We start from the raw sequence: 144,179 nt of genomic DNA on the forward strand, positions 1-144,179 counted from the left end.
GTGTTTTCCATATGTATTACAGTGGTTTCAATTCTAGCCTTTCCTACTATACTTGCCTTTGATTTTAATATTGTTGCATTACAATACAATTTGAGCTGTGTAAAGCATATAGCAGTGTGAATGTACTGCTATGTAATGTGATGCATGTTATATTCTTTCAGACTTGATTTTAGGGGTTTATCTGATTTTTTCCAGCATAGCATTTTGCCTAAAATTTTTCTCCATCATTTGAACAGCGCTAAAATATTTAGTCACAGCTTCGTGGACAGATGAATCACGGTAAATTCAGAATAGATTGGGAGCCAAACAGCTCTCTGTAGGAGTATGGTTTTAGGAATTTACAGTCTTAAGAATAGATCTAATTGCCTGGAATCAAGAGATTATGGAAATCTATAAAATGTGCAAATAAGCTGGAAAATTTATGTACCAGGATCTAAGTATATGATTTGTAGAATAGGGGTCTTAGTAAAGTTGGCTTTGCATTTTCTTAAACCTTTTATACATCTGGCACTAGAACTCAGTAGTTTTCCCTTAACGGCAATAATCACAATTAAAAAATCTCTTCTGCCTAACCTGTTAACTGTTTTACCTTGGAATCTGTGTTAATGAATACATTTCTTCAGGGAACATTTAAAAAGCATTGAGCTGATTTCTTTTTTTATATTGCTCCATAAATTTGATGATATATATGGGATGACAAGACTGCATAATTAAATACGTTATTTACAAAAGAGTATTTTAGCCATTTGAAACCTATGGACCTATCTTTACATAGTTATATATCCCTGAGATTCACAAATATGTTCTGATTTGTTTGTAGACAAGTATGAGTGAAAATGAAAACTATCAAGTAGAGATATTGTGTTGTTACTATGAGTGTCAGTGGAGTTAAGAAGCCAAGTCTCCAGCAATGAGATTTTGAGATGGTGTAAAATGGACAGAACATCTAAAGGCTCCAGGACCAAAGATAATGTACTGAAGAATAACAGAGGACAGTATGATTTTTGGAGGTCCCTAATGTCTCTTAGATATTATAATTAATGTGTAAATTCAGAAAGTTTTGAGTTTTTATGATAAAGAAAGAGTCATTGAGACAAACAAATATGCTGGGACTTGACAGCATATCCAAACCAGGGGAGACTGCTCTTTGTTTGCAAGCTGGCAAGATTTCTTGTGGGAGTTGTAAACAAGAATCTGTGGGAGAAGGGTATGATATCAGGAACTGGGAAGGTAGGGGATAGGATGACACTGTTTGAAGGCAGCAATAATGATGGGAACATTCAGGCTGCTCCAGGGAGCTCTGAAGATTTAGGAAGACATCTGAAATGAGTGTACAATAGTGTGAGAAACAAGCAGGATGTACTGGAAGCATTGATCATTCCCCTATGATGTCATTACTATCTGTGAGACTTGGTGGAATCAGTCCCATGATTGGAGTGCTGGAAAGCTAGATCAGGTGGGATGGGCTGTGCAGGCAACATGCAAATATTGCACTGATTGTAAGGAGAGGCTTGAATCTAAAGACCTTTACAATTAGGGAAAAAACACTCTTGGTGAAGATTAGAGGGATGGAAAACAAAGGTTATGTCTCTGCAGATGTCCACTGCCAATAACCAGACCAGGATATTAAAACAGTGGAATTACTCTGTAGGCAATTAGGAAAAAAAAAATCTCTGGATCCATAGCCTTTGTCCTCATGGGAGATTTCAAGTTTCCAGATATCAACTGGAAATACCATTCTGCTCTGACAAGTAGCTCTGGGAAATTCTCAAATGTTTGAAGGTAATTTCCCATCACAAGTAATCAGTGAGTCAATGACAAAAGGTCCTCTCCTACATTGTTATTTGTAAACACAAAAGGACTCAGGAGAGATATGTGATATATTATCCACAGTGATCAGGATATCATTGAATTTAAAATTTTTGGCTAAATAAAAAAGGGTAAGCAGAATTGTTACGTTGAATTTCAAGAGAGGAAACTTTAAGCTGTTCAGGTGTTTAGCAGTGACTCCTGGGAATCTTCATTTGAGGGTTTAAGGATCAATGAGTACTGGTCAGTTTTGAAGAAATATAATTTAAAAACAAAAGGAGCAGATTTTAAACTTGTGACATAATGAGATGGACATCCCATTGTGTCATAGGTCAAGCAAGAGGGAGCCAAAGAATAGATTGGCTCAACAGGGAACTCCTTTTGGAACTTATAAGGAAGAAGAGATTTTATGATCTCCAGAAGCAACATCAGACTTCACAGGTGGACCATAGAGCCCTCGTTCACATGCACAGGGGGAAAATACAAAAGACCACATCTCAACTAGACCTGACATTGGCTAATGTTGTGTCAAATAACAAGAAGGAATTTTTCAAGTATGATAGTAGCAGGAGGAGGCCCAAGTAAAACATTGGAACTATATTTGACGGTCAGTTGCCAAATAGGACTTCAGAAAAAAGTGGATATATTTAATCTTTTTTTTCCTCCCCTCAATCTTTAATAATGCTGACACACATTGGGCTGCCTGATTCCCTGAAGCAGCAGACCACAACTGCTGGAACGATGACTTTCTCTTTGTGGACATTACTGCTTTTTCACTTTTCCTACTGCTTTTCTGAGTTTCTGAGAGCAAGGAGTTGTGGAAGATGTCAAGGAGGGAGCACAGCCAGGATAGCTGACATAAAGTGGCCAGGGGGATATTCCAGGCTATAGGATATCATGCCCTATATATAAACTGAGGGGAACTGGCTCACAGGGGCCAGTTGCTGCTGAAGGACAGACTGGGCATTTGACAGCGAGTGATGAGTTTTAGTTTTTTCTTGGGTTTTATTTTTCTGTCTCTTTTTGATATCTCCCCCTTTTTAAACAACTATTATTGTTATTATCATTGTTGTTGTTGTTGTCATATTTTACTTTAATATTTTTAAGCTGTTTTTATCTCAATCTACAACTTTTACCTGCTTACTGGGTGTCTGCATGGCACGTAGTTGCCAGCTGCAGCCAAGCTACACTACCACCAAAGGTGGCTGCTCCCCAAAGACATTTATGATTGTCTTGATCTCAGTTTGTTTCAAATGCAGAAATGTTCAAAAACCATGGTCAAACTTTGAGGATTCCTCACAGATCCACTCTGAACACTGAAATGCCTGTGCTTGTGTCTTATCAGTGATAGACTCAATTTTCCTCATAGTAGCTAGAAGAGGACTATACTTTGGATTTCTGCTGAAAATATAGCAAGTTTCATTTTTACTGAATACTGCTGAGACAAAGCCAAGGCCTTTTCTGCCCCTCATACTGCAACACCAGGGCTGAGGGAGGAGAACTAGCTAGGTGGGGACACTGTTTAGAAAGCTGGCTTCAAATGACCAAAGAGATATTCCATACCACAAGGTATCAGTTTCAGTATTAAAAATGGCGGAAGAAGAAGAAGAAAAGAGGAGATTCAGAGTTAGAAGAACAAATTCATTCAGTTCTTAAGAAGCAGGACAGATAATGATTCTGCTGGTTGATTATGAAGAATGATTAAAGTAGAGAGTCAGTTGAACAGTGTGTTAACATTGATGCTTAAGGAATTTTGATATGGTTTTTTTTTCGTGTACTTTTTCTACATGTAATCTCATTAGCCTGGTATAAATGAATATTTCTGAGTGCTTCTTGAGGTGTACTTGCAGCTGATTTGTCCTCTCTTTGGCTTCCCTTAAAATTTTCTTAACCCCAATCCCATCTTCTTTATCTTCAAGCTACTCTTTTAATCAAGCAACCTGTGGGGGCAGAAGGCTATGGAATTTTTAAATTATTGATATGATCTGACTAGGAACATCCTCTTTTTCTAAGCAAACAGAGCTTTTCTTATATGCTTTGAAATATTGTGTTTAATTTACACAGTAAAAGTATGTTAATGCAAGATCCATGCTGGCACTTCTTCCAGTATGCAGTATGGGGTTTTTTTTTAATTATTATACAACATATGATGTGAAAGCAGAAGGAAGAAATTGAAAAATGATTTGCTCATCAAAAAAGGTAATTTTTAATTATGCATGTGTAGAATTACCAGCTATGGTTTTAATTCCCTTTGTTGGTAGAATATCAGTTTAGTACAAGTAGTAAACATGAAATGGCAGCAGACACTGTTTGAAGAAAGAAGTTCTTAGCATACAAATCCATAGTGTAAAGGATACAGACATTGAGAACAGATGGTCTGCCAACCATAGAGAACTGAAGCAAATGAAGAAAACAACATAAACCCCAAATTTTACTTTGCAGCTTCAGAGGAAAATTTAACAGTCTATTTAGAACTTAAAACAAGACTGGTCTTATAGCTCTGTCCTCATCTCTGGTGTCAAACTATCCCTTCTTTAAGATTTTTTTCTTTCAAACTCTCCAAAAATGATTTTCTGAACTTCCTTGTCTTGAGGTTAACACAAAATAAATCCTTGTATATTCTCTTTCCTTAGGGTCAGACAAGGCCCAGCTCTCTTTCCTGAAGGTTAAAGTAAAAATAATTTAAGACACAGCTGTTTCCAGGCAGTTTTCTTTCTTAAGAAACTTGTATACTTTTTCCCAGCAGAAAACTACCTTATTTCCATATTATTTCATCTTTTTGTAATCTTTCAGCCACCCAGAGATTGGTATTCTCAAGTCTTGTTTCCAAATAGTAATTCCTATTTAATAGCATATAGATGTGGCCTCTGTTTCCTACCCCAGTACTCCAACTGAGAACTCTGGCCCTGTATGAATAACAGACAGTCTAATGTGCTTTTTTTGTTTCAAAATGAGAAAATCAAGACCACATAAAAAATTACCTAATTAATAAAAAAATTCAGATTTTTTTTAAATTAAGATTTTGTATGCCGGCTGTACTGTCAAAGCTGTGGCAATGTTTTCCTATGTTTTTCAGGAAGAATGTTTTTTTGTTTCCTTTAATGCTGTAACATTCTTCAGCATAGATGATTTTTTACAGTGCAGATTTTCAGAGATAACAATTAAACAGTATTTGAACAAATTTGATTAAGAAGCACATATGGATGGCAAGTTATGTTTACCTGTACTTGCCCAAATGAACAGTAGACAGAGATATAATTACTTGATTTTTTCCACATGCAGATGACTCATTCATTTGAGCATGCAAATGATGATTTATGCATTTATTACTAAAGAAGGCAAAACCTTAAGCTCCCCTACACTAATTTAGATCTGACTCAAAATCCTGGATCTAGTCTCAGCAGGTGTCTGAAACTTACACACAGATTTTTGCAGCTCAACATTGGCTTCAGAAAAGCTTTTAAGCACAGAGCATGTGGAATGCTGTGATGATTGAGGATGCTGCCATCTTTCTTTGGCAGACAAATAAGAAGTGTGAGTATTCTCTGATGTTCTCCAGACAAAATAAGTCTGATTCATTTAACTGTCTGGTGACGACGGTTGAACCAAACTGAAATGACTCGATTTCATGTTAGGAGAGGGTATCTATCCTGTTTTTACCTATTGCTCTTCTTCTTTTCCCAATTCTTAGCAAATAAAATTAATGTTTAATTTGGATTAGAACATAAGGCACTGTCGTGGGTTTACAGGAAGCAGGTTTTCTGGGAATGGAGTGGCCAGAGGCCAATAGGTGTTCAGATTTTAAATTGACACCAGGCTTGGCCACTGAGGGTGGATGCGCCTCTGAGAACACAGGGGTTAGAAGCAGAGCACTCCCTTGGGCTCTCTCTTTGATTTCCGGCCAGCAAAGAGGCAAGGCCTCCCCTGCCCGGCTTCGAGCTGGGCGGGGGAAGGGAAACCTGCGGCCCGGCATAGGTAGGCCTGACCCCTCAGGATGGAAGGGTGGTGGGGGCACCAGGAGGCGTTGGGCAGCCCCCCCCAGGAGAGACAGAGGGAGAGAGGCCCCGAGAAGATTTGGGCAGCACCCCCAGCCAGAAGACGAGAGAGAAAGCTGGTACGGGCCTGTGGCCTTGAAGTGATATCGGCCTGTGAAGAAGGAGGGGGAAGGGGGGAGTGCAGCAGGGAAGGAGCCTGGCCGCGTGCAGGAGTTTGTTAACCCCTTTCTGGACAATGAAGACCTCACAGAGCATTTGGACCTTTCCCGGAGGGGAGATGGAGTGGATGATAAAGAGGAAATGGGCAAGAGAATGACAGTCGGAGCGGTGAGTGAGGCTGGGAGAGTAAAGAAGAGGCCGGAAAGAGATGATGGAGTAGCTGGTTGCTGGACTCTTTTTGGTACAGCCATGGACAGAATCGTGCTTCCTCGCGACAGAGAAGCTGCTTGCAGGGGGGAGGCGATGGCTCAGAACTGAGAGGGTTCAGTTTTGGAGACCCCCCGGCCCCAGGGTAGACAAGTATGGGGGGGACAAGAGGTCCCGAGATGAGAGAAAACTGTGCTTTTTTGGAACTGGTCAAAGCACTCTTAAAAGGATAACCCTTGAAGCAGCTCTGTTCCTTGTCCAGTGGTGAGAGCGCTGGGCATGCAAGGAAGAGGTCACCATGGCCCCAAGAAGGACTCCTCTCCTCTTGATGGACTGAAATTGAGTATTTACAGGGTGATGGATGGAGACTTGAAATTTGGAAGATGTATTGGAAATGTGGTGGGGGGGAGGAGGAAATGCTTTTTTGTGGAGTTTTCATTTTCCAGGTGTGTGTGTGTGTGTGTGTGTGTGTGTGTGTGGTTTTTTTCCTTTTGTAGTTTAGTTAATAAACTTTTTTTCTAAGGTAGAGGCCTGCATTGCTTATTTCCTGGTCACATCTCACAGCAAACACCAGGGAAGTATATTTTCATGGGGCACTGGCATTGTGCCAGTGTCAAACCATGACAGGCACAGATAATTTTTAGAACAGACATGAGCTGTTCTCTTAGGTAGCATTGATCCAGTCATATTGCTAATTTGTGCAGTATTTTTTCTGTATTATGTGAAGCAGCTGTAAATAGATGGTAATTACAAAATATATAAATGACAACACCATAAACCTTCCTTTAATACCAGGAATGTTAAATTTTTTTATTACTGTATTTTTTCTGACTCTTCTCATAGGTTAATGGGTTAAAAATGAATTAATTTTTAAAACTCTGCAGAAGTAATTAAAATTTTCTTTACCCAACCCAATTTTTCTGACTCTTTAACTCTGTAGGTAATCCTTAGGATTGTTAACATTGTCGAGATAAAGAATTATACCCATGTGTATTTCAGCTCTTTTCAAGAAATGTGCTTCACCTTTGAGCTGCTCCAGCTTTCTTGGCCTCAATGAAAAGAGACAGCTCTGACCTCCATTTACCAGTGGATGAAGGTGTTACTGGCATTTTGCTTAGAGACAATCTACACTCTGTCACAAAAATCAAACTAAGATTTATAAGATAATGCTGAACTGACCAAAACATTGTATCTTCATTAGTGGAAAGTAACAGAGAAACCAGTATAGCTAGTGGCATTCTCCTGAAGAAAAAGCAGCAACAAGAAAAATTGTGAAAGTGATAAAAGGGATGGATGAACAAAAGAACAAATGAAGTGCAAACACTTTGCCTTTTTTTCTAGTATAACTGGGGTGTGGAATAAAAGCAAACTTTGTTGTTAACCTGAACTCCTGAGGGTAGATCAAAGGAATTTCTACTACCTTGATGTAAGCTTAGAATTCCTACATTTATCCATATGCTATTTTCATGGTTCTATTTCAAATCCTTGTTGGTCAGAGGAGGAGTGAAAAAGCACAATAAAAGGATTTAAAAACTAGGTTTTAAGCAGATCACTGAATTCTCCTCTGGTGTGAATTTCTCTGCTGACAGCATTTTTATAATTTCAGATTTACTTTAAATCCTCTTAGGATGCTAAAGTAAATAAAGAACATTAGCCAAATTTCCCACTCAAAACTATTAATAGAAATTGCACAGTTAACCAGTAGTAGTAGCTGGAGGATTGTCTTATATTGCTCGAATATTATTTAAAAATGTGCTTTATTCTCTGTGTAAAGTGTTCTCTGAAACAGATCCAGCTGTACTGTTTGTATATTGATGAGTGCTGTCCTGCTGAAATTTACTTTTAAGCTACAGCAGCTGAAATTTACTGGACATACACAGAACTCTAGTTCTCTACCTACATAGATTCATAATAGGATTTCAGCTTCAGATTTGTTTATCTAATCTCCATTTCTTCTCCTAGTCCCTTCAGTTAAGCAAAAACTACTGCATCCACATAAATATCTAATAGAATTATTACAGAAGAATTTGTGGATTTTTCAATTTTAGAAGCAGAGTATAGTGAAAGAAGGCTATTTTACAAGTGTGAGTGATCATCCCAATGTAGCAGTTTACAATACCTGCAGCAGAGTGGTCAGCTTTATGGATAAAGGACACTGAAGAACAATGGGGTGTGAGTCTTATGCATAATGAATAGTACTGCAGCTTTTATAACAAGGGACAAAGGAAAGTAGGTAACTTTTATGGACAACTTTTATGAATACTTTTGCATTTCCTTGTTTTGCAGTCAATAAAGCAAGATTTCTCCATATCACAAATGAGAGTTTTACTCACATAGAGTTTTACACATTTCCTGTGTTTAAACACAGGATATCTTATGTCTTACCCCAGACAGGCAGACATTGCTTCTGTATGGTGCACTTCCAAATTCTAGAGTCTCCTTTCTCCTAATCTTATTAACACTTTCAAATATGATTCGGGAGTTGGAAAGATTTGTGTTATTGCAACCTTGATCATTAGATTTGCTCTCATCATCTCTGCTTCTGCCATATCTGCAAATCTACCTACTTACAGTGCAACCATTATAAGATATATCACCTTTTTGATTTCTGAAAGACAAAGCTTTTGCATTTATCACAATATGTAAGTGCATATGTTTACAAGAGACAATAATAAAATAGTTTTTGTTGAAAGGGACCTATGGAAATCATCAGGAAATTTTCAGTCAACACTAAGTTGTGTGGGAGTGTTGATCTGCTGGAGGGTAGGAAGGCTCTGCAGATGGATCTGGACAAGCTGTATTGATGGGCTGAGACAAATTGTGTGAGGTTCAACAAGGCAAATTGCAAAGTCCTGTCCTTGGGTCACAACAGCTTCAGGCAGTTTTACTGGCTGGAGTCAGAGCGGCTGGAAAGCTGCATAGTGGAAAAGGACCTGGGGATGCTGGTTGACAGTGGCTGAACATGAGCCTGGATGCTCAGCAGGCCAAGGAAGCCAATGGCATCCTGGCCTGTATCATGAATAGTTATGTCAGAAGGACTGGGAAAGGGATTAGGACTTGACAAAGGGAGCCTTGGGGCAACCCTATCACTCTGTACAACTACCTGAAATAATGTTATAGAAAGGTGGGGTGTGGGTTTCTTTTCACAGGAAACATGCAACAGGATGAGAAGAAATGGCCTTAAGTTATGTCAGAGAAGGCTTAAAATTGAGATTCAGAAAAGCTTCTTCACTGAAAGTATGGTTAGTTACTGCAGCAGGCTCCTGAGGGCAGTGGTAGGATCACCACTCCTGGAAGTGTTCAGAAAAAATGTCTAAATGTGGCACTTAGGGACATGGTGTAATAGTGAACACAGCAGTTCTGGTAAGGTTTGGACTTGGTAATATCAGAGGTCTTTTCCAACCCTAGTGATTGTATGATTCTGGTCATAATAATTGTTCACAGGTGGGCCAAAACCCAACCTTTTGATCAGGTTGTTTAGGGTCTGTGTACACACTATTTTTTATACATACAGTGCCTTATATCCCATAGGTTAGGTGCATTCCAAATATCCATGCAATCTATGCAACTCATCACAAGAGATCTACTGGATAGGCTTTAGAGCTTATAGATTTTTAAACTGAATTAGAATGTAGAGATAAACAAATAAAGATTTTAAAAATGGCCAAAAAGGAGGAGTTTAAACACTTTAAAGTTTAGGGACTTCCACATTTCATTCAAATATTAAGCAGTAGTTTTATTTTAGGAATTTATACTGGGGAGAGTCCATCTGAAACTTTTTTCTTTTCCAGGTTTTCCCAGAGGTAAACTGTTTTCCATAACTCTGTTCTAGCAGTGGGTCCCATATGACACGCACCTGTTGACTTCCTTGACCAGCTTTAGGAGATTTACCATTGCTTTTCTGAAGATCTGAAGCTTCTCTAATACCAGTTGCTGCTTTTCTGCCCTTGACTCCTTAGAGACATCTTTTTCTCATTGCAGGTCAATTTTGGTTTAAAAAGTTCAAGGTGACACATTACTCCATTTTGTGCTCGTTGGTCAGCATGTCCTTTAGAAATTTTATTCTTGCAGTTTTCATCCCCTCTTAGCTAGGAGGAGAAAATAATCTATCATGTTTATCCCAGAGGGCTAGAGCTCAGTGAGGGGACAGTTGTTGGAATTATAGCTGCTTCATCGCAAAACTGAATAAATTTACAAATAAAAGGAGAGCTATGCAGTCTGAGGTACAGTAGCTGAAGAAGTATAAGAGAGGCCTGCATTGAAAATGAACTTGTTTATCTTATCATAGTATTCATTAATTCTGGAGTTAGCTATATGGGAAGGTTGGATACTGGGCAAAACACTATGGAGATAAACCTATTTCTTTCAGTTGAAGACTTATATGTATATCAGCATACTTTTGAACTCAAAAATTTTGGTGGTTGAATAGATAATGACAAAGGAAGTGTGCAACACAACTCTAGGCTAGACAGAGAAAATGTTTGTTACCAAAACTGCTTTTAAACTCTGGTTTGTTTGGGTTGGCCTCCAGTTTTGTAGAATTATGTTTGTCAAATTGTGTCGGGGAGGGAGAGGAGTGTGAAAGAGAGCAAGTCAATGTTGAATGAACAAGGTAACAGATTTCACTCTGTCTAAATCAATGTTAGCTACTTCATCAGCATTTTTTTTCTAATCAGTAGCTACCAATTACCAAAAAGCTCAATAAGCTTTTTCAGTTTATGTAAAAGGACCATTTGTAATATGCCTCAAGTGTTTTCCTGCTTTAATAGCCTTGTGACTACACTTCTTTAGAGTAGAAGTAGTGGCTTTTACACAATTGTCAGAGCTTGTTCAAAAATAAACTGTTTTATAGTAACTTTTCTAATTGGTTGTCAAGATTTGTTTTTCATAAGTAATCATTTCTGAAAATTACCAGCACTCAACTGAGAAGTGTTCATTCTTCTGTTTAATCACAAACTGCCTATGTGGCACTACTAAGCCTGTGCTTCTGTAGGGATATCATGGAATTCTAGCTCCTCTGCCTCTAGACTGAGTACTTGATAAGGATTGTCACAGTTTTATTCCTTTTTGAAGAAAAAATGTACAATATAATAATAAGTATCTGATTCTGCCATTATTCTGCTACCCAAGCATGTAAAAAATTCCAAATTATTGATCAGCTAAGAAGAGCAGTAAGGTTATTTAATTCTTTCTCTTTTAAAAATTCAGGTTTAGCTGATATATATTGACTTGTCTTATTTGAGAATATTAGTATCTCTTTTCCTAGACAACATATAAGGCGCCCAAGGGTCCAGCCAGTAAAGTTCTTCTAAGCACTAAGGTATGCATGATTTGAACCTGCACAGGGGAAAACACTATTTGACATGTAAATCTTTCATAGAGAAATGGAATTATCTATAAAACATTGATAATGCATTGATGATTATCATGTTGGAAGAACTTAGGAAGGCTAAAGGATCACCTTTTCCAAATGAGTGTGATATCTCATATCCTATTTTTTCTATTTTATTTTCAGTACTTCCATGTTTTCCTTCTGTAACACCAAACCACCTACCTCCACAGGTCAAGTATTTCTGTCAAAAAGAGTAACCAGCCTCAGCACTCTGAACTGTAGCATTTAAAAAGCATTACCAGATGGTAAAGTGAGTTTCGTCATGGATGTGGCTTTTCCTGTGTGTGCCATGATGCAGCTTTGGCAATTTTTGTTTGCAATTGTCATAGTTACTTCTGACAAAACATGTAAACTCTGAATTGCGTAACTGCATTAAGGGAAAAAGAAAAGGCATTTCAAATGCTATTGATGTGTTATCTAAGACTATTGGCAAGTTCCAAAACTGTAACTGAATTAGTGTGAAATATTCTTAAGGCAGAATTAGAGTTGATTTATTTGCCTTGCTTATCCAAGTCTATTTCTCATAAAATGATTGGATTTCACTTCAGAATAATCTTAGTTTTGAAACCTAGTATAACCACAATACATTTCAGGATGAGTTGCTATCGTATGATGCGTTTAATATTATTAACGTGTTCTCAATCTTATATTAACTTCAAATGTATACACATGTATATATTTTTATTAGTACATATGCACACAATCGCTTATGTAAGAGAAATAATATTATTAGTCTCTGATTCACCATGTCATCTGAGCTGTTTCTTTAGTATTGAGCTTTTTTGAGGTTAAATATCCCAACACACCTTTCCAAATCAGGTCACTAATGTCAGGAATTCTCAGATTCTAGACTCACAGATAAAGTGGGCCATACTCATAGTAAGTACATATATTTATATATATGTGTGTGTGTATATATATATATATATATATATATATATATATGCTATGCAGTACTTCCTTTATTAGTTACTATTTGTAAATCAACATGAATGTTGTTTTTGAGGACCCTTATAACAAGTATAATTTCCTAAAAAACCGTGAGGCTTAATAGAAGAAAGAAGTACTAGGACTTTGTAAAGACTGTATTGTATTAAAAAAAATAAAGCTGGCTATTTCTTTCTTGTCAGATAAGGCTGGACTCCAGAAAGTAACCGAGTCTCTTGGTAAACCTGCTTTCTTTCTTTCTTTCTATTCAACTTTTCTATGATCCTTAACTGTTTTGCCTAGGTATAAATTGTGAGTCTGTAAAGTTTGTGAATAGGATTAATTTATCACAGGTCTGGTCCCAGGTCTGGAACACTTTTCCTGTGAAGACAGGTTGAGAGAGTTGGGATTGTTCAGCCTGGAGAAGAGAAGGTTCTGGGGAGACCTTACAGCACCTTCCAGTACCTAGACAGGACCTGCAAGAAGGTTGGAGAGGGACTTTTTTAAAAGGACCTGTAGTGAGAATGACCTTAAGCTGAAGGAGGCTAGATTTAGATTAGGTATTAAGAAGAAATTCTTTGCTGTAAAGGTGCTCAGGCTCTGGAACAGGTTGCCCAGAGAGGCTGTGGACTCCTTATCCCTGCAAATGTTGAAGACAAGGCTGATCTAGTGAAAGGTTTTGGAGCTAGATGATCTTAAGGGTGTCTTCCAACACAGGTTGTTCTATGGTTCTACGATTCTTTGAAAAATCAACTATATACACATTACAATGGAAAGTAATACTGTGTTTAAGAAGCCTGAACAATAAACCTGTTTGTAATGCAAGGAATTTTAAGAACTAAAAAAATTACATTCCAGATCTGCAATTCCCTGCTGGAGGTGATACTAGAAGAATAAAATCTTGGTTGAATTTGTCAAAGAGGGAGGCATCTAAATATGAGTACAGGTAAAATGGTATGGGTAAAACTCAAGGGAAGTCATAAAGATGATTTGAAGGTTTCAGTGTTCAAAGTTAGATTTTGGAGGATAAAGGTCTAAACTAAATAGACCTTTTTGTTCCTTATCTGAGAACAGCAAGGGCGTTGCTTGTCATAATTTACTTTTGTTAATTACTTAATTATCAAAACAATATTGAAGAAGTTTGTTTGGATTGTCAGAATATGTTAAAGTTTTATTAGTACCAAAATGCCAAACATGTTTTAAACTGAAGCCAGTAAAACTTGTTAATCACATCAGCATATTATTCTGCTTTCTCAGTCTGATTGCTTTACACTTAGCTTCTAGGAGAATGTACCTCGTATTAGGTATTTTCCTTACCTGACACTTTTACTGATAAAGATAGTTGACTTCCCTGGCAAGCTGCACAGTGATTGCAGATGTTCTCCAGGGAGCTTGTTTTTCATCCAGTATGAGATTTTGCTGCTGGTGGGTTTTACAATGTCAAAGGTGCCAAGACTTGTACACCCAGAGTTTTCTCTCAAGATTTCTTCCAATAAATGGAGGAAGAATCTCTTCCATGATGCAATTAGAAAACTGTCTGGATAGAAAGACATTAAAGGAAGAAAATGAGGCCTGGGAATTAAAAAGTAACCAAACCACAAAAACAAGCAAATGAACAAAACCCAGACCGAACAAAAAGAAGAACGAAGTTGCTGTAACTCTTTTTATATAATAATTATCCTTTCTTTGCATTTGGCATAACAACAGACAGTGTCCTGGGAAACAAATTGACTGCTAATTAATCAATTAAAGCTCTACTCTTCTACCAATATTCTACTACTTTGTTATTTCTTCATTACTTTCTGATACCATTCTTCAACTTCAAATATCCTGAGCTCTTACCAGTGCTTAATTTTAGGCTTGTCCTGGTTGGATAAACATAGATTTCACCTGCTCTTCTGGTTTTTGGTGCTCCATATGTTCTGTCTTTAACTTTCAGGTACCTGAGAGGTGCCTTTCAGATGTGTATTTTGTTCCTGGAATGAACACTGTTTATTCAATTGTTATTAACAGTGATGATCATCTATCAGCAAATAAAACAGCAGTGATAATCCTCAAGAGAATGCAAGTTTGTCTTTTACCCTACTGTCCTGTGCCTCTTTTTCTCTTTCAGAATGACTAGCATAAATAGAGTTGTTTTTAGACCATGGTTATATTCCATTATTGTAGCTATAAAACATCTGCTGTCTTGTGCTTCAACAATATTCATGTAAACTTGGTGCACTCAGAATAAGTCACTCAACATAAGAATACTAGTAAGTCAAAACGCAGGACATTTTCATATTTTATTTTATTTTATTTGTAATATTGGGAGGGTAAAAATCCCCCACAATTTAAAATGAAATTTAGTCACAGGCAGGCATCTACAATTTCTACGTGCCCTGAAGATAGTATTTGAGGTTTATAAATTATAATAAGCTATAACATCCCGAGGCTTAAACATTAGCAAGAAACAAAGGATGATACTTTTTAATAATAATATTTTTAATACTATGTTGGATGGATTAAAGCAGCAGGCAATGAAAATGTAGTATTTTAAGATATCTTAAAATGCCTTGAGAATAGGCTTAAGGGTTCCTTACAGCTTGATTGGAAAATGCTTTACAGAATATCTCTGCAATTCATCAAACAGGTATAAGAGGCTAGCAACTTTACAGTAAAAGAAAATACTTGTAAATCCAATTCGTCCTGTTGTATTCATTTTCTGCAGTGTATGTAATTTTTAAAACCAGAAATCAATGTGACTGTCAGGATGAAAATCAGGATTAACTGTATCACATTGATTTTGCTGCTGCTTAGAGTAGCATCTGCTGTGGTTCTGAGCAAATCTTTAAATCACCGTATATGTGAACAGTGACAAGAAAATTATTTGTCTCTGGTATCCCAGTCCTGTTGGAAAGTAGGCAGCTGACCACAGTGAACTTCCCAGACATTTAGTCTAACTGGAAAGAAACCAGTGAACATTCTTTGGAAAATGCAGGTACATATTCAAATAATTCACATGAAAAACATTATAAAGGGAAATATTAAGATAAAAAGGTATTATTTCTCTTAACATCAGTTGGGTGCTTAACCTTATTGTGCAGTGGCAACTAGTACTGTATATCATGTTGATATTAGTGTCTGTGGAGCAGCATGTGGGAAGACAACAGCTTAGGGCTTTTATCTCTTAGAAGTTGACAAGGACAATTTTAATTTCCTGGAGGCATGACATTCTTTTACACGGTCCTTGTACTTGCACCAAAGTGCAAAGTAGAACCATTTGAAATCTTTCTTACAAGTCTAATCTTCCTTTAATTTGTATGTGTTATACAAAACTAATGCCTATAATATAGCAATAGGGACTCAAAAGTTCTGTTTTTACTGAGGATTTTTTTTTTGTGTTTTGTTTACTCAGTATTTACTGAGTGTATTTGCTTACATAGATTTTTTGTACTTTGACAGATGGCAGTGAGAAATAACTAATCCTTTCTCTTCACACTCACCATTTTTATTTTAAGTAGCTAAAATAAGTACTAATATATTTCTTTCCACCAAAATCTTTTTGCAATGAGTAAGCCTAGTAGAAGGTTTTTTACACATACATTGATACAAACTCAGAAGGGTGTTTGACCCAACCTCACCAACCTGTTTCTTGGGAAAGAACACATTTGTATTGCATGAATTCTGTATTGACAAGATAGCTAATAACTCTTCATGGGACAACCAGCATGAGGGAATGTCTAAGAATCACTCTGTTGTGCTAAAAGAAAATGTGCTCTCAGGCAGTTCTGATGAGCATGAGTTTTACAGTATTCTAGTGCATTAAAAACCAAGACTCTGGATTACAAGAATTCCTAGAAGTTTAAGTTGTTTATTTTTGATTACTTCCTTAGTGAATAGAGACATTCATATGGAAGGACTTTGCTCAAAGTAGTTAGCTCCTGTTCAGAGAGACAAAGCCCTTGGGATATAGCTCGCTCAAGTAATGTGAGTCAGCATTTAAAAGCTATAAATTTGTGTTGTGGTCTCTCCTAAATGAAAAGCAGATGACAAATTGAAATCAAGTCACCTAATTAGATACATTTGTTGGTTTGGCTTTTCCTTTTTCATAAAAGTTTTCCTATTAACTGGGGTCCTAACCTACACAAATGAAACTCATTTCCCCTCTTTAATCCATCTAAAATTGAGTGTAAATAGAGATTTCAGGATGATCTGCCAAAAGCTGAATTCTCTAGAAAATAAAAAGTGTAAAAAACACCCCAACAGTAGATTGCTCTTCAAGTGCTTTGTGTCTCCTGTTATATAGGAAACTTGTTGGACTTGGCAAGGTTTTCTTTGTGATCACAGCAGCATTAATAACAACTTTCTAATTTGAAGATAGTATCAAGTCATGTAAAAGTATTAGAAAACATATATTGCACGCAACAAGTAACGGGGTTATAAATCTGACCCTTAGGATTCATCTTAATGACTGTGGTTTCATAAAGCTTTCCTCAGTGATAAACTTCGCAAGAATTTCTATTTAGCAGCCCTGCAGTCTTGTAAATACCATGTGAATAATTTCTCCAGTATGCGCTGTCTTGGTCTTCTTGCACCTCAAAAAATATTATGTTTATTCCAGTTAAATAATCATACTTTAATAATGGTCTTTTCAGTTTCAACTTCTATAATTAATTCAAAAATTATTTCATCGATGTGTGCATACACACTTTCATATAAGTACATGTACACAAACACAAACTGCCTTGAGTACTGTTTAGAATGTTGTAGATATTGCTTATTTAGATTACTTCAACTTTCGTTCTCATAGAGATAATGCTGCACAATATATTTTATTTTATTTTTAATATTTAATTTTTAAATAAAATCTAGAAGTTCAAAATAATATTGACATACTTTAGCTAATACGGCCTTACAGAAATATCCAGATAATTGTTCAAACTTGCCTCGCTTTTATTGTAAGATTTTAGAGCACTTAATACTGATGAAGACAGGAAAGAGGGATGTAATTAAGAGGCATGAATAGTTTCATTGAGAGTTTGCAAAAGTGGCCACAGTAAAAAATTCAGGAAGGAACCTAAACATTTAATTAAAAATACTTCCTCAAATTTGGAAATAGTGAACCAAAGTAAAGAACATGATAGGTTCATTAGGTATGGTTGAACAGAAAACACAGGTGCAGTAAACTCTGTCATTTATTTCATGACAATTTAAACCACTAAGAATAGAATAATTTCTCAGCATAGGTATTATGGATGAAGACTAGGGAAGAAATTGTAATTTCTGCTGAAGAAACATCAGCGGTCAGATGAATAAGATTTCCCTGAAGACAAAAAGAAAAACCAGTTTAAAAAAAAAAAAACCAAGATACATTATTGTACAAGGACAACATGTTGTCACGGCAGTGATGATTTCCCATCTGTGGAAAGGATCAACAAAAGAGGTTATCCCCTTCATTTGGAGGACAGTTAGAATAGGATTGGTATGTGGAAAACCAATCCTATGGAAAACCATAAATAGATATGGATTAGTAGTTATATACATTTTTAAGAGACCCACAGTAGGAGTTGTGAGGAGGGATAGAAAGAAAATTACAGTCAAGCAAGAAAGCATAATATAATAAGGAGAAAGATCAATGGATGCAGAGGAAGAAGCTAAGGAGGGGTAAAGATTAATGATAAAAAGAAAGTGAGGAAGAGAGCATCGCAGGTCAGGAAACATGAGAGGATGAGGTCAAGCTGAATTAGATCTGAAGTAGGTCAGTGAATTTAACTTCATTTACATATACTTTTTTTGATAATTTTTAAAGAAAGTTATAATTCAATATGAAAAAGCAGGAGCACACAAAAAAACACTAACTCTGTTTCTTCAGAGAAAGTCTTTCACATATGAAATAGAAGAGCAAAGATTACCTCATTTCAATAACTATTGTGAATAACATTTGTCTAGATCATTAAAGCAAAATCAGAATAATTGCCTGTAGTAAAACAGATAATATATTTAAATTAATTTTTTGAAATTCAACTAAAAAGGGTATCGATATTTTATAAAATACTTTCCAGAATCTCTTAGTCTTTTCTTGTATTTTATCCTCAAAAAAAACAAATTATTTTTCATCTAACTTGTAAAGATCACTGACCCTACCTAAATGTGTTTGTGAATGATTCCTTCATGAAGAACCTGCCAATTTAATAAAAGAATCTCCAAGAGAGCTTTTGGAGAATGGTTTAGGTACTCCTCTCTTGGTAATGACCTAGGTTAACTTTTTTTTTTTTTTAATTTTTAGATTTTTTTAAATTAATAATGATCTCAAATAAATAATAGAGCTCCTAATAATAGGATTTTATTTAAATAACCCAAAGTTAGTATTCAGGATGTTATATGTTATATAGTTTTCTAAATAATTGTATTTGGACAGATACACATTAAAAGATAACTTCAGTCTTCATTGAATATATTTAAATTAAAAAGATTTTTAAGATCAAATAGATCAGAAGCTAATGGTGGTCTTTTCTTCCATAATGCTGATACAAAGAGATCTGGGATAACACCAGCTGTTCCAAAATATGAGAAGTCTCTGTCACCTTCCAGTACTTAAAGCAGGCTTAGAAAAAGGCTGAACAACTTCTTGTGCAGGTAGATAATGATAGAACAGAAAGAATGGCTTTAAACTGAAAGAGTAGAGATTTATATTAAATGCAAGGAAGAAATTATTTAGAGGGAGGTGAGATGCTAGAATAGGTTTTCCAGAGAAGTTGATGATGCATCATCTCTGGAAGTGTTTAAGACCAGGATAGGTAGGATTTGAGCAACCTGGTCTTATAGAAATTGTCTCTGCTCTGGCAGGGGAGTTGGGACTAAGATGATCCTTTAAGGTCCTTCTAACCCAAACCATTCTATAATTAACTTTTTGGATAAGAGGTCTGTAGACTACTGAAGAACTTTGAATAGGGGCAGAAAAAACCACTCCTTCCTGCTTCAGCTTTTAAACAGAAACTTTCTTTTTATTCCTTTTCTGCATGCACGTACAAAGCATTTTGAATTATTATGTAGATTTGCTACTGAGACACTTTTAACATAAGAGAAAACTGAGACTACTAAACTTTATAACATGAGAACTGTTTTACAATTTTATTTAAAAACACACTGTATGTATTAGTAAATCATGGCAAACACATCACTCATGATTATGGACTTTGACTGTCTTTGCTCCAAAGTATTTCCTGAATTATTTGTCTGTTTCACATAGTGTTTGGAAATGTGAAAGAAAAACATAAATGAATGACTGTATGATGGTCTCTCTTTGGTTATATATGTAATATTGTTGGGAGACCCTTAATCCTTTTCAACTTTACTTCTGTCCCTCTCTTACGACCATATTTTAAATCAATAAATTTGAATTCATTTTTGTGCTTTACATCTTGTTGATTTTCCTTGTTTTTCATTCAGACATTGTAAGTGACGAGACCCAAGTGACAGTACCATGTGCCTGGACAACACACCAAGGTAGACTTCCAGAATTTCTGTCTGTGTGTCTCTCTCTGTCTCTAACAAAGAACTCTGTTGACAGGTCTGCTGTAGAATCCAGGACTGGGAACCTCTCTCTCACTCTCTTTCCCCTGCCCCCTCCACTGGCCCACCCTCTCTCTCTTTTTCTCTTTAAGTTGTTAAGCAACATAAATCCCATCTTGACTTCTTAAAGGCACATAGCTTAGGTAAATATAATTGTGAGAGGGTCAGCATTTGCAGACCATGTGTTCCATTAAAGCTGGTTTTTATGTACAGACTTTGAGAATTATCCCACCCTAATCCATGTCAAGGGTATTTGCAAATCTCAGTCACTCTCGACTTCTCATGGGTGGGCTGTGACAAATAGGGAGGAACGCTCCATTAAATTATAAAGTCTTCATCATCTGACCTGGTTGATCTCTTGCAGATTAGTTTTATTTTAATTGTAACTTTATAGCTGATCACCTATGTACAGCATTTTATCTCTCTAATAACTCACTGCATTTATTTGGAGTGTAAGTGTACTTATTGTTAGTATATTTTTCTTCTAAAATAATAAAGAATTATTTTAAGCAGGGGACTTATTCTCCCATTAATCTTGGAGTAGTTTCTAATTAGTTCAACCTTTCTAATGCTGTGACATACACCTTTGAAATTTTATAAAGTTTTTTAATATGAAAGAACATAGGAGAAGTGATGCCTGAAAGATCCTTTTAGCATGAAAATTATTATGAATTTGCAGATACAGATATTAATAATTTTAAAAACTAAATTACATTCCTGTGTCAGCTAACGTTACGCAGTGATGATACATTAGTTTGTCAGCTCTGGAATTGGCCTCTTTTCCAATCTGATTTATTATGACTCATCTGCAGAATGAATAAGGTCTCTAAGCTCACCAATTTATAACACAACACACTTTTCACATAATCTTGGAGATGTTCAGGTACAGAATGGATGGGATTGTTGCAAGCATGTTGCAAGATTGTTGCAGTGAAAGAGTAAGCAGATTTATATCAGATAGGATGTGTTTTGTTATACTGGTATAAATCCAAATTACTTCCATCTTGGCCTGGTATTAAAGAAAACAAAGTTCAAACAGCAAGTTAGTTAAAACTTCTGCTGGTGTAAATGCGGCAGGAATCTGTGTTATTTTGTCTGATTAATTCTATACTCAAATAAAAAGTACAAAAACCTATTCAAGTCATTAAACATGCTGTACAAAAACCACTCTCCAACATTATGATTGGCTGAAGAGTAGAACTAATGCAGAGGGATTAAAATTCACTTTCTTTCAGCAAAAAAGGAAATGTGTGCTTATTAGTCTCTCTAAATGCGAGACTCTTATAATTCTTTAATTTTGAATAAATTGTTTGGGTACAGTTTATTTTTAAGAGCAGATCTGTGAATCTCTTTTTCAATAATATTTGTATTCCAGTACCACTGTGATTAAAGTGTCTATCGCAATTTTAAGTGTTGGAATTGATATATAATTTATTTTCCTATAGAATATGCTTTAGAGATTTTTCTGCTTCTGTTCAAGACTTTAGAACTTTTTGTTCAATCCTCTTTTTTCATTACTGGTATAATTTTTAATTATTTGGAATATTGCTTTCTTTATTCATCACTTCCTTTTCCTAGCAACTGATAACTTTTGAAAGACCTCCTTATATTCACTTTCCTAATGATAAGCAAAGAAATAGATCATAAAAAAACAGAAGTGAGGTAGGAAATGGTTGTTGTTGGACAGGTCAAAGCCTATTAGAGCTTGTACAACTGCAGCATAGGCTTAAGCACTTTGTATTTAAATTCATATTAAATGTATTAAGAAGTTCAGTAGAAAAGTATTTTTCCCCTTCAGTAATAAAAAGCCTTCACCACAATATTTTCAGAATTTCTATAGTCAGGAATTTGATTGCCTGAGAAGTGCTGGGTTGTTTCCATTGAACCTAGAGGGTTTCATGAAGACCCTGAAATGTTCTTTGTCCTCTGATACAGATTTTTTTCCCTAAAATCAAAAGATTTTGGGTAAAGATTTTTGGGGAACGATTTTTCAGGAAAAGACTTTGTTAAGATTACACAAGGTTTCTTTCACTTTTTTTTTTTTTAAACTGGTTTTATTCCAAGTTTCCCCAAAATATTATTCTTGAATAGTTATATCATCTGTCAAACGCTTTCATACAGTTTTAATCTCTAGTTTTATTACATTGAAAGCAGAGGAGTCCTATTAGGGATTAATATCTTGATTATTCTAATTAAAATAAACCAAAATCCAAGAAAGGGTTAACCTCCTGGAGCTCAACAGAACTTGGTCCATCTGTGCAGTCTTACTGTACTTTTCACCCATCTGTGCTATTGTGTCTTGGTTTAGCTGTTTGCCATGTTTTGCTTTGTGGTATTTGTATTAACTTGCAAATTTTTTCCATCAATGGATTCTTTAAGAGCTTTAAGTTGGAGGACACTTGAAACTTGATGGGAATCAAAAAGCAGCTCCAGATTTTGTGTCTCAGATTCTTGGTATAAATTTATGATTAATGTTGTTTACTTGGATTTCACTATCTTTTACTCTTGAAATTATTTGGACTACCCCCAAGACTAAAAACAATAGAATAATCTGCTTGTGTCTCTTGAGTCCCCTTGGTCTCTGTTGGCTGGTTCTAGTTGCTGTGGTTTTGCATTTATAGGACAAAGTGCTTACAAGAATAGCAGCATTATAAAACTTAATGAGGCAAAAAATATCAGTGAGGTCTGATCACCACATAAAACACCACCTTTTGGGATTATGTTGATGACTGAAATAATTACCTTGGGTTTTCATTGTAACTAGGTTTCAGCTGAAAAAGAAGTCACTTTTTCCTATTAATATAAGCTTTTTTTTAAGTAGGTCAATGAAATGGTTTAAATGATTCATAAATGTTTCAAGATTTTCATTATATCAAACAAAGGTAGATTTAAATTAACCAGTGCATTCTTTAATATCTGTGATACTTCTTAACTAAGAAGGAGGAAATAATTTTAGAAGTGCTATTTTCAGTACTTTAAAGTCCTGTAATAATTAGAATGCTGAGAACCTTAAAAATACAAGGTACCTTTTTTTAGAAGACACTTCTCTCTCTGTGACTTTGTGTAGTGCCTATGAAAGTATAATATTATCTTAGTAATTCACAATATTATCTTAGTAGGTCACAATAGTGAAAACTTGAAATCCACAAATACCTATAGCACTACCACAATATTTTCTGTCCTTTCCAGCATACCTGCCATGTCTGTGGAATAAGTTGTGAGGAATAAGAATTCAAGACAGCTGTGTTTGAATTTGGGGATCTAGATAGTTGCAATCCAAGAAATATCTCTGTGTTGCTGTTGGTAACAAGCAGCTGCTGTTTTGCTGACATTTAATGATGGTAAAAGAGCTCAGTGTTACAAAAACAAACAAACAACCCAGAAAAGGTTCACCTCTGACTTCTTCAGTCCTAAGTGATCAATAAAGAATAGATAATTTGTCAGGAACATATTGTGAAGCTCAGCTTAGCACAAAGTTCAAGTTAGAGAAAGTACAAATTATTTTTCTTTCTGATAAAGGCCTGATCCCTTCAGGTTATAATGGTGTTTCTCAGTATCTGAGTTTTCAGTTTGACAGTCTATATTCATTCTGTCTAACAGAATAACATGTAGAAAACTGTTTTTCTTCAGACAAAGTTTGTCTCGGTAAATATAATTATGTTGAGAAGTTTTTGAATACACTGTAGAACTGGTCATAGTGTAATTAGATACACTAAAATGGATCATATTTTAAGAATTTAAAAGCTAGAGTGTTTGATATCAAAGTCAAAAATAAGAAAAGTCTTGTCTGAATTCATAATTTCTCTTGTATTTAATAGTTTTTCATCCAAGAATTCCTCAGAAAACAGTAATATTAAGCAGTTTTTCAAAGTGGTTAAACAGTTTTTGTAGATAAATACCTTTGTGTATTCTGGTGCACGTTTCTTGCAATTCAGTGGAATTAGAAGCCCTTGTAAAATAAAATTTTATCCATTCACAGGTTATTCAACAGGGGACCTTGATATCATTGCCTATCACAGCAGATCATTGAATTTATTTGTTAAAGAGAAATTGCTTTATGTCCTATCAGTTGTATAAATTTTGATTCATGGCATGCTCTGTTTTGATAAAATTTCAGTCCAGAAAATCAATAGCTAGATTAACAAAACACATAGATTAAAAACATTAAGCTGTTCATTTTGGCTGAATGTTAGTTTTTCCGTAGTCTAGAGTAGGAAGAAATAAAGTTTTATAAGGAGCATATTCCCTTTCTTCCTTATGCCCTTGTGAAAATGTACCCAGCTGGGCTAAATTATGTGCCTTGGAAACAAAGTTCACAGATATTAAAAAAGGACCTCTTAGAATTGTCAGTTTTCAATTTCCCACATAGCTGTTTCCTTTTAAGTGTATTTGATCTGGGGCAGATGGATAATTTCAGCACAACTATAACCCTGCGTGCTCCTAATGAAGACAGAACAAAGGGTCTTCCTTCTCTGAAAACTAAATAGTTTATTCCCCTGCTTGGTGTAAGAAATGTGGGAGGGAAAGCCTTGAATGCAGAGAGAGTAAAACACTGACCTGAAACACAAAAGGGCAAAGTAGTAGTAAGCTGTGAAAAAAAGACTGCTACCTAGCTAAAAGAGTTTGATTGTGTACAGGTCCCCTGGGAAGTGCAGAGGCAGCTCTGCAGGGTTGAGGAGGAAGATAGGAATAGGCTGGAGTGCTTGGACAAGGGGCAGGTGTAAAATTTTAGGTAAGATGGGTCTGTAGCTAGAAACTGGGAATTGGAACCAGGATACTAGAGACAATTATGAAGTTAATTGTACCAACAATAAATACATTTTCGGTTTAATACCTTTTCCTTAGAGGGAAGGTAAATTACTATGATTCTAAGATTGCTGACTATCATCAGCAAAACTAGATGGCTTGTATCTCGGTGGGGAAAGTTACACTGAGGAATAATATATTCCCTTTTAATTCTCTAGAGCTTTGGAAAATATTTCTGGTTTTCCCACATCCTAGGAAGTAGATACCTTCTACTTTTTTTTTGCCTTGCAGTATTTCTAGACCAGCTGTTTTCTTGTTCTCATTCCTCTAATTTCTTAGTCTTCATCTTCTGTCTGCTTTATTTTTTTTCCTTTTTCCTCCTCCATATCCTGACTACTCACTGTGAAAAGAGAACACACTCTTCAAGACATCTATTGTAGAGGACAATGAATTTTGTAAACCCATTAATTACCATGGTGTGTTTTAACTTTTTGGAAACTACAAGATATTATTTCACATTTTTGACAGGTAAGTAATGTTTCAACCATTTCTTCTGTTGGAAAGGAAAAACAGGGCAAGTCTTGTGAATTTTTATCCTGGTAGCTGTGGCCTTCATGCTCATTTTGGACTTGTAACTTGATAGTCATGACTTTACAGAGGATACTGACAAAAACAGCTTCAAAATTTCCTTGTTACCTTTTTACCTCTTTTTGTACTTAAGAGAAGTGATGAGTCTTTGATAAAGTGGAGTCTTCAGCAGGATACATGTCTATCATTTTATCGCAGGAAATGAGAATGGGAGACGTGTTATGTATACAAGATTGTTTTCTGGATGATAGTGGAGATTTAGAATGCATCCATATCCACTTTGAGACTATATTTGTAGATCATTAGCAGAAACTAATTTCCAAATTACTGGCATCTAATTCAGCCAAATCCTACACACACCACTAAGGTGGAGTGTAAAATATATTCTGCTTATGATATTAACCAAGTAATATGAAAACTCTTTGTACTGTAGAACACACTAGATTTAACCAGAGTTAATCTTGCATTAGAAAGCATGACTTTCTCATTTATGCAGCAGACTCAGTACAGAATAATATAGCAATATGAATTATTTCCAATATAATTCTGTGGACTTTAGTTTATTGAAATAATTCAGAAAATTTAACAGTAAAATGAGACTATAATAGTGCATGTTACTGCTTGTGTAGAAACAGACAGAAAGCATAAGCACTGCAGTAAGCACAACCACTTGAGACAACTAGCTCGATGACAATTTAATGCACATGGTGATAACGAGAAAAATGAGACGAAGAGAGCAGAGTTTGACATTGGTAGGATGACACTGAGTGCTTGAAATGAGTTCCTAGCCCTGGAGAGAGTCCACAGGGGGCAGGAGTCCCCCACACCCACTCCTTGTGCTGCAGCAAGCACCCTACTGCACACACAGGAGCCCTTCTGTGGCAGCAGCTGGCTGCACCAATCTGACACTTCCCTTCCCACCAGTGAGCAAGGAAAGCACAAAAATGCAGAAATAGACACAATGCAACTGGGAAGTTGTCACTGTAGATTGAAGGAACAAAAGTTACCAGTTTTGTAATTAGACTTTTGTGTCTTGCTGGAAAAATAATGAATTTAGGTCACTGTGAAAGTAGTCTCAGAATTATATATTACACTCAACTAAAATTAACATATCAGTTAAGAGATTCATTTGATGCTACAGTAACAGAAATGCAAGTCTGAGACAGATTTAATGCTTTGTGGCAGTGTTCTGGGATAATTTTTTTTTCTTAATTTTATTTACACATGACCTTTAAAACTCATATTTTGTTAAGAAATCATTCATATCAAAACTGTTTATTTTAAAACTGCATTTATAGCAATTTATATTTTGCAATTATAGAGTGGGTAAAATAATGCTGCAGGAGTATTAAAAAACCCCGATGAATAAATTTGATATTATATGTTAGTTAAAACAATGCTTCAGCAAACATTCATATTACATGTTAGATTTAGGAGTATTTAAATGTTTTTAAAAATGTAAAATCAAAAGTAGAGTTTGAATAATTTTATTCAGTGCCACAAGGGTTTTTTTCAGTTTTCCTTTTATTTAGTTATTTATTTCTCATTCCATCCTCACATGGAACCTTAACATTAATATTTGCAAACACTGAATATCACTGATGATACCACCAATTTTAATCAGAAATTAAAAAAACCTCTGATTTTAAAAATCCTCAAAGCACAGTATAAGGTGTACTAACCAACAGTGTAAAATAAAGGCAGAAGAATTGAAAGCTCAAGAAAAATTTAGGATGAATGTTGCAATCAAGTAAATTAGAAGTGGAATCTTTAAGCAGACAATGATAGTGTGAGAAAACTACCTTAGCGATGAAACTGTCTCATTGGCCCAACACACAATTCAAATATTGTGTAGGTGGTTGTTTCTGCTTATTCTCTCACCATTCCTAAAAATCTCAATTAAACCTCCAGTGCTTTACTCCAAAATCCATTTAGACTAGCCTTCCTAAAAAAGGAAGCCTCAGGCCTTCTATAAATAAAACAATAATCTGAAAATCTGCCAATGCAGTACTGCCCCCATACATATTCATATGAGTAGCTTTGTTAAGTGGAAAGAACATGCTATTGAGGTTAAGAAATATTGACTTGCTGTATATAACAAACTGGCACAACAGTTAAACGTGGCGGGTGATCAGGTTGCGCTGGCAGGGACTTGACACACTTGCAGAAGCCTGCCCAAGGGTTGCTGACTTTGTGCCTAGCCCTGTAGAGCCATACCATTCCACGTTCCCATCCAACATGTACTTAAGGAATACATCAAATTCATTTGATCTAGACATGGGGCTAAACTGCAGGAAAGCTAAGTAGTCATCCATGCTCCAGGGAAGCATCACTATTCTGATACTTATCTTGAATTCAATTGAGAGAGAGTCAGGCCTCTTAGCAAAAACAGGTAGAGATAAGAACACTGAAATATCCAAAAGTTGTATGAAACACAGACATTCTTTTAAAAATGTAAAATTATTTCCAAATGTGGCTGTTAGTTTCCTCTTCTCACTTCAGTGTATTCCAAATAAATAACATGGTAGTATTTTTCTTTCACTGCTGTTGTGTCAAATTGAAACTTAAGAGGGAAAAGATGAAGTATTGATTATAATGAATAGCTGGTGTCATCCCCATCAAAACAAGGAATAGAGATGTATAAAAATGTCAGCATTCATTGAAACATACTATCTGGAGCGAGAAACTAATTCAAATGATCTTTCTTCCTCAAAGGATAAAAGCCTTAACTATGAAATGATAAATTACATTTGCCAAGTAAGTACCTATATTTTTTCTTACAGTACTATTAATTACCAGTGCTTGTTCACATTATGTCAACTTGCAGTGTTTTTACCAGTTACAATGGTAGGTTTAACAAATAAACAGGAATTCCAACTGATTATATTTCAAAAGAAATTACTAGAATAACTTCCAATAAATCAAAATGCAGCAGTGACCCAGTATCTCTGATTAAGATGCTTATATTTTGAGAAGAAGGTACATTGTGCTTTCAAGTATAGGAAAGAATGGCCTTCCTTTTTGCTTTGTAAAAAGCGTTTTACCATGAGGCTTCCTTTTCTCATTTAGTCTACTTTAAGTGATGGGATCTATAAATATTTTATTGGTACCTGATGGAAGAACAGGAAATGCCAATAAAATATATCCACTTGGGAAATATGTGTAAAAGCAGATTGAACAGCAACTCCAGCTCCCATGTGATATGGCAGTTAGAGTAATGCCTTTTGGAAAAGAAGCTCAACCTACAAATCTGTGATATTTGTAGCAAATATCTGCTTGGAGTGCAGGGGGCTGGTGGAGGGTGGGAAGAGAATCTGCAGCTCTCTCTTGAGCTGTTGGTGGCTGAGGACATCTGTTTCCAAAGAAAATGACACTGGGAGTGTCCCTGATGTGAAAGGGTAAGTTAGGGAAAATGTCAACTCTGTTTTGCTTACCTTGCCATCTCCCTTTGACCTTGTTTGATACTGTTCTAAATGAGTGGAAGTCTGCTTTGAGGCAGGGGGTTACAGGATGGAAAATGTGTTTCAACAGAATATGCATGCATAATTGCTCACTAATAAGGCCTCTTCCCCTATCCATTATGCAGCAGTAGTGGGGACTGCTGTTTAGAGCCATCATCTTCGGCGGTTTATCTCATTTCTTCTTGATTTTGAGAGACACTCAGATTTCTTGTTCACATATAGTTAACTAAGAATTCCTGATGAGTTTTAAAGCTTCTTAAAGATGCAAAGACCAAAAGATGATTGACTTATTTCATTAGAAAATATGTTATTTAAAGTCTGATCCCCCTGAGGTTTCTGGAAACAACCTCGAAGGAAGGTGATGAACATATTGTTTACACAGTAGCGATGGGTATTAGAAGTTTTAAGCCATGCTATCCTGGAAACCCCAAAATAGCAACAATATTGTAGGTGGCATGATAATCAAAATATTCTATATGTCAGAGCTGCATGAGTCAGAACCAAATGTTAATTTTCAACCAGTCCAAGAGGTAGCAGTACAAATAAAGGCACTGGAGACTCTGGGGCAATAATATACTTCGTGAAATATAAGTTGTATTTAATTCTTGTTATTTGTATGAGTTTAATATGCCATTGTAGGGATCTGACACAGCATATAAAATATGCATATAGTCAATCATCATTTGGGGCTTAAGTACTGGTGTTGTTTTAACCAGTATCTGGTGCCACAGTTACAATCTTTGCTACTTTTAAAAGTCAGAGTAATTTAAGAACGTCACTAAATTTCTAAGAGGGTTCTTCTTTCTCATGTTTGTAAAACCTAATTCTGCCATGGAAATTTTGGCCTGATTATTAAATGCCTCTTAATTTTTAGGTTTTCTGTCTACATTAAACTAATACATATTTAACAGCACCCTATAAATTATTACATAATCACTGACTTAATCAAGGAGGTTCTGGTTTTAAGATTAAATGAAAAGAAAAAGATCTTGAGGTCTAAATATTAATCTTCTGTTTCACTCAAAAAATTATATACTCATATGATACCATACTAACACAGAGAGATAAGCAAGAAAGTTGTTAATATTAAATATATCTGTACCTGTTGAAAAGGACACAAAAATGGACAGGAAGAAACAGAACTAAGAAAATAGTTCCACTTCATTAAAGTAAATACATTTTTCACATAAAGGTGGAGTTAATTAACAAAAGGATTAGAGGTCATTATGTATAACTAATTAGAAGGTAGTATAATTGGACAGCTGCAAAGTACACTTCGGCTTTAAAATAATGTTAATATTTACCCTCTATGCATTGAACTAAATTGCCAGATAGATTGAAGGTTAAAGGGTAGCGCATAAAGATCTCTGTGGTGTGTGGCAATGAACACTGTTGCTTGTTATTGCAAATGGACTTAGGACTAAGAGCAGCTCTAAAAGTGGTATGAGAACTGCTCCATGTAATACCAATTTGAAGGAGATAAATGCTTTACTGTGGAGTGATAAATATATTTCAGTCATACATATACTTCCTGTTTGTGAACTCTGATGAAGCCTGGGCCAATACAAACTTTGCACCTCTTCATGGAAACAAATGGGAATGTAATAGAAATTTAGAATGAATTATTTTATATTACTTTTTCACTTCTATTTTGTTAGAGCAACAGCAGATGCTAGGGTTCTTTTGGGACTTCTTTTGGTGCTTTCTTGGCTCAATATATTTTCACATTCCTCAGAGAAGGTAATACAACTCTTAAACACCGTCCTTCATGAGTCCACCATCTGTGTCCGTCTCTTTGGATTCCTGTCACACAAGGGGACATGAGGAGAAATGGTTTAAGTAGAAAGGTAAAAAATATGATTTTACGGAAAGTACTATTGCCTTAGGAATTAAAATATGAAATACTTGTTTGTTAAAACCTTTAGTAAGGGCACATTTTTATTTTCTGATCTGAACTATGAATCTCTAGGAATTAAAATATGAGATACTTTAATATTAAAACTTTTAATCAAGGCATATTTTTATGATCTGCTCTGTGAATATCATATACAGAAGAGGCAAAGCTGATCCAAGAAGAACCAATAAAGTTGTAGCTAATATTTTGTTAAGTATTGTCAAATTATTTTTTTTTTCAAATTACAATTGTAGGAATTTTTTTAAAAGATAATTCAAAAGAGTAATTTGTCAAAAACTCCTTGACTTGGAAAACTAATGATGGTGCACCCTGCTGAATTCGAGGGAGGAGATAAATACATATTTGGAATTTTTTCTTAATAACTTCAATATGAAAGACAGTTTTTGATGAAATAAGTTAAGAAATAAGCTTTCCTAGTAATCTAATCCAAATATTATCTGCTGTATATATTTTGCTTGGCTCATTCAGCAACAATTCTGACAGTTTTGTTTTTCTTTTTAATTTTTAAATTTTTTTACATTTTCTTTGATCCCACTTGGTAAAGGTTAAGGTTAATTGCTAAGGTTTATTCATTAAGGTTGATAGCATTAGAATGACACAGATCTGATAGATATTAGTCATTTTCTACCAGTAGTAGAAATGACTTTCTTAAATTATTTGCCCCATTTGGGTGTTTAATGGTAGCTGAAGGTAGTCAGGTTCCAAAAAGCAATTTGAATGCTGTTAAACTAATTAAGGAGCTAAATGGCTCCATAATAAACAGAAGATCTTGAAAGTTACCTTCATTAGTTACAACAGGAAAATGGTCATTAATGTGATGGGAAGTACCTGAAGAAGTGCCTGCCTGGAGGCAAATCCTGTCATCAGGGCAGACTGCAGCCTCAGAAGTCTTAGTATGAACACTCCCATGGCTCCTGGGTCACTTTTTATTTTTCATTGGAGAGGACGTTTTTATGTTATTTAGATTGTCTAGAAAGTGCTTGTTCTTTATTTTCCTTCTGTCTTTTGTAAGCCTATAACATTTAATTTGGCATCAAGGAGGAGAAACAAAAGCATGCCTAAATTTCCCTAATTTCCTCTCTGTTTGGAAGGATTAAGTATATAGATGTATCATTTATTTTTTGTGTACATCACTTCCCAGTAAAAATAATCTTCATGAGCTGAGCAGGACTGTAGTTCACTTGTAATTTAAATAGTCATAAAATAACCCGTATTGGAATATATTGCTAAATAAAAGAAGTTCCTTCCCACTTTCATTTTTGTTAGCTGTCTATAAAAAATGTAATTGTTTGATTTACATATTAATATAAAGATATAGATAGATGCAGTCATCTACTTCATGGTAATTGTCAGGTCTTGGGATATGCATACCTGCATATTGTGCAAATAAATTAATTAATGCCTCTACGAACCAGCAATACAAAGTTATCCATCACTTAACTGTCAGCAGATTTTGAACAAATTTTAAAACTTCTTTATACTGAAATTCTGCAATAAATTCAGTCATCATCTCAATCTCATAAATTTACCAAGATCAGTAGAGTTATCAAATATAATTGGTAAACCCAGAAATTTTTCTATTAGTAGTAAAGCACAGTAGCTTCTGTGATAAGTACCTTCTGTAATTTTAATTCAGTTGCCAGATGAATGGGCTGGAATATACTGCAAATTGCCCTTTCTTAAGTCATTGACATTTTTACTTTAGCAGAGCTAGTTTAATCTGATCTGACTGGGCAGATGTGTCCACCCCTGCAGATTCTGTTGGAGTCAATGGAGCTTCACACAGTTTTATAGCCATTATTTGATGCAGAACTGGCATTGCTGTATAAAGTATGTGCTGCAGAGGCTTCTATTTTTTTCTGGAATATAAAGCAAGTAAATAAAAAAATGCCAGAATGGCACTGATAAAGAGGTAGACTATCTCACTTTCTCTTATAAATAAAAATTGTTGCTAACTTAAAATTACAAATATTTCCTTAGTGGAACCAATACTCATTTTGGGATGACTTTTTGACTTCTATGCAAAAGCGAGCACAGTGAAGATATAAAATAAGTACATATTTCATGTTTTCTGTTAATCTATTCTGCTTCCAAGATTATTGAATGCATTCATCATTAAGGTGTTAAATCTTTGGAAAATCTAACTGGATAAAGTACAAACATTAACATGTTCTTCATTTCTTGAGAGGGTATCAGATGGGCAGGACTGAAAGCCAGGGAAGGAGAAAAAACCTAAGGCAAGCTCATAATTTGTAAATCTAAATCTCTGGTTTTGAAAAAAAAATACAACTAGTGATTACAATTTTTCTTCCCCACATTTTCAAAAATATGTAACAAAAAAGATAAAAATATGTTATGAATGCTATTGAATAATAAATATATTTTATAATCCTTTATCTGGAGACACCACAAATAGTATGTAAGTAGAGATCTTCTCTTGAATAACAGATACACAAGAAACTCGTGTTTCCAAAGAAAGCTGAGAAAGTTAAAGCATTCATTTACATGTTAATGTAGCTAAGGCCTCCTGATATTAAAAATATAGATGTAAATGCAAATCTCAAAATAGCACAAAAGTTTCCTGCAGACCATGTCACAAACATGGAAGTTAGACTCTATATTGTATGTAAGCTATATAAGGCTATGCAGAAATTAAAATGATGTTAACCATAGACTTGTAATAAAGACATTCAATTTAACACCTTACAAATCACAGAAATAGTTTTGAAACAATTTTTGGAGCTAAAGTAATATAATTTGAAACAATATTTTAATATAGCCTTCATTTTTCTTTTAAAGATGTTGTATTTTACATAAATATATGTAATTTTATCCAGAATTCAATCAGTGGAAAACCAGGAAAGTATGCCAACCTTTTACCCCTGTCTTTATTGTTTGAGAAATCCTAAAAAATTATGTCTGGAAGAGACAATAAACTTGTGTTCATAGTCAAATCTCTTTCCTGGAAATTAAATTTAATCTGCTAATTACTTTTCAAAGTGCTACTGATGAACATCTCGCACACAACCATAGAGATTTTGTGTTCATTGTTATAATTCCTTCAACATTGTATTGCATCCTTTTAGGGGGAATTCAGAGTCTCAGAAAAATGCAAATATACAAACAGGAAATAGCAGTACCATGTCTTTTCAGCAGAAAAGTATCACTTTAATATCTTGTTTGATGTGCTATCTTTTGGATCCAAAATAGATCCTTGAAATGTATTAATTTTGGTGTTTCAGGGATTAATGATTTTATAAATCTGCTTTTAAAGGGCCTGAACCACTGTGAGAGGTCCATTACAGAATACTTCATTTGCAGTCTGCAGTTAGTCTGCTTTGAGACTCCAGTAGAAGCAAAATATTTCATTAGCAGCAACAGTGGGAAGAGAAAAGATAGAAGATCTGTAAATTCGTGGTATCTCTATACATAACCACAGTGCCTCTTGCTAGTCAGTAATAAACACCGTAACAATACAGACATAGAAATTTATTTCATTTTATACTGTTGGAGAAACACAGAAGTCAACCCTGCTAACACTGAATTGGGGGAGAAGGGACTCCACCAGGTCTTCCTTCTCAAATTAAGGAGATTCCTGTGGTTACTCTCAGACATCCAGTTCCCCTAGATGCTACTGCTAGCCTGACCAGTCTTGATCTCTGTTCTTACATCTTGGGAACTGGAATAAGATGATCTTTAAGGTTCCTTGCCAACCAAATTATGGCATGATTCTGCGATTCCCATTCTTAAAGTGAAGGACTTAATAACATTTGGGCTCAGAATCAGACCCTCTTGGAATAATTACAATAATGTAAAATTGTTTATTTTGTTAACACATCCATCTATTCCTCCTGGTCCTTCTGTACATACATATCTTGTTAAAGGAGTGTGCAGAGTCCCATTCTCGATGTGTTTTATGCATATGCTAAAAATTCTGTGTGGTGAGTCTTCCTTTGTATAGAATTTGATACTCCCTTTAGCAATCTATCATTCCTTTCTAATGCCATTACCCTTGTTTTCTTCACTTCTCAATGGTTCACAATGCCAACAGTAATAAAATCTGAACTTAATACAGATGTCCTCTGAATAATTATCCACTGGAAATTTACCTCGGAACACTGACATCCTTATAGCATGTGTGCGTGTGTGACTATATGCTGTATATTTAAATATATATATACACTTAAACATGCATACATTATACACACACACACACTCAAACATGCACTGCAGCGAACATAACAAGAATACATGATTCTGTATTATTCAGCCCTTGTGGGAGGGCATCTTAATTATGGTGTGACTCCCCAGTAGAAGGAATACCTTGACAAACCAAAGAAACTCTAATATAGGGTCATCATATTGTTTGAGGGCTGGAGAACATTATACAGGAGAGTAAGCTGAGGATGCTTGGTATGATCTTAGAATGATATAATTCTAAAAAGAAGTGAGCTGATGGCAAAATTTTGGGCTTGACTTTACCTTTATAATAGGTTTTTATGAGCAAGAGTGGCCTGACTCTCCTGGAGGATGCCCTTCATGAGGCTAGAGACAAGAAGCACAACATAGGATGCTATGCTTAGGTAGGGATAGGAAATTCCATTGTAGAAAGTCTGCATTGGATTGCCTTGATGAGGACTGTAGAGGTTCTTCAAACTTGAGTAGGAGAAACCTTTTCTAAGTTTGAGTCCTCTTTTAGGCAGAAGTGTTTCCAGCATGACCTGCAGCATGACCAGTCTAAATTATTCTGTGATTCATCAATTTGAACTGTTTAACGAAATGTTAAAATCCAACACTGAAGAGTAATCATGATGTTAGGTAATTGGAATGGCTTAAAGAAACAGTGTAGTCTCACAAGGAAAGAAAATACCTGTTTGAAATAAGATGAATACAATAATTTAATCAATGTGCTTTTGTCCATTTACCCAGTGCAACATATTTTTCTATTCAAGTTTCGTGAAGATGCTTATAGATAATTTCTGACTCTAATAAAATCTTTTTTAGCCCTAACAGAGGTTTCTCTTATGAACAATGTAATTTGGTATTTTACTTCTTTGTTAAGATAATCAGGTGTATTTTGGGCAGGTGTCTAGGTATCACATTCAAACTGACATTGGATCACTTGAAAATTTGGTCGTATTTCATTCCTGAAATTTTTACTGAATTGCTGGACCATAAGCAAGTACTATTACATCTGAATCTTGAAATTTGGAACATACATTATAGTTGCATGTTTCCAGCTGCTTGTGTTTTGGAAGGATAGAAACAATAATTCTATATCCCAGTTCTGAAACTCAGCCGATAGATTTGTCTTATCTAGAAGAGAGATTTTATTTTCTTGTGCTATATACTTTATCTGATACATTATACTGATTTAGACTTATTAACAAACGGTTCCCAACAGGTCAAAATGAAAGTAACCAAGCCTTTTTGTGAAGTAAATCTGTAAGTATAGATGTGGCTAAAGCAAATGCAAATAGCCAAAAAATTATCTTGGTGCTTGCAAATAGTTTAATTCAGGGTGCAGGATCCAATGAAATCCTTAAGAACTCTAAGTGTATTAGAGGAAAAATCATAAGATGAGCACTAATAATCATAAAGAATTTAATATGAAACCTCTCCAATGTGCTAAAAAAGACAGTAGAAATCTTGATGAAAAATGGGAAGAAGTTATACCAAGCTATGCAGATTAGATGCCTGCACTCCATAGGGTTATGTATTCAGAGGAGAAGTGGGTACATCAACATGGACCTGGCCTTAGGCAGCTGTGCTTGACCTGTGGGACCAAGTGTGCTAAATCTATACCCAAATCTTATATCTTCATATATATTTCTGTCCATTCAGCAAATGATTCGCTAATCCACTCCCTCTTTTGTCTCACAAAAATGCTCTGACAAGTCTTTCTGATGGTATTTTAAAAGTTGATGTGATCATATATGTGTAAACCGATTTAAATAATAAATCTGAATGGGGGGAAAATAATCACCAGCAAATTTGAATTTGACAAAGAACTCCGCTTTTGTGACTGCGGCACTAAGCTTTTTAAGATTCTTTGAAAAGTACATTTCTTGAAGTTTGCGAGCACAAAAAGAACATTTACACTTCAACAGTGCATTTTGAACATTTTAGAACACCTAGAAAAGTATTCTTTGTGGCATATGGCAATGATTACATTCTGCCTCCTGGAAAGGCTAGTACCTGCTTGATGCTTTCAAGTATCTTAGAAGGAGATGTGTGAAAAAGAGTACTGAAAGAATTTAGGTATTTATTCAGAGCCAGATGGCAACGTCCTGCATATCAAACCTGCAGAGTATGAACCTCTGGGTTTGCTCACATGCATGGTGTTCCTCAGCGCTGATTGGCCTCTTTTCACATATTCCCTTCCTAGGCTGGCAGCTGTGGATGTGTGTCTTTTGCCCATTATGCTGACCTTGACTTCAGTCACTGTTCCAGAGCTGTGACAGAATGCCGGGAACCCTTTTTGTACTGTTCTAGGCACGTGGTGTGGTTCCTCAATACAGAGAGGAATTTTCTCCTTGACATGTCTAATCAGTCTTTGGCAGTTAAAATATCTCAGTTATTTTTAGATTGCTTTAATAGGACCTTTTTCTAAAGAAATTTTGTTTTCTTACATTCTGTTTTTGAAGAAAGGCTATACTAGGTTTCTCTTGTAGCTTGAGTAAAAACAATTTTTAAAGATAGGATATTTTTTTATTTAATATCATTTAAAATGTATTTTATGCTTGAAGAATTTGCCTTGGAATTTAAAGCATGGCCAAAGTGAATACATTTAATATGTTTTGCATTAGGTTTCTCCTACCCTCCACTCTATTTTGACTTCTTTGTCCATTTTGGTAAATAAAGCCTATTTTTTGAAGGACTTCTAGAAGAGGAGTCCTATTTCCATAGATCTTTTTACCTATTATGATGAATGTTCTTCAAAGGACAGATGAACTTTTTTGCTTTGAAGCACAGTGTACAGAAGTAAGCTAGGAGATCATTTTTCCAGAAAGTACTCTTAAAGTTGCCTTTCATTAAACATTTCTGTTTTAAAATTATGTTTACTTGCATCAGCTGTTGAGTGCCAGTAAGTCTGGGAGGAATCCAAGTCCATTGCAATCTATTTCTCTTTTCATTAAATGTGACTTTAAAACTGCAATTGTGTCTTGTTTCTCCTTAGCTCCCTCAAGAATCAAATTCTAAAGGTTTTTTTAACCCTTCCCCCCTTTTATCTGTGAAATTGTGGATCCTTTTCCATGAAGGAAATAATCTCTGAGCTTTCTTCATGTTCTTTGCAGTATAGGTCATGCTTTTCTAAACCTATAGATCCTGCAGGCTTAAAAGTATGTTATAAGCCACATTTTCTCCTTGTGGAATTAGCAACTTACGAAAAGCACTGTTTCCGGTTGTGAAAAAAATTAATACAATAGCTTGATGGTAGGAAAACTTAATCCTGTTCTATTCAGCTTCATGAATAATTCACAAGGTACAATTTCATGTTTATCCCATTATTTAAGATAGAAAGTGTATGTAGGCCATCCATGCTTTTTAATAACAATTTTCTAGTATTTGTAGAGAAAAACCCATGCTGTTACCTCTGCAATGCATATTTGTTTGTTCTTATTTGAATTTTGATACTGAATGTAGAACTATTGTAACCATTCACATTATAAATTATTTTCTTGCAGAATATCTGAGCTGAGTGTTTATTAAAATGTATGAAAAATGCTACAAACACAAGAGAAATAATAATATTTTTATAATCTCTTTGTCTATGAATCTATTAGAAGTAGAACAGGAGTTTCAGAACTCCTGTTTAAGTCAAAACCTCTGGTTTAAGTCAGAGGAAATTACATTAGAAATGTCAGGGCAAGATTCCACAGATAAAAAGCAATGTTGTGTTGTAAATATACTCAAAACAGAATGAGAACAACTTAGTCCTGCTGTGTGTTGGTTTTTCCATGTTCAAGGATAAAAATATACCCTAATCATTAAGACTGCAACACCTAGAATACTGTCAGGATAAATTCAAAATTCGCTTCACTTAAGTTGGGAAGGACACTCATGCTTTTGTCCTATCTCCTTGTACAAGTGCCTCATGTTAGTAGTTCTAGTGCATTATGAAAAAATGTTGGAAAACTATTTCAATTAAAACCCAAAAAATGGGAAGAAGCCAAAACCAGTAGTAAACCACCGAAAACAAAATGGAGTTAGCTTATGAATAAATGGTAAAATGCAAATTTGAAGGAAACAATGTAATATCAATATTTAATCTTAAATTAAATGAGTTAATAAGGTAATGGTGGGAAAAAATGAAGCAATAACTGTTTATTTTACTTTTTCTTGCATATTATCAGAGGTGTTTATTATGACATCTTTACATGGTCTTCCCTCAAGAATTTTTTCTAATACCTTATTTTCTAATACTGTGTCCTTTTTATGCATCCAAATTTGATGTTACTGTTTGATGTTACTGATTATCTTCAGATGCCCATATTGAACAATACACAGGTGTTGTGTTGCTATTGTGTTTTTAGGTATGTAATTCTAGCACAACTGCAGTGTGGCTAATTTGTTAAATGAAAAAGTAAAAAGGTAAGTTCTAGTTGTGTAGAGATATTTGCCCCGTGGCTTTGCAATATTATAAACCAGTAGAAATCTTTAGTCTTAAACAGGTCTCAATTATATTGTTCTCATCACTGAATAATGTTTTGTAAACTGAATAAGTCACAAACCTCATGATAAAGAAGACTAGAACTAGGGACAAAACATAACAATTTAAAAGGCTTCACCTACTGTGTTTGGTTCACAATCTGAGAAAATGCTGAAATATTATTATATGAGAGAGATTTCAAATAATTAAAAAGTTAAACTTAGCTTTCCATATTGTCTGAAATCCAAACTTTTAATAAATCTCGACTATTGTCAACCTTTCAGGAACATCTGTCCGCACAGAACTTTTTCTTTTAGAAACAATAGAAAATACAAGAGTCTTCTCTAGATGTGAGTGTAGCATTGGAATAGAAGCTTAACACAAATTCCACTTTGTTTATGGTCCCCCATACTGTTCTCAGTTGTTATTTACCTCTTTATCCAGCCCTCCTGCTATATTACCATAGACACTAATTCTTATATTTTTGTTTTGTCTGTGTCATCCTCCCCCTTAGGACAGGTTAGAATTCTAATGCCCAAAAATATTCTCACTCTATTCAAAACATTTTGACTTCTCCTGAGTTAAAACTTATGTATCACTTACTAATTCCCTACATGTACTCTCATGCACATATTCTTCTTGCCAATTAATGGCAACTTGTATGCAGCTGTGCATAGAAAAGCTTTGTACTGTGTAATGAATCTAACCCCTTTTTTCCCACAAGGATGTAAATGGGTTTTATTTATATAAATATATTTAGATAAATACATATATTTATATATTTTATATATATTTACATTTTTATGTATTTATATACAGTTTCACTTTTTTAGATTACTTGATGTCTTCCACGGGGGTGTACTGTTGCTCCAAATCAGTCTTTTGTTCTTTGATTTCTTAATGGATTCTGGTTTTTATTTGATCATAACTATGTTTTAGTCTGGGTATAGCTTGATTCTTGGTTTAGCTTGTACTTTGTATTCCCACTATCAAAACCCATACAGCTTTAGAAATTACTTGCAAATGTACTGTGATTTTGACAATCTGCTGAACTAGTATCATTTGGCACATCCTCTACTTAGATTCCTTCATCTGCTTTTCATGCTTCCACAACCAGACATTCCCATTCTTTCTCTGTTAATGCCAACTTAAAATTTTCACTTACCATAGTACTTAAGCTAGATTTTTAGGAAACAAAAAACAAATTGTAAATACTACAGATTGAAGAATGACATGTTTAAAAATTAGGTGGGAAAGGACCTTCAGTGGCTGTCTAGTCTAGTCTTTTCCATGATTGCCCACCCTGTCTTTCCTTAAGACTCAGTACGTCTTCATAGCAGCATTCCCTCCATAAAGGTGTTCTTCCATGTCTCTGTAATCCCAGTGAGGCTGTAGTCCCCTCACCAAGGCCCTGTGTTGGAAACCCCAAGAATCACAGCATGCAGGTATGTTGAAGACTATTGCCAATACCTATTTCTTCAAATCACTAGTCTCTTCTGGTCCAACAAGAAGTTGGTGGTTGGTTGTTTTTCAGAAATGGTGGTGGGGGTAGAGGATGAGGAACCTCTTGGGAAATGTTCTGAATTGAAAATGAACCAGCTGTGCTGCATGTAGAAGTTAATTTTCCTTAAAATTTGTCTCATAGTAATAAAAGTCATTTGAGTGTCAATAGGAAGTTCAATACATGATGGAGTAACACAGACATGCTGTTACTGTTGAAGTAGTTCTTATTTTATGTGAGCTTGCATGGATGCTGAAGAAAATGACTGTATTGTGTATATCCTACTCTGCTATCTTTTTGAATAAAAGAGAGATTGCAAAGAGTACTAGGTCACCTATTGTTGCAGCAGATTGTCTGCTGTGTGAAAAGTAAACTGTTGTGCCCTGAAAACTGTATGAAAAATGTTCAGAATGTTTTTTTGAATTCTGTAAGTGGTGCTATTATTCTGAGAAGAGTATTACAGTTGTAGACATAGTAGAGTGGTCCATAGTTGCTTATAGAATCATAAAATTAAAACCATAAAACAATAAAATTAAAACAAAAAAGGAGCAAATATATGTGATGACATCCAAAAGTGGGGGATCATTTTTGTTCTCAGATGTCTGGAAGACGCTATTCTAAGTAACAGCAACCAAGACAAAAAGTATTTTTATTGGAGTTATTTCTTAAAGATGGTGAAAAATAACTTGAAGGAAAATAGTGATCATCTTTGGTGTTCTGTTTGTGTTTTGGCCAGCTATCAATCTAAATGTCCTAAGTGAACTAAACTAATAGAGCAAAATACATGGTTCAATTGCTCATTAAAACCTTTATTAGAATATTTTTCCATATCAAAACACAGTGATTTGAAAAGATATATTAAAAACAACTTCCACTTACCTTGTGTCCATGTATACACATTGAAATAGAGATCCAATTTAATTATCATGGTTCAGGAAGGTCAGGGCTCTACGTTTTCTCAATTTTTGTAGTAACTTGGGAATGGCACTCCTGCTCCCCTCCTCCCACTACGCTGCAGAGAGAGACAAAAGGCAGAGATAATGGGCTGAAGTAAGAACAATTTACTGGAAAGAGCAATGAAGTAAGAAAACAAATAGTATTGGCAACAACACTGATAACAACAGTGTACGAAAAGAGGGTGTTTTACATGAAAAACACTCACTGATCTAACCTCACATGACACAGCTCTGAAAAAATGAGCAAAACAATCAGGGAGACCTACTTCACTCAGGCTTTTTTCCCACCGAAAACCATGCCCCCTCTTCTCAGAAGTGAGGGTCCCATAGAGTAACAACCCAGAGACAGCCATACAGCTCCAGGTTCCAAATCCTCACTGCTACTTTGAAAAATTAACCCTGTCCTTGGCTAAAGCCAGGACAACATAGAAAAAAGCAATATCAATCCCTGAAACATATTGTATCAATTTTGATTTAATTTTCTAGATCAGCTCTGCTATCCAGTCATCAAGCTTGGACCTGCAACTTACTATCATCTTGTATTTGTAATTCAGCATTTTTTGTTTTTAGTGATAAGCTGCATAATAAAAAAGCTAGTTTATTGAGATTTCGAACTACGTACTAATAAAATCCTTTTTTAATTCAGGAAGTGTGTTGTGAAGATATACTAATATAGACTAAGGATATTCAAGTAGGTTTGTATTTTGGTGGTTTTTGTTGGTTGAGTCTTTTTGTGTGTGGAAGATTTTGATTATTTGATTGTTTTTAATTTATTCCCTTCCCTCCTGACCCTTTCTACTTGATTCTACTTTTATCTTCTGCATAACTGTATGTGAATGTACAATGTAGTCCAGTGTCTACTTATAACTCTCTACAATCACTGTAATTCCATCTCTAACATTAACTAAGACAACTTTAGAACTGTGCATGACATAATTAATGTCTATCAATCCAGCATATTTCTGTTTGTGCTGTTGCATAGAAAACCAAAATTATTTAAAATGTCCATCTTTAAACAGAATTTTTGGGCATATTATTCCCATTCACTTTTAGCTGTACGAGTTGACAATTGGATTGAACATTTCACTGGTAGATTGCAACTTGCCGAATGCTGGTGCTCATACTAGCATATCTGTTAAAGTCTGAATTTCCAGGATTCTGATACCTTTTTCCATGGCTCACCTCATGCATTATATTTTAGATCGAAAATTGTGGATTGTGCTTTAAATATTACTGTAGCCTATGTCTGTGGAACTGTTATTTTTATTTGACACCTTTTTGGAGAACAGAGTGAAAAGGGTTGCAAATCATACTTCAGAAAAACTAGTTATAAAGACTCAGAAACTGTTCTGAGTAGGAAATCATGATTGCTTTACATTTTAACTCCTATCAGTTTGGCATTGCATAGAAAAATAAAAGGAAATTACTTCCTTTTTTTGCTGATTCAGCATGCACTCAGCAACGCTGACACAGCTCCAGAATGAGCTCCTAAATGTACAATAACTTCGTCTCTTAATAAAGAGAATTTCACATAAAAAAAAAGGAAGGTTTTTCCACAATCCTTCATTCAAAGAACTGTAACTCATAAAATAAGTTCACATGCAATACTGTCTGACAAGATTCTCCTTGTAGCTCCAGCTCAGAAAATACACAGTGCGTAATACATCAATGATTTGTTCTTTAACCATAGGCCATCACCTCAGATAAAAGTGCTGGCATTTTGGAAATGTATGTAACTAGATCAAGATCCTCAGCTGGATCACCAGTCACAGGAATGTCAATTTGACAGTTATTCATGTGTGGGTTGCAGTTGCTTTCTGAATAAATGGTCCTTTTATACTTGACCTGCATGTACCTTTCCCCTTAACAATACAAAACCACAATTTCTTTTACACTGCAATTTCTAATTCCCTATTTGGAAACTTAGATTATATAAAAAAATACAGTCTATGATAAATTGTTCAGTCCCTTGTTCTTCTCTCAGATGACCTTTAATCAGTTCTTGTTTTTTTTTTTGTGAATTAGATTCTTCTTAGAAAGGGTATTTATTCATGTCTTTTTAGGGAGTACTTTTATCAGATGCTGCACCATCACTTTTGACCCTGTATTGTTTTCTCTTCTTCAAAGGAAAAAGGTATTAAATCCCCTTTAAATCTTTTATAGCTTAACTATGTGTTAGAAGGGAGAGTTTATAGAGTTAAAAATGACAATAAAAACTCACTCGAATTAAATATGGAGTCCAGGGCATGAAACAAAATTTGTGTGAGATAAAGGTATAAATATATGCTTCTATTGCCACAAGCACAGGATCTGTATATGACTGTCTTAACATTTGCATTAAACATTAGTTTACATAGACTTATTGAACAAAAAATTCAAAAATTTGTATTATCCATGCATAAAATTCTCTGACTACACTGCCAACTCTTGTGAAACCAAATAAAATCCTGTATCATACAATTCTATTCCTTTTGCCTTAAAAATAGCACCAGAAACAAATGAACTTAATTTTTGTATCCTTATATATTGACATTTTGCTCTGCTTACTTTGCTTGTGGAAATACTTCAGGTTTCTTTTGGTTTTTTTTGGCAAGATCACCAAACTTTTTCCCCTCACTACTTTCCCATCTCAGATTAAACAATTGATAGTCACCAATAAATTTGCAGAATGTTCCTCAGAGCATGGTAATAAAATGGCTCAGCACTTTCTCCCAAATTGCTTTAAAAACACTAAAGCTGGAATTTGTCTGTTGCTGAACACTCACAATTCATTGGCACAAAGGCTGAAAAGCTAGCTGATTCATCAGAACCTTGTTTTTTAATACCTGTACAGTTCTGCTGGGCCAGAATCCTTTTGACACTGAGACAAGATTAAGGAAAAATCCAGATCTGTAAATACATTTGCCAGCTAAAATATATCTGATTTGAATAATCTCCCTATCCAACTCTTTCTCAGTACTCCAGGTGAAGAGTTACTTTATGAAGTTAAAATAATGCAATCATGAAACAGTTTTGGCTGGTTATGTAGTCTAACCCACACTGGAGGAAACAAGTACATCAACTAGATCAGGCTGCTCAGAGCCCTGTCCAACTCCACCATGAATGGGTCATCTCTCATATAATAATTTAAATCTCATCAGAGACATGGCAGCTATGAAAAAGTTGTAGAAAAAGAAATTACAGTTGTCAGTATTGGAAAATGAGCCTCTGTTACGATGTTATTCCATATTATCATAATGTTACATAAGCAAATGAGTGTCAGGACCGGGGAAAGGGAGATAGCAAATGGAAAACATATGCTTAATGAAATAACAGATGTATAATATCATAGAATCATAGAACCCTAGAATTAATTCAGTTAGGTAAGAACATTTACAGGTCATGTAGTAAGCAGTACAATAAACAGCAACACCAACTATATCAGGTGGTGCAGAAGCTTGACCAACTGGACCTTGATTGAATATTTCTAGAGATTGGACATCTACCACTTCCCTGGGAAATCTGTTTCAGTGTTTCACCACCAACAACACAAAAAGCTTAATCCTTGTACCTAGTCTAAATCTACCATCTTTAAAACCATTTTCCTTCGTCCTGTCACAGTAGGCCATACTAAAAATTATTTTCCCCTCTTACTTATACATCCTTTTGAAGTATTAAAAAGACAGAAAAAGATCTCACAGAGCCTTTTCCAGGCAGAGCAACCCCAGCCCACTCAGCCCCTCCTCACAAGAGAATTGTTTCATTCTTCCAGTCATTTTGCAGGCCCTCCTCTGGATGCATTCTAAGTGGTCTATGTCTTTCCTGTGCTGGAGTCTGTAGAGATGGGTAAAATACTCCAGATGGGGACACACAGGAGCACAGTGGAGGTGGAGAATCACCTCCCTTGGCCTGCTGGTCATGCTGGTTTTGATGCAGCCATGGATATGATTGGTTTTCTGGGCTGTGAGTGCACCCATACAATCACAGACATACTGGGCTTGTGTCCAGACTTACATTCACCAGGACCCCAGGTCCTTCTCCAGTCTTTCTCCAGAGGACTTTCAATTCCTTCACCCCACAAACTGTATTGAAACCAGGACTGGTCCAACCCAGGAAGAGGCATATTTCTTAAACTTGTCTAGGTTCCTCTGAAGAATATCATTCTGCTCAGATGCTCACTGAAGTACTCAAGTAATTGTTTTTCAAACTACAACACCAAAACTCTCCCATGTGATTACAGTAGTTAGAAATCTTGCAACACATCTTAATGATAGACAAATATTTGGTAGAAGTGAGACAAAGAGAGGATCAGAAGTTAAATTACTCATCAGAGCCCATGCTTATCAATGTCTAGTAAAATTTAAATGAAATTAATTACTTTTATTACAGGTAAGGTATGATTTGGGTTCGCAGTTTCTCAATCCTCTACAGCTGTCCTGACATGGTGCCAAAATCAGTCAAATTGAACATTAGTTGATTCAATCCAATTTAATAATATGTAGCAAACTAAAAGTCAAAAGGAAACAGGCTGTAAACTCAGATCACACTTTGCACAAATAGTGAGCATAATTCTTTATGAAAGGGTTTAACTGTAGACAAAACACTGAATTTTTGAGAAACACAAATTTAATGCAGGAGGTATGAAAGAGGTAAGTATTTTGAATGTAAAAATGGCAGGTAAACTGATGAATATCACGAGCAGAAATGGAAGACCAGCTTATTGTTAGGATTATTTCCACTTTGAATTATTGTCATATTCAGGTATGAAACCTCAAGTGTGAGGGATTCAAAACAATGCAAACAATTCAAACAACAATTATTGTAAAGCTTGGTGGGAACCTGGAGTAGGGGAGAAGACCTAGTAAGGTAGAAGCATTCAACAAAAAAATATACCAATCATAAGTTTGTGTGATAAATCACACAGAAGATTCCTCTAAGTTAAATAATGACATTATTAAAGGAAGAAGAGTGTAATTTAATAGATAATTTAATATTGGGATAATAAAAGCAAATAGTCATATTCTGGACAAATGTTGTTGAACACATGAATTTTGAGGCAGCTTGGAAGGAACCAGAATGACTCAAATGTTGCTAAAATTCCTACTGAATTGTGAAATTTGAATCTCTGTAAAGTAACATTGTTGACTGACAATTGTTAAAAATATCTAAATGAAGAATTTATGCAAAACTGCTTTTGAAAAAAAATCTATTCTAATGCAGAAATGATAATTACAACATTTGGAATTCTGGTTTTGGTTTTCAGAGCAACGTGAAAACAGCCTAAGTCTTAATCAAATACTTAATTTTCCTTTGTCATGTGGGAGTGTTTCAAAGTGCTTTCAAAATGATACAGAAATTTGAGATTTTCTTTGTGACTATTTTAAGTGAAGAGAATGATACATAAATTTTCTTAATTTTCCTTGTTTTTGAATTGTGTACTAGCGAGAGTTGTTCAACCATAGCCAAATCACTAATCCTCTCTGTCCCTCTATTTATCTCCATGTAAAATAGGCCTAATAAAAAGTCCACCAGTAGCAAACATGGAGTTTAAGCTAGACAAATAGCTTGTAGCAGTAGAAGAGTAAAACTGGCGTAATTAATTGAACTTCAGTGAAATTAATCCTACTGACAGCAGTAAAATTGTTCAGTCGCATAAGTTTTATTTTTACAGTCACAAAAATACTTTAACTGAAGTAAATACAATGTCCCTATCTTTCTCCCCAGTGAAAGGCAGTAGCAGAGGAAGTAAGTATGTTTCAGTTCACATTGGTAATTATGTAGCACTTAAGCAAAAGAAGAGTAAAATTTGCAAATTCTGGTGAACCTTAAAAATGTTCTTTTAAGAGGCTACTGAGATTCCATTGGAACAGAAGTTGCAATCTTAATTTCAGCCTAGTGAAAAGATACATGTATGAATACATAAATTCTGATTGCATCTCTCTACTCCTGTAAACTCAGAGTTCCTAGGAATTTTAAGCTTCTCCCTGGGAAAGAGGAAATCTGCAATCATGATGTTTATAAGCACTACTATACTTAGTACAGATAATAACAAGGTGAGCAAGAAAACAACCTACAACCTTTTTATCAGTCAATTTAATCCTGGTTACTTTTCATAAAGTAACAATTTAGTAGGAACTTAGATTTGCTAATTGAGAACCCTGTGAGAGTAACTGATAAACCAACTTATATGAGAAAAATATTGAAATATTTCTGGTAAGTTATAAAACATTTAAATATGTTAGTTAATAATACCTTAATTAGATAAATTATAGATGAAAAGAAGGGTACCAAAGAGAATTAACTGATGAAATTATACCAATGACAAAATAACTGAGTCTAGCTTTTAGGGTTCTTGAATTTTTCTGATTTATTAGCTTACATTCTGAAAATTCTAAACTATTTTTATGGACTTCTATAGATTTATTCGTCTTTTTCTCTTGCCATGATACAGGTATCAAGCTATGATATAGATGTGTTGTTGTTGACCTACGCAGACAAACAACTCTTTTGTTAAGATTTTGAGCTTGCCCTAGGCACTCATATCAAAATGCAAAGGATAACCACATAATAATTAATAATATAACTGTGGAAGTCTTTGACATCTATACATTGATTCTTACAGTTAGTGGGCCATACAATCACAGACATACGTTCTTAATTAAAAGAACCCTAGCTAAAGTCACATGCACAAAAGATGGAATTGCTAGGTCCAGCTCTGTACACAGCATCAGACACATGGAGAAAAAACACAATACTGCCAAAATTTTTCTGTGTTGTACAACAAACAAGTTCCCTTTGAATGATCTATGATATCCAAACATCATTCAAACCATTTTAATTCTGGTATCAAAACACAAGTTTCAAACATTTTAATTTTGATCGGGAATTTTCCACAAATAACAATATGTATCTGTTTGCAACACTGATCAGTAATACATCTGTGTTAAGGTGCTGAGATTTAAATCATGCTGAAAAAGAATGCAATGTTTAAAAATACTAGGATCACAGAATCATAAAATAGTTTAGGTTGGAAGGAACCGTCAAAGACCATCTAATACAGACCCCCGCCTTGCCATGTGCAGGAATGTCTTCTAATATATTAGGTCACTCAAATCTCCATCAAAACTGGCTTTGAAAACGTCCAACACTTCCAAACACCTCATATTCTTCCTTACATTAAGAATTTTCCATGGTTTACATATGACCCAAACAATCTATCTAATGGCATCGGTGTCAGGGAAATAAAAGAACTCCCAAAGAAAAATGTAGGATATTTATAGCATTTGAAGAAGTCTCAGGCTAGAAAATGTAGGAAGGAAATTCCTTGAAAGGTAAATTGGAAGGTGGTGGAAGTTTGGAAGATATTACATGCTTCAGGGCTTTTCTCATTATAATCAGTTATTTTTAATTATATACAATTAAGCTTAAAAAGTACAATAATTGATAGAGCTATTTCTATTGAATATATAACTTTGTAAAAAATGCCCTAAAAAACTCATCTTACTGGGCAAAGAACTATATTTTACACTGAAATGTGTTGACAAAGTAGGGAGGGGGATGGATTTTGGAACCTGCGTTTTACAGTTTTCATCTTTGTACAACTGTTTCTAGGTCTCTCTAGTTTTAAGTCAGTCTAAAAGATTCTATGTAATCCTAAAGACCTAACTTTTGGGGTTTTTTTTTAGCCCAGTGTTGAAAGCAATTACATTTTATATTGGAAATTTTCCATTCACATCTCTTACCATAAGTGAACATGAACTCAGCCTTCTTAAACTTTCCCTGACTATACTTAATTACAGATTTTTGACTAGGCCAAGTCTAATGTACTTGAGAAAATTACACCCTTTTGGTCTTCTGCAAAAAGCCCTATAACCTTGACCTTTTTAACAGAAATTGGCCTTGGAAAAGGAAATCATTATTGCTTGAAAGATTGTAATAAGTTTGCTGAGATTGCCCTTGAAAATCCCTTATATTAAGACAGGTTATGTTTTGTCCTCCTTATCATTGCTTCCTACTGTTTTCACACATCATGATAAATCTCTGAGGACTGCAATATCCACTCCTTGCAAAATAATCTTATTTTACATTTTAATGATTTCCTTTAAATTTGGTTGGATGGGATATATGAAGAACTTTATACATCTGAGCCAAGGAAAGGGAGCTTTTTATCATTAATATCTTCAGTGCCTCCTGTATATATGTAAAAGACAGGACTTCACAACTGTTGTTCAAAGGAAGGACCATGATCTTGAATTTTCCAAGGAGCTAGCAGATAGTCTTCCATCCAGGAACTTGTTTCCCTTTAATAAATTTGAGTAAAGGTATTATGAAGTTGCTTTGTTCATTTTGGGGTCAAAAAAGTATCAGCAAAACCTTCCTATATGGCAATGTTTTGGTTATTTGGTAGAATGTAATTAATTTATACATACTTGGTCTACTATTGTCAGAGGACCAACTAAAATAATAAAGTTTCACTGACTTATTTCTGACAATGAGCTGATGCAGGTCATGCAAATGTGAGAATGAATTTGCACAAGCTTAATGATACTATACATGGAAAGTAATTTTCCTTTAGCTAAGGGAAAATAAATGCATAAAAATAGAATGATACAGAGAGGAAAACAGATTTAAAGGAGTAAAAAACAGCAGCTATAAAAACAATATGCTTTTGCTGCTGTATCTTTAGAAGGGCTAAATTGGTGTAAATCCACCATTATGAAGAAGAAAAAACACAGCATGCAAGTGACAGGATGATTATGTAACACCATGGATCATCATAGAGCTGCGAACAGAGCTGAACCCCAGGTAGATAGTTAAATCAGCTTAGTACTTATTTTTACCTGATTTCTGTAGGCTTGTTTGGATGGCAGCAGTATGATCCCCTTTGGATTTTCCAACCTAATAGATCATCAGAGTATCTTTACTTATGCTGTCACATTCTTCCTTTGTTATGAATATTTAAGGATTTTTTTTGTAGTGCTACATTAAGTATATTATATTGCCAAATTAGATATCTAAAGCTTATCTTTTCATTATCATATTGATTGCCCTTGTTTGTTTTAATTTAAGTGTTGAGCAGATTTTGTGTTTTTATACCAGGCTTTGATTTTTATTGTCTTGTAATTCTGAAGTACACCATTTTGGAGTAAATATGTAATTGATGGATTATTCCTTTGAAATTTTTGAGTAACTCAGAAGAAACTCTTCTGAAAAACTCTACTTACTAATGTTCAACTAATAATTGCTAGTTTGTTGGTATTGAATGTGTTTCATGTTCCCTGGATTGCATGAAATATATCTTTGAATTTATTGAAAATGCATCATTTGATCAACTTTTAAATTTTAGTCAAGCATTGTGTAAGAGGCAAGAAGTAATAGTTTTTATCTTCTGACATGTTTTTGCTTCATTTTACCTCATGAGAAGTTGTTCTTAGGCCATTCTAAAAAAATATAGCAATATCTGAAAATAAGTGTTTAATGTAACAAAGAGTTTATGCACAGTTTTTAATTTAGTTTTTTATTCAGGAATCAACTTTTTTAGTATTTTGAATCTGCTTTTATTTCCAATGTGAAGAAGGAAGAGAATCTGTAGAATGATTAAGCATGATTCGCACATCTTTTAGCAAATTAAAACACATAATGTGGACTTCTGCACTACATCAACATGAATTATGTTTTCTGGAGATATAAGTTTGACAAGCAGACATTATTTTGTTTGGAGTATGCCATTTGAACAGAAAAGTAATCTCCCTATGCAAAAAAGTTCCACCTTTTCTAAAATACACATTTAAGCTTTTTTCTTCTGATATATTGATAAGATACTCTTTATTCTGTCTTGTAGCTAGTAATATACCCTTTAAGTAGGCTTTCATTTGCACTGTTCTAATTGCCCTCATACCATCACCTGAATTTTGATTCCTGCAGACAGTGAACTTTTGCACCAACTTGCTTCCCGGGATTATCAGAAAAAGTATAACAATGCTGAGTGGAAAAAAAATCCCAAGCCTTAATGTAATTTTTTAGCATTGTGGTAGTAGCTGAAGTGTAGTACTTGGTCCTTTATGTACCAAAAATGTGCTGACACAAGTACCTTCGTATTTAATTTACAGGCAGATGAACAATTGTATTTCTTGAGACCCAGGTTAGAGCAAGCAGTCTGGATTTCAGAGGGTCTTGTAGAAATCAGATTGTTAGCAATTAGGTGCTATTCACATGGCACAAGCAGTCTTGAGGGAAAAACTTTCCCTTTTCTTGAGGAAAAAAAAAGATTGAAGATATTATGCAAAACTCCTGGATATTTGAGCCCAACCCAGTGAGGGGGCCCTTTGGAGTGTGATTCGCTGTGTGATTTTCTTAGAGTGGATGGGTTTTTTCCTTTAAAACAATGAAGACTAAAAGAGGAGGCTGGTACTTTTTCCATGTGAGTCTAAGTAGATCTGGCTGGTTCTAAGGATAATTAACAGAAGAAGAAAAGCAAAATGACAGCGAGAATATAAACTTTCTGATGTCTGTGATTGGATATAATATCACAATATTGAGATTAGTGTTTATATACTTAACCATATGAGCAAGAGAGGCACAAGCTACATACGAGGGGTCTAAATGTAATTATTTCTTGGATATGTCCTTTCTAGAAAGTTATGAAGCTATTGTAATGCAACTAGTGAGTTGTAGCAATTACAAATACACAGAAGTGAGTGTAGACCATACATGTATCAAAAAAGTCTGTGATATGGTCCACTGGATATACTGAACAGGTGATTAATGAGCACTTAAATTATAATATTTTACAATCAGCAGGTTTTCTTTTCACTAAATTCATTGTATTGACATCTTCTGTTCCTTTTCATGAAGATACTAGGACCAAAGTAATTTTATTTGGAACAGATAACATAATAATCCCTCTGGAAAGGTTAATCTTATCCAATATAGCAGTGTTTAATATATCACAGTGCTTTAATAAAAACAATTATAAAATTAAAATTTAAGACCTTAGATCTTGCAGAGAAAAAAAGTGTCAGCATTTCTTGTCATCATCTAAATATGTCTCTTTTGCAAAATATTCTTTCACTTAATGGTAATAAACAGATTCAAAATTTCTGTGGTTTTACCACTGGAGTAATTTAATTACCTAAGACACTTCCAAAAGCCTAGTTGCTTTTCCCCTCAGGGTAATTCTGTTAATATCAGTAGGAACAAGTCATTAATATGCCATTTTACAATCTTGACCAAAATTGGATATTTTAATTTTGTCAATACCAAAGACTAAATATCTGCAGCACTTTGTTTATAGCAGTTTTCATTTAATACAGACACAGGACTTAGGAAAAAATCAGTGTGAGAGAATAACTTTAAAACCTTGAAAGCAAATAGAAACATAGTGTTAGTTTAATGTACTTCAAATAAAGTAATAAAAGCAAGGAGAAAAGAAGATGGGATTTCCAGTGCTGGCTGAATCCATGAATTTTACTAGAAGCTCTGATATTTGTTCAAATTTGTTCCCCATAATGATATGTTCATTGTAGGGGGAAGACCAGAACTGAAAATGTTCTTGTCTGAGAAATTTTGTGCAGTACATCTTCTAAAACATTATTCTACATTGTTACATATGTGTTCACACAATGTATGAGAGCAGAAGTAAAACTATACAAAAATTTTTTGACAGCAGAATAACATTTCATTGATGACCACTGCAGAATACCCATATTTTCATGAGCATCATTACATTAATAAAAACATTCAGAGTTGTCCAGTTGAAAACAACCACCTTTTCTAACTGGAACAGAGAAAAAAATCCATTTAATTTTAGCTGGACCTGTCGGGTCAGAGGAGCTCCTCACAGGGATAGGCTGTTTTCTCACACTGATAGGCTGATGAATACTTGCTATTTCCCTAAGCCCTTCTAGATACATTTACATAAATGTCAATGAAGTAGATCACATTCTTGCATTAAGCCTGTGGTTATTCTGATGTCCATCCAAATGGATGAACTTCCAGTACTCTTCTGTCTGAGGAAGAATCTACTTTTCCCTAAGATCAAAATGTATCTTTAAATGAGTTTCATAAGCAAGCCTACCCCCAAAAACTTGATTTATATATAAATGAAAAAAAAAAACCAGCAAAAAGAACCCCATACCAACCATCCAACAAAAATCACGTGCAGACACACACAAGTCCAACTAATCTACCAAAAAACCAACAACCAAACAAAACTCCATAATCCTGAGAAAATAAGCACCTATGGCAAATTTCATAATACAATAAGATACTAGTCAGATATTTAGGCTTAAGAAAAACTCTTCTATGATACATAGTAAGAAAAAAAATTGCATGCATGAAATATTTCACAAAGGGTTTATTTTAAAACTTATTGCATTCAGTATAAAATTCGCTGCAGAGTTCAGTAAACCTTTTATCAGTCCCTAAGAATCATGAAAATTATGTGTTCTAGGATTCCATTCTTTCTTGGAAATAAATCACTTCATGAAGTTTTGATTCTTCAAGAGCACTCTTGAAGAATCTTGAGTCCAAAGAATGAAACAAAGATTTTGCTATGGAGCGAGTGAGAATATATACTATTGCGGGCAGTTTCCTGAATGTTTGTTCTTTAACTTATTGTTAAAGAAAAAGCTGAAATCATCTATTTATACAATATGTCTTTCAATGATGGATCATGGAAAGGTTAGAATTTACTGTTCAAATGTGAAGACTATAAGTTTTGTGACATTCAGCCACAAACAAACTCGATCCAAAGATTTGGTGCTGGGCTTAGGAAAAGAAAAACAATGTAGTTTCTAGGTTGAGGTAATAACAAAAATTAAAGAACAAAATGTAAGAACTTTTTTCTCTGCCCCCATCTTTTTAAAAGGGTGAGTGTTAAAATACCCAGGTAGTGATTTATCAGCTTGTGTTGCTCATAACATACTTTATGGAGCTGGACAGTAATGCAAATTGTTATAAACATTGGAATTTTTACAGAGTTTAGTTACAAATAATGTTCACTTAACAAGTGGTCATTTCAAATGTTATTTGCTGCATCTCTGCTAGTATGGTTTGCTTTTTAAAAATTTCTTTTATTTGAGATTTATCAGTGATATTTAGAGGGAAAAATGAGTAAATAATTGAACATAATTATTTCCAACTAATTATTCAACTGCTATATGCAACATATAAATGGAAATAAAATTATGAATAATTTTCCAAAGATCAAACAGGATTTAAATTGTCATAAATACAGATATAATTTCCTTCCTAGATGCTGCTAAAAGCAGAAAAAGTCTGAAATAGATGAGATACAATATTGTTGGAAATGCTACATAGAAGTAAAGAACAAGAAAAAAAACACTAAAAATATACTTTTGAAGGTCTTTTAACTAAAAAGCAGAATCAAATTCTTTCAGATAAGGCAAAGACTTCCAGGAAGGCACCGAGCCAGATTCCAATCAAATGCCAGTCCCAGCAGATTTTCTAGCAGAAGAACTGTATACTCAAGAGGACAAGGTAATAACAAAATGTTGTTTAATGGCATTAAATTTTATTCAAGTGCCTAACAGCATTATGCTGCATAAAGGATTTACCATTGTATCCTCACCATTGTTGCAGGATCATAGCAGCATAATTTTTTTATACACACACACACAGAGTGGAAAATATTAGTATGCATAATACAAAATCCACATAATTGACTCTTAATATTGTCAAATAAAAAAATGCTGGATTTCAAAATCTACTTGTATTTACTAAAAAAAAAAGCACTGCAATTCTGGAAGTGATTTTGCTATCAATATGATAAAAGCTAGAAATAAAAGATTTTACCAGGAATGTATATAAAGAAAAGGCCATTTTGATTTTTGTGTAGATTCAAATAGATATATCATATCAAGTCTATAGAATTTTTGTAGGCTATTTTATACATTTATTAAACTTTTACTAAACTTTTAACAAAGTTTAGTTCAAGGAATGTTTAGCTCAAGGTTGAAAGCTGACGATACATGTTAAGGTAGTGAAAATGCATTGGTGGTTTGCAGTCCTGATGGATAAGGGTCAGGTAAGGAGTAAAGTTAGGCCCCCAAACTTTAGGAAAGCAAACTGCCAGCTCTTCAAGGAGATGGGCGATTGGATCTTCTAGGACACTGCTTTCAGGGACAAGGAAGTGGAATGGAGCTGGCAGATGTTTAAGGAAGTCTTCCATAGAGCACAAGAGCTAGCAATCCCTAGGAGCAAGAAATCTGGCAAGGAAGGCAAGAGACCAGCATGACTGAGATGGAACTTGCAGATAAAATTAAACAGAAAGAAACAAATACATAGGTGGTGGAAACAAGGATAGGTAAACAAGGACAGTAAAAACAAGTTGACCCCCTATGGTTGAAAAATTGGTTACAAGGGATGAGGAGGAAGCTAAGGTACTCAAGAATATTTTTGACTCAGTCTTCAAGGGAAACCTTGTGACAGTGGTCACTGGGGTTTTCAGGATGAAGGGAGAGATGTAGATCTGACTCTATAATTAGAAGGCTTGATTTATTTTTTTATGATATATATATATACTACATTATAACTATACTACAAAGAAAAGGAAGAAGAGATTTCCAGAAGCTGCTAAGCTAAGAATAGAATAGAAAAGAATGATAACAAAGGAGCTCTCTCAGACCTCAGTTCTGGATTGGCCACTAACTATAAACATCTAATATGGGCCAATCCAGACGGACCTGTTGCATTCTACAGCAGCAGATAACCATTGTTTACATCTGTTTCTGAGAACACAGCTTCTCAGAAGGAAAAATCCTAAAGAAAAGATTTTTCACAAAGAGATGTCTGCAACAAAACCTCTCCTGCCACACCTCTTGAGTAGGTGGACAGAAGGATGGGGACAGGAGAAGCAAAGTCCCTCCCTCTGTAACTGAAGATCAGGTTCATGAGACCACATGAAGAACCTGAAAGTGCACATGACCATGGGGACCCCATTAGATGCACACCAGAGTCCTGAAGGAATAGGCTGATGTAGTTGCCAAGGCACTCTCTGTGGTATTTAAAAAGTCTTGGCAGTCAGGAAGTTCCAGGTGATTGGAAAAACAAGAAACATTGTATGTATCTTTTAAAAGGATAGAAAGAGGAACCAGGATGGTGCCAGGGAACATCATGGAGCAGATCCTCCTAGAAATCATGCTAAGGCACATGTAGGACAGGGAGGGAACTCAGAACAGCCAGCATGGCTTCACCAAGAGTAAGTGCTGCCTGATCAGCATAGTGACCTTCTATGATGGATCCTCACCTAGGATAGGAAATTGATTGTGCTGGCGGTGATTCCAATAACATCAACTATATTTGGAACAATCCTTTGGAGTTACAAATTTTCATGGATTAAATCTCTAAGTGTATCACAAATGAAGTGTAAACATACTGTCATGATAATACATGTCATAGCAATAAATGAATCATCAGTTCTCAGAAGAATCCTAAAATTCTTGAGGTCCAATTCTTTAACAATTGAATATATGAATATATGCTAATAAAAGAGTAAACAAAAGTGAATTTCAATTCCATAACTCCATTGAATTTCAATTCCATAACTCTGAATACCCATAATGCATATACATAAAATCTGACCCAGACACCTGAGGTTTCCATTGTAATCCACGTAGAAAAGAACTCATGATAAGAGTGCAGTTCATCCCAAAGCAGATGTCTGAAATACCTTAGCCTACTTTTAGATGTACTGATTAAGGTAAGATGGATGACACCCATTAAGTGCCTATTGATTGAAAAGGGAAGCTCAGATGACTAGGGGAGGTAAGAAAGCAGACTTTCAAAGCTAGTTGAATCTCATCCACAATATTTTACAAATGCCTCACAGGATATTTAATGTGTCCTCAGCATTACGATTGCCTCACTCGCAGTGATCTAAATATTGCTATGGCTAACCAAAATCTGTCGCATATGCAACTCTGCAAAACATTCTAAAAAATTTACTGCCTGAGGTGATACCAACAAATTTAAATTTTTGTTTTTCATGTTGGCTCATTGATTATGAAAGAAGGAATTTTATTCTTCAATATATTTCATCTTACTCCCTGAATTTCTGATATTTATGACTATATTTTTAGTTCCATAGTCTGGTGTGTATATCTGCCACAGAGAAAGGAGATATTGATAAACCGCATATGAAAAGACTTATTAAACAGAGGAGAAAAACAGAATGATGTCTTAAGTTTTGGCTTTCATGTTTTTAGATGCCTGGGTGTGTAGCTCTGAGCTGCATGTTGGGTGTTGGTAGGCTCTCTTCTCAGAGTGGGTGGATGGAATCTTCCTTTTCCAGCTTGAGACCAAGTACAAACATTGCAAGTTTCAGGCCCAAGATGCATAAACAGCAGTGGACTGGAAGAGAAAACAAGAAGGATGAACAGAGATGAACAAAGCAAAGTATTATTTCTCACTGGAAAAAATCTCTGAGCAGCTAGAGATGTTGAGTGATATTCATATGAATCATGATCAATCAATCAATTGCTTCCTAAAGGTGTTAAAAGCCAGTGTACAAACAATCGCTGATTTGGTTTCCAAGAGTAATGCTACTAATAAAACTACTACAGTAGTTTCATACTACTGGATTATTTATGTATAATTTGAATTATGAAATTATTCTTTCCCTAGAGTATCTTTGACCTCCAATATCATGTTTGCAAAAGAATGAAAGTTCTTGCATTTGAAACTTATTTTTAATTTATTTTTATGGATCCAAAGTTATTTCCACTGACCTCAGTATATTTCCCACTAGAGTATTCATAAGCATTGTAATAAATGTCATGTCATTAAAGTAACTAATTGAAGTAAACTTGCAGTCACTCATATAGTCTTTATTTGCAGAGGAAAAAAGAATGGATTGTGTCTTCTGTTTTTCCCTGTCTGTATTTAGAAATTAGTCAGCTACTGAGCATTTTAATTAGTCTGTAAAATTTTACAAGTCAGAACATTTTTTCTCAGCAGCTTTAATGCCTTCTATCAAAATAGCTATCAATTCACTGAATTTTTAAAATGTGGAGGTCAAGAAATATACCAAAGAAAAAACTAACTCCACTTTGGGGACTATGAAGTTTACATCAGTACTGGAGTTGTACTTGTTGTAGTTCTGTGCAGGTCTCTGTGCAATTAGCTCAAAAGTACAATACAATTTCAATTTCCTCATTTCTGTATTGGATTTCTTAGGACCTATGAACACCTTTATTATTATACTCAAATTCAATTTGAGTATAATAATAAAGGTAAGTTTGGAATGGTTCTTTCCCACCTAGGACGGACTCCTACAATGTTTTCTACCTCTTGCTTAAGGAAGTTTGATATATGGACAACTAAGTTTGTTTGGCAATAGAAATTAATCCTTTGTATCTCTTTAGAATTAATTTATGATAAATAAATATTGATTGCAAAACTAAATCATTGGTATTTCATGGTCCTTTGGATAAAAGCAATACATGAATGCAACATACATGATCCCTTTGAAACATATTAACATTTCTTTTGAAACTGAATTTCAGAAATATGATGAAAGAAAGGAGGAAGAAACAGACATTTTAACTCTAAATTTGGGCCAAGCCCAAAAGGTAAATCATAATTGAAAACAGAGGGTCGGTATATCCTGTGTCTTCACATGTCTCATTTTTACTTTAGCAGACACTAATAATTGTCAGTTTAAATTTCTTTATTTTATGTCAGAAAACTACATTAAAAAGCCCACACATCATTCAGACTGTGGGGCATGTCAAAGCCTTATTTCTCTTGGTTCAATTGGAATAATATCACCTTCTTTAAAGGTACAATATAATCATTAGCTCTATTATGCCATTGCCATTATGTCCTCGTAGTACAATGTTTCTTTCATTCAGGAGGCTATTTCACATGAGGGGAATAGGTTTTAACAGGTGTAGGAAGTGACCTTATCACTCTCTACAACCACCTGAAAGGAGGTTGTAGCAAGGGGGTGTTGGTCCCTTCTCCCAGCTAATTAGTGATGCGATAAGTAACTGCATCAAGCTGCACTGACTGCCAGAAAAAAATTTACTGAAAGTGTTGCCAAACATTGGAACAGGTTGCCTTGGGAAGTGGTGGGATCATCATCCGTGAAGGTGCTGAGGAGATGTGTAGGTGTGACACTTAAGGGCATGGTTTGACATGGTTTAGTGGTGGACTTGGCAGTGCTAGCTTTATGGTTGGTCTTGATGATCTCACAGGTCTTTTCTAACCTAAATCATTCTATGACTCTGTGATTCTTTGTTTCTGTAAAGAATGTGAGAGGAGTGAAATTAAAAAACATGTTCAGTGGTTATAGGTTTTTGCAATGCCACTGCTTATCTAAGGTTTCCTCTATATCTCCAATGAAGTCCAGAAGGTTTTATTACCTCTTAAAATTACAAGCAAATCTTTTTATATGTGTATGTTGTTGACAGAATCCATACAGAAACTACATTTTAATTTTCTACAATGTCAGTTGTGGGTATCAAATGTGTGCAGAATTTTTTGAATTTACTGTTAAATACACCAAAACTTGCCAGCATTAAGTATAACCTTGGTTAATTTTCTGAAATAGTAAAAAATATTGCTTTTTAAAGAGTCCAAACAGGACATCTTCCTGACCTGTGAAGGGAATATTATATAAATTTACCTATTTGAGTGACATTTCTCATTCAGAAATTTAGGGGAGCTTCAAGATTACTATGTGAAGATTACGGGAAACTGTTAAAATCAATTTGACCTTTAAAAAACTTTTTTATATTCCAGCTGTTTCTATCAGGTTTCCAGCAACTTCATTATTTATAGCAAGTCATTGAAGTCTACAGCCAAGACAAATGGCAGTCTGAACCCTGTTTTAAACTCCAGCTAAAGCAAGGAAACTCACAGAGATGTTGAAGCTGCCCTCCACTTTCTCTACAGACTTTATTGGAGCTGAGCTCTAGTCTATAAGAAAACCACAAATTTACACATTTGACTTCAGGCAGGTTCCTAGGAGTATTCTGAATCATTCCAAAATCAGATAGGTTATTGTTACAAAGAATTGTCCACATCTTTGTATTCTATTGGTATCTTGGGAATGACTTAATACAAGCTTTGTGGTTAACCACAGCTAAAATATAAGCCAAACCTAAAGCCATGATCAAGAGTATTTTTATTTTACATTTTCTAAAATTTCTTTTAAATATTGATCAGAATGTAATTCTTCAACTTGTAGCTTTATATTTAAAAAATCCTGATTATGCAATAATTTCTTAGGCAATATTGTGCATATCAGTTCCTTTTTTGCTAGATAGAAAATGTATGAGGTCTTGAATAATCTCTAGACAAACCAAAAACAAATATACCAGCAAACCTGAAAATATATTCTACATATTAATATTACATACTGGAGTACCAAAAAGAGTGACTTTTTAAATCCATATATGTATTGTCTATATACATTCAAATCTGACTACTCTTACTATTATTCATAATTTACAGTAATTAAGAAATCTTAAATTTATTTTTGGATTAGCGTTTGTTTCTCCCTTCCTCAGTATTTTGGAAATCTGTGGCAGATGCCAACATATTTACAAGAGCCACTTAATAGAGCTGTTCCATGTATGTGAGTACAAGCTAATGGTTGCATAAAATAGAGAACACAGAAAATATTGAAAACTAAGTCCTTTTGCTGTGCTCTGAAACAATTTCTTTATGTGAGGTAAAAGATTTACTAGCACTTCTGGAAATGTTTTAGATATCTCCTTTCTTTCTGACCTCACCTGACAAAAAGCCCATCTGGGGACTTCTGTAAAATTATTAACTCTAAAAGGTACAAAACTCTCTTTGAAAAAGGAAGGGTTTACCTTTTTAGAACTATGTACTATTGGTCTAAATGCAAGTTTCAAAACCAGAGACATATAAATTCCAGCTTCCTATAAACTTGCGAAAAAAGCCAAATTATTCAGTAAAAGTGAAAATTTTTAGGAGAATTTGAACACTAAATTTGTGCAGGATCAGAAGACAGTATTTCGACAGAATTAGCAGAAGAGACATAGCAAGAGAAACTATAAGATGGAAGTTAATTTGCAACTTAATCTGACGTTTGATAATGATCAATCTGATACTTCTGAAAGGAGAACAACTAGCTAATTAGAGGTTCACTTTGATGTGATTCTGTGCTCAGATCTGTAAATGCAGTCTACATATAACTTAAACGCTGTAGGCCGATATCCATTACTCAAGAAAATAATTCTGTGGCCAGGGCTTCATTATGAATAGACTTCGTTTTTGTGGTTCAAATTGAGACTAACTTTAGAAATGAGCAATTTTGTTAAATGCAAACTTTATAACAAAAAATAAATCAGAGTTAGAGTTGGAAGGCATCTCTGGAGATCAGCTGGTCCAACACCCCTGCCAAGCCGGGTCACTTAGAAATAACTAAAAAGAGCAGGGACTCTTTCAGGTGGGTTTGGAATGTTTCCAGAGGGGGAGACTCCATGGCCAGCCTGTGCAGCCTGTTACGGTGCTCTGCTACCCTCAGTGTAAAGAATTTCTTCCTTATGTTGAGATGAAACTTCTGCTTTAGTTTGTGGCCATAACTCCTTGTCCTGCCACTGGCTACCACTTAAAAGAATCTTGGCACCCTTCTTGGATATATTTATATGCATTAATTAGCTTCCCTCTCAGTCTTCTTTTTTCTAGACTAATGATCCAGACCCCAAATCATCTCTGGGACTCTTGACTAGACCCTTTCCAGAGGCTCCTTTATTTCTTGCACTAAGGAGCCCAGAAATGGACACAGCATTCCAGTTGTGCCTTACCAGGGCTTAGTGGATGGGGAGATTAACCTCTCTCAACCAGATGCCTACACTCTTCCTAATGTGCCCAAGGGTACTTATTTGCTCTCAGGGACTTAAGGGGACTGCCAGTTCATTGACAACTTGAGATCCGTCAAGAAACCCAGGTCATTATGAAATAAGTGGGTTACAGTTTTAAGGAACACATAGCCTTTTGAAGTATTTTGGAATAGAGGGTTTTATGCCTCAGGTGAAAGACTCTTAAATGAATGTTGTGATGTGTTCTGAAATATATAGATAGCATGATTTACAAATATGCAATCCAATTATTATTAAAAAGTCACAGAATCAATCAGGCTGGAAAAACCTCTGAGATCCTCAAGTCCAACCTATGATTGAATACTACCACGCCAACCAGACCATGGCAATAAGTGCCACGTTCAGTCTTCCCTTAAACACCTCCCAGGATGCTGACTCCACCACCTGCATCACCAGCCCATTGCAACATCCAGTCACCCTTTCTGTGAAGGAATCCTTCCTAACGCCTAACCTAAACCTCCCCTGGGACAACACAAGGTTGTGTTCTCTTGTCCTGCCACTGGTTGGCCGGGAGAGGAGGCTGACCCTGACCTAGACACCTTTCAGGCGGTTGTAGAGAGTGATAAGGTCTCCCCAGAGACTCCTTTTCTTCAGGCTAAACAACTCCAGCTCCCTCAGCTCTTCTTCATAAGGCTTGTGCTCCAGACCCTTAACTAACTTCATTGCCCTTCTCTGGACATGCCCCAGCGCCTCAATGTCTTTCTTGTTGGGATGGGCCCAAAACTGAACGCAAGTTTTGAGGTTTGGCCTCATCAGTGGCTGAGTGCAGAGATACAATCACTGCCGTGGTCATCACTATGACTGACACAGGCCAGGATGCCATTGTCTACTTGTCCTCCTGGGCACAGCTGGCTCATGTTCAGCCACTGTCAACCAGCACCTCCAGGTCCTTTTCTATTGAGCCACTTTCCAGCCACTCTTCCCCAAACTGGTAGTACTGTTTGAGGTTGCCTGGGGTCATGGTGACCCAAAGGCAGGACTCAGCATTCACGCATTTGGCCTCAGCCCATTAATCCAACCCATGCAGATCTCTCTGTAGAACCTGCAGATCCATCTACTCATCGAGAACCTACTCATCTAGGTGTCACGCTGCCCAGGGACACAGTCCCTCATTCAGAAAATGTATGAAGATTGAACAAAACTGGCTCCAACACTGGGCCCGGGGAAGCAGCCATCAACTGGATTTATCTCCTATCACTCTCACTCTGTGGACCCAGCCATCCAGCCAGTATACTCAGTGAAAAATATACTCATCCAAGCCATAAACAGACAGTTTTTCCTGAAGTATGCTTCGGGAAACTGTAGCAAAGTCTTTACTAAAATTTAAGTTGATAACACATTTAATCTTTCCCTCATCCACTAGCTGGATCACTTTGACATGGAAGGAAATCAGGCTGGTCAAGCAGAATGTGCCTTTCACAAACCCATGCTACCTGGGCCTGAACCTCTGATTATTCTGAACATGCCATGTAATGGCATTCAACATCATCTTCATCATGCCTTTCCTGGACACTGAGCTCTGACTGGCTTGGAGTTACCCAGATCCTTCTTCCAAACTGTCTTGTAGATGGATGCCACATTTGCTAATTCCATCAGCTGGGACTTCTCCAGTAAATCAGGTCTGATGGTAAGTGATTGTAAGTGGCTGTTGTGGTGTTTAGGAATGGTATTCCCCAACATAGTGTTACCACTGGAACACTCCAAATCACGCACAGCTCACTGCCTCCCTTCCTTCCCTTCCTCCTTCCTCATGTAGCAGGCTGGAGAGGAGACACTAAAGGTAAAGGTCATGCATTGGGATAAGAGGTATTTACTGGAAAAAGCAATGAAATAAGACAATGAACAGTAACAGCAACAACATTAATGACAGAGCATGCAAGAAAGAGATGAGCAATCCACGTGGTTCTTCATATGGAAACCCCTGACAACACAATCCATCCCACTGCTACATAAGCTGGAAGGACCCCTGACCCCAGCAATGACTTGAGGTGGTATGGTGTGGGTCCTGGCCATGTTCCCTACTGCAAAAAATAATTTTGTGGTGGTCAGAACAGGACAGAGACTTTGTGAAGCCTTCTGCCAACTCCCTCTTAGGCAGATCCTATCTGTCCCCATAGACTTGTGAGTGTCTAAATTATGTAGTAGGTCACTATATTGTAGTATTCCCTTGTATTCCACCTAGCCTACCTAGATTAATTACAAAGGAAGGCTTCTGATAAAGTAAAACTGAAAAATCCTTATTTTAGATAAAGGTAAATGTATATGTTGATACTGGATATGAATTATTGCCTGGTTGATTGACTGAATTTCTATGATTTAAGCTCTGTGTAAGCCAGACAGAACCCAGGTGATAAAAATTGTAATGTCTTCTAACTCATCTTCTTCATAGCCATTAAAGATTCTGTTTACTGAAACCAAAATTGTATAAATTATTTTACAGGTAGTAAGACAGAGTCTGACATCTTGTACTTGAAGTCAGATGAAAGACTGCCAGCAACAGAAATTTCTCTGCTGTAGCTGATTTATTTTCTCTGTTTCCAGCTTGTGATAAAGTTCAGCATTCAGAAGTTTTATGCCTAGAGTAGTTAAAAAGCATTCAGTATAAAAAGCAGGACAGCAAAAAACCAAGTTAACAAAGTCTGTATTCCCTTTAGAGGAAAACAGCTTCCTGTGTTGACTGAGATTCCAGCAATGAAAGTATTTGGCAGGAAAATGTTCTTTCTATAACTCGGTGGGTTTTTTTGCCTTCACTTTAAGAAGTGTATCCATAAAGAAAACTCCTCAGATTAATCACTCTTTAAATTTTCTCCCAAGCTGGCAATAACTTATGTTGTCTTCTTATCCTTTGAAAAAATTTTACAGTTTTAGACTAGGGAGGAATTTATTCCTGAAGCCATACCTCATAATAAAGACAATAGACTCAGTGAATATAACTTTTCTGTATTGTTCACTCAGAACATGAATGATGTCGGAGGATTTTCTTTATAATTACAAATGTGGGAGAAAAAAGTAAAGCTGTAGTTCAGAATCACACTATTTTTTTCTGAAGTAATAATTACTGGTGGAATGTCAGGATGTCAGACCATTAATTAAGACCATGAGTTATTTTCTGAGTATATTTTCGCTTAGAAGACATAGGTTTTGTTAAACATCCATTCTCCTGCTGCTTGAATAGTCATAGAGAGTAGTCATAGGAGACTAGGGGAATAAAGTGCTACTCAGTTGATACTGCAAACAACTGAGAGCAGTTCCACAGCCTCTGCTTAACATCTTAGAGAAACTTGTTAGAAACTTTAAATAAAAACTTTTTGGAAGCTTTAAATCTATAAAGAAGTGATAAGACCCCTAATTTGTAAGTTATTATAATTCTTACCCATCTGACAATGTCTTCATCATCTCACTTTTGTTCAGTGAAATCTGAAGTCCTTTTAATTATATACCCACCCAAATTCAAATAGGATTCCACAAGTGATTTTCTCTTCCAGTAAAATTGGAACAGTGTAGTAAACTGAAAATTTGAAATGCTGCTTTGACAAATATGCCTTGATATTCCCATCTATCAAAGTTTCATGTTGTCTTAAAGATCCTCATGTCTTAAGGTTATACTGTTTTCTCACCATGATGGGAAATGCCTGTAGACTCAGATAAATGCCTTATTGTGAAAAAAAGATACAGACTACTATTTCCAAGATGCACAACTGTATGACAGTGATTTTGTTCTTTATCATAAACTCAAAATTTAAAACTACAGTAGGCTCTTAAAGTAGCTAATAAAAATCTACTCAAACAGTTGAGTAGCAAAAAAAAGCCGACACTGCAAATAAAAAATGCAAACTCTAAATATGTCTCACAACTCTGTACAAAGGATATTGAGAGATTATATGAAGGATGTTGGTGCTTGTATTTTGGCATATATGAAACTGTACATCATGTTTTTATAATTTTCATTCTTACCAATCTTCAGACTTTCAAATTCATATGTCTTATTTCAAATGATCATTCACTTGATAAGAATCCATAAGGTGATTTTCATTCAGGAAAATAAGGCTGTCAGAAACCTGTGCCAGTCCATACTCCCACAGATAAAGAGCAGTCTTTCTATCTGCTGTCTGGTCATATTCCAGCAACTAGTCTTACATGACATCAGGAATATGGACAAATAGACACTGATAATATAAAAATAGCTCAAGAAATAGGACTATTTGCTCAGAAGATTTGCGGTCTGTTTATCTGGATCACTTGGATCACCAACAATAGAGGTTATAACATCACAAAACTTGTGAATTTTTTCTTCTCATGTTGCCATTATAAAAAATATACTAGTGAACAATAGGATAACAAAAAATTTGGTCCCAGATTGACAGTCAGTCTCCAGTGGTAGGTTGTTACCACAGGCTCCCAGCCAGGTAATAATTAGCATTGACTCCATGACTGCAGAAGGCTGATCAATTACTTTATTGTACTATATTAAACTATATTACTAAGAAACTCATCCCCTTATAGACAGTCCGATGCAGACGGATCCAATTTGTCAATCAATCCAAACACCATCCAGTGTCCAATTAAGAAATCACCCTTTGGTAAACAAATCTCCATAACAAATTCCACACGTGCACAACAACAGGTGCAACAAGTGGAGATAAGAATTGTTTATAATTCTTTTCTCTGATCTTCTCACAGCCTTCCCCAGGAAAATGCCTGCGAAAGTCATGCCTGCTGCTCTCTATGGGATGAGCAGCGGCCACAGTATGTATCTCTGAGGTCTCAATTTTAGGGTCAGATTTTCCAGTGTTATTATAAATTACTTAGGTACTGGAGTTGAGAGCACACTAAGATTGCTGACTTCCACAAAATTCCTTAAAATGGTACCAATAAAGCAAATTCTTTTTTTTCCTTTAGAGCTTCTTCTAGATTCAATAGTTCCTATTGGACATGTGAGAGGTCAGTGGGACATTTGAAAATGCCCTAGAGTTACACTGCCACATAAACAAGTATCGTAAATATTTCAATTATGGAGCAAAAATAACCAACATCTCTGGCAATCTAAATCCATTACAAAATATAGTAATTCAAATGCAATGGTCTCTCTCTCCCAAATAAATTGCATCCCTTGCTCTTTCTTTTTGGTCATGCTATTTCCTTTACTTGATCTGGCAAAGAACATCCTTACAAAATACTGGGGGAGGGCTGGTTTCTGTGCACCAAGCTAAAATAGATACCTTCAATTTTTAGTTAGAACAGATGGGAGTCTAGCACGTACTTTCATTCACTAATTAGAGACAGACAGAAAACCAAAATGTAACACTCCTTCAAAAAGTTAGCATTTGATATGGAAACAAGCAATTCTTACTTTGAGTGGGAAGATCTGGCAGCCAGTGAAGTACAGTAAGCCAGATTCCAAATATTTTGGACTTCTCACGTGATGATGCTAAAAGCATGAATTATCTGTCCAAAATTTAGTCTTGCAGAATTTGCTCATATTTTCCTGTTGGCATTCACTGTCCTTGACACATCTTATTCCTTTTACCAGCAGTGACTGTCTTCCTGAGCCAGACTGATCTATTGAACTTTATTGTTCTCCATATTATTTTCCAACACTTTAAAATTCTGTAAAGTACTTTAAATAAATTTTTATGTTCTGCAAAGTTAATTAAATATTGGTAAAATGTGCTGAGCCTGTAGAACAAGTTACAGTATGAGCAGCACATCAGACTGTCATCACTGCCTTTCCTGATTATTCAAATTCTGACATGCAAGTAAAAACTGTCAGGGGCCCGCCAAGTCATTCTATCACTCTTCTCACCAGCAGCGTATCAGAGAAAATAGGATGGGAGGAAGCTCACGGGTCAAAATAAAGATGTAAAATAAAGAAAAAGCAAAAGCTACTTGTGGAAATAAAGAAAGTCAAAATATTTATTCTCTGCTTTCTATCATTATGCAATACTGATACTTCCCAACCACTTCCTTGGAAGCACAGCTTCAGTATACATAATGGTTGGTCCAGAAGACAAATCGTAAAAATGAATGTCCTTCCCCACTCATATGAACTTTTATGTTTGGGCTGATGCCATATGATATGAAATATCCCTTTGGTCAGTTTGGCTTTGCTGCCCAGGCTGTCCTAATATTACTGAACAGCTAACATTTCTTTAAGAAGCAACCTTTAGAGCAATGGGGCAAGATATTGGAAAATCCTTTGTGCTTTATCAGGGATATCATATATCCCTGATATTTGTGTTTAATGCTCAGCTTTGTATCATACAGTTCTTTTCACTAGAGATTAATGTGGCATTGTGTTAACTCCCTGCATTTGTGACTATCAAGTCTTGTGCCAGCTAGTGCTTCCTTATGAACTTAGTGATCAATATGTAATAGTGAACATCAGTTTTGAGAACAGGGATTTTTTGTCAGAATAAAGATTGATGGGAGAACTACATATCAGAGTATCCAAATAAATTCACAGAAATAATTATCATATATGCTTGTATTCAAGAAATGAGATGAGTATGAATTGGTTTCAAGAATATAAACTGTTCTACTAGGTTACGGGGCATGCATACTTGGAGAAGAATTCCTCATACTTCCATCACTGCCAGTAAAGTAATGCCAGTTTTCCAACTTAGCAAATTGGTTGGAGAGTTTGTTGCCCAGTTTTTGGCGACATCAAGGTCTTGCCCACCCCCAGTGTACTGAGGTGGGGGAAGGGTTGGTGCTTCCAACCTTTCCCGGCGCTGCTCATCATTAGCTAAAACTTGGTATATTATCAACTTTTCTAGCTAGCAATGCAAAGGAATAAAATAGCACTATGAGGCACACATGCACAGAGTTAACTCTATCCCGGTCAGACCAAATAAAACCACTGTGGAAAGAATAGCTCAGATCAACTGATTCTTGGCAGTTCTGTTAGTGGGAGTCCTTTTGGAACCACAACATTGAATTGTGTGTGTGTTTATATGCATGCTACATATCTGAGGGTCCATTTATGCACATATGTGTATGAACTTCTAATTGATACTTTTAATTATGACCTGTCTGTGTTGTTGTCATTATATGATAAACGTCTTCAAAGCAGTGAAGATGACCTTGCTCTTTCAGTCAAAATAAGTCTCTGAATGACCACGGCCTTATGAATTTTTTTGCATAACCTAGTGGTTTTTCAAGAATAGTGTCAATCTGGTTTGGTACAGTGATTTAAATAATTTACATGAAAAACTATATTCATTTGACATGCAGTGCTATGTGGTAATAAAACCAATTATTTCAGGTACCTAATTAGGATTCTGCTGGACATAGTTTTATTTATGCTGTATGTATCTACTTTCATTTTCAAATTCTCCCGTTCATAATTTTGCAGCAAAGGTGCAAAATCCTTATGTGTTTCAGGCTAGATTTACTAAATGCAACAGTCTCAGTTGTCCATTACATTTCTAATTACAATGAATAACTAGAAAAAGAGACTAGAATAAGTAAGGGATGTCATTCATATAAACTAACTTTTTATACTACCTTTAAGACGAAACATTCAACTTTGTCTAATTTATGTAGCCATAAGAGAATACTGAATTTTTCTTTGGTTTTTATGTGTGCAAAAATGCATCTGTTTTACTTTGTAAGTAAGAATGTAGTGTGCTTTATACATGATAAGAAAAAAGAAGTATTTTTTGTGTTTAATAAGAGTTCATATTAGAAGCATATAGCTGTAAAACCATATGATGCAGCTATATTTGGACACCTTTTAAATCTTTTTTAAACAATGTAAATAAGCACAATCATATATATCTATTTATATATTTAAAACATAAAACACCATTTTAAACTCATAAATAAAAACAGAACAGGAAAGTTAAGGAATGTAATAAAATAGGCCAGTAAACAATAAATGTGATCACTCTAAGTGCTGTTGTGAGCTAAAGTACTTAGGGTGTTTTTAAGTGACTTCAGTTCTTGTTTATTTTTATTCTTAACTGACAGCCTGGTGATACTAAAAAACTAAGGCATACTCCCATTATTTGCTTTAAATTAACTGTTAAGGTGTACTAAGAGTTGCATTCCTATTCTAGATGTCTTGTGAAATGGTGGGCACTCTCACCATTTCATTTAATGCTGCTCAGTAATCATGGTTTTGCTCTAGTCACTAGGACAACATCATTGCAAACAGATATTGGTTTTTTCCTTGTGTAATAGAAGGATGGAAGCATTAGTTTGGGATTACAGAGATTAATGATGCTGAGGCAGTTTTCTATGGCTGCACAGGATTACAGGTGGGTAATGCATTGAGCACAATTGTTACAAAGGTGAAAGAAAAACCATCACACTGTTGAAATAGTCAAATGAAGAGAAGCACTGGGCCTAATTTACCAAGCAGGTGGTCTCAGGAAATGGATATGGTGGGCAGGTGTCCTGAAAGAAGAGAAAATAGGGAGACTTCAAGTCATTAAACTGTCCCATTCCGGTATGTTGGAGCTGAGTTCAATTTGAAAATTTTATTCAGATGATGATGGAAGTTTTTGGTGAAACATTTGTGACTTGCTTAAGAAAGAGGTGAAATGGAAGAGGCCATTGAGGACGACTTATATTGTAGTTTGTGGACTTAACTGCAGGAAAGATTGTCTAATATGTCAGCTAGGACAGTAGCTGAGAGAGGGAGCTGGAGGTGCAATGTTATTGTGAACCTTTGTCTAGGGTGGGTTTCTGACTAAATAACAGCTGCTCTCCCTTTTCCTGTGTAGGACACAGGAGATTTATTTTAAATTTCTGTGTCTTGAAAATGCTGAGAGATATATTGTTAAAGTTCGCTGGGAGTTTGGGGTTTACAGATAAAGTTGTACAGCAGAGCTAGTCTTGTGCATGTGTCTTTGAATTACACATAGCACTGCTGGAGTCTTGAGGTAGCAAAGCACATAAAGAATGGTGTCCCTGTCTCTTACAGTGGGAAAAGAAAATTTGATCCTCTCTGTTGGTTTTGTGCTTGTGGTTTTTTACGGACATGTTACTGATATTGAATGGCTGCAGCTGTAATAAGATGTTTTTCTGTGATGGGAGCTCTTACAACAACTCTGCACAAGGGAGGATACTGGCTTGGAGGTGAAATTTTAAGAAGGGATGCAACTGGGTCACTCTGGATATACATCTCCTAAAAGTCACTCCCCTTAATCAACGTAAAATATGCAACCATAATATATATATACAGGTCTAACAAATATTAATTTTTTCTAGTTTTACTGAGTTCTTTAGCCTTTTGCAAAATGTTACAGCTAGTGCTAAAACTTATTTTCTTCTGATATGGAGGACTAAGACGTGGCTGCTTTAAAACAAAAGCTCTTGGCTTAGGATAGCCTACTGCTGTTGAAATATGAGAGTTTAAAAAGTCTGAATCTCATTTGCATTTGGAGGACATATTTAAGAATTTCTTCAACTGATCTATAATATTTCTGGTTTTTTCTAATCATGGAACTCTCAGATTTGGTATAGGGACTGCAAATGATCAGTTAAATGATCAGTAATCAGATTACAACTGTTTTTGTAGCGCAGAGGGAGACAAATAGGAGGAGGATTTGTGATCTGTCATTTCTTTTTATTTCTGAAGAAACAGGAGCTCTGAGTTCACATCATTTCATGAATAATAAATTTAATATCATATGTCAGATACTTCAGTGAGTATCACTGTTCTTCTTGGATATATTTACGGATAGCATTATAATACTAATACTAGGAAGGAGCTTCATAGAAAATATCTTAGTATTGCTGGAAAAATACAAAGAGATACTTTCAGAAATAATACTCTAAAATTATGTGACTTTGTTTATAACCTATTTTTCAAAACTGATTATCCTTACTTGCTCAAATGAAGTTCCTTTGTTAGAATGTATAGATCCTAACTTCAGGAAAGCAGAAGAATATATCAATGTCCTTCAGCTTTGTGTCAATTTCAGACATTTCCAATAAACACCACTAGTAAAATACTGTATATCCCTACTTAATTTTTTTTTAGTAGAGTATAATATAAACTTTATTCTGCTGCTATTATAAGAACAGATGGTAGCTCAGGCTGACTGCCAAAAGACTGTCTCGTTTTTGAATATTTTCATATGTTCAGAGTCATGTGCTTGCTTCATTAAAAAGAATATCACATGTGATTCACTTTTGGTGTGAACAGTGCTTGGAAGGCATTTCTAATAAAGGATGAGTTTTGGGATATTCATTCTGTTCACAGAACTGCTCCTCTAGCATCGAATAATACTAACAAAAAGGATCCTGCTCTCAAAGCACAAAAATTAAAAAGCTTTTCTTGATACAATAATTGTTGAAATAATTAAATATGTAAGAATTGCCTTAATTGAGCAGACTTTTGTTTTAGTCTCTCTCAGGAGTCTTTAGCTTTCTTTTAGACCTTGCCATTTCTCGCCGCTATAGTAAACAAGCTGAAGTCAGCTCCTTGACAGTGTTTCAAAGACTGGCTCTTGAAGCACTGCTGTACCACAACATGAGGATTGTAGGACGAGCTGTAAATGTAGACTTGAGTTGTGGTTCTCAAGAGAGTGAAGGCTGGTGTTGTAGACTTACTACAATTCAGAATGTGGCTTAGCTGTGTGTAAGAACTTAGAGACTGCAAACTGGACAATTTCCCTGCAAATTTGATCTCAATTGTTACATTTTCTCCTCATAATTATGCACAGGAGGTGGTGTTTTTCTGTTGAATATAGTGAATCAACTCCAGGGCCCTTTTAGCCAGAACCTTCAGTATCTATCTATCGAATCTATCTATCCATCTAGATATCTCCTCAAAAGTCTTTTAAATAAAGCAAGTTTATTTCAATTCTGAACAAGCCAGTGCATGCAGGGAGATTAAATCAGTTTGCTTTTTTAGCTGCTGTGACACCCAACCCAAACATTCTGCAGTGAAATAGAAATCTGTAGCAAATTTGGGTCAAAGGATTTTGGGGCATGAGCACATCTTGTTTCTGTCCTCTAAAAGCCCACTTGTACTATTTTTTGAATTCTACTTCATCATCTGAAAAATCCACTCTCTTTTCATGCTGCCCTCTGTTAGCCCTATCTCATTCCCAATCACCTTTTTTACATTTAGTAATTTCTCACATAGTATTCAGTCGTCTGTCATTAGCTAAGTAAGCAGTTAGCTAAGTCTCAGACATAGCTGTCTGTTTACTGTACTGCTTACTTGCCTTCATTGCTTGAATGTGAAATTTTACTGAAGGGGTGCAAATACTGCTGAACAGAACAGATTGCAGCTGAAGAAGTTTCCACCTATACACAGCATACTCTTCATGATTATAGAGACATTCAGCTTGTTTTTGTGAAGTGGTGCTATTAGATCAGCTATGTAGAATTGAAAGCTCTTGAAATTCTGCAGCTGCTACTGGCAGAACAGGAGAGCTTTATAAAGCTGTTTAGCTAAAGTTTGTCAAAACAGCTGAGTGTTAAACCATGACATGCGTATTAGACCTTGGCAAGCAGAAGGAATCTTTTCTAATAGCTACACTGAGACTGGAGAAGTAGGGGAAGCTAACGACAATGCAAGAGTTGCTGCTGTTCTTTCTTAGCTGTTCTAGGTACTGAATACTTTGTAGTGTCTTCTTGTCATGTCAGTCTGTGACTGCAGAGCCAACATATCTGTTCATTTTTCCCTCCTTCATGCTTACTTGCTTGTACCTCTATTGAAATTGTTAGAATCACAGAAAGGTTAGTTTGGAAGGGAACTTAAATATCTGGTCTGACCCCTATGACATGGGTAAGGATGCCTCCCACTAGACCAGGTTGCTCAAAGCTTTATTCCAATCTGGCCTCGAACACTTTCAGGGATGGGGCGTCCACAGCTTCCTCTAAGCAACCTGTTCTAGTGTCTCATCATCCTCACAGTAAAGAATTTCTTCCTAGTATCTGATTTAAAACTACTCTCCTTCAGCTTAAAGCCATTCCCCCTATCTTGTCACTCCACACCCTTGTAAAAAGTCCCTTTCTAACCTTCTTGCAGCCACCTCTAGGTACTGACTGTAATGCTGTTGTAAGGTCTCTCTTCAAGATTTTCTTCTCCAGGCTGAACAACCATGATCTCTCACACTGACTTCATAGAAGAGATGCTCCAGTCCTCAGATCATCTTTGCAGCCCTCCCCTGGAGCTCCTCCAACAGGTTCAGATTCTTTTTTTGCTAGTGGCCCCAGAGGTGAATGCAGTACTCCAGATGTGTCTCCAAAAGTGAAACAGTTGGCAAAGCAGCAAAGATACTCCATAACAGATGATTTGTTTTCTCTGCTCTGGGCTCACTAAGTCTTATGAAGACCTGTGATTTATACAACTTTCCACTCAAGATTTCCATGGTTCAAAATTATCTTCCACATAATTGAAAAATAAATACCTGGGGATAAATTTCTTTTCTTGTGTGTGTGGTCTCACAGCAGTAGTCATTTTGCAATTAATAAACCATTTATTTCAATGTAATAAATATTTTATAAAATTAATGGCACGGTTTTCAAGACTGATTCTGTTTCCTTGCTTTAGGCTGTGTCGCATTTTCTGCAAAAAATAACAGCATGAATATGTTGTCAGATAACTATTTTGAATACTAGCAGTTTAACTTGTACAATTTATGTTAACTTTAGCAACAACTTGTTACTAACAAGTTTATCCTATGCAACTCATCAAATTATTGAGAAAAATTATGTGCTGTCCTAGCCATGGAAAATGCCTTGAATAGTGTGTAACAAATATTCAGGAAGGAAAGTGAAAATATCTAGTTAGGTTTGATGAACTGTACCACTTGGTTTATTACTGAAGTAGACTCTATTTCTAAAAATTTCCCAAATTTGTATAGGTTGTGTGAGTTAGGGATTTTTAATGACATGATTGACAAGTATCCTATTGGTCTGCAGAAGTTTTTCTATGGGTAGTTCTAGTGTGAAGCTAAAATCACAAACCTTAGAAACACAGAATATATTCTACAGAAAATTTCATGCCAATGGAACCATTTTAATAGTATATTTTAAGACTGTATCTATATCAATATGTATATGCTCAGTCAAGAGTTTCCTAGACTTTGGGTGAATATTGTGAAGGACTATGTATTATACCTCTTGTCTGAGAAATACTTGGGCACTGTCATTTTCTTCTGTGGGGAAACAACATAATAATCTAGCTCTCGGTTAATTATCATGTTGTAATTAGACCTAGATATAGGAATGAGAAACTGTAATTGATATGAATATCAGTGGTTATCTGTATCTATGTCATTCTCACATGCTTGGCACTGTCTGAGAGTTGGATATGAATATCTTTTGCATCTAGCGTTTTTTTCTTCCTTAAGTCTGTCAAGCTGCTCTTTGAACCATTCTGCAAGTCTACTACTACTTGCATCAGGCGCCTGAAGATTCGTATCCAGTTTACTTTGTGCCTTCTGTAGAAGAAGGCTATCCTTCACAGAAAACAGCAGAAAATTTTGGGACACTTTGTCATAAAAAGGGAATACAAAGAGCTTAGCTAGAATAAAGTACCCTAGGCAGACTGGCAGTAGTACAGTTAAAGAGCTGCTGAACTTGCATTTCTGACCTAAGCTTGAAATCAGAATTAGAATTAGAATGCTCACAGGGACTATAATCACACCAAGGAAGCCACGGAGGCACTTGTTCACTATTTTGATTGTTTGGGAAACTGACACTCCATCTGACCCTCTTTCATAACCCTTTCCAGGCTTTTTTTTTTAATTAACTAGAACCATGCTTTTGCATGAGGAGTTCCATGTTTTGATCTCCGGCTGCTGTCTTTTATTTTTGTTCTAAATCATCTTATTTTTCAACAGAGGCATGGAAGAATCAGAATTCTGTGACTTACTAAACAGACAGTGGAAAGTGAAACCTAAACTGCAGTTACGGAAGAAAAAGACTTAAATAAATGCTCTACAGGTTGCCTTTCTGTCAGTGTTAGATAAATAAACATTAGCAACTCTTAGAGGTACTGGAATATGCATACATTAAAAACCCCCTAATATTAGATATGTCAATGCCACATTTATTCTTTAAGTCAGCAGGAAGTCACACAGTCATACGATGTGTAATTCAGCACTTTTACCTGTGTCAACTTCATTATCTGAACTGGGAGCTAGCCCTCAAATTTCCAGATATATTACATATAGATTAAATGCTTTCAGAGAAGTACTTACTTGTATCAAATGCTTCTTTTGCTATTAGAACTACTGAAGCAGTGGAAACTCTTTATTAAATGGTTTTCCATCTTGACTGGTTTATTCAATTTCCACTTAAGTGAAACTGAAGACCATACTGCACACTGTCTGCTGATCTTTAATAATTCAACGCTTGAAGTGATACTTACCTAAAATACAAGGTAATATGTTGAAAAAATATTCTGTTAATAGCATTTTAATAATATTTAATAGTTTTCCCAGTTTTCTGTGTAAAGTATATTATTTGTGTTCTTGCAAGTTAGTAAGCATAAGGAAATTATCTCTAGATATTTTAAATCATGATTTTAAAGAATACCAAATATACAGAACCCAATCAAAATGCTCCATTGACCTTTCCTTAACAATGATAGTTAGATATACTCTGTTTTTGTCTCCCTATTTGCCAAAGAAAGAGTAACTTACGCTGTCATGGGTTGAAAGTCTGATAGTGTGATTTTGAACCTGTTAAAAAGATCTCAGTAGAATTTCTCAAGCTTCAGACAATTTAGGTGTGGTAGGAGAAGCTTAACACAGGCCTTATCTGCTTTCTGTCCCATACTGGTCACAGCTGGAATTGATCATGAAAGGTGGCATGGGACTGCATTTTGGATTTCTCCTGGAAATGGTGTTGATAATACAGAGTGTTTCTGGTTTTGCTGTGCAGTGCTTACAGGAGGCCAAGACCTCTTCATCTTGTCAAACGCCCCTGCCAGTGAGTCGTCTGGGATTTCAGCCAGGTGTTGGGAAGAAACACAGCTATGACAGATGACCCCAAAGGATGAAACGGATATTACATACCATAAGGCATCATCCTCAGCATAAACATTTGGGCATACTTGTGTGGGGGCCACTGCTCAGGGACAGGCTGCTCATCAGTTGGCTGGTGGGGATCAAATTGCATAACTTGTCTTTCTTCACCTTGATTCCCCTGGTTTTTAAATTTTCCTTTTTGTTACATTGTATAACAACAATAGTTGTTATTATTATTGTTACTATAATTATTTTATTTCTATTATTAAACACCTCTTATCTCCACCATAATTTTTCTCACTTTTACACTTCTGTTTTTGGTGTAAGAAAAGTTAAGGGGACAGATATTCAAAAATTATTTACCTCTCCTTTATGTTTAACCACTCCCATTCCACCAATAAAGAGAGACAAATACAAGTAGAAATAAGTGGAAAAATAACAGTTTACTTAAAAAAAAAAAAAAAAAAAAAGAAAAAGAAATCGCACCAGGCAAGAAGAATTACTGTAAAAATTACTAGTTGCAAAGTTGCTGAAATCTCCATGACTCCCCAGGAACCAAGAGAAACCAAAAATGGAAGAGAACCCCTTTCCCCAAGATGGCACGTTCTGCAGATAGCTGCATGTGGAGATGCAAAGACAAAGATGGTGGCTGCCTTCACCTCTCTTGCAACTATGAGACAGAAAAAAGACACAAAAAACCCCACAGAAACCAAACCTCCACAGTTATGAAACCTCCTCTTCTCCCAAACAACAATCAGCAGATGATATGGACAAAACAGCCCCACAAAAGCTAGAGCCCAAAACCAGTCAAAGACCCCTCTTATCTCTCATTTGTATCAACAAAAGTGGCTGGAATGTATCAACAGTCCAGTGGCTGGAACTCAATCAGTGGCTGGAATTTGCAGTGGGACTCTGTCTTTTCCTTGTCAGAAATGTCCAGCATCCAGCTGGGCGATGGCATGGAGTAGGCATGTTCTGTTTTTCCGGGAAAAATGCTGCATCTGTAGACAGGCACCCATGGAATTTGCTTTGGAGTGGTCGAGAACTGCAAGAGGCAGCCCACTGGAAAGCCCTCCCAAAGCAATCCCCCTGGGGAAAAGTCCCCAAGAAATGAAAGAAAACCAAGGAAAGCCTCCTCCTGCACTGCCTCAGCTCTTTTGCTTTAAGAGCAAAATGAAAAGAACAAGAGCCAGGAGGCAAGAGAGTGGTGCTTGAACAACCTCAACTTTAAAATGAAACAGCACCCCATTCCAGCTGTTTCCAGCTGCAGGGTCTTAGAGAGACAGTACCAATTTTGGGCACAGATAAATATGGAATAGAGTAACATCTTGGGTTGCCTAGGACACCTTCCAACTCACTTCCTCTATTCTGTGGTGGGCTGGAGAGAGAGAGAGCTGTGGATGACATCTGGGATTTTATTGCTTATACTGTTTCATACCTAAATTTGCTATTGCTGTCCAAAAAACTTCTTTTGAGGGAATGAATGGGAAATGTTGAGACACTGCAAAGGGAGTTTACAGGTCAGAGTAGATCCAGGAGAGATGAGCTTCTCATTTTTGTACTCTGAGAAACATTGGCCTTCAAGGTCTCAGTAAATGTTTCAGAGACTGAATGTGTTTGTAACCTCTCCACTACTCCTGTTATCTGTACTGTAGGGCTGCTGTTATTGTGAGTACTGTAGGGCTGCTGTGGACTGGCTTTTGCTGAAAGTAGTACACAAGTGGTTAGATATTGTTTTATTAGACAGTGTCAGCCTCTGTTTTTTATTATAAATCTTCAGTCAAGTGTTAAAACGAGTTGAAACCTATGTTTTATGACCTACATATGCCATGACATGAATACTGATGCTCAGTCCTTTAGGGAGCAATGTTATGAAAAGTTTTCCTAGAAGAATTCTTGGTCTAGTTCCATTTTATCTGTGAAATACATATCTCAGTGGGCAGGATGATAGACCTTATTTCTTAAATTTGACATTGCTCACCATCACAGCTAAATTATATTGATCCTTCTTTCTGCTTCTATATCTCTTCCTAGTCATAGAGATGGTGTTACTACAAAATATAGTAATTTGAATTCTATATTTCATTATGCTGTGTTGCCTCACTCTTTCCTACTTCATAAAAAGCAAGATATAATGGTTTGTGGTGCTCATTGTTCTTTAGGTGTCAGTAATGAGCAGAAAGAGCTCCTTAAAGAAATGCTAGAATTATGGTGTGTCTCACAGAAAAACATTACTTAAAGATGGACTTAGGAAACCACTTCTATTTTAGGACTGCAAATATCTCAGATGATATTTGATCGATACTCACTGGAGAGCAGCACTGCAGAAAGACACCTAGAGGTCCTGGTGGTTGGCAGGTTGGATATGAGTCAGAAGAGCCCTGGCAGATGGGAAGGATAGCTTGGGTAGTAGCAGGCACAGTGTCGCCCACCACTCAAGCACGGTGAATGCCCTGCTTTGCTCTGCACTAAGGTGGCCCCTCCTCGAGGGATGGGGGAGTTTTGGGCACCATAATATGAAAGATATAAAGCTGTCAGAGATCATTTGAAGGAGGGCTATGAAAATGGTGAATGGTTTAAAGGGGAAGCTGTATGAGAAGCAACTGAGGATCACTATCAGGACTTAAAGAAGTCCATTTGTTCCAAAGATCTGACAAAAAAGGAAATTCCCACAAGATAAGGCATCACTACAGGCACAGATGGAAATAGGAGGGTGTTAATTTCAGGTGTACATGGAGGTCAAAAGTTTGAAATTGGCACACCAGACAAGATTCCCCCGTGCAGACTGTGAGAAAAGCCTGGATGCAGCAAATGGTGGATGCCAGGCCTGGGGAGGCAAATCTGGATACCCCATACAGACAAACAGCTCCCATGATGTCAAACTGTGGGAAAGGAAGCAACTGCTTACACACGTGCCATTCCAAGTCATGATAACAGGACGTACCTCTCTGGAAACCCAGGCTCAAACTGTGTAATAGTGGCACCTCCAGAAGAACACTCTGAGGACCCCCACCACCAAAAAGAAAGAAGAATGGCCAGCAGGATGCCACAGGAACCCATGTGGTGGTGATTGTGTTCTCCCTCCCTCCCTCCCTCCCTCCCTCTCTCTCTCCCTCTCTCTCTCTCCCTCTCTTTGCCATTAAATAAAATCTGTACTATTGAATTTGTCATATGGTCTTGTCTCCACCTTCACTTAGGCAGAGACATCTTTTAATAGCAAGACCACAGTATTATTCAGGAGTGGGATCCTAAAATTATTCTGGTGGCTGATAGCAGTTATTGGACTTGTTCATCTTGGAGAAGAGGAGACTTACATGAGACCTCATTGTAGTCTACAGCTTCCTCACAAGAGGAAGTGAAGGAGAGACCGTGCTATCTTCTATCTGGTGCCCAGTGATAGGACTGACCTAAAGGAATGGCCTGAAGCTCTTCCAAAGGAGGTTTAGGTTGGGTATTAGAAAAAGAATCTTCACACAGAGTGCAGCTGGGCTCTGGAACAGTTCCCCAGAGAAGTGGTCACAGCAACAAACCTCATAGGGCTCAAGAAACATTGGGATAGCCCTCTCAGGCTCAGAGGTTGTCCCGTGTAGGGACAGGAGTCAGACTTTGGTGATCCTTAAAAGTTCCTTCCAATTCAGGGTATTCTATGATTCTTTTCTATGACACCAGAACATGAGGCTGGGGGGAAGACTGGGAAATTTTAAGCAAGTATAACAAAAATTCTTGTCTTACTTTTTGTCTTTGATAATGATTTTCTTTGCTTTGTATACAGAGTAAAGAACATATTGTGAATATATGTAGTACTTCCCTGGGTTCTCCTTCCAAATAAACCTCCATATGGCTTTCAAGATATGGTATTTGAGTGAAACACTTTTGTATTTGCAAATTATCTGTTTCCTTCTTAATAGTCTTTTCTGCTTAGAAAAGAAATTGCACTACAACTTATTGTATTTGTTTATTTTAAAGAGCATGTTTGAATTTATATGAAGAATTCTTTAGAGGGTACGAGGTGAAAAAAAATTTCATTTGCATTAAACACAGAGTGGATGGTCATTTTTGCAATTAAAGGAATTTCTTGGGGTAGTATGATAGAATGTGTATGATTTGAAAGGTATCACTTTCCTCCCAAAATACTCAGATAAAAACTTTTTTAAACAATTTTATTTTGACAAGTGACAATATTTCAGAAGGGAGATAGAGAGGGAGACTGTAAATTGAAGGTTGTTTCACTGATGCCATAGACCTTCTTCTGCAAAGTCTCCTCTTGCTGAACTGCTGAACTACTGAACTCTGTCTGCAGCAATTACTTAATGCTCTTTGGTTTAGGGCTGTTAACATAGACTGGTAGAGATGACATTTAGGATCCTGAGAGCACCTTCGTCTGGAAAGATGAAGTTGCCCCTGATATATTTTTTCTTTTGTTCAAACACAAGAAAAGAAATATTTTAAGAAAAAAAAAGCTCAAGATTTTTCTGACAGATTTTTTCAGTATGAAGATGACTTCAGGGACATAGAGAAGACCCAACCTGACATATGGGACATATCTTCGCCCTTAAGTGGAATTAGAAGTGTCTGAGAAAGCACTGCAAGTTATGAAATGGGATTTAGTGGAAGAAATATTTTCTTCCACTAAAAATATCTAAAAAAAACCCCTCATATATATACATATATATTTATATATAAACACATATGTTTGTGTGCATGTATGACTACATTTATATACACACACATATATATATGTGTGTATGTGTGTGTATACTTTTTTTTTAAATATAATAAAATTCTTTGATGTTTTAGATTCCCCTTTGGAACTCATCAACTCTGTTTCTAGTGTGTAAGCATATGCATCTTTGATTTCAAATTACTTACTTGCTGTCCTATTTCTCATTATCTGAGGAAACTTACCTGGATAAGAGTAACTTGTAGAAAAACTTCACTCAATGGGATTGTGAGCATGTATTCTTTCTTCAAAGTAGTTCTACTTTGACTATTAGAATAGAATATACAGAATGGTTATGATATTTTTTAAATTGTTGAAAGAAGTGTTTAAAATAAAATTCTAAGTTATTTCAGATGTATAAAATGGTTACTGTGAGAAATGACAGCTGTACATAATCCTTTGAATTACTGTAAAGCATGACTTAGGGAATTTCTTGCTTGATCTTCTAAATCCTTTTTTAATTCTGTGTCCCTGTGAATGCAAGTAGGCTTTCATTCTAGACATTCAGTGTCCTACACAGTTTCTATAAAATACTTATAGAAATAATTTTTATGGCTTTCAAATTAATGCAAATGTATCATAATGGTTCATTTCTTTAGTATTTATTTATTAATTGCTTGACTATTGCTTTTAAGAGTTGCCAAAAACTTGACTGTCTCAATAACTAAGTATTACGATAGCCATGTAGGTTTGTTGACTTAGCATGCCTATCAAACAATTACTAAGCCTTAGTAAAATGTTAGTTTCAGAGCTCTTAGCCACTACATTTAAAAATAATTCTTTGGATATCTTTGATTTTCATATGTATTCCTAAGCTAGAACCAATGTGATAAAAGCTTGACTTTATTCAGCAATATCTTTAGGACTTTGATTTGGACAGTTTCAGTTAAAGTGCTTTTTACCAAAGCATTCTTTTTTTTTCTTTTTTTTTAAGCAACTAATAGTCTGTATTTTTTTGATCTTTGTTTTATGGATTCATTTTCCTAACTTTTACTTCTTATGCCTTGATCTTAGGTACCTTAAGAAAATTTAACAAGTTATGTGGCTACTTCAAATACTTGAATTAACTAGAGTACCACAAATAGTTATACTCTTTTACTGTGGGATTAATGGACAGTACAATTCAAAAACAGAACTACTATAGTGCTCTATTCTGCCTTCAGGTAAAAGCCAAAGTAGACGGAATCTGACCTGGGGATGTGTGCTTATTAAATCATGGGGGGTGTATGCTTATTAAGTTTGAAGATAACACTATGTGAAGACAGTGCCTGCACATTTGGAGTCAAAGTGATGCTGACAAACTGAAAAGTGTGAGGGTAAGTGGTGTACTTTCCAAGAAAGGGGAGCAGCAAGGCAGAGATGATCAGGCATCCCAAATACAGTATTCGGAAAAAGTGTTCTGGTATGTACAGGATGTCTCTAGGTTTGCTTGAATTAATATCTGAGTACAACGTACTGAATGCTGCTGTAAAATGCAAAAATACAAAGCTATACTAGAGGCCTTATGAAAGGGAATTTGGATTACAGGACTCAGGAAGTAATCTTTATCTCTCCTCCAGCAAATGTTATTTTGAGGTATTGTTCATAGTAAAGCTTATACATGCATTGAAAGGAGCTCAGTGAAACAGCCGGGACAGTTATTTTGCTAAAATTCATTATTTATGAGGAAATTTGACTTTGAAGAACAAAGATTGAGATTGTCTTTTTGAACAAGATGTGCTGATTCCATGAAGAAGGAAACAGTGTGTTCATTAGCCAGGATAATAAGTGGTGTTCTGACTTAAACATCCTTATGACAATTTGAAATAATAGGGAAATATTTTAATAAAAACTTAAGAAAAAATAATGCTTACAATATGTAATATGCCTGGGGAATCTGTGGTCTCTCTCTTGGAGGAAAGAACCTTCTAAGAACAATATAAGCATAAATCTGTCGGGGAAAAAAGATTATTCCAGGCTCATTTCCAGTTTATAAAGTTCTTGGATTAACTTCTCTTTTCATTAATTGCCTAATCAAAATACTACAGAGAAGACTTTCATATCTGTTTTGTTTTTTGAGTGTTCTGAATTTTCTCCACCTAAAAAAACCCAGCCAAACCTCGAGCACTGAGAATCCTAGAACTAGTGGTGTAATTGCTGTGCAACAGAATAAAATGTATGGGCACAATATCCTGCAAAAGTCCTTTCCCAAGATATATATATACTAGGAAAACATAAACTATCTGGAATAATATTTAGGTGACTACATTTGAGCCTTTTTTCTGTAGATCGTTCTTTCCAGTAATACAACCATTTTGTGTATGGATTTTGTCTTTATCTCTGGTTCTGTTGAAAGAGAGCTTGGTACCATGAAGGTAGAGAGAGATTCTGGTCTGTCACATGTCCTAACTCATTATCACAGTTGCTATGCTTGTGATGCTTTCAGTAAGGAAAATTTTTGCATAGTACAGTGCCAAGTAACAATCTCTGGTGAAACTTAAAAAAATTACTTTTTTTTCTTTTAATGTGCAGTTGCATATTTAAGATTCATGAACTAGCTAGTTTAGTCTTTATAATACAACCTGATAACTGTATATCACTCAGAGCACTAAACTGATATGTCATGCAGTAGCAAGTCAAAATGCTTTGTAGAAACTGTTATCAACTAAGCTTGTATTCCCATCAGGGAAAAAAAAATCTACTTAATTTGACAAGGTCTGGTTTACCCCAAACCTGTGCTGATTGGCATTATTTATATTAGAGTAACCTAAGTCTAAATCAAACTCTCACTAGCCATCTTGTTATTTTGAGATTTATGTCTTCCTGTAATTACCTTGCTCATCCTATTTGTCCTTTTAAATATTAAAGCTTCAGTGAGGTTTCTTCCTGCTCTATTAATTTTTGTCCTTTGTGAACATCTAAGGACTTGTTGAGACTAATATTTAGAAGACAGATAGCTGAGGAAAAAAAAGAGATGGATTAGTTACTTAAAAGTTTTCGCATAGTGGTTTTTCAGTACATTTACTTTACAGTTTAACTTATTTCTGATATGTTCCTCGAATTCTACAGGGAGGAAAACAATTCATTGTAGTATGAGTACATAATAGAAAATGCAAAATACCTCCTTTTAGATTGTATTTGTGGTACGTAAAGTGGCCAATCTAGCCATGGGATATAGAAATAATGAAAAAATTAGTTCCAAAACTATGCCTATTAATTCTGCTTCACATGTAAGCAGGGATGAAACTTTCAGACAGCACAGATTTTTTAAAAATTTTTATTCTGCCTGTGGTCTTGTGGATATCATACAAAATATTAAAATATTTGGAAGGTTACTTACTCACATTGTGCTTCATTCCTGTCACGGTTTAACAAGAGTGCTGCCAAATTAGTGCCCTTCATACCCCTTTCCAAGGCTCTCACAAACCAGAAGATGCTTGTAGTCATATCTCCTTCATAGTTACCTCCTAGTCCCTGCCTGGGGAGCTCTTTGTTTCTTCCCCGCCTGGGGCTCCTGACCTTCTCTGGGCGAATAGTTTTGCTCCAGCATTTCTCCAGCTCTTTTGTCCATCCTTTCCCTTGAGTATTTCCCTTTTCTCCCTTCCTCCTGTTTTTGTGCCTCTCCCATCCTGCCACTATAGCTTGTGGAATATTCTTTGTTCCTCAGTGTCCCAGCTGATCTAGTATGACTTAGTGTCTCCTCCTGAACGTCCTCCTGCCCCCAGATTGTTTCTTCATTTTTCTTCAAACTCTCTTAGTTTTCTTTTTGTTGTTCCTCTTTTTAAAAATGTTTCTGCAAAAGCTCCACAAACTCCTCTGCCTGGGTCAGGTTTGGTGCATGGTGTGTCTGTTTTGTACATAGAGGAGCCAGCTGGTACTGTGTCAGAAATGTTATGGTTCATGGCTTAAACATTGTTATGAAGGACTTTTGGCCACTAGGGCAAAAGCATGTATAAAGAAGCTGTGCTCACTAAAGTTCACTCCTCCCTGAAGGTGCCTCCTAATAGGAACTTTGGACTGTGAGTCAAATTGCCTAAGGAAAATTGAGGTAAGACAAAGGTTACAGTATTGTTCAATTATCTCAAGTCTAGGAAAAAACAAACACGGCTGAGGGAGAAGAATGCATCCAAAAGAAAGCAAAACCCAGCAACTGTGCTGAAATTCACCCCTGGCTGGGTTAGGGGTGGGGGAGGTCATAGCTCACACAATCATCTGCTGAGGCCAGATCTGCGCACACTCCAAAACCAAGGGGAGAGCAGGTGAGTTTTGTGTGTGGCATAACCTCTGGTCAGAGAGAGTGAACACCCATCCTTCCTTACACAAACTGGCTCAGCTGTAAAACCCCCCATCCTGGCAAGGACACACCTATGGGACATTCACATGAGAGGTAGCTAAGTGTTGTCATAATTCATCAAATAGCCCTAAAGTGTCCCCAGACTCATTCCTGAGGCCTTGCACCAGAGAACTGCACATGATGCAGAGTGATGCATCCTATCCAGAGTCTGGTGCAAGAGACACCATCCAACTTGCCCCTGCCAGGGGACATCTGGATGTTCTCACCTAGCCCAAACATATATTAATTCATTGGACTCTATAGTTTTTGAGGGAATCTTATTACCAAGAAGACCAGATGGACAGGATGAACAGGATGTTGTTCAGATCCATGGAGTGGTGATATTTTCTACTTAATCTGCCTCTATCATTCTCTTTCTTGCCCCCCACCCTTTTTATTATTTCCTTCTCTCTCTCTCTCTTCTCATTTACTGCTAAATCAAATCCATACTTTACTGACGTGGGCGTATGATTTTGTTTGTACCTTTACTCAGGTAGAGACATCTCTCTAAAAACTCCTTCTGCAGATGCCACCCCTTCTGCACCCCACTACCAACATCTTGACAGTTATACTGTCTGCAATATTGTCTTAGTATTGGACACTGCTAATATGGTGTTAAATCATTCATAAAATGATTTGTCCTAGCTTGCAAGCACTAGGTGAAAGTAAGAATTTCTGTCTCCCTCTAAATACTAATTTACTAATTTCCCTGCTCATCCACCCGCTCTTGTCTGTTATGAGGGCCTTTTTTGTTACTGGGTTTCTTGAATTATTTGTGTTAATCTTTTTGGTTTTAGTTTGTTGTTTCTTTTTTTTTTTTCCCAGGGGGTTAGCATCAGGGTTTTCAACCCTGCGGGTGCAGTAGGACAACAGTGAACCATGACCCTCCTCCGTGCTGCTGTGTAGCTTCAGAAGCTCTGGCTGGCGCCAAGAGCTGACCCTGCCACACCCCTTGGCCGCTCACCACTCAATGCACTGCACCAGCGCAGCTGCTCTGAAATGGAGACAGGAAGAGTGGGAACTGGAAGAGGCTACAGGAAAGCAAAGCATAATTTTCTTAGAAAGTGCATGTTTATTGCGACTCCGGGCAGCCGGCAGGATAGCCCCCAAATACACACCGCAATTTACAGGTGATTACAGAGTCCTTTTATCTATACAAGTATTGAATACCCAAAATACAAATGCATATTCATAACTTTGGTACATCCCATTCCCCATTTCGTATGGTAATTAGTTCAAAAGCTATTAAGCATGCGTAGTTTGTTTCTTGAAATGAGTTGGTGGTTCCTTTCATGGGGAGGGTCCCAAAATGAGGAAGCAAGTGAAGTCTTCCTCATTCTGACCTTTCTACCTTTTGAAGGCAAATATGACAAATGAACCCTTGTTAGAACTCCCCTTCCCCATCTTCAATTGGTTTCAGAATAGAGGAGGCCTACAATTGTCTTATGTTCCTAAAGCTATTTACCAGTTTCTATATTCTTCATTATAAACCCAGCTAACCAAACATGATGTTGACAAGCAATCAATTGTTAGTTAACTACTAACTCTTAACTTCATCAAGGCCTGCCCATTTATTTTGATTAACTCTAATAAAGCTTATCTCTAACTAAAAGCTCAGTTCCTCTAAAATCCCTAAATTTCTTAAAGTTTGTGCCTCATTCCAAGATTACATTAACTCAAACTAATGTGTCTTGAATATCAGTAAATTATCTTTCACACAATCAGTTCTGAGTAACAGAAATTTTTGAGACTTATGTGCTCAGATATTCAATGAAAAAGAGAAAGCAGAGGAATGATAAAGGCAACTGGAGATTTACAACATGCTTTGAGGCAATGAAAAAAAAGTTTTCCTAGAAGAAAAAATAATCAAGCAAAGGGCTTTGATTATTATCTATACTATATCTACACACAATTATGTTTCTGATAAGGAAGATAACTATAGTCATGGACAGCTCATAAGACTTCAACACATGCTTTAAATCAAGGATATTCATATTAAACTGAAGAGGCATACAGGCTGGTGCTAATGTGATAAAAAAATTGAATAAACTGATTTGTTTTGGGATAGAAAATTAGGAGTGAGGAAAAGAGGATATGATTCTAAAAACTACTCAGGTTCACTATTCACATAATCCTGTGAAACCTGAATAGTTATCACATAATTCAAGTGTTCTCCTTAACAAGGATGTCATTTCATTTTTTTGGTGCATTTAGCAATTATTTATTAAAGACTTATACTTTGATTTACTAAATTACAAGTAGTGAATATTTTTATAATTGTTGTAATTATGAATGATCAGTTTAGAACAAAATATGATGTCTCTGAATTCTAGTTTGGTTGAAATTTATGAAGAGTCCTGCTTCTTTTCTACAATAGTTATGAAAATAAGTTTAAATCTTATTCTGTTTGACTTAGGAACTTAAAGTTGTTCACATTCAATATTCTTCATCCCTTAATTTTCAATCTTTTTTGCTGATTTTGAAAAACTTTTGATAATTTTTGCAAGTATAAGCACAGAATTTGTGAAGGTATATCATAAAAGTAATAGAATCCTGAGCTAGTGAATTTGCATTTGTGTGTTGACTTGTAATGAAACTTAGACTAGAACCTCACTTTTCAAAAGATTATTATTGCTGCAGTGCAGCTAATGAGTCTGTCACCAAGACTGTTCATCATTTCTGAAGCAAGAGAAAAAGAGTTGAAGCTGTCATTGAATTAACTCTACAAGGAGGATCTTCCAGAAAGTGCGTGCTGTCCATGCCCTCATTCAAAATATGTATGTGTTTACCACATTAAAAAAAAAAAAACAAAAAAAAAAACCAAACAAGGCATCTGCAATGGCAGCATCACAAACAGGAATGAGGAGGGGGTCTTTTCAAGAACATTCTTGAAATGGACCAGCAATTGCCTAGGTAGCATACACACAATCTTCTTTTCCCTAAAAATTGTAGTTCTTACTATACTATAGTAACATTATCTGTGCCATGACAGCTGAAAATTAGTTGATGTATCAGTCACATGCTTGTAAGAGCACCTGCCAATAAAAAAAAAGGTTACGACCTTTTCTGTAGATTTATGTTTATTTGTGCTCTGTGCAAGCACAGAGGAAAATGGGTGTGCCTCTTGGCCTGGAGCAGTGAGGAAAGTTGCAGCCTGATAATGCATGGCAATGACTTCAGAAACACATTTGAAGCGGTAGTCAATTACTTGAACTGGGATCTTTCACTATTCATGCTGTGTCATACCTGAGGTATATACCGTATTGGAGGTAAGGGTGCTCAGGACGAAATTGATGAAAAGAAAATTTTATGTTGAGGAAGAGAATCATGATCTGAAGATAAGGATATAGGAAAAATCTAGATCAAAAAATAGGATACAAAGCACATTATGACATGCCTAGTATGGCATCTTTTCTGTACTAGCAGATGACAGACCAAGTAACTTAGGAAAGGTGTGCAATGAGCAAAGGTGTGCAATGAGAAGAAGCTGCAATGATTTCTTATCCATATCCTGGCAACAGAAGTTTTCATTATATTCTTAGGCTATGTGAATGACGGCTCTATTTCACAGAAGCAGAGAGCAGACAAATCAGATAGAAGTGACACTTCTGTGGAAGGGCAAATTTGGAAAGAAAGCATAATGTAATAATCTGACAGAGTTCCCTAGCATGAACTCTGAAAATGCCAGCTAGTGACTGTCTATGGACAGGAGAACACACTGCCCTTTTCCTGTCTTTTGTCAGCTGTTACCTGAGACGTTAGCCCCTTCAGAATAAAGTGCAAAGAAAATTTACCAATAGTAGTGTTACTTAATGTGCCATGAACCACAAATATCTCCCTCATCTTCATTTACATGAATGGTTGTTTTCTGATTACTGTAACACTTTTCAGTTGATTATGGTTTCTACTTTTTTTCTTCTGGTCAGTAATAAAAAAAAGAAAGAAAAGTTTAAAATTTAAAAGTTTACATTTAGCTGTTCAGAGTCTAAGAAGGGACCAGTTGAAAAGTTCTGCTCAGTGGCAGTAGACTGATTATCAGAAAGGTTGTCTATGTTTTCTAATATTCTTGCCTAGGGACATGTAGGGATTTCTCAATTAGCACAGGTAAAATAAATATGACTTCTGTCCTCTCCCCTTTTGTTTTGATTTTTTTAGTTAACCAAAATGTACTATAGAATCTAGGTATGTATAAAATGCTGCTGTCCTAAGATACAACACTGTGGTGGTGTTCACAGGGGTCCCAGGACAGGGGAAGAGACCAGAATCTTGACTCCATGTTTCAGAAGGCTGGTTTATTATTTTATGATATATATTATATTAAAAGCAAATTATATACTAAAACTATACTAAAAGAATAGAAGAAAGGATTTCATGAGAAGGCTAGCAAGGAATAGAAAGGAATGGAATGATAAAAAAATCTTGTGACTAACCAGGGAGTCTGAGACAGCTGAACTGTGATTGGCCATTAATTAAAAACAACCACATGAGACCAATCAAAGATGCACCTGTTGCATTCCCCAGCGGCAGATAATAATTGTTTACATTTTGTTTCTCAGGCCTCTCACCTTCTCAGGAGAAAAAATCCTGGCAAAGGGATTTTTCATAAAATATGTCCGTGACACAACATTTTACAACCATTTTGCACATTTGATAGTGCATGCTTAGTAGAACAAATTTTGTGGGCTGTAAATTGAAACACAAACATGAGTTTCATAAATTCATAAATTAGCCAGTTTACATGATGCGGAATATTTGCTTCCTGATAGGATGAATTATGGCTTGTCTGTTTATCAGTGTCCAGTCATCCCACTCAGAAATTTTATCACAAATTTCAACCTGCACAGCAGTTCAGTACAGAATCACTATTTTAGCACATTTTAAAATCTGTTATGTTTATGTTTAGGTGAATGCAGTGCACCTAGGGGGAGTTTTCATCCCCAGTCACCTAGGTAAAAAGTTGGTGCACTCTAGAACAATTGATTGTAGATTGTAGTCCCTAAGAGGTGTTACAGCCTTCGCAGTGCTTCACTGATGAGGAGGTCCTGTGCATTCCCAGCCCTGTGTCCACACAATAGTGAGTCTGGGTTCATGCTCCCAGTAGACACATGCACAATATGCAGACTCAGTTTACCACTAACACATCAAGAAAGAATTATGATTTTACAGGCATTGCATCACATGAATTATGTTCACATAGATATTAAAAAACCCTAAACAGAGCATCCTGTTTTCTCACCACTAATTTTACTAGGAGTTCTGTACTGAAAAATAACTGCTGTCTTTTTTATGATTTACCTCAGTCAATTAGATCCTAGATTCATTATACAGTCCTCAGAACTCTTGATCTACTTGCTGGCAAGTCCAGATTGAAGTGTGGAGTTTTCAGAGACCCCCGTCATAGAGAGGAAATGATGAATCTGACTCCATGTTCTTAGAACTCTAATTTATTATTATATTATATTATATTATATTATATTATATTATATTATATTATATTATATTATATTATATTATATTATATTATATTATATTATATTATATTATATTATATTATATTATATTATATTATATTATATTATTAATTATATTAAAGAATACTATGCTAAAACTATACTAAAGAATAGAGAAAGGATACAGACAGAAGGCTACCAAGAATGATGAAAAACTTGTGACTCTCCCATCAGAGTCCGACACAGCTTGACAGTGATTGGCCATTAAGTTAAAATAATTCACATGAAGCCAATGAAACAATGACCAGTTGGTAAACAATGTCCAAGCCATATTCCAAAGCAGCAAAACACAGGAGAATCAAATCAGATAATAAGATAATAATTGTTTTCATTTTTCTCTGAGGCTTCTTAAGTTCCCAAGAGAAGAAATCCTGGTGAAGGGATTTTTTAGAAAATAGGATGGTGACAGAAGTGCATTTATGTCTTGCGCCCAAACCCAAACCCTCATGGGCCTGGACCCCATTGTCCTGTTTGCAGGCTAAGTAATAGGTAACTTTGAAGTGCACCAGTATTTTGTACATTTACACAAAGTATTGAGACCACAGTCAGGAAAACCATTAAGAATATTATGAAGTTCAACAAGGTTGAGTTCCAGGTCCTGGACTTGGGTCACAACAACCCCATGGATTTCCCCAGGCTAGGGGTGGAGTGGCTGGAAAACTGCCCAGCAGAAAAGGACCTGGGGATGCTGAGCATACCCAGTGTGTGTCCAGGTGTCCCAGAAAACTGGTGGCATCCTGGCCTGTATCAGCAACAGTGGAGCCAGTAGGATCAGGGCAATGATGATCCCACTGTACCTGGCATTGGTGAAGTTGCACCTTGAGTCCTGTGTCCACTTTTTCATTCTACTCCCTGCAAAAGAACACTGAGGTTCTGGAGTGTGTCCAGAGAAGGTCAATGGAGCTGGGTAAGGGTTTGGAGCACAAGACTTATGAGACGTGTCTGAGGGATCTGGGGGTGTTTAGCCTGGAGAAAAGGAATCTAAGGGGAGAGAGTCATTGCACTTTATGACTGCCTGAAAAGAGGCAGTCTCTTCTGCCTAGTAGCCAGAGGTAGGATAAGGGGAAACAGCCTCAAAATGCACTAGAGGAAGCTTAGATTCAATATTAAGAAAAGTTCTTCAATAAGAGGGCTGTCAAGCCCTGGGCCAAGCTTCCCAGGGAAGTAGCTGAGTGGCTAAGTAACCAACCCTAATTCTATAAAATAGAGTCTAATTGGAGGATAGAATGGGCTGTGTTGGTCAGTCACAGATAACAGTCAAACAAAAAATGCTGACCAGCATCTTGATTATTGGTGACTGGCACCTTTTAGCTGCTTTGTCTCATACTTCTTGTGCTTATTTTTTCCCATCCACTTTCTTTTCTTTGTTCCAAAGCTACTCTATTAGTAATATTTTTTCCCCCATTTTTACTGGAGGTTTACTATATCTATACCTAAATTTTTATGATGGATATGGTTACTGGGATATTGTTGGACTAAAAAGGCTCTGTGCCTTAACAATCTTTCAATTAACTTGTGAATAATTTCCCCTAATTTAATGTTCAGTGAGATCTGATCATTCCTCCTAGGATTGTCATAGATTTTATAACTTCTTGCTATGCTGCTTTTTATCACTAGCCAATTTCCCGTGTCATGTCCTGTAGTTTCCTATGCTCTAGCCATTTAAATAATCCTCAGCTGAAAGCATAGTTATCCAACTACATGCTTCAACAGTCACTGCAATGCTAGAGGCAGATTTACTGACTTGCTACATATTGCCACATGCGATACAGTTTACTTACATACACAGTACACAATTTTTTTCCCCTCTTTATCTATATGGAGAATTGTCCCTGCCTTTAATTTCATTGAGAAAATCCATTCCAGAGGGAAAATAAATAATTGTTGCTTTTAATATAGTTTTCTTTCCTTTCTCCTCCATTTTGTCATTTTATTTGGATCTTAGCTGGACAATGTAGTCAGTGCTGTGAAGGTTCATGCTGGTAACATATAAACCATGGTCTATCATGTTTAGAATGCTTGACAAACCAAAAGAAGGGAAGTTTTAATTTTATTTTTCTCACCTTTGCAATGGTGCTGTCCCCTCACTGAGAAATATCAAAGGTTTCTGCAGATTTGTTTTGGAAATATATACTCTTAAAATATGTCTGCAACCCTTACAAGGACCCATAACTGTGATCTAAACATTTTTTTCCTGCATGCACACTTGCAACAGTGATCAGGTAATGTGGCATTTCAGTAAGTTCTGTTGGGTTCATTATAACTACATCTTTGATGGCTCTACACCACATGGTGTGGCAGACAAATGATGGTCTCTTTTTTCCTTGAGATGGAATGGTCCTTTGTCTGGCAGTAGTAGCCTTCCAGCTCTAGGCACCCTGATCCCTGTGAATTTTCTCTTGAGTTAATATTGATGGTTTAATAATTTTGGCCTTATCATTTGCTTCGACTTTCTTAACTGGCAAGGTTTAAAGTTGTGTTGCTGTGTAAGTGAACCTGTCTGTGTGATTACAAAATAATGACTTTTTAACCCTTCAACAATTATTTTCCCCCTCAGTTAAAGTGGGCTGAGTTCACAGAGTTGAGCCTCATGAAGTTGGATTATATTATGAAGATGATAGCACTGAGTATGGTTTGTTCATTTTTCTGCTTTATTAATGAATGTATTGGTTATTCAAAAATAAAACTTCCTTGGTTTACCTAAAGAAAAAGAAATATAGCAGTATTTATGGACTTGATTAATTATAAATAGTTGAATCTTCTCTTCTTTAGAGCTAAGAAAATTGTGATTGTGTACTGCATGCAAAAAGGTTCACTCACCTTTTTCTTGTAATTATTTTGTTTAAATTAAAATGTCAGTACTGTGTGATTAAAAAGCTGCCTACAGGGACTGCTTGTAATAAAAACCTTCCTTCTGTGTCTTCCTCATTTTGATATTTAGCTCTTGCTTTAAGTTTTAGGGTAAAACAATTAACCTTTAAACAAAAAAAACAATACTTAAAAGACAGTGAGAATATTCCCTGGCTTCAGTTTTCTCTGTTTAATTAGGTTTATACACTACCACTGGCATAACCCTTCAGAATCCTCATTGCTGAGGTCTTAAGGGTGAAGAAGTCATCAAAGAAGGCAAGGAGAGACCATCATCACTCTTGCACAGAATACAGAAGTCATCACTCTTTTTGTGTTAGCTGTTCACAGTGAGACTTGTAATACCATAATGAACCACTTACAGTTACATGATATTTATTTATATAATCGTCTAACATGTTAGTATATGATACTTTCTTTTGAAAGGAAAGCTGTTCCAAGGAGACAAAAAATTAACTAACTGGATTCTAAGATGTCTCCATTCAAAAGACACTTAAAAAGCAGTTTTGAAAAAAAAACCCAGGTAGATTTGGCTTTGCTCTTCTTAGGTACCATATTGCCTAAAGAGGATCCAGAAGCATGTCCAAAATATTCTTAATTTTTATTCATGCTTGATAACAAAAAAGTCTACTGGTTTATCTATATTTCTTTTAATATGTAGTTGAAGTTTTACAGACTTTTGTATTCTGACTACTCAGGAGTGCATTGTCATGATCAGATGAAAGTGAATGTTATTTTGAATGCAGTTTGTTACAAATAAAGGTCTAAGGAAAAACATTTGGAAATTTCATCCTTCACCTGTACAGTGCTGTCAAAACTATCATTAATATGCTGGAGTTGTAAACCTTAAGTGTAGGAAGAAGTCAACAGTGCCAAACGCTTTCTTTTTTTTTTCTTTTTTTTTTGTCCATTTTCTTTCTACATTGCATTTGTTCATTCTTCCAAAAAGAGAAAGGTTAATTGGAACATGATGGTTATTTCTGTGGGCAGTTAGTTGACATAGGGCAATACTAGAGAGAGGTGACAGAGAAAAGAAAATATCAAAATATGCAGTTAAATTAATAGTTTGTCTAATATCTCAGTCAAAAATCTCTTCTGCCATGTAATATCAGCTCACATTTATATTGTTACTGGTTTGTAGATTTACAAGATCTTTGAATTCCATTGTCCACTACATTCAGTTATCTAGATGACAGCTTCTTTCAGCGGGGAAAATAGAGATGACTTAGAAAAATAGAACTAGTAACACACTTTGCTTCCAGTTGGGCTTTTTAATTTTTGCTTCCTCCAGTCCTTCCTGCTCCATGTTGATGGATTTTGTCCGGCTATGAAGTGTAGAGGCCAAGCTAAACTCTCCCTCCTTTGTGAAGGTATTCAGATCATTATCGAAGGTGACAATCATCATCCCAGAGGCTGAAAGATCCATTGAAGCCCTTCAAACCTTTATGAAAATGTCTTTCAGTTACAGGTCTCCATCTCTCCTCGCCCTGTAGCTTAGCTGATCAAAATGAGGGCAGCATTTTCAAGCTGTGCTGTAAGAATTTCTGTTCGGCTTTCTGTAACTGAAGAAGTCAAACTCAGCAGGCTTGACCAGAGAGAAGCAGAGATGAATTGCATTACAAGACAGCAGATTGCCCTCCTTCCCATCTACATTGTTACAAAATAACCTTCAAATATATGCTTGAAAAATTCTCTTGCTTCTGCCTTCAAGGAAATGCTATTATAGATACAGACAACAGAAAGTGAATATTGTTCTTCACAGTCAATGATTTCCTGAAGATTTAGATAAATGAATTAGGTAATACAAGAAAGAAAATTACTTTTAAAAACATATTAAATAACCTTTATAGAACCAGGCTGGAATTCACTTTGTCATCTAAGTAAGAAATTCTGAAGAAAATTCAAGTTTAGAGACTTATGTTACCCATTGAAACAGGTAATAAATTTACCAACATCCTTATTGCTCATAAACATCTGCTACTTAGCTCTAGTCAAAACAAAATTCTTGAGGCAGCAAAGAAAACAGCTGCCACATCAAACAGTGTTGATGTTGCAATGAATTTTATTGATTCCCCTTCCTCATGCTACATATAACTCTTCAAAACCTGCAATATACATTTGCCTGTTGAATAATTTATATATTAGACTTGCTTGTCCATGTGAAACATACTGTAAATGCAAAGAAATCAATATATTGACTGGCAGAAAGTTAAACTACATCCTTCTACAATGTCTTTGATTGGAAAACCTGTGGAAAAAGAAATTGAAAATTTGAGCTGATCTGGGTGAATTGAAACTTTTCTTATAACAGTGACCAAGTCAAATATTTTTTAGTGTATACACTGACTTTTTCTTGAAAATTTCCTGAATTGATATGATTGGTCTGTTAAAAACAAAAACAAAACAAAAAACAAGTGTGTGAAATATTTGCTTCCTTAAAGAAGGTTTTGTTCCTGGAAGCTGTCCTACACATGTGAGAGTTCAAAAAACCAAAAATTGAGAAATAAATTATAAAGCATTCTAAATGATCAGTGCTTTGCTGTGTCCATAACATATGACACATTTCCACTTTCCCTATAAAGAGGAAGATGAGTGCAAAGTCAGAAAAAATAGAATAATTCAAGCTGGCAAGCACAATATTATGCTGAATTCAGAATATATTGCTTAGATTTTTGTCCAGCCAGATATCTGTCTGATCACACATAAGCAAAAGAACTGAAAAAATATCTTTTTATTTTTCATTGTGTGTGTCAAGGGAATTGGTAGATTACTGTCACTTTCTACCTTTGTCAGTGTATTTTGAGGAAATACATTACTTGATGTTCCATTCTAAGAATGGAAAGAGAATTATTCCCTTCTCAACATTCTTTTGCAGTTCAGGCTGAAAATCATTCATTAGTCTCATTAAATAGGAGGTGATTCCTAATTGATCCCTCAAGCTAGACAACAAGCATTAAAATTCAGCCTCTTTCCAGAGTAGAGAAAGTTTTTTTGCCAGATATTTCTTAAGAATTTAGGGGACAAAATCTAATGTTAATGACTTAAGCAAATGATGAAATTAAATGCTCAGGAAGTATGCATAAACATCTATAAGGTAGAGAAATTTGAGCTGGTCATGAAATTTGAGTCTGAGGAATATATTCTCTGTCTGGGAGACAGAGATTTTCAAACTATTCACTCTCCAGAGTATAGAATCATAACAACAAGAGCTGAAAGAAAACTAGTTAATCATCTTGCTCTCTTACCCCCAGAGGATAATTTTTCTGAATGCTTCTCAAGCTTCCCTTCTTCCCCTCCAAACATCCTTATCTGAAATTTCATTTTAATTGTCTAAGACCTAGAAGGCAGAAATCAGGAGAAGTAATGGAGCTTCTGTGACATCTTAATATAGTTTCACAAGTCCTAGTTAAATTACAGCAGTGCTGCAATCTATCCCCCAGAAAACAGAGCATGGATGTTTGCATAAAAATCAAAAGTTTTTTGTATTTTCTATGTGAATTTTGTAAGCCAAGACTTAATTTTTCAGGTGTATAAAACTACCCAGGAGCAGGATCCTAACCTAAAAAATTCTTGAAAATACACATGGTTGTGGTTGAGAGAGAACCATATTTTAGAGCCTTTGAAGCATGTAAACATGCATCCTTAACACACCCATTCACATTTGTTCCGGTGTGCAAAGCTAATCAATTGTACTATGGGACTTGAAGATGTCTTTGAAACTTGTCTTATTGACACATGTTAATATGTGTGTATCTTGGGGATACCTCTCTATGGGATTTAAAATTGAGACCCACTGTGGAATTCTATGGCTAATTTCAAAACATATTGGGCTTACATCCAAGAGATACTGTATTGTGGATCACAAAAGTTTGGATGTCTCCAATTCCTGCAAATGAAAAACCAATACCTTGTTGATGTGATGAAATTTGGATCCACTTGTCCCCAGATATCTCATAGGACAAAAACATCTAAAAATACTGGGGAAAGAGGGTAAGTTTACCTTTATACTCTGACCTTTGAAGGTTTAAACAGTTATTGAGAAAATGACCTGTCTCTATCAGTCATGAGAAAATTTGAGAGGAAGTGAGGTTTTCAAACTACAACATATAAATTAGGTCTGTAGCAGGAAACTGAGTTTCCTGTAATGCAGCATTCTGGCTTGGCATTTTTATTTATCTCTCATTTACTCTTTCCTCTACAAATTATCTTGGATACTGTCAGTGAACATTGTTATCAATAATTAACCTAAATCAGGACAGTGCCAAAATAACTTTATATGCAGTCAGTTTACAGAACAAAATAGCCTATCTATTTTCATTGAGGATCTGATGTGATGTGAAAAAGTAGACTTCACTGCTGGTTTTATGTGTTTTCATTCTTATATAAAGAGAAAATTGGAACAAATCTGCAGAAATATTTACTCCAACAAGTCTAAAACACTTTTTTTCAGGCATACCTTTCTGTAAGATTGTTCTGGAATAACAAGACAAGATCACTTTTGTTCTCCATCTCAGACATAAGAAAATAAAAGACCAGAATAACCTGAAAAGACCAGAATGTGCAATGACATCATGAACAGAGATGGCAAGAAAAAACTCTAACAAAACATAGATCCCAAGTTAGAGCCAAAGCAAATGTCAGAATGCTTGAACAGTTTGTACGGCTGTATTTTATTTGTATAGGCTTTAGTAATCCCCCAGACAACAGAATCACAGAATATATGCTAAGATGGAAGGGACCCACAAGGATCATTGAGTCCGATGACACTGCATATGCCTGAGAGCACGGTCCGAACACTTCTTGAACTCTGTCAGGCTGGTGCTGTGACCATTTCCCTGGGCAGCTGTTCCAGTGCCCCATCACCCTCTGGGTGAAAAGTCCTTTCCTAATACTCAACCTAAACCTCCCCTGACACAGCTTCAGGTCATTCCTCTGGATCCTGTCACTGATCACCATAGAGGAGAGATCAGTGCCTGCCTCTCCTCCTGATCAGGAAGCTGTAACTGTGGGACGTCTCCTCCCCTCAGTCTCCTCTGGGCTGAACAGACCAAGTGACCTCAGCTGCTCCTCCTAAGTCTTCCCCTCAAGGTCCTTCACCATCCTTGTTGTACTCCTTTGGACACTGTCTAATAGCTCAATGCCTATTTTATATTGTGGCATCCAAAAGTGCACACAGGGCCCGAGGTGAAATCACAGCAGTGATGAGTAGACTTAATATTGACCACAATATAAGACTCATTAATAATTATAAATCAGTCCTCTTAAAAGTGTTTCTTGCAAGTACTTTGGACACATGGCAATGTGAACCACAAATATAGATAGTTCATAACTTCTGCAGAGTTTCTATTCAAAGAAATCTAACTTGATTATGAATTGCACAAAATTCCATCTGGACTTTGGCAGTATGGTTGGTTTAGTTTGCTGAATTTCCAGAAAAACAAAAATATGGGAACATATATGATCAAGGCCACAGAATGTGGGAATTGAGTGATCAAGGCTTACTCATATAGTGAGTATGCTATATTTTACATTATAGAGGATGTGAGGAAACTGTTATTTTTTCCTTTTTTCCCCTAGATTGGTATCTATGGAGATATCTGTGTTTAAAAACATTCTGCATAGCTGAATTCTGTAAATTTTACTCATGTCTTGTTAAAGGGCGGTTAATTCAGATGCCAAATTTGCTAAGTTTTCTGAGTTTGATGTTCAGGTTGTCAAGAGAATTAATCATACCTGGGGTCACTAAGAAATAATTTGATGAAATTACAAGGAATGTAGTTGTAAAGCCCCACAATAACAATGCTGGTGATGTGAGGTGTAGCAGCATTAGATTAGATTAGTCTGGTAATTCACCACTTCATCCTGCAGAATAACTTCTATTTCTTTTCATGCTTTCTAATGGCCTATTTGCACATCTCTATCTCCTTTGCATTAAAATCTTCTTGAAAAGAGAACGAAAACTAAAGCTGCATTTAAATATTCATTTGAGAATGACATTTCTTCAGGGAAATCGATTATAATGAGCAATGTTTACTAAAAGCTCCTAATATAATTGGTTACACATAAACAATTGGAGAAGTTCCTAGCTGCACTCAGCTTGCAGCTCATTTTCTAGCCATTAGCTCGTTAACAGTAGGGGTTGTAATAAAAGATCAGTCAAATAACTACCACTGTCTTGCACATTAGATGCAATGTAAAATGTCTCTTTCAAGGCAGGAAATGTCTATCTTTTGAAAGAAGAGGAGGAAGGACTCTGCATTTTCTTTTTGTTGAACAGTTTTGTTAAAGCTGTAGGCACCGCATCACAACATTTATGTACATACAGTTAGTATGTCACTAATTTTCAGTGTCAAAAGCCACTCTGTGTTCAGATGTTTGTAAACTGGAAACAGGTATTTGATGCTCATCAAGAGTGATATCCTTATGTGTCAGCTGATGACTAGTGTTGGTTGCAAACCATGTTGTTTAGAGTGGAAATAATAGTTTATGCTGAGGGTCAAAAGGAAAGCCTGCTTTATGTAATTGCTGTGATACAATAGTGTGTTATTAAGGCAGCACATGTATATAGTACTATACATCAGTACATATGTATTGGTATGTATTCATATATGTACAGTTTTTGTGCAAACAGTACCTCAGGACTGTGTATTTGGATAGCATGCACCTGTGTGGTGTCTTGCCTATATTGCTTGTCGTGGGTTTACAGGAAGCAGGTTTTCTGGGAATGGAGTGGCCAGAGGCCAATAGGTGTTCAGATTCTAAAATCGACACCAGGCTTGGCCACTGAGGGTGGATGCGCCTCTGAGAACACAGGGGTTAGAAGCAGAGCACTCCCTTGGGCTCCCTCTTTGATTTCTGGCCAGCAAAGAGGCAAGGCCTCCCCTGCCCGGCTTCGAGCTGGGCGGGGGAGGGGAAACCTGCAGCCCGGCATAGGTAGGCCTGACCCCTCAAGATGGAAGGGTGGTGGGGGCACCAGGAGGCCCCTCCCTCAGGAGAAACAGAGGGAGAGAGGCCTCGAGAGGATTTGGGCAGCCCCCCCCCCCCCAGAAGAAGAGAGAGAGAAAGCTGGTACGGGCCTGTGGCCTTGGAGTGATAGCGGCCTGTGAAGAAGGAGGGGGAAGGGGGGAGTGCAGCAGGGAAGGAGCCTGGCCGCGTGCAGGAGTTTGTTAACCCCTTTCTGGATGATGAAGACCTCACAGAGCATTTGGACCTTTCCTGGAGGGGAGATGGAGTGGATGATAAAGAGGAAATGGGCAAGAGAATGACAGTCGGAGCGGTGTGTGAGGCTGGGAGAGTAAAGAAGAGGCCGGAAAGAGATGATGGAGTAGCTGGTTGCTGGACTCTTTTTGGTACAGCCATGGACAGAACCATGCTTCCTCGCGACACAGAGGCTGCATGCAGGGGGGAGGCGATGGCTCAGAACTGAGAGGGTTCAGTTTTGGAGACCCCCCGGCCCCAGGGGGTAGACAAGTATGGGGGGGACAAGAGGTCCCAAGAGTGAGAGAAAACTGTGCTTTTTTTGGAACTGGTCAAAGCACCCTTAAAAGGATAACCCTCAAAGCAGCTCTGATCCATGCACAGTGGTGAGAGCGCTGGGCATGCAAGGAAGAGGTCACCATGGCCCCAAGAAGGACTCCTCTCCTCTTGATGGACTGGAATTGAGTATTTACAGGGTGATGGATGGAGACTTGAAATTTGGAAGATGTATTGGAAATGTGGTGGGGGGAGGAGGAAATGTTTTTGTGGAGTTTTCATTTTCCAGGTGTGTGTGAGTGTGTGTGGGGGGGGGTTTTTTGTTTTTTTTTTTTTTTTTCCTTTTGTAGTTTAGTTAATAAACCTTTTTTTTCTAAGCTAGAGGCCTGCTTTGCTTATTTCCTGGTCACATCTCACAGCAAACACCAGGGAAGTATATTTTCATGGGGCACTGGCATCGTGCCAGTGTCAAACCATGACATTGCTCTTTCAGTTAACTGGGCATGTAAAAGCTGATGAGGCAAAAATCCCCAGTCTCTGCCTTAATTAATTATTACAAAATCCCTTAATCTGAACAAACAGCTCAGAAACATATATATGAACAAGCACTTATAACTTAGTTCTGTTTTGTTTTATTCACTCTCTGGGGTTCTTTTTACTTCCCTATTCTTTGAATAGAAAAACTTTTGTTTTATTGAGCAAAACTTTCTTTGAGGTCTCACCGTGAGAATGACTTCAGAACTGTTTTGCTATCCATGACGTTTTTATTCACTCAAGGATGATTGGGCAGGACTGTTTTGTGTCTGCTTATAGGGCAAAGCTAGTTGTAGCCTTAGAGGTCTTTTAGGGTTCCTGGCTCTGAGGTCCTTGAATGCTTCCTGTACAATCAAAAAAATCTAAATTATAATTAAGAACTCTATGGTCTATATGAAATCATAATAATGGAATTCACAAATGCATTTTTGATTCCCAGAGCCAATAAGGTTGGAAAAGACCTTCAAAATCATCACGTCTGACCTTTAACCAAACACCACTGGATCAATTAAGTGCTAGGGCACTAAGTGCTATGTTCAGTAATTTCTTGAACTACTTGCAAGCATGGTGACTCTACCACCTCTCTGGGCAGCATATTCCAACCCTTGACAATCTTTCACGAAGAAATTCTTCCTGGTGTCCAACCTGAACATCCTCTGGTGCAGCTTGAGGCTGTTTCCTCTTGTCTTGACACTTTTTCCCTGGTAGAAGGGGCCAACCCCCACCTGGCTGCACCCTCCTTTCAGGCAGTTGTAGAGAGTGATAAGGTCACCCATGAACCTCCTTTTCTTCAGGCTAAACAATCCCAGCTCCCTCAGTTGCTTCACATCTGACTTACTCTCTGGACCCTTCATCATCTCTCTTGTCCTTCTCTGGACAGTCTTCAGCTCCTCAGTGTCTTTAATGAGCTGCAGGGCCCAGAACTGAACACAGCATTGAGGTGTGGCCTCACCAGTGCCAAGATCAGGGGGACAATCATTGCCCTGCTCCTGCTGGCCACCCTGTTGCTGATACAGGCCAGGATGCCATTGGCCTTCTTGGCCACCTGGATAGAGCTGCTCACGTCCAGCTGCTGTTGACCAGCACCCCCAGGTCCTTTTTTGTCAGGCGTGTCCTTTTTCTACAGCCTCTCCACCCTCAGCCTGAAGAGCTGGTCACCCTCAGTCTGGGGCTGCTGTTACCCTTGGGCAGGACCCAGCACTTGGCCTCGTTGAACTTCATAGACTTGGCCTCTACCCATGTATCCAGCCTGTCCAGGTTCCTCTGCAGAGCCTTCATACCCTCCAGAAAATCAACACTTGATGTTGTCTGTGAACTTATGGAGGAGGCACACATATCTTCATACAGATCATTGATGAAGGTATTAACCACCTGGATAGTTTTTAACCCAATGAAGAGTGTACCTGTCCAAGCAATGGGCTGCCAGCCTCTCCAGGATAATACTGTGTGAGACTGTGCCAAAGGTTTTGCTGAAGTCCTGGTAAAAAACACCCAAAGTTTCTCCCTTATCCACTGGGTGTGTTGCTGAGTTATAAAAGGAGATCAGGTTTGTCAAGTAGGACTGGCACTCCCTAAACCCATGCTAGCTGGGCCAGGTTCCCTGATCTTGCATTCTATCCATCAATTCCTCTGAAACCTTCTACCTTTTAAAATCATGTGCAAATTTTTTTCTCACCCATATATTGTTGATGCAGTAAGTGCATTGAAATAATGTGCTTATGTCAGTTAATATTCAGACGGTGAAAAAACATTGAATTTAATTATGTAAGACAGAAACTGCCTGAGTCCTTTCAGCATGGCCAGAACTTTTGTTCCCTGTCTTTACAGCCAGGGCTGTAATGGCTGAACTTCAGCACAGTATACTGACATTCTTGCTAGTATGCTCAGATAGGTAGGAAATGAAATAAATCATGAGGAGAAATCTTAAATGATTAGTGATGACTAATAAACAAGGTTAATTTTGTTTTGTGGTTTTGCTTACTTGAAGACAAAATTTTTGTTCATTTATCAACATGTTTTAGGCAGGCGGTACAATGTAGTGTTTTTTACTCGCAGCAGCCTTTTAGCAGCCTTGTAATCTCTGAAGCAATGAGTTTCCATGGATACTAGTTTATTCTTCCCCCAAGTTCCTAATAAAAGTGTCATATGATCCGTACACATTTGCAAGTGTTTGCATTTCATACATGACTATTTGTAAGGTCCCCTTTTAGACGCAGATTGTGTTCAACAGAAGTGCAGAAACATGTTTTCCATCTTAGAAGCAAAACAAAGTAATTTCCTCAAATGACAGAGGAAAACTGGATTATTATTGTAAATGACACCAAGGAAATCTCTGGTATAAAAGAAATCAAAATCTGTATCTAGTCTTCAGCTGACAGAGTAAGCTTGGAAACTCTTCCTCCAGTACATTCTGATTGTCGTGGATTGAAAAATGCTTGATTTTCTTGAGTTCCTATCTGGTTTCCTCCAAGTACTGTACTTTGGATTCGATGTTCACGTCGGTGGGCTGGTGTAACATATTTGTAACAGTAAATTTTCATAAAAAAAAAAAAGAGGCAACAGCCCCCCTCCCCCCAAAAAACCACAACAATCTATGCCTTTAAGCATCAGTTATTGGTGTAAATTTTGTGTTTTTCTTTAGAATAGGGAAAAACCCACAGGATGAAAATGCCTTGTTAAGAATGGAAACAAAAAATAACTTTTTTAAATTAATTAATTAATTAATTAATATCTGAAGTTCTCCTAGGATCAGAAATATTTGTTATCATTAGAAAGTTTTGACTCACTAGTATGAAGGCTGTTTTAGCAAGAACAAGAATGGACAAATTATTGACAAGGTCATTGCTGCTCCTTAGGGAAGTCAGCTGTCCATTCTCAAACATCACCATATGTGTGCCAGCACAGGTTTTTGTGTGGCCATCTGAAAAGCCAGATCAATAAATTGATCCGAGTTAGAAACACGTTTAGGAAAAAATAGATTTTACATGGTGGTTTTCAGGTCTATCACTCTGTGATCTGATTTGTTACTGTTCAAGTACCTGTGTTGCCTAGCAGTGTATCATGTCAAAAGGGAGAAAGAGGAGTTTGTGAGACTTAGGTGGAAAAAAAAGTCTGATACACTGCAAAATTCTAATGAGGTGACTATTGAAGTCTGTATGACAGCCTCCAGCAACAAGAGGCATCACACTGCACTTGAAAAAAAAGCTGTTGTTTGCAAGCTAAAAAACACCATGCTGTTATGCTTGCAGATTCTAAATTTAAGAACAGAAACTGAAAGCATGCAATCTCCATCTGCATAGATAACATTGCATGATGAGGAGACACTATCTGCAATTATAGAGACATCAATTTTTTGAATTAATATATTCTCACATTTTAGAGGTTGGTTTGCTCTTTGCCAGTTTTTTCCCTCTTATACAAAACCTGTCACTGTAGCTTCGTTATTTATACATATTTTTTTCCTTGGTGTTCTTTGTCTATAATTACTTTTTGGCAAGCATGACACTTCACATGGAAATATATCAAACACACACATGGGCAGTCCTTTGTGACTTGCAAATGTAAGTATTGTAATAGTGATAGTTTTTTTGAATGTAAGCTCTCTTAAGGAATGATTTTTACAAGCACACAAATTTCTCTTTTGTAAACATCTGTATTTCTTTCATGCTGTCTCTTCAAAAGTCAGACCAGAATAATAGTGCTCTCAGCTTCATTGGATTATTTCCAAGTTTTGATCAGAAAGTGTGCGCTCCTTGCTGAAATGTGAAGCCTACCAAGACTTCATGTAGTAAGACTGTTCCATTCAGAATTTGCTGGTTGTCCATGCAAGTGTAAGAGCATATTGATCAGCACACACACAGTGGGATGAAACTCCAGCATGAGAACAGAATGCAATGGGAAACTTCAATTTATTACTTTTATAGGGAGAACGGGGAAAGAAACATAACTGTGTGTGTATATATATATATATCACTTTCTTATTTGAATCCAGTGTGAATTTACTTGACTGCAAAATGAATAGCAGTATTTGGTGGTTGTTTTCATTAAAGGAAAGCTGTGAATATACATAATTCTGCCCTTACTTAAGAAAACGGAAAGGTGCATGTATGTTGAACATGTAACCAGAATGCTTATCTTGCTTGTTTATTTGTGGAATATAGGAACTGTAGAAATTCTTGGATAAAATGGACAGAAGAAATTAACTATGAAAAAATAAATCTTCCTTCAATAATATACAGTAAGGTGGCACTAGGCTTAATAACTATCCTTTTTTTTTTTTTATTTCCATGCTAATAATAAACTTCAGAGACTGTTTGAAAAATAAGATAAATTCTACAGAACAATATATTGAAATTCCTTCAAACAACAATTTTCTATCTGGTGTCCACACTGAGAAGACTGTCACTTTTTCTGTAAGTGGCAGGCCTAGGAAAGATTAAGAATAGGAGATTATTTCAAATACTGCCCTTAAAATAAACATTTTCAGAACTCCTGTAAGAAATTGCAGAACTTGCAAAAATACCCAACAAGTAGAAAGGCATAGGTATACTAAATACATTTCTTTAGTCTAGAAAATCTTGAATATTCATAGTTTTTCTATCTAAACAAAGATTTTCTCAAGATTTTTCTCAAATTTCAAACTGGAATTCAAGTGTTAATCTATAGCTTCATAACAGAAGAAAAAAGAACTGATATCAAAATGGTCAGACACTGAGGACAATGGAAAGAAGGGCAGTGGATACTGAGTATTTGGTTTTGCTTTAATTTTCCTTAGACTTCAACTTTTATTGCACAATTCCCATATTTTATTCCATGGATATTTCTGATAGCTGAAAATACAAAGAAATCTTGATTTTAGTCAGTAATGGCTGCTGAACCTTGGCTTTCCATCAGCAAGTATTCTACAACGTTTTAGAAAGACCACATCAGATTATCTTATCTTCATTGTTTCTCTATCAAACTTACCTCTTATGTCAACTTTAGACTTAGTCAATGGCACTGTGTTCACATAATTTCCCTTTTTGACCATCATATGAACCTTCCAGGCAAGAGTAATTTCTACAGGGGAACATATTTTGCTTTTATCAGGTTTAAATTGCTGAAGTTTCAAGCAGAGTTCTGAAGAAGACTGATCATTCACTCTAGCTCTTACTTATTCTCTGGAATTCTAGAGTGGAGTGAAAAACTCTAAATTGTGCCCAACATCAAAGACATAACTGACAAAGTGGATTGTGATTAGGACAGCAGCATGAACCCAGCTGTAGCAAAGTACAAAAGGCATGTAAGTTATAACATATATGGACTTTTTTTCACTGAACTCTAAATCCCAGTTTTATTGTAGTTGCTTGTGGAAATTCCTAAGACTTGAAAAAATGCCTATCCTTAGCAAAATATGAGAAGTTCCTCAGCTGAGGTGATGGAAAGCTGCTGCTTGTCTTGTAGGATCTGTAACAACACGTTGTTGTACTAGAATATTTCATCTCCCAGTTCTTCCATTGAAAAGGCAAGACAAGGAGCTTCTTTTGCACTGAATAAAGAGAAGATGGAAAGGAACTAAGCGGATATCAGAGTGCTTTTCAATTCTGTAATTCTTCAGGTAATCAGATACTTTTGTGCCCTCTTTCTCCACAGTGAAGTTTTAAGAGGAAATTTTTTGTTATTGATAAAGGATGATATTTCCAATACAAAAACAAATCTTTTAGTTAAGTTACTTCTTAAGTAACTGGAAAGATTTATTCTCTTGTAGTTCCTTCAAGGGAACCTTAAGCAAAGGATAAAGGAGAAAAATTGTAGAAATAATAAAAATTTTAAAAAACACAAAGGAGCCCTCATTATTCATTCTCTTATGGATGTGCGGAACTTGGTCTGCACAGTGAAAGAAAGAGGTGAAAAGACTATTAAAAAATAAAACAAACAAAAAAAACCCCCAAAATCAACCAACCAAACAAAAAAAACCAACAACAACAACAACAACAAAAAAACCCACACACACACACAAAAAAACCCACGACCACCACCACCACCAAAAAACATCCAAAACCCAAAAACTGCCTTCCCAAAAAACAAAGAAAAAGAGGAGAAGGATTGTCTGAAAGTTATTGAGTGCATAGTTAATGTCTGTTAAGTCTGTGCTGAGCTCCTTCTATGGAAGGTGATGTTAGAAAGAGAGTTTAACAAAGTTGAATCAAGCAGATTTAATCTCTCCATCCTTGCATATTCAGATCAGGACAAAACTGGTGTCGATAGAATTAAAATATTCTTTTCTTTATGCTGAGGGATTTAAGAACGTCATGTGTTTCTAAGCAGAGTCTGCACTGCATTCCCCACAGACCAAGCCAGTCATTACTTTCTCAAAGGGATGTCAAAGGAGCTTTTCCTCAGCTAAGAGATACTGACTCTATTAAGAAAACAGTTTTTGGAGGAGAGTGATTATTTTGTGAGTGTATTTAATAAACAGTGGGAATACAAACTGTCAGATTTCCTTAGCTGATCAGTATTCTATCTTGATTATTATTCTTATGAATCACTTGTGAAAGAGGTAAAAAAGGTGTTACATATTGTTGCTGATATTGCATCAGAATCACTTGCCTTTAAAACAGTATAATGGAAAGTGTTAGACTCAAGATGTATAGAAAAGTGGAAGTCTTAGGTGAGGAACCACTGCTCCTATTCTGGGCTTCCTCATCTGAGTCAAGTCAGGTTTTACTGTAGTTAAGGACTTAACTCCCAGTAAGATCAAATTAAACCAAATACCTTTGAAAAAATCCTTTTCCTAATCCTGAGCTTATTCCACCTTCTTATCACTAAGGGATAAGCATTATGGAGTGAAAGTTTTATGAGGAGAGGAAAATATTTAGATTGATGCTGAATGCAAAGAGATAAATTGCTCTTCATAGCTTACAAAAGCAGGTGATACTTAGCAAAAATTTTGGGTACAAGCTGTGACATAAAGAAGAATGTAAATGATTTTATGACCCCAAAAGTGTGGGAAAGATATTGATATTTTTCTCTGCATCTCAAAATATTAGCCTGCCACAAGGCTTAAAGTCAGCTCAACAGCTTGATAAGGAAAATGTTCTACTGAATAGACTAGTTTATTGGCACAGATAAAAATAACCTTTCCAAAAAGCCAGTTTCATAACCAAGTAAGAGGACAGCTGCACGTAATATTAGTGAGAGGGAAGTTTTGCTTGCAACCTTTCTAACAGGGAAGCTGTCAATATTTTGCTTTAGAAGATACCTAAGCAGAGAGACAGAAAGAATGTGGAATGCAGGTTAGAAGCTGATTCCATTACTCATAAAACGTAGCTCTGGTATAGCTTCTGTAATGAGGTTTTTACCTGAAAATGTGAGATTATACCTTTCAATGGCTTGTGGTTGACTTCTTAGGTAATACCTATAACTTAGATTATGTTTTTCAACTCTCCTTTTTGCCCTGCTATGCTTTCTTAGTTATTAACAGCAGTTCCCTACTAAAGGCTCATCTTTTCAACATAATTTTCTCTTGGTTTATTCTCAGTTCTTACAAAGGGCAGCGCTTTAGCATCTGTGTGCCTTCTGCAGAATAGAAAACAGATCTACAAGTAAAACAGTTGCACATATAGCAACTCCATTTCCAGATCCCTGTGTTAATTTAAGGAAAGAAAATTGAAGGAACACAATTGCAAAATTACCTTTAACTTTTCATGCATTGCAATAATTTACCATGGTGGATTTGTCCTTACGATTTTTTCCCTCCAGTGTTTGAACTGTACACATTCTCTTGTCTAATGACTACTGGAAAGTACTTAGGTACCTACTGGGTCACTGAATAAAGGGCAGAAATTTTTCAGAGGACTGTCTATCACTATTTTGCACCTGTGGTGCAAAATAGTGATAGACATATGTCGATTTTATCCAACAGCATAGTGGCTAGGAATGTTTAGAAGTAAGGGAAATAACATTAGTCATAAATTGATTAAAGAAGGAAATACTATTGGAAGATAACAAGTCTCTCTGCAGTGTTTGTAACTTAAAACTACAATTCCTCCACATGTGAGTTTCTGATTATTCTAGGGGACAAGAATTTCCATATGTCTTCTAAAATTCACTGGTTCAATGATTTTACTCGGTGATCACTTTAAGCAAAGATCATGTTCTTCTTTGCACTGAATTCATAAATAACTCTGGTAGTTCCACAAGCTGTCTCTCTTCATCATCCCATCACTTTTCTAATATTTTCTACAATCCTATGTTGCTGGTTGTAGCTTACGTCATAATACAAGGGACAATAAAGTATGTACATGTGCAATGTTTCCTTATATATGCATATGGTAAAAATAGCCTGTAGAATAGTGATCATTTGTCTTGTCCCTCTTACTGTGAAATTGGCAGTCATCAGTCAGCAAAAATTTTGCCAAGGGTCCAAATGAAGCAAATCTTACAATTATTAACATTACCTCAGTTTTTAATGTTGGCATTCATAATTGAACACAAGCAAATCTATGTTCTTCATAGATTAATTCATAGTTAGGAAGGGATTGAATGGAAATATCTCAAGTTTTTCTTTGTTAATATACTGATAAAAAAAATGAGCTATGCAAATAAAACCTAGAAGGCTTAAAAATAATAAAAAATACTGGTTTAGTAGATGTGCTGCAGGCTAGTAAAGCAATACCTTCTGAAAAAAATCAGACTTGTTATATGATCAATAAAATAAGAATGTGGAGGGAACTGAGAAATTAATGTACACCCATATATACTTAAATGAACAAAAATTTTCAGATAGCATTATTTCCTTGAGCTGTTTCCTTAATACTGTCCCACCAGTTCTCCCAGGTTGACTGATTTATTGCCAGAACAACCCTAGATAATAGTTTTGCTGCAAATTCTGGCCAAATTACAATCTGATAAGACTCCTGAATGAACTTGAGAGCTGCCTTGTATCCTGATATGACACTGCGCTGCAGTTCGCTTGGCACATTTCTTGCACTAATTTTCAGGAGGAAGTCCAGCAGCTGACACCCATCTACATTTTTGATCAGGAACGTTTTCTAGAAGCAACACAACTCTTGAGAAATATTCACGCTGTGTTAGTTGGTGATTTGGTTTTTCATTTTTGTCATTAAATAAAGTGATAAAGCCAGTGTGAGATTTTCACTGACAAGCGTTTTTTTTCTTGACAAGAGAACTGTTTTGTACCTTGTTTTATTTCCTGTATCACCTCTGTGTGAGTGAAATTTCATTACCAGCTAGAAGAAATGAAACAGACACACTGATTAAAACACATTGTGCAGGTAAAAGCACACTTAAGAAATGTTGCAAGAATATTAATGCTGTGGAGAGGAAGCGTTATCACAAAATTCATTCAGATGTTCGACTGTCTGCTGCAGAGAAGCTGCATACCTACAGAACTCCTAATACTGCCTGAAGCTAAATTTATATTTTAAGTGGCTGTGAGATCAATATCTTGAACTGCACAATTAGATGACCTACTCATAAGCCCAGTAAGGACAAAATTAAAGTGTCACTGCAGGTGACTATATCTCCTTTAACAATAGGAGAAGAATGTTCCTGTTGTTAAAAGTCTTTGCAAATATTTGGGGAGTTTGGGGAAATTTCTCACCATCATTTACTCTTAGCCAAAAATCTACAACTTTGTCTTGTATACACCTGCCACACCCAGATGCAAATATTTCTTTTATACTATATCATTTTCTTGTTGCGTGGAAACTGGGGGCTGATCAGTGGATGGACAGAGTTGCTTGTTCTGTCAAATTTTTTCAACACTTCTCTGATAGGTATAGATTTGTCAGATTATTTCAAGCTGTTTAAATTTCATATGTAATCATTTTAATGTGTTAGTATTGTTACACCATTTATTAAGATCATATGCCCTCATCTGTTTCCAGTTGATGTATTTTAAAGTAAAATCAAAAGACTGAAGATTCAGGAAAAACTGGATTTTACTATTGTTTTGCATATAATGCTGCAAAAGAAAATAATTGACTATCTTAAAGTAAGTATTTTAGAAAGATATAAGACAGAACATGGGCTCTGACAAACATTTCTATGTGAGAAAAAATAGATAGGAGAATTTTATACTCAAATATTTTTATATATTTTAACATTTTCTATATGCTCTATTTTGACTTATACTGTATATAATACATAATATTTTCATATATACTAAAATAAATAGCATGCATTTTGTACATAATAAAATATAAAAGCATTTTATGTACTTTAATAATTTTCTATTTTTCTATGATATATTAATACATTTTTTTTTAGTTCCAAAGTCGTATGCACCAGGTAGAAATTCTTACTTATTTAATGAATCCTGTACAAATTTAATAAAGTGGAATAGTACATTTATCTGCAAATAAATTTAACATATGAAATTCAGTACTTTTATTGTTGACATTCATTGTTTGTATTATATATTATTTAATACGTTTGTATTTTTATCATGCATCTTAACTATAAATATTACAATGATAATAAGAGCACTAGTAAGAGCTGCTAATATTGAGGGTAGCAGAAGATATCTGCAAGTAACTGTGTGTAAAGACCACTTTATTTTGTACCTTATCCTGAGAAGAAAGTTGTTTAAGATACCTTTTGACTCATTTTGGTATTGCTTGCATATTAAAAATGGGCCTAAATTAACTCCTTAAGAAGAGTGAAGCAAAAGTAAAGGGGAACTGCACAGTGACTTGTCAAAAACTTTTAAAAAGTTCATCCTTAAGATACACTCATTTTAGCCTGGATTTCAGATTGGAATCTCCAGGAATAGCTACTGGAGTGTGAACAGGAAACTGAAAGAGTCATTATGATATAGTTTTAAGCCTCCCAGAAGGAGGATCAGCTTGTAGTTCAGGACTGGCCTGGTATACAGAAATTTATTCCCAGCTCTGCCTTAAAATTGTTATATAATCTAAAATATTCTGTGGTGGACATGCTTTTATCAGTGGACTTTATTGCATATGAATAGTCAACAGTGGAGATACTCAGAACTAAAATTCATCTAAAATACTGGGTTTTACTTCTTAGTTTCCTCATGCGTTAAAAGAAGTTTATAGATACCATAGAAATGCAAATCCTCTGTTTATTCTTTTTGATTGAACATCAGATTTAACCAAAGTGTAGGGGTTTGAATTCTGAAAAGCCCTGCTAGTCAAGGTTTGTTTTTCTTTCAGGATGCATCCCTTCATCATTTGATGGTCTTTTTCCTTCAGACTTAATTTCTTTTAAAGCGGGGAATTTTGCCCAAGATTTCAGATTCTCAGGGCCAAGCCATAGGAGCAATCTAAAAATCTTTGTGCCTCACCATTCTTCATGTGCATCCATCCTTCAAGAACACCTACAAAGGCCATAAAAAGTTTTAAAATCATCAAATTTTATTGTTTCCCTTGTACAGATGTTTTGCATTTAAGTAGTACATTTTGTATTTTTTCTATATGGATCAGGTGTACTGCACTCATGTGCTAATGTGTAACATATGAAACTAGATATAGCACTTAATGGCAAATGTTTGGTGCAAACTTTACACTGTTTATCAACATGTTGTTAAACCTATTGCACCTATGGGTATCAAGTCATCAGTCCTGAGTCTTTGTACAGAGCATCTAGGAAATGGCCCACGTGTCAGACTGGGCAGGCAGAATGAAAGGGAAACCTGGCATAAGGTAGGAGTTGCAAGTTGCAAACCCCTGGGTCTTGCCTCAGCTGTTTACGCAGATCAAATTTACTTTTTCATGTATAATAGTCTAAGAGAAATATGAGGAAATAAAAATAATCTGGACTTTGTGGAGAATGGAACTTTATGAATGAGTCCAGAGGAGGTCAAGTTGATTAGAGGGCAGGAGTAGCTTTCCTACAAGAAAAGGCTAAGAGAATTGGTATTGTTCAGACTGGAATGGAAAAGGCTTTAGGCAGCCTAATTGCAGCTTTACAGTAACTGAGGGAACCTACAGGAAAGATGCAGAAAAACTATTTACAAGGGCATGGCCAGGACAAGAGGCAATGGCTACAAATTGAAAGGCAGTAGGTTTAGATTAGATATTAGAAAAAAATTCTTAACTGTGAGTGTGGTGAGGCACTGGAACAGATTGGCCAGAGAATCTGGGGATCTCCATCACTGGAAGTCTTCAAGGCCAGGTTGGATGGAGTTCTGAGCAATCTGGTGTAGTGGAAGGTGTCCTTGCCTAGGGCAGTGGGGTTAGACCAAGATGATTTTTAGGGTCCCTTGCAACCCACACCACTCAATGATTCTATGATACCTTGTGATATATTTATCATATAAGTATCATATATTATGATACTTATATGATATATTTACTTATGATATATTTACTTATATGATATATATACTTATCACATTTACTTATGATATATTTACTTATATGACATATATATTTATGATATATTTATCATAAGTATCATATATTGTGATACTTGTGATATATTCTGTTTTCCCTAAGATACATTAAGACGTTACTTAGCATATTGTGTCAGTTGAAACTAACACAATAGAACTAGCAACTTCCCTTGCAATGTTAATCCCTTGAGATACAGCTGGAAAAAAAAAAGAAGAAAAGAAAAAGAAAAAGTGAGGTGTGATTTCTCCCTTTTTCCTGCTCTGGAGTTCATTGGATAAAAGGTCACTGCTGTACCTTTCTGTCAGTGGCGAAATCCAAACAATCACTTATCATCAGAAATTCACTGACATGGCCGTAAACAGCAGGCAGGATACCACAATGTTTGTGTCACAGCTGCTTGTCACTCAAAAGCCCATTCAATGGAACACAGCAAGGTTTTCTCCAAGCCTCAGCTGGAGTAAGTCAGTCACTGCAGTGGGAGACCACCTTTTCAGATTTAGGAAGTCCATTGTAACTTGCTTCTCTGAAGGCTAAATCTCCATTAAACCTTTTTAGTTCATTACTAGTGGAGCTCCTCAATGACAAGTCTTGAAAACTGGAAGATTTTTCATTTTACCTTGATAGAAGGCATATTTTTGTAAATTGAAACAGACAGGAATAGGATATTTGAATCAGAAACATAGCCAGTATGCATTGTGGGTGTCCCCTGATATGAGACCCTGAGCTGCCTTCTCCTCTGGTGGGAGACCAGGTGAAAATCAACATTTTGTTAGGGCGTAGATTAATCTTCTCAAGGAGTAAAACCAGCATTTGTAACACGGCTGGTAATTATCTGTGAATTATATGTTCTTTATCTGTGAAGTATGTGTTCTTGTTTATAAGTGTGGTTATTTCATACGAACAAAATGTGGACCAGAATATTAAAAAAAGAAGCCATCATATTTTTCTTATTTTTGAAGGTTCTTATTGTTTGTGCAAACTAGATACTATCCATAATACTCTCCAAAAAACCAAAATGACGTGTGAGCAAATGAAGTAATTTCTGCAGGTGTCAAAGCACTCAGTAATTTATTTTCTCCATTTTTCTTGCAATTTCCTAATGATTAGCTTTTTTCACTTTTCTGAATGATGTGAAATAGAGGTGTAAGTGAGAAAATTTACTGCAGTTTGCCAAACTTTATATTTGGTATATTATTTGGGATTTATTTTCAAATTACACTGAAGACATATTTGTCTTCCATTTTGATGACTAACACAAAATAGAAAAGAAAATCAGTATGAAGGAAAACATAGTTCTAATGTCACAATATATGGATTACTTTTTCAAGATTTCATTTCTCAAGTAATTCAAGAGGGGTAGGTGCAACTTAGATCATTATGTTTTTCTAACTTAATTTAAATAAGCAATTATTAGGTTTTCTGAACTATTCATGGTTCTTGTTTCTAGATAATTAATTGTCACACATAGTTCAGATTCCTTTTATGCAAAATGTGTATGCTTAACCAGGAGTGCCTTAGGACATTTCCAAGATGAATACAAGGTTTCATGCTTACATTTATAATTGATAAGTAAGTTACAGAGGCACATGCTGTGAATGAGAGAATTAGGTATGTCTGTATAGGATCAGATAATACAGATATTTCTATCTAACGATAAAGTAACCTGACAACAATTATTCATGCAGCACAAATATCTATAAGGCTAGATACTTTTGAAAATACTTAACTAGAAATACTTGGCAGAAATTGTCCTTAAGGGAAGAAAAAGCAAAACAACACCAAATCTTTCAAATAATTCTCACAGTAGCATACAGGTTTTGAGTGGTGCTTGAGGGAAACAGAGACAATAATGAAGTTACAGATTTCATTATTATGATTGTTTGTCCCTTTAAGAAAAGAAAAAAAAATAGTTGAGTCCTCTTGCCTTGGGTCCTGAACTTCTCACTGGCAGATGAGAAAGCCGAGGTTACTCAAAAATATGAGTCATTTGAGTGTAGGTGAAGCAGAAATAAGAAAAGTGTGATAACAATGGCACTGAAACACTTTTTAGTTTGTTCTATAGTTTCCAGAGGGCGCAATTTGCCACTTCAGTTCTAAGCTGGTATAATTGAAATGGATACAATCTTATTGGTAAAAATAGCAATGACTGTATTGTCAATTATATGCAGTCTTCTTAAAACTTCTTCAACTGTGAAAGTGATCTTTCAGAAAACTGTGCCTATGTTGTGTATTTCATTTGAAAAGATGTTGGACAAGAAAGAAAACACTTACTGAAATTAAAACAGGATTTCTGTCTTCAGGGCCTGTTGAAAAAAAGTGAAGAAGGCTTTCCATTACTCTAGGTCTTATGTAAAAACATGCCAAGTTAGGTAGTGGTGGTAATTTGGCAGCTGTGTGTTATTTGATACCCACTGTACCTGAATGTTAGGACAGAATTTGAAATTCAAATTCAACTTTAAATTTGAGGAGAAGTTAATGAATGTCTGGAACACTGACTTTATATATCATTAATGCATCTTTAAAAATTATTGAAGATACAAAGTAGTGAAGACTGATACAATTGTTAGAAGGTGACATAGATCACATACATTTTCATACAGAATTAGAACACAAAACATACAATTATTTGGTTTCAAGCATAAGATATACACAGTGGGTTGCCTTGTTTTTGACGATTTTTTACATTTTTTTTCTATTATGTAAAACTTAATGTCCAGCATCAAAGAAAAAACCCAAAACAGCTAAACTGGGTTGATTAAAAGGACTACTGCAGCACACTTGGATGAACTTCAAATTCCTTTAGAGCTGCGGTTCTAAAGCCTTTGCACCAAAAACCTCAAAGGAAGGGCATTAGATTGGATGGCCAGATCCCGATGTGATAGTAAAATGTTACTTTCATAGACAGCTTTAGGAAATCAGTCCCACAGCCATGAGACATGCCGTGAGGTATGAGGCTCATGGCATGATGTCATGCTGAGAAGGTGATAGGGTATCAGGTGGAGGCTGGATGACCTTTATCACTGCAATCAACCAGGGAAAAGAGGCAATGATGCTAATGTGTAATGGTCCTGTTCAGTCCTTATGCAAAGCCCTCAGTCTGTAAATCTATTACACTCTATATACCTCTTTTACATAAAAGCTGTCTTTTCCCATGCCTTTTACAATGGCAGCGACAAAATACTGGACTAGAGTCACATCTCCACTTCTCCCAAAAGTATAGATTGATATCTAAAATTCTCAGTTGTAGAGAATGAGAATACAGCCACTTTACAGAAAAATTGATGGATTTGCTTTTCTCTCCTCCACCATCCAGAAGTGACCCTTTGGTAAGATTTGTACCTCCAATCATGTTGAGATATACCTGAGAACACCTTTGTATATCACTATACATTTATATTTTGCAGGTCTAATGAATTTATTACCAGCAATATAAAAGAATCTGTAAACTGCTGCTGGAAAAAACTGAACTGCTGGTAAATCTATGTTTGTGAAAGTTCTTGCTGAACTCAACCAGACATAGTGTTGCAATGGTTAACTACAGTATTGGTGAATTTGGGTTCAGATCATGAACCCAATCAGATCATGAGACCAATCTAATGATGTAATGCACACTACTGCTGCACCTGGGACCACAACCAGAATTACAGTGTCAAGTTGGTTAAAATCAGGAGTTAAGCTTAGTCACAGCCAGCTCCTTTGATTCTGGCCCATATGGAAAACCTCCAAAAGGTTTTGGAGGGTTTTTTCAGCTAAACTGTGATACTCTTAGAGTAGCCATGCAGCATACCGCATTAAATCCTACATCCCAGATTCTAAAGTAAGGAGGACTATGATGTTCATTGTCAACTTTCATACACAGTCTGTAGTCACCTCCATATTGCTAGTTATGAGAGTATCTGAATCAACTGACTACAGTACACTGGGCTGTTTTTCCAAGACAACATTCCTTTCAACTGCCTTTGAGACCATGCATTTCTGATAGATTATATTTTCAAGACATTCCTTAGTAAGAGTGTCAGCATATTTTACTTTATTCTTGACCTAGGACCAGTGAATAATGATCATTGAACATGTCATCTGGTGAAAATTCATCTCTACACAACAGCAGCTCATTAGGACAATATATGCTTATGTAATGCTTTTTCATCTATGTGTTGTCGGTATAAATCTAATTGTTACAATGGTATAAGATTTCAGTTTGCTAGGTTTTCTTAAGTTGACAGCTACATCTTCTCTTTAACCTTCATTGGAAAGCCATAACAGAACAATAAAAAAGACATCTTATTTTATGGGGCATACCATTTAGGAGGTTTGGAGGCCTCCATGTTCTAATCATACATGCTTTACTTGGCAAGAAATATTTGTAATTAGCACAGCTTTGGCATGAGTATGAACAGCAGCATTAACCTATGTGCCATGTACAAGAAGTATGAGTCATTATCCATAGGTTTAAATTCCCTTTATGATGCTTTTAGTAGATAAGAAAGAAAATACCTAGAGGCAGTTGTTTGAAATCAGGGATAAGAATATATTTACAGTGTTGTGTTGTTCAGAATGAAGAAAACAAGGCTTCATGGAGAATTCACTGCATCTTTCCAGTACCTAAAGGGGGCTTATAAACAGGAGGGAAAGGAACATTTCATACTGGGAGAGAGTGACAAGAAAAGGGTAACAGTTTTAAATTGAAAGAGGGTATGTTTAGAATAGGTGTGGGTAAGAAATTCTTTACTGTGAGGATGATGAGGCATTGGAACAGGCTGCCCAGAGAAGATGTGGATACCCCATCCCTGGAGGTGTTCAAAGCCAGGTTGGATGAAGCTCTGAGCAACATGGTCTAGTGGGAGGTGTCCCTGCCCATGGCAAGGGAGTTGATGTAAGATGATCCTTAGAGTCCCTTCCCACCCAAAAAATTCTATGATTTTCTGATTTTGTTTCTGCTTCTATAAGTGTGATAGTGAAAACACTAGAAGTGTTTATATGTAATAGAGATTGACTGAGTATTAATGACTGTATAGCATAATTTTATACTGCAGATTGCATAGATTGAACTCCAAGCAGAAAATTGTGCACTTATCTTCAAAACTGTATGTATCTTCAAAACTTAGTTCCAACCTAGAGAAAGCATGTTTCATACATGTGCATCTATTTTGCCATTTAAAACATACAGCTAATTTCAGTGCTCTTGCACTTTGTCTGTCAGATTCTCTACTGATTAAGGAAAGGATTCTCCTTTCCTATCTGGGAGGAGATGCATGGTCGCACTGCAGATATGTTTCTGTATATATTTATGAGTATGGTTACTATTACGCAATATAAAGACAAGGAAAATGAATACATTCATACATTTACTTCTATTTCTTGGTAAGATTTCTTGCCTTCTCTGACCTGATGTGCCTCCACCAGAGAAATAAGCTACAGTTGAATTGTTCAACTAATGTATCAATATCACAGAATTCAAACCCACAAAATTCTAGTGAGCTACTTTGAGCTATCTCTGTATCCTGTCACAGTGCTCTGGAAATCAGGAATGAAAGAGTCATTTTACTTTTCACCTCTGCAATAAACCAAAAGTGTTATCTCCCACTTCTTCAGGGAAAAGACAGTGCAATCTCTGTTCTGTGGGGCAAAAAAGAAAAAAGCCAAAAAGGAGCAAATGCAAGGATAATGCCCCAACAGATGCATAATAAAGGTAAAGTTGTGGAAAGAATGTGTTGTGTTAAGGACTGTACAGAAGAAAATAAGAGAGATGCTGCATAATGTATCTGCTGAATCTCCTGTGAGCCAAAGCTCTGGATTTCACTGGATTTTATCACTGAATTCCAACAGTGATAAATATTTTGCTTCATTTACTTTTGTTGTTAATTAAGGTGATCTTCCTTTATAAAGATGTAATTTTTCTGTGGTCTGTTTTGATTTTGGCCTTGACAGTACATTCACTTATACTTAAAATAAGACTAACTTCTCATCTAGTCATTTTCTGTTCAAATCCTCCTTTATAGTATAATGAAAGACTAGAGGTCAAAATCCACTTTACTGTCTCTGTAACCACCTGCTCCAATGTTTTCCTAAGGTGGAAAGCATAATGACCTACAAATGCACCAGCTGCAAATCCAACTGCTGTCACAGTTCTGGTCAGCTGTCAGTCCAGCCTTGCTGGGCCCCAGATAGCTCCCAGAGGGACATGGGTGTACTTGGCACAGTGTAGGTCCTCAGAGGAGGAGGCTGTGAGTCCTTCCATGTTGAAAGGGAGAAGGGAATGTATAGTTGATGTGTTACCAACTTTCAGAATTATTCAGATCAGCCCACTCACCCCACTCCTCCACATTTTTATGATCTTGTCATACCAACTTGAGTTTTCTCAGGACTATCCTAACTCAGTTCTCTTTTACTGGTATTTTCTCCTTCTGCCTTGTGCACATGCTTTAAACCCTTAGCTCTTGAGAAATGTAATCTATTTATTTATTTCTAAAAAACTATGTCTGGGGGATTTTTTTTTTTGGTTGGTTGGTTTGGTTTTGGGTTTTTTCGTTTTTTTGTTTTTTTTTTTTTTTTGTTTTGGTTTTGGGATTTTTTTTTTTTTTTTTTTTTTTTTTGGTTGGTTGATTTGGTTAGTTTGGGGATATTTTAGTTGTGGATGCTGGGTTTCAGTTTTACTCATGAAAACATTATTATCAAGAATTTTTATTTGCTTTGCTTTGTTCATTTGAGCTATTTTTTATCAGTTTCTACTATCGGGAGAAAATACTGACACAGTTGAACAGGTTATATGGGACTATGAACGCAACCATGTTTTCATTTTCCTAGTAATATTGAACAGGTAAAGCTACCTATTAGAATAAAACAAACTGGTAAGGTAGCACTTGATTTTCGATAAAACTTTAGAAAAGTAAACATGCATCCTTTCATTACCATGGTTGTAAGCTTTCAGTTTGCAGCTATAGTGAGAACCAATGTTTATTGGTTCTCAAGGTTCTTTTGTCCGGCATGGAGGAAAACCTAAACTTTGTGTCTACAAGAAAATTCAAGAGCCTCTCTGTTTCTTTCCCCGGGGACAATTCATTTACCATTTGATACAAGGTTTCTCAGATGTCGCATCTTCTACGGAAGTGTCACAGAGTAGCACAGAGATTAGTCTCCTCTCCTTACTCTCTCAGGGGGCCAAATTTGGCAAATAGACACTATATTCACAACTTTGTTTCAGAAAGGAGTTTTTGTTTCAAAATTGTATTTGGTCCTTTTAAAAAGAGTTACCCAGCCCTTCACATAAAACCATATAAACTACTAGGAGCTAAGAGGAAATTTTCTCTCACATATTAATATGAAAAAAAAATACAAAGAAAAAACCAAACTTTTGTTAGTTTCTGGCATAAAGAACCCTAACCTGGCACAAAGAACCTAAAGAATCCTACAAGTAGCACTATACATCTTATTCCCAAATGATTTTTAGAAGGGGATGTAGTTAATATGATAATTCAAAATCATCTACCTGTGTAAAAATTAAAACCAGTAAAAAATATTACAAAATAATTTTGCCAACTCTAAAAACTAATCAAGAAAGCATTATAAGAAATTAAATGCAGCTAAATACACAAAGTGATGAACAAGATCAATCCTCGGTTTAGATACACAGTGATGACTGTGACATCTTAGAGATATTCTAGGCATAAAAAAGACATGGGAAATTTTTACAAAATAATAGCTATGAGAACATATATGCAGCTAAATTCCTATGTATTACTCTATAAAGTCTCAGCCTAACTAACTCTTGAATACTGTTCACAGTTCAGAGACATGATACACAAGTAAGCAACAGAGCAACTCATGTCTTTTTATTTTGGTCTGAAAATATTGAATCAATTTATACAACAAAAATTCACCATGGACTATGAACACAAAAGTTATAACTATCAAAAAACTTTTTCAGGCCTTAAGCTAGTAGGTTGTAATGGTTTGCATCTCTACAACATCTTTTTCCTTATCAAAGGTCAGTGTCTACTGGAAACAGCCAATATCTTGCACTGAAGCCTGGAACCATTCCCAAACATGTTCTGAGAAAGTATTCATTGACACAAATTACATTATGCTTATGGGCATCTTTTGTCTTCAATCATCAGAATAAGCTCTCAGACTTGTACCCTAGCCATGTCCAGCCTACTAGCACAAAAAAAGTAGGCAGACATCTGTTACAGGCTTTTGACACAGAGGGGATATTCATCTAAATAAATCATTGCTCCAAAATAGTCTGATTATTTTACTTTTAAAAGTTTTCAGTGGTACTGGAAAGAAGGATCTTCTTTGGGGTCTGTACATACATTATTACCATTTCTGAGAGAAGATTAGAAGCCTGGAGCATAGCCAACCACAGCATGGACTGCATCAAAAGCCATGTGACAAAGAAGTTCGAGGGAGGTAATTCTCCCTCACTTGCTCTCATGAGACCCCAGGTACAGTTCTCCACCCAGGTCTGGGGTTCTCAGCACAGGAAAGACATACACCTCCTCGAGCCAGTTCCGAGGACAGACAAAAAATATTAGAGGGATAGAATGTCTCTCCTATGACAAAAGGCTGAGAGAACTGGGGCTGTTCAGTCTGGAGAAGAGAAGGCACCAGGGAGACCTCCTTGTAGCCTTTCAATACTTAATGGGGTTTACAAAGAAAAAGGGCCACAGAGTTTTTAGTAGAGCCTACTGTGATAGTACAAAGGTCAGTGGTTTTTTAAATTGAAAGAAAGTATATTCAGACTAAATACAAGGGTGAGGAGATGCTGGACCTCAGAGACACTGTCCAGTCAGATGGCAAAAGGTCTCTGCCAATGGATGCAGTGGGACATCAGACTGGGCCATGGTCTCCTGTCAGCAGGCAGACTTTGGGAAGAGTCAGGTGCATAAAAAGTAACTGCATCATACCCCTTGGGGGCCTGTTTGGGGTTGTTCCTTTTGACTCTTTGGGGGCTCTTCAAACTTGCTTTTGGAGTCCTGCCTTTTGGCTCTCCTGCCCTGGCTTGCTCTTTCTCATCCTCACATCTGTCCTGCCTCCCTGCATCCCTGAGCAGCACCCGGCCTGCTTTGTCTCTGTGTCCTTGCCTGAGCCATCTGCATTCACCCCTGTCCACCTCTGATTCTGCCCACTACCGTGATCCTCATTGTGACCCTGCCTGGGTTCCTGTCCTCCTGCTCGATCCCCTCCCCTCATGTCCCACTGCCACAGGAGCCATGTCCAGGCCAGCAGCATGTACAGTTCCACCTCAGGACATTGAGGGCACTCCCCAACCTCCAGTGGCAATGCCCTCTTTTCCCTCTGTCTTCTCTTTCCCTCTCTCTCCCATTTTTCCTCTTGCTCTGTCTTCTCTAGCCCCCTTTAATTGACTGTATTTATTTTGCTCTTTCGTTACCAAGAAATGGTTCTCAAATGTAATGTTTGCCTCGTTTGGCTTAATTTATTTCCCGACCATCCATTATTAAAAAAATTTTTCACTGTTCCCTACACTGGAACACAACAACAAGGAAAAAAATATGATGGCGGTGTTGAAACTCTGGAACAGAGCTGCCCAGAAAGGCAGTAGATATCCCAGTAAACATTTAAGGTCAGGTTGGATGGAGCTCTGAATAACCTGATCTAGTTGAAGATGTCCCTGCTTATAGCAGGGTAGCTGGACTAGATGACATTAAAAGGTCCCTCCCCACCCAAATAATTCTGATTCTATGACTCCTTTTCCTTTAGGAATTTACAGTTCTGGTGTACTTCTATACATGTCTTGGGTCAGCCACTGATGCTTTCTTAGGAGACACATTGCTGTAAAGGAAAAATCATCTCTAAGGAGACTCAGATGAGAAGGACATGATGTAATCTGTAAGCAAAATGCATGCCTGCAAACAGATCTTCCTCCTAGAATTTAGTTTCACAGTTTAAGGATAGATTATCCACGATGATCTGTTGATTTTTTCCCCTTTAATTGCATATTTACTCAGGATACAAATTCTCCTCTCTTAAAGACAGAGGAGCTGATACAGTGAATGACCATTAAAATAGTACTAGATACATTGCACCACAGATAACTTCAATGCTTTTTGTGCGGATTTGCTTCACCACGTGAAAGATCCAGCAGTATCTCTTTCAGAAAATATGGCAATATTGTAATTCACCTTCCTTCTTTCCTTCCGCCACTTCCTTCCTTCCTTCCTTCCTTCCTTCCTTCCTTCCTTCCTTCTTCCTTCCTTCCTCTTCCCTTCCGCCACTTCCGCCACTTCCGCCACTTCCGCCACTTCCTTCCTTCCTTCCTTCCTTCCTTCCTTCCTTCCTTCCTTCCTTCCTTCCTTCCTTCCTTCCTTCCTTCCTTCCTTCCTTCCTTCCTTCCTTCCTTCCTCCTCCTCCCTCCCTCCCTCCCTCCCTCCCTCCCTGTTCTCCAAGAACACAGGCTAATGCTGTAGTTTGCTACTGACAAAAAAAATCACTCCCTTTTCTTTCAGATACTCTCAAATTGCATTGATGAAGGCATCAGAGTAGATATCAAAGGCAGAATGTTTGACAAAGTTATCTTACCAAAGATAAAAAAATCTTACAACTGCTTTATTCATGAATTCTCAAGATCATAAGTTTCAAAACTAGAACAGCAGCAAGAAAGACTACCTTGAAAAAGAGGAAAACTGAGCAAAGGTAAGACCTGCTTATCACTACTATTTATGATCAAAATATGTTAAATGTTTTTGTTGAATTTTAAAAGACTGAATTTTAAGAGATTGAAGTCTCTGCTTTTGTGAATAATTTATTTGAGATGTTGTTAGTCTGCTTAATAAAAATGGTTTTCTCTTTATAAACTCAGAAAAAACATTTTTAGAAGTCCTCTGTGCTAATTCACGGGACTTTTATGATCATAGGAAAACCAGATTATTGGTATCATGCAGGGAGAAATTTGTAAGGTTTTTATTGAAATATTAGGCTTTGTCACAAGACTAAGAAATACAAAAAATCTGCAAGTGGCAATTAAGAAATAAAGAAGGAAAGAAACATCAACCCAAAAGTTGCCATAAAAACGACTTCTAAATCATCAAGAAATAGATTAAAAGAATCTGTGATTCAGAAAATTTAAGAAAATGCATTCTCACTTTCAAAATCGAGGGAGTAAAGTGTGGAAAGAAGAAAAATTAATTTAGTTCTTACATGAAGCAATCTTGGTATTTCCCTACCCTGTCCTTCTTGGTCCACCTAATTTTATCACCTGTGTCTGGCTCAAAGTCTGTATCATTTGTATCACCTGTAGCTGGCTCAAAGTCTTACAACTAACTTTCATATTTAGAAAAGGTAGTGAAGCTGTAGATATTCCATGTCTATTGTTAGTTTTTCAATCAGATTTTCCCACTGGATTTTAGCTTTTCAAATTGTAATTAATATGGGAATTGATTCCAAATTAGTTAATCTGTTTATGATCTTTTCTCAGACTGAGTAAAAGAATTTTTGGTCTCAACTTCCATTGCATTTAAGCATTTATCTGTAGAAAATGGCTTGAACCATAGTAGAAAACTGAAAACACACACCTCCCTTCAGGTCCAGTAAAATCTCTACACTCTGTTATTTCTCCCTTTTTTGTGTGAGTTTTAGAGGCAAACATGCATAGCTTACACTAAAAGTTTTGAATGTTCCAAGCTAGCAACAGAACAGTAGCAAAGGACTCCTAAGCTCCTGAAGATCTCAAAAAAGCCCACTGCTTTCCCAACAGTATTTTTACTTAACACCTTTTTAGTTGGAATATCTAAGCTGATTGCAAGTTTCATATACCTTTACTAAACAGCAAAGCTGTCCTAGGAGAACTCTAAACCAAGCCATCCATTTCCAATACTGTAACATATCTTCCTTTAGTTTTGTCTATTCCTCTCTTTGAGGCTGAGTTGTGAAGTAGGTAACTGATGTGAGCAAAGTAAAAAATGTTCTTGCAAAAAGAAGGGATTGATTTAGAGGCTTGCTGCTCCTTTGCTCCTGAAGTGCTGATGCCTCTCTACTGCCCTACTCCCTGTAAGGCTCTTTATATGAGTTCCCTTGAATAACAGTGCTGCTTGTCCTACTAAAAGAAACTAATACACTACCTGTATGTAACAGACAGTGAATGTGTCAGGTAAGGGAAAAAAAGAAGGAAGAGCATAATTTTTTTATCAGCCTAAAAAGCAACAAGCTGATTCAGCTATATGGTACACCAGAAGAAGAACATCAGTAGGAGTTTAGATGCATCAGTGTGGGCATACCAGTTTGCATTTTATTGCCATCTAGAATAGCAAGCACAAACCTTGTGCTTGTTATTCTAAACCAAATTCTTGCTACGTCTAGACCTTTTCCTTTACTATTAAGATCTCCTTACCAAGACCCTGTGTGTCAAGGATTAAATATTAGTGATCTCCTCACTCAAGACAGCTGCCTTTGCATTCTGAAGCAGTCTTTTGCACACACTGTTAATCTACTTTTAAATATATTCTAAGAGAAAAAATATTGTGGTTACAAAATAATATGGTTACAAAAATGGTTAGATATTTATCCTTTTTTTACACAATCTGTTGATATGCTTGGACAGAAAGCTTGTGCACTGCTCACAGGCAGCTTTTTTCAGTCAATGAAAATGTTTCAAGATAATCAATGGACAGAATTCAAATGTCCAGATGCAATTCCTGCAGCACCTTCTGGACATCAGAATGCATTTAGGCTCCCTCTTTACCAAGACAGTTCTTATGTTATACAAACGCCTTTTTTTTTTTTTTTAATTTCTTTCAACTTTTTACTGTATTTCTCTTAATTGGTAGGGAATAAAAGTTGTAGTATGTTTCAAGCTCATTTGAAGTTGATGAAGTAGCCTTGCAATATTTGCTTAAGTTAGAAAGACAGTCTGATATGAATGGACAGTTTAAAGTGACCAACCTACTGAAGTTTCAATGATAAGAAACCACTTGGATAATCAAGGGAAGTTCATAGTCAGTCTGATGCAGGGTTGATGTGCTTTCTTCCTGTTGAGTTTTTTTTTTTTTACTATTAGTGTTAGTTAAAGGCAATAATTTCACTGTGCTTCGACATCAATTGAGAACACATCCAGATGCTCACAAGAATTGAAGGAAACTGACATTTCTATATTGTTACCTGTGAATCATCTAGGATACTACTGAGATGACTAGAAATTTGGGAGTATATTCCATATGGTGCAATCTATTTGTGCCTATATTACTTAAGCAAATTCTGCCACGAAATTCTTCAAACTATTGATTTGGTTTTAGGTCCCTTGTTGGAATTCTTTCCAAAATAAAATGCAAAAATATGACCCATTTGTGGCAAGAGTCAATTGTCTTGAATTATTTTAAACTTTTCTTTGATGTGTAAACAACCAGAGCTCAAAAAGCATGAGAAATACAGATGTTAAAATCAAATGTATAGTATTTTACTTGCTTCTCAAGTGTTCACTTGAATTTAAGCCTTAAACATTTATATTATACATTGCACTTTACTGTTTTTATGATCATAGTTATGACCTAGAAAATATATTATATTAAGCACTGTGGTTTTGTCAAAAAAAGTCATTTCCTTTCCCGCTGTTTGAAGTAGAAAACAGGCAAAAAAATCTTCAAAATCTATTTCTGAAATGAATGCCACAAATAAAAATTATGAATCAGTGGGGGACAAAAAGATGAGGAAAGGAGGAGCAACTAATTTAAAGGCCACCAGCATTCTTTTAGATTTTAATTAATGCCATGACAAGAACTTCAGATGCTATAAATATGAAAAAAGCAAATACTTCCAAGCTGCAAAGATTATCACTTAAAATCTACACCTGATATTAATTACTTAAGATTTGAAATATTTAGAGGGTTTAGAGGATCATTACCTTATATGAAGAAGTGAAGTTTATCTAGTTTACATTCAATATGGACATTAATGGCTTTAATTTATTTAAATATGATTTGTGTCTAATTTGCTAATCAATAAATCCTATATAAATGTCTGCCAAACAAAAGTTTAAATCTGTATACACAGTTTACATAACATTTTGGTTCTTTGGCTTGATAATACTTAAGATGGTAGAAACACCAGAATTCTTGCAATGAATTCACATTATTCACTTCAGGAAAAATCACCATTGGAAAACATGGAAGGACTTCACCTCTGTTGGATTTAAAAGAGTACAGGTTAAGTTCAATCCATTATACACAGGGTTCTAAGAAAAGATTTTGACTACCATGTACATGAGAAAAAAGTTTTTTATTTTGACAAAAATTGCAGTTGTTGGAATAGATACTATTCACAAAAATTTTCTACTCTAATTAATTTTTTTTTCTCTAATTAATGAACTCGTTGGGTAGGGATCAAAGCTGTAACAGCTGCTTATTCATAAGCAAAAGGGTAGATAAGCACACCTACCAGAGTAGTGAAGAATGCTCCCCACCCTTTTCCATAGAGAAGTAACCTAAGTCCAGCTATCCATCTACCTTAAGTGCATGTATAAGAGTGCAGACAATCTGGGTAACAAACAGGAAGAATGGCAGCTTCCTATTAAACCCATGAGTTATGAATACCAGAGAAACCACAGAAACTTTGTAGGAAAGCTCACAACTGGAAAACTCAAACTCTTTCAGTGAAATAGGAAAGAAATTGGAGGTGGATTTGCAGGTTGTGTAAAAGGGGGAAGGTAAAGGTCCATTACTAAACAGGGAGTGAAACTTCACTAATGCTGCTGAAAAGAAAGAGATTGTCAGTATCCTCTTTGCCTCTGTCTTGGCCAGTGCTGTCGGACCCTAGATGACAGAACCAAAAGACTATGATGCGTACATTGACACACTGTGCTGGAAGATGGACTGAGCTGTGATCTCTTGCAAGGACACAACCCACACAAATTTATGGACTCAGACAAAATCTACCACAAGGTGTCAAAAGAAGTGGCTGGCACTATTTCAAGGCCACTGCTTATAACATTTGATAAGGTGTGAGAATCAAGGAATGTCCCTCATGACTGGAAGAAGGCAAATGTCATGCCTATCTACAAAAAGGACTCAAGGACCAGGAAATTACAGGCTTACTTCAATATCTGGCAAAGTAATGAAACAAGTCCTTGTATAAATTATTAAAAAACAAATAAAGAGGCAATGGGGGAAAGCCAGCATGGGTTTAACAAAATCTACTCATGGCAGACTAACCTGATTACTTCTCTCAACTCAGGGAGAGCAGTGGATGTTTCTTGCAAGGACTTCAGCAAAGCATGAAGCAAAGCGCTGCTTCCCACTGCCTCCTCCTGGAAAAAAAACGTGAGGTACATATTGGTTGGATGGATGTGAAATGAATAGGAAACAAGCTAATAGGCTGCATTCAGAGCATGCTGTTCAAAAGCTTTTAATCAGATGGGAAGCCTGCCCAAAGCTGGCTCTCTCAGGATTTGACAGAGGGCCCCGTGCCAAATCAGTGCTTTCACTTTGGCCTTGACAATGGGATGGAAAGCGCTTCTGCCAAGTTTCTGATGACGTGAAACTGGGTGGTTAGGTGAATGAGTGGCCCAGCAGGATGGGAGATAGAATACACAGGTGTCATGGGTAACCCTCCCCCTCACCAAAAAATAATGCATATTGTATTCCATATGTATCTAACCTGAGAAGCTGCATTTTGCAATCCACAGCTGTTTCAGTGAATTTCTCAATACCTGTCTGCAGCAGGAACTGTGACCACCAGACCTGCAGAAGTTCACCACTGCCCCAATTGCTGTGTTCTCTAGTCCTCAAGTGCTCCAGTTCCTGAGTTCTCCAGCCACCATTGCTGACAGAGCTGCCACTGCTGGGGGCAAGAGGGACTGTGTGAGGCTGCATGAAGCAAACAGCTTAGGGGAGGCTTTTGACTGGTTTTGGACTCCAGAACCCTTTTGTTTTGTCCTTGTTCCTTCTTGTTCTTTGAGGGGAAAAGGGAGTTTTTGCAATCACAGCGGTTTGGTTGCTGTGCTGTTTTTCTCTTTTTGTTCTCTCTCTCCATGTGTGGTCAGGGGAGGGGGGCTGGCTTGCCATTTTGCCTTTGTCTCTCAGATGGTGTGGCCACCTATGGAGAGTGCCATCTTGGGGGATGGCCTTCTCAACCATTTTGTTTTATTTTGTTCCTGGGAAGTCTGTGAGAATTCAGCATCTTTTTATCAAGTGATTATTAGTATAATTTTTACCTGTTGCTGTTTCCTTTTTTAGTAAACCTTTTTTTTCATTTATATCTTCTCACATTCCTCTTTCCTTATTCGTGAAAGAGGAATGGTTAAAACTAAATGGGCAATAATTTATTTTAAGTGCCCGCCTGTTAAATTGCCTTAAACCAAGACAGAAGTGTAGGAATGAGAAGACTCTTGAGTGGAGATAAAGACAGTTTAATTGGACAGAAAAAAAATTGTAATAATTATGATAAAATAACTAAAATATACAAAACATTGGATACACAATGCACTTGTTCATTACTCATTAACAGATGCCCAGCCAATTCCCCTCAGTTTTTATATTAAGCATGAAGTTCTATGGCATGGAGTATCCCTGTGGCCAGTGCAGGTCAGCTGTCCTGTCCGTGTCTCCTCCCAGCTCCTTGTGGCCCTCCAGCCTTCTCTCTGTCAAGACATGAGAAGCTGAAGAGTCCTTGACTTACATAGGGTAAGCCATACTGAGCAACAACCAAAACATCAGTGTGTCATACTCTGTCTAATACTCTGCCTAATTCAGAATTAGTATGAGAATAATCATCATTATTCTCATACTAAATCTGAAATAACATCACAATACCAGTTAGGAAGAAGAAAAACTCTATCCTAGCAAAAATCAGAACAATAAGGGAAAATACTTTTCAGAGGGACATAAGTGAACTAGGAGAGTGAAACATCCAGAAGGGAATGAAGTTTAAGGAGAAGAGAAGTGGGAGGTCCCACGCCTGGGATGACAAAGACGTGTGGCTGGGGGGCAGCTGGAAGGGCTCTGATGGACAAATCAGTGCACCACTGCAGTAATAAAGGCAAACACATCTGCAGGGGTATTAATAGCACAGAGAGAGAAGTGATAATCCCAAAATCCTCAATGCTTGTCATGCTGTGTCTGGAGTAGTGTCCAGTTTCTGGTCCCCACAATTAAAAAAAGATGCAGACAACCTGGAGACAGTCCAAAGGCGGGGGTCACAAGGATGACCAATGGGCTGGAGAGACAGCTTTATGAGGAAAGACTATTGGAATGAGGTTTTTGTCCCTGAAGGCTCTGGGGGGACCACTCCAAGTGGTCCAGTATTTGATGGGTGTCTACAAAGAGGATGGAGGCTTTCTTATCCAGAGGGGGCACATGGAAAAGACAAGGGGAAAAGCTTATAAGTTACACTTTAATGTAAGAAAGAATTTTTTACAGTGAGAACCACTAATAACTGGAACACCATCTCCAAGTATATGGTTAATTGCCATCTCTGCACATTTTCAGGATGTAGTTGAAGTGTACTAGATAATTTCATCTAGGCTCCCTTTCCCACAATAGGCTAAATAAGAATGTCTTTTGCAGTCCTTTCCAAACTGGGTTGCTGCATGGCTTAAAAGTTCTGTGACCATATTTGATATAAGATGCCACATTCTTAATATGGATATATTGTTATAAACATGACAGAAGATTCTCGACTCAGAGACTTGGACTTCACTGCTGTCAGGACACTGTGTCATTCATAAATCATCCAGGAAAACAGATTTTCATATTTTCTTGCCAAAACTTTTGCAATTTATGAGCACAAGTCTTGTCTAACCCCAGAATAGGAGGATATGAACAAAAGGGGGAAAAAGCAAGGGAAGTAACTTTTTAGTCAGAATAAGGATGGAGAGTTAGATATCCTGCTTTAAGGTAAACGCACTGTTTTTTGTGCACAAGATAACTCTGCGGCACCAACAGACAGCAGCCAACAGTTTCTCACATATTTTATTAAAAATCACATAGCATTGGATTACTAAAGTTTTAGTAAGGAAGACATTGCCTTTCAGAAACAATTTTATTCCTACTAATTTAGTAATTGAGTGCAATATTTAGATACTATTACTTGTAGACTGGTCAAATTACTGCGATTCAGAAACACTAATAAGAGATTCCCAGATAAGGCCTCAAAAAAGAATATTGTGACCAAGAAACACCTGATCATTTCCAGTAGAGAACTTGTTAATGGAAATTTTAATGGTGTATGCAGTGATGTGGGAACTTCCACCAGCAGACAGTAGCACAGCAGGGGTGTAAAAGCTCAATTATTTGGAATCTGTGTACCACAGATGGAACAGTGAAATTTCTGTGCTCCATCTTAGCTCCAAAAAAGCCATTTTCTGTTTTACTTTCCTGCTCCAATTCAAGCAAGTGTGAGCTATCCACATATTTGCATTGTTGAGTTTCTTCTGTTCCACAAAATTTCTGCAGATACCAAGCTAGTAAATGGACTCCCAAGGAGTACTGTAGAGAGCTTGAAAATCTGCCTTGGTCCCTCTACAGTAACTTGGTATATGCTCAGTGAATAACTTTGTACCTACTTTGTCTGTATAATTATTAGATTTTATATTCAGAACAATGAAAAATATTCACGTTTCTTTATGCTTATTCCAAAAACACATTAGAATTTGAGTTCCAAATGACACATGAAATAAGTCTTTCTTGTCTCAGAAGGACCTTCTTCAATTTTTTAGCAACTCTGGTAAGAAAGCAAATCAGCACACAGAGGTAGCTCACAACATATTTCCCCCACAAACCTAACAGACTGTTAAAGATGAAAAGATTTTATTTAAAAATAAAAGTCTTCATACTACACTATTTAAATCCAGATTGATTACTGATGCCTATATTTGTAGCATTTACTTTAGTTTTGAGAAGACTTCATGCTCTTTTTAATTCAGAAAAAAATATTTTATAATTTCAGCCTGTGTGATGACTGTACAGTGTGCTGTGTGTTTTGCATAAGAATTCAGGGTTCAAAGAGACCCCTCAGTAATGTGGCATCCAAAAAACAGCAGCAACAACAAATCCAGATAATCAAATGTTTTATTTGGAAGCAAAATTACAAAATTCGTATTGGAATGGGGGAACTTGAATTCTTTTCCTTACAGAAATTTTACCAGACACATTTCTAGGTCAAGAGGAAAGGAAGGCAAAATAATTCAGATTCTGCCTCCTGGTATCTGAAAGCATATATTTATAAGGTTAGGTGCATTAAACAAAAAGTCACTTGTCATCTGCTCTCCTTCAGAGTTTTGCTGGCAAATGTTCCAAGGAAACAGTACTGTGGAAAGTTTTCACAGGTGATCCCATCCTTCTGTATTTATTTGGTCACTAGGGAATGCATGCACATGCAGGAAGAGATGTGAATGTAATTTTTTTCCTACATGTACATGTCACATAGATTGATTTGATTAAGAAATTAATAATATGAAAATTAATTGTTGGGCTGCTTCCAGAAGCCTAGTATTTAAAGCACTGAGTGTTTGCCTTTACAAAAGCTTTTATTCTTCACTCCCAGTTGAGGTTCATGACTTTCATAGAAAGATTTCCACTGTATATCTAGGCAGAAGAAATAATTTGGTGAGACTAGAGAATTTTGTTTTATTATCCAGTAGCTCAGAGCAGCTGTATGCAAAAGAAGACTATGTAACAACCAAGAATGTGACATCAGTGTAAAATAAATTTCAAGTTATTATGATTTAATCATCCACAGCAAATATAAAAAATAAATACCAAAACAGCATGCAAGTAATGCCCCTATACGCTTGTTTCATCTGTTTCATTTCGTTGTAATTTCATACGTAATTAAAATGAAATAGAATTTAAAATTGCATACTGGGCTGAAGCAGACATTCAATGATCCTTTGTCAACATCAATGATTAGTTTTTATATATTCAAAGTTTTAATGTTTCATTATTGTAAATTTAATGGATAAAATAGACTTCAAGGTAAGTTTTCCAGTCCCTCAGCCTAGGCAGCAGCAATTAAATATCTACTGAATAAAACAAATCCAAGGTTGAAAAACTCATCCATATGGCAGAAATGACAATGAATCAGCTAGAGACTGCAGTGAATTGTACTAAAGATGATGAAGATGAAAAAGTGACCCCACACTTTCTTTTCTCTTTCTTCAAAAACACTGGCAGTGCAGAACAAATCTGTTTATAAGACAGCATCCTAGCACTTGTCAAGGTGGTGATATTAACATTGTGACCCGCTCTTTGGCTTTGCAACAGCAGGAGACCAAAACCATTTTTTCTTTTTCTGAAAACCAGGATGATGGTGATGATGATGACGATGGTGATGATGATCGCAATTTTTTTAGAGTAGAAGAATTCCAAAATCATGCTGTTGCTTAATATGGGCAAGGAGGTTTCTCCAAATTTTTCCATCAACATCGTATGTCTTACCATCATCTTAAAATGCACATTCCAGATGATTGCATAGAATCAGGACAGCAGGTTGTGAGGAATATCCAGAACAGTGCCACAGACATGCTTTTACCTTCTGCCTTCTACTTTGCAGCCTAATGTTGACCCTCACCAGGCCCCCACTGGGTTGGGTCAGATGGCTGACGGAAGAGAATGTCACATTGTCACATTTAGGGAAGACCAGATGCAGTGCAGTGACTTTCCATCACTTCAGCTGGTGACTTAAGCTGTATTAATAATAAGAACGGGCCTTTCTGACTGTGTTGCGTTCTGCTTTTCCAAGATGTTATACAGAGATTTTGAGTGAAAGTCAGAGTTTAACTCATCCTTGTGTGACTGCCTATGTCACCTTATTGACTCAGTTATGGGAAAGTAAAAGAATTAGACAGCAAAATAGAATAAGGGAGTAGTGAGGCTAGATATGAGATGCAACCACTCTTCTGGTTAGTTCAGAAATTGCTCTTAATATATTCATTTTACCATAGCCCATTCACAGCTTTTTGTTTGTTTTTGCATTTTGTAATCAAACACCATGCATGTTATCTCAGGATGTTTTTTAGCTTCTCCTGAGAGTAGGAACTTAATTATATAAAGCTAGAAATAACCTTTTTCCAAAGAATAGTTTTTATGATTTTTTTAACTTGTGGTCTTATCTTCATCAGTTTTTATGATATAAAGGCTATGCATTTACACCAAAGAAGGAAATTCTCATCATCACAGATGGACAGATGGAAGACTGAGAAAAGATATCAACAAAAATAATGAGGGCAGCCAAAGGAAAAGGAATGCAAAGATCCTAATTATTTAAGGTTAGTCACAATAAAACAAGTGAACAACTCACAATCATATATTTTATTTCTTTCAAAATTAAGAAGTACACTTCATTCTTAAACACTCATTAAAGAATGAATAAACTGTGCTGACAGTAGTGCGATATGAAACTCTCTTTGGGAGGAGAAAAAAGTACTGGTGAAAATTACTCAGATAGAACTAAACCAACTTGTAGATGTTAAGAAGAAAGAAAAGGAAAAAAAGGAAAAATGGAAAAAGGAAGAGGAAAAAGGGAGGAAAAAGAAAAAGGAAGAGAAAAGGGACAAGAGGAAAGAAGAAAAAATAAGGAAAAGGGAGTGCTGCTTTTGTTGTTGGCCAGATTTGTTCCTGAGCTTGGCACTCTAAATAACCTCTATTTCAAGACAAAAAATAGAAAAAAACCACCAAAACTAAGTCAAATATGTAAAGACTTTCAGGAGTTATGTTCAGTAGAAGACAGATTAAAAAGACACATACCATAGATTGTAATACAAAATTTTCTGAAACAAAGCTTCAGCTTGTGTTTTGGGAATCACAACCACAAGCAAATTCAAATTCTTAATGAAGTTATATAATTTGCAGTACAAAAAGAAAAACTGCTTTTTTTCAAGGGTCTGGGGTTGTAGATCAAAGACAGAAAGATGCTTTTAATTCTGCCCACAATATATGGAGAAAGGGGGCCTGTAGTATGCTGCCCATTCGTAATCTGAGATATTCAAGACGCTGAAATCCTGTCCCAAAACCAACAGGACATTCAAATATGCAAACAATTTTGTCATAGAAGAAATATAGACAAGCTAAACTCAGGCGGACACATTAATGATTTAGTTGTGTGCTAAGGCTATTAATTAATGTTTATGTATGTGTAGAAAAATATTGAAAGACAAAGCTCAGGAAGAAGGAGTGTTCAGTCTGGGAAACAAAAATATTTCCTTCCTGAAAAGTGGAACAAATGTTTCAAATCCTGAAGCACACTGGGTTATACTTGCTGGTGATTCTGAATGAATTAAGAATAGTATCTAACAAAATTCAAACTTTTCCTTGAGTAATTTATATTTGAAGTTCAATCTTAGCAGTATGTATTTAAGACAAATTTATTTGATTCTAATGAAATACTTCAATGCCATTTGTAAAGAGTGTTTCTGATTTAAGTTAAAAATAGACTTGCAGAGAGAAACAAAATGTTGTATCATGTCACACATTTTAATCACCTTTCCAATTCTTTGATATTTTTTCTATGAGAAGACTGCCATGAAATTCCTATCACCTCCCTTTATGAAGGAGGTCTCTATCAGGATATGTAAAGTTCTGTCATTGTACAGTTTTAACAACGCTTATATGAAAGTGACTTTCCCCACCCCCTTTTTTAATTCAAAAAAAACTCCAGTGATTGAGTTCTTACATAACACAGCCTTTTCTATTATTCAAACAATTAGACACATGCACAGCCCTACAAAGTTTTGATTTACTTGAAGATCGAATAAAAAGTTAGTTAGACTAAAGGAGTAACAATCTTTTTCTTTTTTTTAGTCACTAGGTAAGCAAAAACACAGTTTAATTTCTTCACTTTATCAGAGAAAGTGAACTATCTTTTTCATTTGTGTTCCTGCAGAATTTTAATAATCTAAGACAAAATTTCTCATGTAAATCTTTACATTCTTATTACAACTTGCCATTTTCAGACAAGACCTTAATTCAAACAGCCCTTTTTGTATTTGCAAACATAGAATACTCATATTTGGGGAAAGAAAAAGAAAAAGAAAATAAAAGAAGAAAAGAAAGATAAAGAAAAGAAGAAAAGAAATGAGACGGGGAGGGGAGGGGAAGGGGAGGGGAGGGAAGGGGAGGGGAAGGGAGGAAAAGGGAAGGAAAAGAGAAGGAATCTGTTTTCATATTTTTTCTTAATTCTCATTATCCAGCTCTCACTTGACTGACAATGAAACTTAAAACCAAGCCTCTTTTGACTGTGACAGTAATTCCTGAGTGATCTCTCAGCCCTTATCTCAAACCACAAGCCTTTTGTTATATGTTCTTTCCCCTTTATAGCTGAGAAGTGATAGAGTGGCTTTGATGGGCACCTGGTGCGCAGCCAGGATCAAGCCACCACAGCTTCCGACAATTTTTTGATACCAGAGGGCTCTCCCTGGAGCTTACAGAGAAGATGATATTCTATGATGTGCATTTCTTCTTCATTTTTCTCTTTATATCATTGAAATCTCCTCACTTCTATTTAATTTCTACCTACTTTATTCAGTGTCTAGCGAGATAGTTCTGAAAAATGCATGCACATTTTGTCATTATTTGCTCTATGAAAATCAGACATCAATGATTTTTGACATACATTTTAGGTTTTTTACAGCTCCTCTGTTTTCTACACCTGAAAAATTAGATAATCCAAATGCAGTAACCCACAATGTAAAAATTTATCAGATACTTTGTTAGATTATTTGGACTTTAATTTTTTCCTTTTGATTTTTTCCTTGTATCCTAAAGGAAAGAATAGATTTTAGAGCAGACTGCAGAAATTGCTGCACCATATCCTATTCCTGTTTATACTCTGTTGAACTTAAGTAAACTAAACCCCTGATATAGGCTTACCCATCCCTATGAGAATGGTGATTCTTCTTCAAGCTTTCATTTGTTGTTTTTAACCAGCCAGCCAAAAGAGCTTCCTGTTCCACTGCCTCACCACCCTCACAGAAAACAATTTTTTCCTAATAACTACTCTAAATCTATTTTCAGTTTGTTTGTTTGATATAGTGAAACCTAAGTCTATTTAATCTGTGGGTTTTTATGTATTCTGATCCCAAAATTGTTTTGTTTCTTTCTAGTGGCTTTTTAAAAAATCTTGCAGTGGTATCACATGCAATATTGCTTTTGTAATTAGATGATCAGCAAAATGTTTGTTGTCCCAAATATCATTCTTCAGCATTAGCTAAATCTGCAATGGAATTGCTTGGTGTCTAGTTTATTATTCTCATGTCCTGCGTTGAGTATTGTTTTACTTAATTAGCAAATGTAGCTGCTTATGGAGGAAGACATTTTCATCTCATTGTATTTATTTTACTTTTTTACCCTATTTCTGACTGCTTCTAGTTTAGGTGCTTTATTATACTCCTTACAATATATTTTACTAGAGACAGTTTTTGTTAACTTTTCATTAAGCAGAAACTACATGATTTTACCCCTCAGACTGAATATTCGGACTCTAATCTCCTGTTTACTCTGTAAACCTGAGAGACATTTTTTCCTATGGGGCCCTGTGACAGAGAATGATTAAAGCGATTTCAAACATAAACTTCTTCAAACAAAGTATTATTTATGTACCCCAAGGGTTCATAACAGATGAAACAAACAAGCAAGAAAAGAAAAAAATGTCTGTGTGCACATCTCGTCTAACTTTTATGAGGTTTTTAAGTTTCAGCAAATCCAGTTCAACCCAGTTGTCTCAATTTACCTTTTAGCTGAAGATATATCAAGTAGTTAGGATCCATTCATTGTAATACTCTTGTTGGTATTCCTTTAAAATTTTGCACTTTTTGTTCCCCCCTGATTCTGATTGGAAATAATAGATCTTGTTCCTTTATTGTTTTTCAAATATTGCGATGGAAATAATGCTCTGAATTATACCTTTGCTGTCATTTTGTCATTGATCCCTTATATTCTTGATCTGCTTTGTTCATGTGCTTGCTTACTATTTGTTAATCACATTCTTTAACTTCTCACAAATGGGAGGACATTAGCAATCAGACACAGTGAACTGCAGTGGATACTCACTTGTGAATTCTTAGACCCTTTAATATATATAGTATTAATATGCATACCTAGGTAATTCACATACACATGGAAATAGCAAAAGTCTTTAAATAAGTATGAACAGAAATCAAGATGCATGAACACAAGTCAAGGTGGAGTCTTTTCTTTTCTTTTAATAGAAAAATAAAATCAGACTTTGTCGGTTAAAGCTATTCAAGAATGTATACAGAATTCATCATGCTCCTTGTCTGAAAAAAACCCCACTCTATCAAAACTGTCTATTTTTTGAAGAAAACATCAGAATGTCAATTTTGCTTTGACATTTTCAGTGCAAAAGGAATTAGAAATGCATTTAGGTTGTGCTTTTTTGTTTGGTTTATTTTAAATTCAAAAGAAAAAAAAGGACTAAGATTTTACAGTGACCAAATATTTTAATATGGATTTTTTTTCAGCTCTTGATTGTACTGGGAGAGATATTCCCATAATGCTTTTATTAACTTAACAGTTTGTTGTATCTACCAACACCTGCCAAATGGTTTATATAAATTCTCAGATGAAAAAAAGTACAAGTACAATATTTTGCATCACTTTTCATTAGCTGCTGTAACATTTTCAGAAAATTGATTTCTATCTGCTTAGCCACAGAAAATTTTAGAGCAATGAGAAAATAAATTGCCCTCCAAACCTTTCTTTCTTCCAGCCTATTTTTATCTTTAAAAAAGATCCATTTGTATTTTTCACAGTTTGTAATTAATTATTTTTTAATAAGCCAGTACTTGAAAAAAATAAAAATCTTGAACTCAATCTTTGGCAATTCCATGAGAAACTCCTGTAAGGGAAAAGGGATATTTTGTAAAAGCCTTTGAGTATCTTTTGAAAACAAAAGCTATGATGCATCATTCTGCCATATATTGTTCAGATATAAAACAAATAGGTTATACAGTTTGATTTTTTTTTTTAGTTTAGGTTTAGGTTTCACTGGTTTAGCAATACAATAAAGGTAATCCCAAAAAAGCTAGATCAATGATCAGGAGTTAAAGCCTGATATGGAGAACAGAATAAGGGGACGTGTGCTGCATACTTAGGCTTTAACTATTCCAAAGGGCATGCTTGAACTGTCATAGCTTTTACTATGTGTAGGGGTAAATTTTTTTCCACAGTCAATAATATTGCAAGACAAATTTTAACGAGCTAGAGCATGTCTCCTCTATCAATCCTACAGCCTATTAAGAACAGTGCCTTGGAATTAAGCCTGAGCTATTCTTCTGTGAGCTCATATTTTTTTGTCCTTGTAGTGAATAGAACTTTAATGCAATAGTTCATGTGCTGTAAAATCAAAATGGAGGCAAAATGGGTGACCCTGAGGTTCTACCTGACCATCTCCCTATTTTAACTGTATTTCCTATGTTTATGACATTCATATCTGTTTTTATTGAACTTCATTGCTTTGATGCTTCTCTGCTTCTCACCATTAATCTTAAAATTATTTTCCTTTTTTTTGTTTTCTTAAATGCATTTTGTACTTAAGTTTATAAAAAATTTATTTTGATTTTCAAAAGGTTCTGAATTTGTGTTCTAATTTGGTGGCAATGAAATTACAGCCATCAGTGCCTACCTTCCATTAATTTTAAATAGCTTAATTTGAGTTAAATAAGAAGCCTGTTTGTTTTTGTTTGTTTGTTTGGGTGTTTTGTTTTGTTGTTTTATTTCAATTAGCAGTCTCCTTAGAGCTTGGCAATGTTCAATGTGTCATGAGAACTGTGACCTTCCAATAATTGAAGGGAGTCTACAAGAAAGATGGACAGACACTATGTAGAAGAGTATGTACTGACAGGACAAGGGGGATTAGGTTCAAACCGTAAATGATTTTAGATTAGACATTAGGAAAAAAAATCCTTGCTGTGTGGGTGGTGAAGCACTGGAACAGGTCTCACAGAGAAGTTGTCAATCCCTGAAAGTGTTTAAGGCCAGGTTAGGTGGGGATTTGAAAAGCCTGGTCTAGTGGAACCTCGTCTATTGCCTTCTCCATGGCAGAGTTGGAACTAGATGATCTTGGAGGTCCTTTCCAATCCAAACCATTCTATGATTCTGTGATTATAAAAGAAGGAAAGTGTTAGCATTTTCTGGGTTGAAGACCATTTCATATTTGCTGAAGTTTGTTGTCTGTCTCCAACTTTTTATGATTCCAGACTGAATTTTTTAAAAGTGGACAAGGTCTTAGATCACAACAATACCTAAGGAATTAAAGGAAGACTTCCTTTAGCACAAATGTTGCCTGGTATATTTTTGGCCTAGGCAAGTGCTAGCCTTAGAAAAAAACAATTGAAAATAAAGCCTTATAACAGCATGATATCAAATCAGAGTATTTTTCATTTCAAAACACTCCACATTTCACAACTTCTCTCTTTTATCACTGAAGCTAGGAAAGGGTAAATGTGTTCCTGAACAAATAGTCAAACTGTTTATAAGCTCTTAAAAGATGTCAAGAGATGACAAGTGAGTAGCGGCAAACGAAAAAAAAACCTATTCTACAAGGAGAGTTTATATAGGATCAAAGGAGGTTTGGACAAGTTAATAAAAAAGAGAAAAAGACAAAGAATGACTGAAGAGAAAGTGTGTACCATTCTGCTTTTTGCCATCTCTCCCTCAATCTCTCCTCTCCTCCATCCCATCAAGTTCTCTCTGTAATCCATGGAAAATATTCCAGCTACATATGCTATAATATCCTAACTTTCATCTATGTCCATATCCAGCTATAGTTAGATATAATGTTATTTAACAGGATATATCACCTTCAGCATGTGACATATCCTGTTAAATCTATCTACACCAATAATGGCCCAGAAACTCTTGTCTGAATGGCATTTGTCTCTGAGCTTGGAAGAATATTATGAACATGCCCACACTGATATTTAATGGCCAGTCAGTGTTGCTGGTTTCTGCAGATTTGTTGCTGCGCAAATTAATGGAATTGCTATTGACCTGAGAAAAACCAAGTGGTCAACACTGTCAGTACCACAGAATGCAGCCTTTAAGTTTTTCTTTTCTAAAAGAAAACTAAAAGTTTTATAAAAACCTAGAAGTTCATTTGCTTTTTCATTGTGAGGTTGTGAACAGCCTGGTCTCCATTTGCTGTCAAGTCTAAAGACATGTGTCTGTGGGAAGCTGTGAGGAAGAAAGGAAAAGAGCTATTTGTCAAAAACAATTAATAAAACAAAGGTTTTATGTTGCTTAAAGCACAGGAAATTTTGAGGGTTGCTTTCCTCTGTATAATTTATTCACTAAGAGCTTATGTATAATGCCACCTTGTTTTTTGCAAGCCTTCTACTTTGGCCTTTCTGATGAGCATGTATCTCCTGCCAGGCTTTCAAATGAAGTGCAATGGTAGAGAAAGTTCTCAAAAATTACGCATTTTGTATACTGAGTGAGTATGTACTGAACTATCATCTTATAGCAGAATGCATACAATAATTTACTATTTATAAGGTATATCCGTTTCTCTAGTTCACCATGCCTTGCTCATCACATGGACAACTGAATGAGAGAGGTCTCAAACATATACAGGAAGTAAGTATACCCTTTTGGATTAAATGTAGAAAATAATTGGGAAAAAATTAGACATGAAAGGGAAAAATAAAACAATCTCCTATTTTGTTTTGATTTTCGTGTTGATTTGCCTTCTTAATAGTTTCGAAAAACCTAAATTGAAGGAGTTGTCACTTTAAAAACAGGCAAGAGTAATTATCTTGTTCTATTGACAAAAAAGTTGAAT

The sequence above is a fragment of the Camarhynchus parvulus genome, chromosome Z (assembly GCF_901933205.1).
Source record: "Camarhynchus parvulus chromosome Z, STF_HiC, whole genome shotgun sequence".
In the NCBI taxonomy this organism is placed as follows: domain Eukaryota; kingdom Metazoa; phylum Chordata; class Aves; order Passeriformes; family Thraupidae; genus Camarhynchus; species Camarhynchus parvulus.